The 118,974-nt window shown below is 50.0% G+C and overlaps 3 protein-coding genes across 9 annotated transcripts; 1 reads left to right on the forward strand and 2 right to left on the reverse strand.

The window, feature by feature from the left end:
* Positions 1-3,965: 3,965 nt before the first annotated feature.
* On the reverse strand, positions 3,966-13,882 carry Aipl1 (aryl hydrocarbon receptor interacting protein like 1). Its single transcript, XM_036198096.1, has 6 exons — positions 13,779-13,882; positions 13,002-13,181; positions 6,195-6,383; positions 5,187-5,363; positions 4,972-5,113; positions 3,966-4,168 (listed from the first exon to the last, which is right to left on the reverse strand). The coding sequence occupies exons 1-6, from the start codon at positions 13,872-13,874 to the stop codon at positions 3,966-3,968; spliced, it is 987 nt and encodes a 328-aa protein (XP_036053989.1). The 5' UTR covers positions 13,875-13,882.
* A 5,008-nt stretch (positions 13,883-18,890) lies between these two features.
* Positions 18,891-23,355, forward strand: Pimreg (PICALM interacting mitotic regulator). The gene is made up of 6 exons (XM_036198175.1): positions 18,891-18,927; positions 19,416-19,733; positions 21,076-21,356; positions 21,782-21,877; positions 22,432-22,485; positions 22,811-23,355. The coding sequence occupies exons 2-5, from the start codon at positions 19,449-19,451 to the stop codon at positions 22,463-22,465; spliced, it is 696 nt and encodes a 231-aa protein (XP_036054068.1). The 5' UTR covers positions 18,891-18,927; positions 19,416-19,448; the 3' UTR covers positions 22,466-22,485; positions 22,811-23,355.
* Positions 23,356-23,781: 426 nt separating this feature from the next.
* Pitpnm3 (PITPNM family member 3) lies at positions 23,782-115,329 on the reverse strand. 7 transcript variants are annotated; one of them, XM_036194730.1, is made up of 23 exons: positions 115,117-115,291; positions 105,816-105,925; positions 105,534-105,727; positions 100,133-100,174; positions 97,611-97,706; positions 88,206-88,313; positions 69,041-69,088; positions 51,420-51,496; positions 50,836-51,071; positions 47,737-47,926; positions 47,230-47,352; positions 46,643-46,824; positions 43,234-43,400; positions 41,481-41,651; positions 40,024-40,218; positions 39,074-39,222; positions 37,444-37,560; positions 34,762-34,878; positions 34,303-34,451; positions 33,928-34,077; positions 32,876-33,059; positions 28,324-28,452; positions 23,782-27,760 (listed from the first exon to the last, which is right to left on the reverse strand). In XM_036194730.1, the coding sequence occupies exons 3-23, from the start codon at positions 105,670-105,672 to the stop codon at positions 27,455-27,457; spliced, it is 3,075 nt and encodes a 1,024-aa protein (XP_036050623.1). In that variant the 5' UTR covers positions 105,673-105,727; positions 105,816-105,925; positions 115,117-115,291; the 3' UTR covers positions 23,782-27,454. The 7 variants fall into 7 exon arrangements, with proteins under 7 accessions (XP_036050623.1, XP_036050627.1, XP_036050626.1 ...); XM_036194734.1 differs by lacking the exon at positions 105,534-105,727 and adding an exon at positions 98,839-98,914 and having other exon boundaries at positions 105,758-105,925; XM_036194733.1 differs by lacking the exon at positions 105,534-105,727 and adding an exon at positions 98,839-98,993 and having other exon boundaries at positions 105,758-105,925.
* Positions 115,330-118,974: the final 3,645 nt, after the last annotated feature.

The following is a 118,974-nucleotide window of genomic DNA, read 5'->3' on the forward strand; positions in this document are numbered from 1 at the left end:
AACCTCTATTCACCACACAACCACTTGATGACCATCAGACACAGAGGTGAAAGCACTCCAAGGCTTGGCTCTAAGCGCTGTATATCACTTCTGGCCTCTGCCACTTACAGCTGTATGAGCAACCCAGGTGGGCCAGCTGCTTCCCAGAATGGTGGTTCCCCTATCAAGTGGAGCTATGAGGCCCACCTTGAGATGGGGAGACGATGGGGAGAGGGGCTGGGGTTGCGACCTTCTGCCGCTAAGGAAACACCCTGCAGAGCACAGAGCTGTTCAGCCATTGTGTCCATTCAACATGACGAGGCTGCCCAGCCATTTCTCACAGACAGGCGCCTTGGCCATGTGATGAGCAAGCATTGGCCATGAACTTGTCCAGCTGCCAAGTCCCACCTGCAATGATCTGGGCCCTAGGACTGTGTTCCTGGCAAACAGTTCTTCACTTGATGCCGTCAGATGATGTCAACTGAGAGAAGTCCCTGTAAGGGGACACAGAGACTGGAAGATGGTCCCTGACTAGCTTGGAAGGAGGGAAAGGAGGCCAGGGGCTGAGGAACACAGAGGGTCTCTAGAAGCTAGAAAAGGCAAGACAGACTCTCCTAGGAGAGTCTAGAGAGGCGACCACAAGCTAGCCCATTCCAGGACTTCTGCCCTCAGACCCAGAAGGGGTGCCGTGTCATTTTTGGCCACTGTTTGTAATACCTTGCTAGAGTAGCTGTAGGGCCTAACATTCCTGCAAAGGATAGGAGAAAGCCACGTGATTCCCGCAAGTACTCTCTGGTCTCTGGATCGTTGTCCACTTCAGTTAGGACACAGTTCAGACAGCGGCTCACGCCTGGCCCAAATGCCCCGGCTAACCTATATTGACTCTAAGAGGGAGTGAGCATGGCTGAGGAACCCACAAGGGCCCTGTCTTGGCCTCTCTAACTGTTCCTACACAAAGGCTACTGGTAGGCAGGCTTGCTTCATTATGTGAGTTTAACATTTTTCTCCTTCCCTTTGTAATGCATCATTCCCAGCACGGATCAGCTGCTGAGCAGCCCAGAGTAGCACAAAAAGTTCCAGCCAGAAGTCTGAAACCTGAGTGCTCATCTAGGAGCTACCTTCCGTTTGATTCTGGCCCCTCTCTGAGCCTCAGTTTCCCAGCCTGTACAAAGCCAGTGGGAACCAGGTTGTCCCTGAGTCCTTCATCTTCCAGTGGTCTCATTCTATGATTCTAAGTGTCCCTTGACTGTGACCACTCTGCAGGCATCAAAGGTAGTCACAGGAGGTGGAGAATGGCATCGGACCCCCAGGGACTTCATGCTGTTTGTTGTCTGCTGCCCCCTGCTGGCTATATTTGGGGTAAGGCACCTTCTGAAGGCTACCTGTGAGACAAACCCACCTCCCAAATCCTTCAGCCAGGACCTCACAGAAGACTACTTCCAGAACACAGAAGGAAGCCCAGGCAAGCATCAGAGCCCTGGATGGAAAGCTGACTGCATCCCTGCCACTTCTGCATCAAACCCTCTGCACCAGTGAGTTAGGTATAAGATGCAGCAGCTTCTGAACAGGACTTCTATTGTCCCTTCATCATCCTTGGGAGCCACTAACAATAGGATTCTCTCTCTTCACTGTGCCTCCCGCTGTCATCCACAGGTGTTCTGGGCCACAGCTCTCTTGATTTTTGGACTTGTAAATGTCCTGGGGCATCAGAAGGAAAGATCCCCACGTAGGAGGGTCAGACAGGACCCATCAGGGCCCTGAAATGCCATGAGGTATTGCTCATGCTGGGGAGCTGGGGAGCTGTACACTGACAAGTAAGGTGGGTTCTCTCTGTCTGCAGAAGGAAAGGCAATGGAGGGACATGGTGCACAAAAAGGATAGCATGCCGGGAAATCACACACACACACACACACACACACACACACACACACACACACACACACAATCCCAACACTTGGAAAGCAGAAGCAGGAGGATTGCAAAGTTCCAGGCCAGCCTGAGCTACACAGTGAGACCTTGTCTCAAAACACCAGGAAGCAGAGAGAGAGGACAGAAGAAAGAGGGGAGAGAGGTAAGGAGAGGAAAGGGGAGGTCTGGAGCCATCATCCCTGGCCCTTCAATAATGCCCCTTGCCTGGCTCCTCATCTGCTCAAAGCCACGCGGTTGCTTTGGCAGTGTGCGCCCTCCAGGGGTCTCCTAGGGCAGCACCGCTAGAGGAGGTGGTGAAGGTCCTTCTGCCCTCCCTCCCTGCTGCACAGCTCAGGACTCTGTGACCTCAGGACACTCCTTCCTGTGCTTCAGCAGGTCACGATGTCCCTTCCTCTGTCCTCTCCTGCCTCCTGCTCCCTCCTCACCATAGACACAGGTGGTCTAGCAGACTCAACCCGAGTCAATTCAAAACGAGCCACCTTTTCTCCTAGGCTAGGAGGGCTGACATGGGAACCCCTAGATGCCAGGAGCGTCCTCATTCTGGTGGCCTGGGGACCAGAGAATTGGGAAAACTGCAATGGAAGCCCAGCAGGGGATGCACTGGCTCTGCCACAGTCATGTCAATGTGGTTTATTGATTTTCAGATTTTCGAGGCAACCTGAGCACCAAGCACAGACCTCATGTGTTTGCTGAGCTCAAGGTGGATGGATGTTAACCGCAGGCATGAGGGAAAAGAAAGCACACACACACACACACACACACACACACACACACACACACACACCTTGTGGAGAAAGGAGCCAAGTGGATGCTGGCCCTATCCCTCTTCCAGGAGTCCCCAGAGCCACCAAAGTCAATGACAGTCTGAGGGGTTCCATGCCTAGTGATGATAACGGGCAAAAAAGAAGAACCAAGGGAATCAGAAATCACAAAATACAGCTACCCAAACTCGGGAAAAGTTCGGGGGAGCCTTTTGTAATCAGCATTGATACATAATACAGCAAGAGGCTGCAGTGGGGACAGAGAGAAAAAACAGAAAAACTACCAGAAAAACAAAGCAGGGCATAATGGAAAGGGTGATGGAAGAATCGACAAGAACTAACTTTGCTTGAAAACGAATACTGTGAGGGCTAACTGAATGTTTTTAAATTTGGGACTGGAGAGAAGGCTTAGCAGTTAAGAGCACTTGCTGCTCTTCCAGAGGACCTGAGTTTGGTTCCCAGCACTCAGGTAGGGCAGCTCACACGCACCTGTAACTTTTACTTTACAGGATTACAAGCCCTCTTCTGGCCCCCTTGGGTACCCGTACACATGTGGCATACACACACACACACACACACACACACACACACGGACACGGACACGGACACGGACACACATACACACATGGACACACATATACACACAAATTAAAATTAATAAATCTTTTTTAAAATATTTTAATTTAAAGTAAAGTTGATTACTACACCTGAGCTAAGGAACAGAGGCTAGCCTGTGCCATTTGTTAATTTGGAGTGGGGGTGGGGGAGATGCTTTTGACTTTCATGGGCATCTATGACTTTGATCCCACAAAATACATGCATGTGTGTGTGTGTCTATTTACTTATCATTGGAGATCAAACCCAGGGCTCCAGGGTTGCTAAACAAGTTCTCTGCCACTGAACTATAATAGTCCCAGCCCTCAGAAATTAGTCTTAATGTGATTTAATCTGAGTATGTGCTAAAAAAGTGGCATCAAAGTCCTGGTTAATTGAACCGGGGATACTCAGGCCATATATGTTTGCTGCACACAGCCCACAGGCTGTGGGGGCCACGGAGGAGTCGCTGGCAGCCTCATGGCAGCCAAGGACACCGCGCCCTGGGGCACCCTGCAGCAAGTGGAGCAATGTGAGCCCAGTGCCCAGTCCCTGGCCCCAGTGCTTAGCCCAGAGCTTCAGCCTGTAGCTCCTACCCAGCCCAACCCAGCCCAGCCCAGCCCAGCCAGGCCAACCCAGCCCAGCCAGGCCAACCCAGCCCAGCCAGGCCAACCCAGCCCAGCCAGGCCAACCCAGCCTAGCCTAGCCCAGCATGCTCCGGCAACGCTGCTGTTCCTCCTCCTGCTTGTCCGCCAGGCGGCTCTCCAGCTGCCGCAGTTCCCTAAGCACCGCCTTGCGCATGGAAGGCTCCAGCTCCAGCACTTTCTCAAGGTCCGCCTTGGCCTCCTCAGCGTTCCACACCTCTGCGTGAGCGCGTGCGCGCACATAGTAGGCCTTCACGATGCCTGCGGAGAGGAGCGAGCTGCACCCACCCAGCCAGCCCCAGAGAGCCCTGGCGTCAGACCTCCTGACCTCGCTTTCTTCCAAGTTCTCTAACCAATTTCACTTACAGAATGCTTGTATTATTCCCTCTGAGGACCCAAGCTTTGTCACCATCAGACCCTGTCCTCACGCCTAACCACTCTGGGTGTCTGTGAGGCTCAGCGCAATAAAAATAATAAGGGTGGAGTACTTAGCCCCTGGAGCAGGTGTGTGCTGTTATGCTTAGCGTTAGTTAGTTGTTGTCTTAAGTACTGCCAGAGACGATTTCATGTGTTTCTTTCAGTGTCGATTTCATATTTTCCTTTAGACTGCTGGCCTCCTTTCAAAGCCTGGCTTCTACTCCCAAAGTCATGGATAAACAGCCACATGCACATTTGAAAAGCATAAAAATAAATAAGATTTAAAAACCACCTCCCTAAAGCCAATGGTGGTGCACACCTGTAAAGCCCAGAGCTCTGAAGGCGGAGGCTGGAGGATCACAAGTTCCAAGTGAACCCTAAGTAAGTAGCCAGTTCTCACTCTGAAACAAACACCTCCCACAATAAATATCACCTGCCCAGAGGCACCTCTAATGCAGTTGCAGGCTTGGGGGAGTCAACTGGGTGAAGACAAACTTCCATGCCTCACAGGGTAGGAATGGTCCACTGAAACTGTGGCAACTGGCTGTGGCCTGGCTGCCTGTGTCTCCCCCCCCCCCCCCCCCATCTCCACCACCCTTACTCCCCCACCCTCAATTCCCACTCCCTCACCCCTGCCAGGGCCACACCTGGGTGGTGTCGTAGGATGTCACTGGTATGTTCCAACACCTCATAATATTCCTCCTTCTTCAGCAGACACTGGCAGTAGTTGAGGATCAGAGTGTTGATCATCTTCTCCAACTTCAGCCACTCAACCTCCCATGGCTTCTCCTGCGGGCCAGAAGCTCAGCCACCAGCTGGTTAAGACTCATCCCAGCCCACCCAGCCAGAGGTAGCTCCCAACCTTGGTCTGAAGGTTCCTCAGGCACACGATGGCCTCCTGGTACTTGGTGGCAGCCTGATCATAGCGGCCCAGTTTAAAGAGCCTGTTGCCTTCCCCATGAAGGAGAGGCACGGCCTGCATCTTCTCCTCATTATTCAGATTCCACGTCTCCCTCTGGTACTCACTCGGGGCCTCCACCTAGCCCAGGAGCTACAGGTTAGCCAGGCGAGGAGGGCCAGGCAAGATGGCCCCAGCATCCTTCTAAAGCGGTTTGTCATGTCCCCCAGTGAGGTACCACACCAGAGTCAGGTATGCTGGTCAAGACCTTGGGAACAGAGCAAGGAAGCAACAAGGCGCAGCCCTGCCTAAGCAAGTCGGTGCCTTTGGGTGAATTATAAAAAGGCTCCGTTCTTTAGAAAAGTCTACTTCCAATAGTTGGAAAATTGTCATGAGTACTCACTGTGTCAGAACGAGACACTTTTATTGCCATCTGGTGGGAATTTGTCATTATAATAACACAAACATGTAGTATCTACAAAGAGCGTCTTGGCAGGGATGCTCTTGCACGGTGCTCAGACCACACAACTGTTCTTTTTAGTTTTACTTCCCCATCCAGCCCTCAGGTTTAGCCTCAACCTCAGCCTTGTTCATAAGCTGAGTCCCGACCTGGCCTCCACCTTGAGCCTGGATCTTCCAGCTCCACACAGGCTCTTTTACTGCTCCAGACCCAAGTCCAAACCCACAAGTCACAGAAACCAAGGAAGAGGCTGCAACTCTAAATCTTGCAGAAATGGAAGCAGATAACCAATTAAATAAAAATGCTTCAAAAATGACATTAAATCCTATTTTTCAAACATTTGGTTTTAAGTGAGCTTTTTCCTTAGGGGAGTGGGAGTTGTGACTTTCGATTCTGCTGGGGACCCCGGCCAGCCTCTTGTTTTCTAGAGAGGCAAATAAAGTGGGCATGGGGTCGCGGGTCTATAGGGTCCCTCCTGACCTTGGCCAGCCCCTCCCACACCTGGCTCCCACCTTCAGTAACTCAATCAGGAAGATGAGAGGCTGGGGCTCTTTCTGTAGTTCATCCAGGTCCTCATAGCCCAGAGTATGGTACGCGAACATGTTGGCCAACCCACACGTATGCACATGCCAGCCTGTGGGGTCCTTGCCCTCAGCCACCTGCCGCAGACTGCGGGACAGCATAGGGTAGACTCCTGTGTGCTGTAGGAGAAATGAAGGGGTGGTGTCTTTGTAGCATGAATCTTAAAAGGTCTTTTTAATAAAAACAAACCTGAAGCCAGGTATTGGGGTGAATGCTGGAAGATCCAAGAAGCAGAACAAGCCACAGCTTCCTCACCTTGCCAATTCCTCAGCTGATACTGCTTCCTCAGACTGGATGCCTCTGAGTCCTCATCCAGAATGGGTCTCAGCTGAACTGCTGCTCAAAAGCCTAAAAGCTTCACCCGCTCTAGTTCCTGGTTTTCACACCTTATATACCTTTCTGCTTCCTGCCATCACTTCCTGGGATTAAAGGCATGAGTCACCATGCCTGGCTGTTTCCAGTGTGGCTTTAAACTCACAGAGATCTGGATAGATCTCTGCCTCCCAAGTGATAGGATTAAAGGCATGTGTGCCACCATTCCCTGGCCTCTATGTCTATTTAGTGGCTGTTTCCTGACCCCAGATACGTTTATCAGGACGCACAATATATTGGGGGACACAATACATCACCACATGTCTTAGTTGTCTGTTCAGAGCTTGCCAGGCCACACCCAGCCCACGCTGCACCAGTCTCAACAGTACTGCTGTCCCAGGACACCCAAGAACAACTGTAGCTCACAGGGTGCCACCTACTGCTTTGGACCTGTTGGCACCTCTAGTCCTTATGACCACCCAGCAAAAGAGCCACTGTGAATATCCCTGTGCTACAGATGAAGAAATAGGAGCCCAGCGAGGTTAAGCAACTTGCTCAAGGCTACACAGCTGGACATGACACAGACAGGATTTGAACCTGCCTCCCCAAGCTGTGCTTTTAGCCACATTGCCCCTTTATAGCCCTTGAGTCCCACAAGCCCAGGGCTCCCAGAATGCAGCAGTGGAGGGAACAGGATCCCTGATCTGAGAGAGCCATCAAATGCAGCAGGGCACATGCATATCTGGCCTGATCCAACTGCATCCAGCGAGGCCTGCTCCACACGAGGCCCCAGCTTTCTAGGAGAGCCTCAGAGCCTGTCTCCATGGAAGTGAAGTTGCCCAGTTCAGACCCCTACAAGGCCATTCCTGTCCCTCCGCTGGTGGAAAGGACAGATGCTGAAGGCTGGAGGTCACTCTCCCCACCCCCACTGGCCTGGATTAGCCCAAGATATCCTGGGCTGACTTCTGAGAGGCACAGCCAGATGGCAGGTGTCTGAAGGATTAAGGCTAGACTAAGGGAGGGAGCACACACCTCCCACCAACTTGCTTTGGGAAGGAACCCACTGAGGCCAGTTAAGCAGGACCTCAGACAAAGGCTGTATTCTGCTAGATACCTGCCAACCTGGCCGGCCTGGTGTTCCAGCCCACGTCCAGGGTTACGGGATAACATCAGGAGTAGGATAGAATCTAAAAGAAGGCACCAAGGTTGGGGACAAGGCAGTTCTTCATTCTCCTAGCACCAACTTTGCGAAAGGGAAGGATCCTGGAGCCCTCCTACCGTGTTACAGCCTGCAGGAACAGCCATTGGCACCCAAGGGCTCTAGACATCTGAGGACTCAAGCAATCAGGGGAACCCATCACCATGGTTCCCTCTTCACCCTGGAGCCAGAGCCTGGTGCAGGCCAAGGCCATGTCTGGACTGAAGGCTGCCACCTGCAGTGAGTGTCACAGACGACATCCACTGACTCCCAGCCTGAGTCCATCTGTCCTTAATGTGTTGGGTTTGGAGGCAGGGGGTCTGGTCTGGTTTTTAAATGTATTGCCAGTATTTAAACACAGAGTGTTAACAGGCTAATGAAGAGCTGTGCTGGAATCCAGAGCCCAAGTGTGCTGCCACTGCTAGCCCATTCCTTCTTGTGGACTTGGAACAGCTGTCCCTGGCCCTGGGCAATTGGGGACCCAGCTCCTGTGGAATCAGAGTGTATTTCTCTGGCTTCACAGGACTGGGCACCAACAACAGGTCCTCAGTGGAGACAAGCCCTTAGAGGTAGATAAAGGGCCCGAAGCTCTCACCCACCGTGTGCCTCTGTATTGGGAAAGAGAGGGAGGCAGCCCTTGTTCCTGCAAAGATCTAACTTGAAGGTGACCAAGCAAGGACTGTACAGGTAGATTATAGGACAGGAAATAACACACAGCAACTGCTGACACAGGCCTTCCTCGGGCCTGGAATTGCCCCCGCTGGTGCCTGAGTCTGTCTAGAACCCTGGTTCTTGAGTAGAGCCGCCCACAGAGAAGGGGCTAACTAAATGTACTTACACATACACTTTCCAGGTCAGGTATTTTAGTTAGCCTTCTGTTGCTGTGATAAAAACACCATGACCAAAAGCAACTTGAGGCAGAAAGGATTTATTTCAGCTTATAGGTCCACATCACAGTCCATCACAAAATAATCAGGGCAAAAACCTGGAGGCAGGAGCTGGTGCAAAAGCCACAGGAGGGGTCTGCTTACTGGTTTGCTCCTCATGGCTTACTCAACCTGCTTTGTTATAGCACTCAGGATCACCAGCCACAATTGTCTGGGTCCTCCCAAAACAATCATCAGTCATGAAAATGCCCCCACAGGCTTGCTCATAGGACAACCTAGTGGGGGAGTTTTCACAATTGATACTCGCTCCTCTGAAATGACTCTAGTTTCTGTCAAGTTGGCACTCCATGTGAGCTGTTACTTGTCCTTCAAGACCCAACTCATTGTTGCCTTGAAGAAGTTCCCCTAAGACTCTGAAGCAGTTAGCTTTCCCCTTTTCATGACCCCAGAGCATTCTGCCCTTCTTCTCTATACCATGCCCTGGCTGCCTAACACCTTGAAAAGGGCTGTCTCCTCTAGAATTCACTTCCTCCGGGGTTGGAGACCACCTGTATCATTCCTAACACAGAAAACAGGCCAAATAGGTGCCCAGCAAAGGCGTGATGATGTGAGGAAGAGAGCGGATGAAGGAAGAAGAAAGCATAATTGTATAAGAGGAAATAAGGTAAGATATGCCATATATATATGGTATAGATGTAGTGGTGAAAATCTGGATTATGGGTACTAGAGAGATGGTACACTAGGGAAAGTGCTTGCCGCACACGTGTGAAGACCTAAGTTCAGATCTCTGGAACTCACATAGAGCAGGTGTGGTAGGTGGTGCATCTATAATCCCTGTGGACATAAAGCAGGTGTGGTAGGTGGTGCATCTATAATCCCTGTGGACATAAAGCAGGTGTGGTAGGTGGTGCATCTATAGTCCCAATGGACATAAAGCAGGTGTGGTAGGTGGTGCATCTATAATCCCTGTGGACATAAAGCAGGTGTGGTAGGTGGTGCATCTATAATCCCTGTGGACATAAAGCAGGTGTGGTGGGTGGTGCATCTATAGTCCCAGTGGTCCTACAGGCAGATGACAGCAGAGATAGAAGAATCCCTGGAAGTTCCCAGGCCAGTTAACCTAGTGTATTCAGCAGTGAGCAGCAAGAGACTGTCTCAAACAAAGAGGAAGGTGAGGATGACCATCCAAAATTGATCATGACCTCTGACCTCTACACATGAACAGACACACAGACAAAAACAAAACAAAAAGCCTTGACTATGAATGACCATTGATTAAATTGAAACGTGGGTGGGAGAACTGGTGGATGGATGGATAGATGGATGGATGGATGGATGGATGGATATATGGATGGCTGGTTGGTTGAGTAGATGGATAAATTCATGCAGATGTGGGAGGTTTAATAACAAAAGACTAGATTGTGACTGAACACTGGTTGGTGAGAAGTATGAATAAACTGATGCCTAGGTAGGTGGGTGGATGGATATATAGATGGATAAAGTATGGCTGGATAGGTGGACAAGCGACTCATGTGCACATTCATGAAAGTCATGAGCTTTGGGAAAACCAACAGTCACTATGTTCTAAAACTTGCCCACCTATGAGATGGACACCATATGACTGCTGAAGTGGCCAGAAGACCACAGAGTCACAGGGCACAGCTCCTGGAAGGAGCAGAAGCTTGTGGTTTTGCACACAAATCAATCAATGAATCAAGTTTGTATTGACAGCCTTCAGTGCATGCAGCCTACCATGTTAGCAAATATGGACCCTGAGGGGCAGGGTGGATCTTGCTGGTGACAAAGCCTATGTAGACATATAGCAGGTACACAGGGTTCTTGAAAGCTCAGGGATGCCTCCCTGAGAGCAAAGGCAAAAGCGGTGATTCTAAACTAACATATCACAGAAGAATCAGCCAACTGGATGAAGTCCTTCACTGGCAGAAACACATTATTTATTTATTTATTTATTTATAAGTGTTCTGCCTGCATGTATACCTGTATGCCAGAAGAGGGCGCCAGATCTCCTTACAGATGGTTGTGAGCCACCATGTGGTTACCGGTAATTGAACTCAGGACCTCTGGAAGACTCGTCAGTGCTCTTAACTACTGAGCCATCTCTCCAGCCTCCAGAAACACTTTTTTTTTAGTTAAATGACATTAATATTAAAATAATAACAATGAGACTGTTGCAAAGAAAAGATACGCTAGGCTCCAATACGCTGAGGAACACAGGGAAGTAACGTGTTGCGTGGCATCCCCTAATGGTAGACAGTGGCACTGCAATCTGGCTCTATTAAAAGGTGCATGTACCCAACAAGAAGGGTAAGGATCCCAGTTGGAACCTGCCCCTCAACTGGTTGGACCAAAGCAGATTACTTCCACTCTTAGAATCTTACTCGGGGGTCTATGGCTCCTCAGTAAAATGGAGAGGTTAATCATCAACATCCTTCAAAATAATAGCTTCTACCTTTTAATCGCCTTATGCACACTATGACTTCTACTCATTTTTATCATATCCTGCAAGACTCCCAAAATAGCCCTGAACCTGCCATTTGTTCATTTACAGATGAGGAGACAGAGTGGCAAGAGGAGAAAGACTCTCCCCAGGTCACTCCACACTAATAGAATACATCTCAAATGCAATCTCTCTCTCTAGCAAACTGCTCTTTCCAAAAGGTCATTAGCTCCCCATGAAATAAAGAGTATCTATCCACCATCCGCTGTGAAGATCCATGGGGAGCTTTGTGATGGACAGCTCAGCTTGTCAACACTTGAACTCACCCATCAATCTCAGCCTTGCATGAGATAGGCAGACACGGTGCAGCCCTCAGTGGGAAGTTCATAGCGCTATCCCTGACTTCAAAACAAAGGCCAGGGGTGGTAGAGTACTTGCTGGCCATGCACAAATCCCTGAGTTTAATCCCTAGTACTACATAAACCAGACTTGGTGGTACACACCTGTAATCCTCACACCTGGGTGGTAGAGGCAGGAGGATGAGAAGTTCAAGGTCATCCTCAGCTACAGGGAGTTTGAGGCCAGCCTGGGCTACATGAAAGCCTGCACAAAAATAAATCAGTGAGGACAGGAGAAAGAATTAGAGCTTTTCAAGCTTTTAGGCAAAAAAGCTCATTTGTCAAAAATACAAGAAATACAGGAACATATTAGACAATTACATTCAGAAGCAACCCACAGAATCCAAATGTGCATCTCTCTAGGACCACTAACTCAGTTCCCTCCATGACCCAAAAGGGGCAGGAGACCCCGAGGAGAAAGAAGACACAGAGCCACGCTGGTTAAGCCTCACACACTGGCTTTGTTTGGATCCTGCAGGGACACACAAATGCCACTCGTTCATAAAGAATAAACGAGAAAGCTGGAGGGGCGACTCTATAGTTACGAGCACTCGCTGTTCTTTGAGAGGTTGTGGGACTCAGTTCCCAGTACCCCATGATAGGCAGCTCACAACCATCTGCAACTCTAGCTCCAGGAGATCCAACACCCTCTTCTGTACTCTGTGGGCCCCTCACTCATGTGAAGGATCCACATAGCTAACACATGCATAAACACACTTAAAAATGAAACATAGATTTTTTTAAAAGAGAATAAATGAGGTGGTCGGAGAACCCTAATGGTGGAAGGCAGTTAGAGGACATGAAGGGAGTGTTTGGGTTTTCTGAAGATTTAATAATGGCTGTGCTGTGGTTGTGCTTTTCAAATATCCAATAGCTTTAGAGACACTAAATCTGGTGTTCCCAGATGAGTTGTCACGATGTCTGGAATATGCGCACACACAGTGCGGGTTGAGGAAAGGAAGTATCCTGGAGGGACAAGGACCCAAGACTGTGTGGTGGGCTGACAATGACAGCCTAGGGGTGCCATTGATGATTTTTTTTTCTTGACTTTTGCATGTTTGCAAGTTTCTCTAAGAAACACTTGTCTCTCCAAATCACAGACCAAGAAGTCATAAAGATGGCTTATGAGTGATGTAAATGTGAGCTGAGTCATAGAGTTGGTAGGAATAGGGGTGGGGGGCCAATGGCCCCAAGCATCCAGGATCTACGATGCTGAGCAAAAAGGGCAGGGCAGGGGAGGCCCTCTCCTACCCTGCAAGGCCACATGCTCCCACAGCCCCACAGCCCCACACCCAACCATATACATCCCGCCACTTCAAGGCCTGCTTTGTCTGGAGGGCTGGGCACCATGTTTGTGGTGGCAGAGAATGGAGATTCAGGCTGCACCTACAGAGGCTTGTTTTGCCCTAACTTTCCTGAACCTTGACAGTTCTGGGAAGAGTGTGGGGAAACTGGACGGGGAAAGAGCCATGAGGCCTACTTACAATGGTATCGCACCAGAACTCAGCCACTTCACCGAGCCGCATGGATGTCAGCAGCGTCTCCCACACCTCCAGCTTGAACATGTTGCCAATGATGATGTTCATGGGTTGGCCCACCTGCTTGCTATCATCAATCACTGTGTGTTCCTCATCACACTTCATGGTTCGGAAATGAAAGGTCACCTAGACCCCAGAACAGAGGGCCCTGATGTCAACATATCTCCCGAATTCCAGCGTCAGCCACCCAGCCACCACAGGCTCCTTAGGCTGTCCTCACTGTCAGCTCACACATACCTGATAAGCTAAGGTACCTCAGACACACACCCCCATACCTGCAAGTCTGCACAAGGAACCTGAAAAGCATACCCCGTGCCCGTTTCTCACAGCTAAGGGTCAAGAATTCCTTCCCCAACAAGCTCAAATGTCCAGGGATGTGTCCATCCACCCCAGGAGACCCATCAAAGACAAGGGGGACAGATGCCATCACTCCTGAGATTCCTTCCTACTCACTTGACATTTGGAACTCTGGAAAATTCCCCCAAACCCCTCCTCCTAGCCTACACTGACATTACCCTGAAAACTACTTTAAAAAGAAAAGAAAAGAAAAGTCCCATTTATAAACTCCAAAGCAGGGCAGCCTAGGTGTGTAGGGTGGACAATTCCAGAAAAAGTTCTGCCTGGATGGATTAGGGCAAAGCCAAAAGCTATTTTCAATGCCCTGGGCACAGCTGGGACTCAGAAAGGGACCACGGGGACCCTCTCTGGGGGAAGGATACTCACTCGGGAGCCAGTGATGAAGTTAGGGAGTTCTCCCGTTCCCCCATGTAGAATGGTCTTCTTGACACCCTCCACATTGAGGAGTAAAGAGACATCCATGCTGCAGGTGTGGGAGAGGGCTGCGCAGGCCTAGATAATCCTACTAAAGCAGGGAACAGTCACGTGGCTGATACTCAGAGGCCTGTGCGGGCCTGGATAATCCCACCAGAGGGTGTTAGTTTAGCAACTGACACCCAGAGGATTTCCAGGCAGGGAGGGGAGACAGAAGGAAGGTGGGGTGTCTGACCACTACAGACTCCCGTCGACTCCCACTTTACTCAGGATCCCTCAGTGGACACAAATCCCCTTTCGGACACCCACAGTGACTACATCAGGTTTTGCTTTTGTTCCTCCTCAACAAAAGAGGTCGGCAGATGCTTCTGCGAGGAGGGATTGGAGAAGAAAGGCAGCAGGAGAGGCCTGGAGCCATCTGAGGGGAGAAGGAGTGGAGACCCAAAGCCACCATTGCCCCTCCTGTGCCTGCAGTGCTTGCCTTGCCCAGTCTCTGTCTCTTAGCGCTTCCGTTTCCCTCCGGGGAGCTGGGAGAAGCGGCCACAGGGCAGTTGCGGGGTTCTGGCCTTGGGGTAACTAAAATGACTGGAACAGTTCTGGGGGAAATTGAGGCATTTCTAGTATTGAGCTTCTTCCTACGCTCTAAAGTCTGGCTGGGTCGCAGTACTGAGTCCAGTGAGACAGATAGAGCTTATTGTATGAGCCCCAGGGACCCCCCTTAGGGGACTAGAAGAAAAAAGAAGAAAAAAAAATGTGAAGACTTGGGTGTTTGGCGCCACCTTGTGGCCAGCTCAAAATCTCATGCTTCTCTCCAGGGTCTTAGGGCTGATAAAGAATTCTGAGCATCACAAAACCTTCAGTCTCTTCAGAACGTTGATTTGTGGCCAAGAGAGAGAACACTGACCTTGCCACAGGGAGACATTATAACTAGGCTAAAAGACAACCAGAACTTCCTACATGGCCTTGGTGTCTCTAATCTACTTTTCCTCAATTCCCTTCTCCAGGAAGGCCAGGGTCCTGGGACTCCCTTTATCCAGCACTCTCAAAAGTCCTGATTTCCACGAGGAGCCCTTGCTCTAAAGGACCACAAACTTAGGCCAACTGGTCAGATACAGAGGATGAAACCTGGAATTCTAGAAAGCCCTCCCTGAGCGCCAGCTCCCCAACTCAGTCCTTGCTTCCATCCCAGTGTTGGAGAGGAGGTAAGACTCTTCAATCTTTCTCCAACCACACAGCAGCCTAGAGGAGCATGTGCTGAGGAGGTAGAATGGATAGTCAATGACAGTCATGAGCATGTAGAGGGGGAAGTATATAGGCCAGGGCCAGGCACTGACTCTGAGCTCCCCTGACAAGGAGGAGGGCCTTGTTAGTTGCTTTATAATGACTCTTTATAATACAGTTTCTCCTTGGAACATTTCTCTATCCTGATCAGATGCATAGTGGGAGGAAAGGACCTAGCTGTGCTTCTTTTCACAACGCCTGACACTTTGCTACTGTTTCCACATTGTGCTTTGCAGAGAGAGAGTTAAAAGGCACAGAGCAGAGGGAAGGGGCAGAGGGATTCTGGGGAACAGGCTTCACTGCTGAGCGGGGTGGCCCAGTGCCTGTTCAGGCCGCTGCCTCCAATCTTTCCAAAGCCTTTATTGAACTACAGTCCCGGTCACCTGCTCCTCTCTTCAAAGCCAGCTGACTTCCCGCCCCAGATCTGTTCTAAGCTCCTGCCCTAACCTGGGCCTCTGCTCCTGGCCCCCCACCCTGGCCATGCCCTCCACTTCTCTCAGCCTTAGTCCAGTCAGGCCTGGAATGTGCCGAGGTTCCTGACATCACTCTCCACCCAGTGCCTCAGCTAGAATGTCACATATTGGGAAAAGCCACCTAACCTCCAAGCCCAGTAAAGTCCCTGTGTTCTTTTCACTTCCCACGGCCCCTGGCTCTTCGCATCCATGGCATTCTACACATAGTAACTGTTGGGTGTCAGTTTTTTTCTCTGATATGTGATCACCCCAGGGGTAGGAACAACTAGTGAAAGCTTTGTGGCCGGAGAGGAAGCTGGGGGGGGGGGGGGGGCGGGAGGGAGAGGCTGCTGGAGGGAGCACCCTTCCTCTACCTCCCCCCTCAGCAGAGGAAAAGGTGGAGCTGAGCCCCACTTGTGATACCTGCTACATTGTCCTCCTCCAGTGGAGCAGGAGACCCTGCACCCACCACCCATCAAAGAGCTATGCCTGTGTGGAGCCCCCTCCAGCCACTCTCCACGCAAGGCTGAAGGGAGCAGCTTCCCATTCAGAAGAAAATACTTCTTCTGCCTTCTTCCGTTGCCATGGAGACTTCCCTTCATTAACCTGATCTGCCAGTTACATCTCCAAGTGGCAAAAGAGGAGAAAGCTGCAAGCATTGAGAATACTCTCCACACACATGCATGCACATACACACACACCCACACACCCCGGATGCTTAGCAAGGACGTGTGACCCAAAGAGAGGAACACAGAGCTCGGAGTCAGAGACCCAGGGTCTCGCCTGTCTGAATCTCCAGTTTCGTCATCAGTACTGAGAATAAAAATAGACCCGACTTCGCAGAGCTGCAGGGAGAACTGAAGAGGGAAAATGTCGATGCACTTAGCTGAGTGTCTGACACGTGGTAACGGCTCAGAAAATCTAAGCTATTATTATGAATGCCGTGACACACCAGGCCCTGTGGCAGGTGCTGAGGAGATGAATGTGGCGAAACACTATTTGAGAGCTCCATTTCCCAGGGTTTCATCTTCACTGAGACATTCCCTCACTTTGAACTCTGTCTTCATAGTAACCACTCTCTCTTCCTCTGTCTGGTTCATTGCATGCATTTCCTGATTATGGTCACAGATCAAGTGGCATAAGCAGGTTGAGATCCCTGTAAACAGTCCCATGGAGAAGAGGCTGGAGGACAAAGTCGACAAGCACATGAGAACAGTGGCTTGCAAACCTACACCCATGGCTTGTCAGAGTGCAATAAAGCCTCTCAGAGCACATCACACAGTCACAAGCCCTTCTCTGAAGACTTACTTGGGATATGCATATGCATGTGTGTCAGGTTTCTTACAGAGAGTGACCTTGAACATGATATGCCCTGTGCAAAAACCACAAACACACACTCACAAAGACACATGCCTGCAAACACATAAATACAAGCTCTGCCTGGCCAGCTCATTCCCTGGGTCTCAGGTTTAGATAGCATATGGTACTCTGCCTGATGATTAGAGATTGGATCTGGAAATATTCATCTCGCCAGGCACGCTGAACTTGAGTCCCATGGAAGCAAGAAATGGACGTTTTCAGCCTATTTTTAGCACAGAGTTTAATAAATCCCACTTTCCCACTTGTAAGATTAAGGAGACCTTTGGTGAGTGTCAGGAAATCCAGGGTGGCTCCAACTTGGGGTTTGTTGCAGGAGGTGATAGGACCCAGGAGACACAGGAGAGATCCAAGCTGGGGAAGCCTCAGCAGTGAGGGAGTCAACCCTGGTCCACACAGACCCTGCTCCTGCAGAGATGGCATTTGGATCCTTCACTCTGCTGCACATTCACACTGAATGAAATGTGGCCAGCTTAAACTCGCTACACCTCAGCTACCTCATAGAGCTCTGCGGCATTGGGGGTCAAATGGGCTCATGGATACACGGGGGAATGCTTGAAAGTGCTATGTACAAATCAGTCATTATCACAGGAGGTTTGGGAGGTGAACACAGAGGCTCGGGGAGAGGTCAGACAATCCAGACACCAGGAAGAGTCCTGAAGAGTCTCTGGGAGTCCTACCCCAGGCTTAGGCAAGGGACGGGAAGGGGGGAGTGGTGATGCTTCGTGGAGAAGCAGGTAAGAGGGCCCCATTCTGCTGCACACCTGGGCCCCTTGATTTCAGTACTGGGGGGGCTGAGCCAGGGTTGTGGCCAGTAAGAGCCCATCAGAAAAAAAAAAAAAAAAAAAAAAAAAGGAAGAGACAGACAGAGACAGAGAGAGCAACAGAGACAAAGAGACAGAGAGACAGAGAGAAAGCAAGGAATAGCTCAGCCCTTAAAGCGCTGCCGCTCTTGCAGAAGGACCTGAGTTTGGTTGTAAGCATCCACATGAGGTGCCTCACAACCACCTCTAACTCCAGCTCCAGAGGATCGGACTTCCTCTTCTGCCTCACACACACACACACACACACACACCCCCCGGACCCTGCAAGCACTCACATGCACAAATCCACACAGAGACACATAATTAAAAACAAAAATAAAATCTTAAAAATTAAAAAAAAAAAGACAACGTCAAAACAACAAAAATAAAAGCAGATACACAGGAGAAAGCAGGCCAGGCTGTTGTTTTGTTTTGTTGGTGGTTTTGTTGTTTTAAACTTGCTGGGAGATTAAGGGAAAGATGGCGAGACTAGGCAGAGGAAGTGACCTAAGGGGTGGAGAGGGTGGTCTACAGTCTGTCCCTTCCTCTGAGATGCGCTTTCTTGTGCGCCAGCGGGGTGGTGAATTTGAGGAACTGACAGGGGCAGGGCCATCTCTCAGGAAGGAAGAGGATCAGGCGGGGAATTTGAAACAAAACTTCCCAGGGAACGCAAAGCTCGGCAGTCCCAGCCTAACGCTCTGAATAAAGTACTGGATGCCAGAGAGAATAACGTTCTCTGGGGTGAAGGGCTGGAAGGAGTGCCCTGCGTGGCCGTGGCCCGCACCCCCGCAGCATCCCGCAGAGCAGCCTGACCGCAGGCAATGGGGCAGGCCTGGGCGTGCGACGGACGAGGCGCGGCCATGCCAAACCGAGCAGCCGGGAGGTGGCAAGGGGACTGGGCGGTGACAGCGCTCAGACGGCGACCGCCTGAGCCTGGGGGACCCTTTGCAGCGATCCAGGCGGGGGTCCCTGAGCGATGTATGGGCGTGGCCCCGCCAATCCCAAAGCACTATTTATGGTCGCGAGAGAAACAGGCCAATCGGAATCCAGGGGCGGTGGCCGCGGAGGGCTGATAGGGCCAATAGGCTGCGAGCACCGGGCCGGGGCGGGGCCGCGCGCAGTTTCAAATCTGCTGTCGTGGGCGACGTGCGGGTGTCGATCTTCAGGTCTCTGATATCAAGCAGGGAGGTGAGCGCGTGGGGACATCGAGGGGCTTGAGGAGGGGGAGTCTAACGGGCAGCTCCGAGAGGGGAGTGGGCCAAGGACTCTAGACAGGACCCGCAACGCAAAAGGGGTGTCTGGAGATTTAAAGCATCCCCATCGGATCCGAGGCCTTGGAGGGGTGGCCAGGGTCTGCTCCGGAGTGGAGCGCGAATTTGTGAAAGAGCCGCTTGCTAACGGTGCCCTGCATAAGCGCGGAGGCTAGGTGACCTCTCTTCCTCTCTGCGGAGCCTCCGTGAAGGAGGCTGGAATAGAAAGACAGACGGTGTGCCTGCCGCCTTGCAGTCGAGGCAGCTGCTGACCATGACGCCATGGTCATCTTTCTGGCATCCACACTTGTGCAGCAGGTCTACCCCGGGAGGTTCCACTTCACCTCTTCCCCAGTTCCCAGGGTCTCTGGCGCCTGGGAATAGGGAGGGCCAGGGAGTACTTTCATGACCTTTTGACCTCCCCAGGATCTAGCGGGCAGAGGAGACTGGACCAAGCGCATGGCGTCTCAGTGGCAGGGCATGACGGCCTCCATGCGCAGACGATCACTCCTAAAGGAGGAACATCTAGAGAAGGCGGTGACCCGGTCTGCTGAGGGCCATCTGGAGACGGGTCCTCTGGGCTCCCTGTGCAGACAGTTCCAAAGGAGGCTGCCACTAAGAGCCGTCAGCCTCAACCTCGGGACTGGCCCCTCCTGGAAACGCCTGGAAACCCCAGAGCCAGAGCAGCAGCATCTTCAGGCTTCAGCTCGCTCAGCCAAAAGCGCCTTGGGTGCGATGTCCCAGGTAACAATGACACCACTAGCTGTCTATTTACAGAAGTGTCCTATCCTCAGGGAGGCTCCAAGATTATAGAGTTTGATTAGGGCCTTGCAGTCCCCACCCCCCCCCCCACAGCACCCCCAGTCATTCTGGCACATAATAGTTCCCAACAAATGAGTGAGTGAGTGAGTGAGTGAGTGAGTGAGTGAGTGAGTGAGAAAGATCATGGAAGAAGCTGATGCTCTCCATTCAAGGTAACCTGCTGCACCCTATGATAGGAAATTGCAAGAAATGGCTAACTGCAAAGAGATATCAGTCTCAAGCTTAGTGGATAAAGCCTCCCTAGAATAGGTCACTCTCCCAAGGTAACTCAGGAAGGGGAAAGTATATGGAGGCACAGGACCAGTAGGATGGTGTGAGTCCAGCCTGGATGCTGAAGGGGCCTCAGTGTGAGGACTAAGTCCTGTGAGGGAGGAGATCCTGTAGGCCCCCCTCTAAATTCTCCCAGTCATACTATTTATTACACCTTGGCTGTCAGCTACTTGGTAGGACAAGGCAGAGGAGCTGGGCTTGCAAAGGATGCAACTTCTCAAGCAGTTCAGAAGGCAGATTTGAGGGGTGGTGTTTGGCTGCAGTGTGCCCAGGAGCCTTCCAGGCAGATAGCTTTTTTTAAATATTGATTTAAATGTTTGTGTTTACGTATGGGAGGAGCACGCCTATGGTGGTGTTCGTCTGGAGGTCAGAGGACAATGTGCAAGAGTAGCTTCTCCACTTCCACCATGTGGATTCTGGAGATCAGACTTGAGTTGGCAGGTTTGGTGGCAAGAACCTCCACCTGCTGAGCCATCTCACTGGCCCCACGCAGGTCATTAAGCCTGGAGCGGCAAATGTGGGCAGGTGTCCCCTGGAAAAGACAGAAGCTATGAAAATCAACAGACCTCCAAGGAGAGAGGGGGTGGGCATCCTGCTGGCTGTTCTGATGGTGTGAGGGGAGAGCAGAGGCTCCTGGCAACTCTACTGAGAGGCCTCCGAGCCAAAGTCTAGCTCTGACTTGGAAGAGTCCTAAAATTGCTTTCAACCACTACGGCTCAGAACAATGAAATGTGACATCTTGTCTAAGGCCACCTAACTCATCAGACTTACCTTGGGCCTTGCTCCAACTTGTGGGCTCCGGTTTGCCAAGACAAAGGCAGTCTAAGCAGAACTGTTGGATGCAGCCACATGTAAAAAGATCCGAGGGTTGGGATGCAGCCCTGTCGATTAGGGCTGTGTTTGTGGGACAGACCCTAGGCTGGAGGGATGGCCAAAGGCTGGCCGCCCACCTTGCTCCTACCTGGGCTAACCTCCCTACATGAACCCGTCACAGAGAATCCAGGAGTCCTGCCAAAGTGGCACCAGGTGGCTGATGGGAACACATGTGAAAGTGAGGAAAAAACGAGGCGTCCAGAAGGACAGAGTGTCCTCACCACCCAGTCTGAGCCAGAAGAACACGCGGCTGTACAGGGCCAACCGGGATGCCAGAGTCGGGGGACAGCCTCGCCTCTCTGGCCAGATGGGTCTACATGCCCATCGACGTCAGCGGCTAAGGAGGGACCCGGCTGCCCTCCGGAGCCCCTGTTCCTCCTCAGAACCTCTCTGCTCTCCCAGGCAAGTAGTCTCTCAGCTCACCGTGATTTCCCTTTCTATCCTACAAGTCTCCATACTACCTGGGGCAGGACACCCTGATCTGTCACATCCTTGTTCTGGCCCAAGTCTGCCCCAGAGCTAATGAGGACCTGAAGGGGAAAAAATAAATCTCTCCAGGCCTGTTTCCCTACCTGTAAAGGGGATAGGAGATGAGTCCCACTCCGTTCTAGATGGGAGACATCTAGAAGACTAGGGTGCAGGTTCAAGGCCAACAGCAGCCCTCATCTGACTGCAGAATAATTTCCCATGGCTCAGCCTCACAGGCTTGCATGTCACATGGCACATGCCACAGTGAGGCTCTAGTGAGACTTTCCCAGTCATTCAGGGTTGCCTGGGCTCTGCTCAGAGCTCTGCTAATCCCTGCTTTGCCGTTTTCTTGTGTTCAGTGAGTCTGACAGTGACCTAGAGCCTGTGGGGGCTGGAATCCAGCATCTCCAGAAGCTGTCACAAAAACTGGACAAAGCCATCAAGGCTGAAGAGAGGTGAGCTGCATCCTGGGGTCAAGGGGAAATGGCCGTGGGCCCCTTGAGCCATACTATATTTCTAGAGAGGGTGCTGCTGGTTCCAGCATCAATCTGCCACATGACCAAGACAAGTCCCTGTCCCTCTGGCTTCAGTGTCCTGGGATGATGGTGAAGGATGCCTGGGACTCTCACCTTTGCCCATCACCTTGAACTTCACATGTGACTGGGTACCTGCTTCCTGAGAGACCTTCCCTTCCTCCAGTCCCTTTCATGGCTCCTCTGTACCCTGTCTACCCATGGACTTTGGCAAAAGCAACATGGTTGCTATGGAGTCGCTGGTCTATCTGCTCAGGATTCCAACCTGGAGGCAGAGTCTTTGCTCTGGATCTGCCCTGACTTGGAAACTGTTTTCCCATTTGTAGAATGGCCGCAAAGTGTCCTGAGGCCATATATCCCCTGTGACCATGTTCCCACTGTGCCTCCAGGTTCTGGTCTTGTCTAGTGTGGGCTGGGATGTCTTCAGAATGTGAAGCATCCCAGGTCATCAGTCCCTCCCACTTCTCTATCCCTAGTGGTGACATGACCGTCTCCCTTATTCGTGAATGAGGACAGCAGGCATACTACAGGTAATGCCCCCTCCCTCTGTCTCTCCTCCTCTTCCACCTCTTCCTTCTCTACATATAAATATGCAGGCACTCTTGCAGGGGTGCTAAAGAAGTGAATGGACCAAGAAAAGCCACAGCATGGTGGGTAAAAAGCAGAGTAGGAAGTGTCTGGGTCTTCTCCTTCCCTCAGCCAAAGCTGCTACCCTTCCTGATCACATCAGAACCCTGTGATTTCAAAGGACTGAAAGCCACCTTCCAGCCTTTTGATTTGGAGAGGAGGGCTATAGCTTCCTACATCCCCTGCCTTGAGAATAGGGAAAAGCACAGCGGAAGTTCTGTCTTACAGGAAACAGGCCCTGTCTGTGCCACCCACCCCATGAACTTCCAGAGGAGGTACTGGGCTCATCAGCATCCCCAGGCCACTGCTAACAAGGACTTGACTAACAGGGGATCCAGAAGCCTTCTATTTCAGCCATATCTGGGCCCATTGATAACCACTGGCCACAGCCCAAGAGTGATTTAGGAAGACCTTGAAGAGGTGATGGGAACTGCTCATGCTCTCCAGGACGATTCATACAGCACCCTGTTCTTCAGCCTCACAGAAGTCCATCCATATTAGGAATGTACCTAAAGATGCTAGACAGTTCTGAGCCTTGTAACTAGAACCAAGGCCCTGCAGGAGTCATGCCACGAAACCACCCCCTTTATTCCCAGTGCAGAGATTCTTGGGAACCACTTTTACCCCTGATCCCACAGGGCCCCATAGGAAGAGAGGAGATATTTGTACACTGTGTAAGCCTGAGCTCTTGGGGCCTACTTATCAGCTCAGTGTGGGGAACTGGGGTATGCAGGGAAGGGAACACTATTCAAGACCAGTTTCTGCTCTTTGTAAATTATTTAGGAAATCTACTATGTCATTTTATTAGAAAGATACCAGTGTGTCAGTTTCTAGATCACATTGCTTTTTCATAATTAAAAACTCGCTTTTGACACTTGGCTTTTTTTTTTTAAGTGCACACACTCTGACACCACACTGAGTGACACAGGCATGGGTCTGGAGCTCAGCTTTGTGTCCCCCGTCTCCTCTGCTCCTGTTCTCTCAGAGAGAATCAAAGTGAAAGAAAATGGCTCAGTGATTAAGAGCAGCACTAACTGCTCTCCCAGAGAACCTGGGTTCAATTCCCAGCACCCACATGGCAGCTCACAACTATCTGTAACTCCAGTTCCAGGGGACCCAACACCCATGACAAAACACCAATCACATAAAATAAAAATAAAGAAAAGCTTTTTCAACATAGCCCAAAACAAAGCACATCCTAAAGGCAAATAAGGTTTTTATTTAAGTGACAACGTTTCAGAGTTAAAAACAGCTCGCATCAAAATCAAGACCAATTGTAAAAATCTTTTAACTCCATAATCCTGTTTTTGTCTGGTTAGAAATTGGATATTTTACACTTTCTTTTCTAATGGATTTTGTACAAGGCAGCCATGAGGACTATAATAAGCCTTTTCTATCAAGAACCAGCCATTACAGAGAGTACTGGAAGTTACACAGAGACAGGCAGACCACAGACAGGGTCAGACTGGCTGCCACCACTGAGTAAACAAAGAGAAAAGGACAGTGGGTCTGGGTCTGAGGGGGCATGTCCCATGCTGGCCACTGTGTCTACTGATCCTTGTTGTCCCCCACCTCTTCTGAGCCACCGCAGGGTGAAGTCAAATTCTGATTAGTTTCCAGCAAGATCAGAACTCAGCCAGGCTTTGCTACTTGTACTAAACACTTAACTTGGGTGTATAAGAAATTCCTCCCTAGCACAGAAGGGAAAGAAAAGGGGATTTTTTTTTTTTTTTAATTTCCAGAGCACTTGGAATGGAACCCCATGGATTCCGCTGGAAAGTGGTTGTTTAAGGCGGGGTCAACTGCAAGGCTCCTACAGTCAGGGTGCCCTCCCTGGTGGGGCTTCACCTGAGCTGGGTGCAGAGTATGCCTGCAAAAGTGGCACTTCTTCCAGACCTGGGTGCACCAGTCTGGCAGGGCCCATTCTTCAATTAAAGATAGGTGCCATGTTTTGTCTGCAGGATACTTCTAGGGCGCAGCTCTGGGCTGCAAAGTGCCCAAAGTACAGTTTAAAAACCATTAGATACAGCCTTCCCTCCTTCAGAGAACCACCCCAATCTCAGGAATACTGGGGTTCAGATACATTTGTTTCTGTATCCAGCACCCAGGCAGGAAGGCTGTTTGTCTGAGTGCATGAAAATAATTTATTTTTTTTAAAAATATCTTGTGGTGCTTCAGAGAAGGGTCAGTCTTTGGGGGTGAGGGGCATGAGGCCGAAAGAGCAGACTCCAGCAACCCACAACAGGACAGGGGATAAAGGAAGGCGTCAGGCATCCCTCAGCCAGGTCAGGACAGTCACCACACAGGAAGAACAAACATGCCACTCAGAAACGGGAACTTTGGTCAAGCAGGAACATGTTTCCAGCAGCTGGAGAGCAGGCACACCAGGAGCTAGAGGTCGCTAGAAAACAGCTAACAGGGTGTCACAGAACCAGAGGAGGCAACCGCACTCCCCTCTGAAGAGCATTAGGAATCGGCTCCTTTTGTCTCTGACCTAACTCAACAGAGCGCTAGCAGAAAGCGCGCAGGCGCAGTACAGTTGCCAGGAAGCAGTACCGAGCTGTTCACTCAACCGCGCAGCGAGTGCATACTTCACACGCACTGGCCACAGCTCCTAGGGTGGTGTTCACAACACCTGTACACCAACGGCATCTCACAAAAGGGGTCACCCAAGCCCCAATGTGGGGCTCTAGCAAAAGAGAGATGGGGCCTCTGGCTGGCTCTGACCCACAGAGCCCTGTCACTGGCTCCAGTCTCCCTGGGGGGTCCCCCACTCGTACGTTGACTCGGTCTGGGGTTCTCAGAAAAGGAAGAGGCGTTTATCATTTGAAAGTTAGACTTGGTGGCTCCTGCTGAGAGGAGAGGAAGGGCTGGGAAAGAATTGTGCCCAGCCAAGCTCAAACCACAGCGTTTTAGGGGAAAGGGCTGCAATTAAGGTGGCTGCAATACCATATGAGCTGGTGCCAAAAGATAGGCAAGAATGAGGCGGGGTGGTATGCATTTCTAAGAGGAATGGGGGTGTGGGACGGGGAGTGGGGGCGGGCATGAACCTCTAAGAGGAAAGGCGGGAAGCGGGGCAGGTATGAACTTCTAGGAGGTGGGGCAGAAAGAGGAAGCTGAAGCTGGTCCCATACCTCCTTGCCCTCTCTGCAGCCCCCTTGGCAGTGATGGGTTTGGTTTGCCAGATGCAGTGCCAATGGTGCAGTGGAAGAGCTGGCAGGCTGGGATGGGCAGAGGGAACAGGAGCTCGCTGGCAGGCTGGAGACGACATTTGAGTGAAAAAAGCAGGGTGGGTCCTGGGAGCCCACACCCCCTCCAGCCCAAGTGAGGTACCCAGTTTGCTGGGCAACTCACAACATGGTGCCAGCCACCCCCATCAGCAGCCACCACAGGCTGCATGGGAGCTACAAGAGGTAGACATTGAACAGAGGCCACGCTGAGCTGACAAGTGCCTTCTGTGTACACAGATGTTTGGCTCTGGCCTCAGGGGTAGCCCAGGGGCTTCTAAGAACCCAGGAGGCCATACAACAGGTATCAGCCCGGGCCAGGGAGCAAGGGGAGACTGTGCCAAGGCCAAGGACTTGGCAGCAAAGAAACACCCCCTGTCGCCACCCAAGGGGTCTGACTACCATAGAGGAGGTTCTAGGCTCAAACCAAACGTAGTGGCCAGAGAGGGGAAGAGAATACAGCGGCTTGAGCCAATATTCCATGAACCTCCGGAACCTGAGCTCTCAGCTCCGTGCATTCCAGAAACGTAAAGAGAAAAAAGTCAGTCTGAGCAGAGCTATGGGAGGGGTAGCCATGTGATCCCCTTTGTTGGTGGAAGGAAGCAGGTTTTTTGTTTTTTCCCTCAGTGTACACAAGCCAGTTTGTTCTCCAGGAAGTAGTAGCTTCCTCTGAAGTACTGGGCCCTTTCAGCCCCACCCGAGAATCCCTCTCCCAGGGTGGGGAGGGATGGGATGAGGAGCAGGAGGCTCACTGGGCATTCTATAAAGCCCCCAGAGAGCAGAAATGCTGGAGAGCCTAGGAGTCAAACCTAGTACCCAGCTCAGCCAGGAGGCCTCTTCCAGTTACAGAAAAGACGGCAGGGCCCAAAGAGGATGTGCTACAGACTCAAGGGCACAGAGCCGGGCCAACTTCCGTGGTCTGCTGCCTCTCAGGGAAGTGCACAAGGAAGAGGAACATCTGTCTTCAAGGGCCACAGGAGAATAAAGATACAGAGAACAAGAAGGGGAACGAAGGACAGCTGCAAGACAGTCAGCACCAGACCCGGTCCCCAGGGCTGTGGACAGACTCCACATACATAGATTGGACCCAGGGAATGTCCTCTCCCACAAAATGATCTCACTGTGTCATAAGATAGCCAGCCCCAAAGTGGTGCCCCGGATGTCACAAGGAGGGCAGGCACAAACGCCACTCACTCTTCTACACACACAGTCAAGTTGCTGCACCCTCAAGCGGCCAGAAGCAAACACCTGTCTGGCCGTCTACCCAGCGCTGGGGGCTTCTCTAGTTTGAGCCTGCCTAGCGCGGCTACAGAAACCTCAGGACTCGAAAAGATGGTCGACTTTACCCAAACACTGGGCACAGGCAGGCTTGGCCCAAGGGTCACATTCACACATCACCCCTGACTCTGGCTTGTGGGCACAGGAATGGGGAGGCAGAGGCGGCTGCACTGAGACGGATTTCACCCCATCGCAGCCCAGAGAGCTCCCCAATGTCAGGGCAAGGTCCCTCCCTACTCTGGTCGGACACTGCTGGACAGACACAGGAGGGGAAAAGCAGGAAAACGCCTGTGTCGGGGAGAAGGCAACCCTTCCCTTCCCTGCAGGCCGCCTAGCTGTCCCTACTGTTCTGAGCACTGCCCACCCCTCAGGGCACCGACTCGAACTTGGGGGGCCCACGCGCCCAGCTGAGCACAGGTAGCGGCCGCTCGTGGTCCTTGTCGGACTCGGGCTGGCTCTGTGCCCGCTCGGGCTTGGGGTTGGGGGCGGGTGGGTCCGGCTGCTGCACAGACATGATCCTGCGCAGGTGGTTGCGCTTGCGCAGAAACTCCGGCTGCGCGTGCAATCCAAAGCTGCCCTTGCGCAGGATCATGCGCGAGTTGTTCTTCTTGGGGCGCGAGCGGTGGCTGGCCTCCAGTGTCGCCAGGTGTGCGGCATAGCCTTCACTCAGGAACTGTGGAGGAGACAAGCATCAGGCTAGCATCTGACCCTGTCCCCCAACATCGCCACTTCCCTGGGGCATCCTTCAGGAAAGTCTGCAGCTTCTCCGAGCCCCAAAAGCAGTAGCAGCGAGGCTTACTACAGTTCTAGGGTTCCCGTGGGCCACTGAGCACCTCTGTCTGTACCCCTGCATTCCGGCGCAACCCCAGAATGGTACAACAGCTCTTTCTGACTATCCTTCGTCGTCCGCCCCCCCCCCCCATCCCCACCCCCTTCCCGGAGGCCAGCTTTGTCCTGGAGTCTAGGTTTGCAGCTCATCTCCAGGGCCCCATCATTCTGTCATTCAGAATGGCACTTGCTTTGCCATTATAAACAGTCATATATAAAGTGTCATTGCCATTTCCCCTTCCGCCAGATGCCATTACACCTGCTTCCGCTCGGAGTGGGCCCTGCGTTCAGCAGGGGGCCTGGCCCAAGGCATTGCCCAATAGAGATAAATGGGTGAGCCAATGAAGGGATGGGCGATTAACTGAATGATGAGGAACTGCCCCGACTCCTTCCCTGGCCCTCACACACCTGGCACTGGGTTTGGTACTTCTTGGTGGGCCGGCCCACAATGAAGATCTGGGATGCAGGTAGGCCCAGCACACTGTAGACGGAGATGTCTTTCGTGGAGCCATAGGCCGCAGTGATCTTGATGAAGCACTGAAACCCAAAGCCAGCAGGTGAAGAGGGAAGAGGACCTAGGGAGACCCTGCTGGGCACCCTTCATCTGCACTCAGACACCAAGCCATCAGTCCATCTTTGCCAAGAGTCACCCCCACAGATGACTGCCCCGTCCCTGCCCCAGTTCCTAACATTGGATATTGCTGACAGCATTACCCAGTCCCAACCCCCCTACCCCCACACACCTACCTGCCCACCCCACACACCTCCCGGGGAGGGGCCAAGTGTCCCTTTGTAGATAAGGAAGTTAAGTTCCAGGTTTATGCATGATGGACCCCAAACTGGAGACAAGCTCTGGGCTAGCCATGTGCCCCTCCAGAAAGGGGGTCTGTTGAGCTCCCCACAAGTCCAGACCCAGCTTAGAGATTTGCCCTCCTTGTCCTAAGGGTGCTTTTGTTCAGCTAATTGCCTTAATCTCCCACCGGTCCACAGGTGGTGCTCGCTACCCAACTGCTCTCACTGTGTGTCTCCTATCAATGTCACCCTTTGTCCTACCATGTTCACTGGGGGTGTGCTGGCTAGTTTTAGGTCAACTCCACACAAGCTAGAGTTATCTGAAAGGATGGAACCTCCACTGAGAAAGTGTCCCCATAAGATCCAGCTGTAGCACATTTTCTTAACTAGTGATTGATGGGGGAGGGCCCAGCCCATGGTGGGTGATGCCATGCCTAGGCTGGTAGGTTCTTTAAGAAACGAGGCCGAGCAAGGCATGAGGGGCAAGCCAGTAAGCAGCATGCCCCTATGGCCTTTGCATCAACTCCTGCCTCCAGGTTCCTGCCCTGTCTGAATTCGTCCTGACTTCCTTCAATGATGAACTGTGCTGTGGAAGTGCAAGCTGAATAAACCCTTTCCTCCCCAAGTTGCTTCTGGTCATGGTGTTTCATCACAGCAATAGTCACCTTAATTAGGACAGGGGACTTAAGTCTGAGCGGCAGTTCCTCTCCTTTTAAATACACTGTCATCACTCGATGACACTGTCAGCCACGATTCAAACAGGAAGTGTACCCTATAGGCACGTGTGCAGTAAGCCTGGCCTCCAGTTGGTGATGCCATGGACAGGTGACTAGTTAATGCGTGCTAACTTCATCGATGGGGCTGAGCCACTTGAGTTCATCATGGGATAGTCTTAGGTAAAGTTTAGTCAGAGGAAGCTTGCCTCTGGCTTGCTCTGTTTCCTGGCCACCATTGGGCAAGCAGCTTTCTTCTGCTACCCACACCCACCACTGTTATTTTACCTCCACCTCAGGCCTACAGCAATAGAGCTAGCGGTCACAGACGGACACTTCTGAAACCATGAGCCAAAAACCCTTTTCTCCCTCAGATCGATTTCTCAGGTTTCTGTCATAGGACAGAAAGAAAGGTAGTGAACGTATTGTCCACATGGAGAGCCTGATGCCTCCCACACTTACAACATGCTCCAGGTCGAGACCCACCTTCACGCTGTACCCTCCCTCTTTATCCCCTTGGCCTTCAGAGATGTTCTTTTCACCCCAAGGTTATCCACTGGCCAGGCTTCAGCTTTCACTTCTACAAGAAAGGCCCTGCTGCTTGAAACCCTCCCTGTCCTGGCCCTCTTCCTCTCCACCTGTCCTCCCTGTTCTCAGCCGGCCTTCCACCCTGCTCTCAGAAGCACAGCATGGCTTCACCTGGCTCCAACCACTCCTGGGTGGTGCCTGCCTCCCCACACAGCTCCACTGACTCATTTCCAGGGCTCCCATCTCTGCCTACAGTCCAGGCTACTGCCCTGATCCATGTGCTGGGATTCACATGGCTCATGCTCCATGGCCCCATCAGCCCAGCCGCCTCATGTCCACATCTGACCTCCTCTTCTCCCTACCTGGTCCTCCTCCTGTACCCCTTCTCATTTCACCCTTTTATTTACATATTCATGCTACTGGCACTTATTGGGCACCTACTGTGTGTCATTGTTAGCCCAGACCCTGAAGAGACATCTTGAACAACACAATTAAACCCAATGGCACCCTGACCTCTCTTGGTCATGCTATAGAACAACTGAGGGCTCCTTGACCATAATCAACTATTCCCAGGTCCTGACAGTGCTACCTGCTGAGTGTCCTGACTGTGAATGCCTTTCTCTCCATCTGGTCTTATGTCTGGATTCTAGTCTCCTGTTCTTGCTGGAGTAACAGCCTCCTAACTACACTTCCTCCTTTACTTCGCCAGTGTGTTCTCCAGGGAGCTACCAGAGGGATCTTTCTACAGCCCAAATTAGATGCTACTGCCTAGTCCAAACTTCCCCGTTGCTCCACACTGCTCTCGGCAGAGAGTCCATGATCTTGATCTAGTTTCCAGGGTTGTTTTTTTTTTTAATAATTTATTTAACTTTATTTTATGTGCATTGGTATGAGAGTGTCAGATGCCCTGGAACCGGACGGAGCTACAGACAGTTGTGAGCTGCCATGTGGGTGCTGGGAATTGAACCTGGGTCCTCTGGAAGAGCAGCCAGTGCTCTTAACCTCCGAGCCATCTCTCCAGCCCTCCAGGGTTTTTAAAACCTACCAAGCTTGGGTCCCTCATGATCTCTGTGGTCTCAGCTCCCACCTATCCTTGATCGGACCCTGCCTCCACATACCCCCCATCCTGTATTCCTTCAGCTCTGAGAACATCCCAGGCTATTTCTCACCCCTGCACCTTAGCATCTGGTGAAAGTTGTGAAAATCATAATGGAATTACTCAGGTCAACCCCATGAAAAATACCAAGCCAAGAGATTATGAAGGAGGTATTTGCATTCGTGATGGCCTGATAACCTCTGTCTCTCTGTCTGTCTCTGTCTCTGTCTCTGTCTCTCTCTGTCTGTCTCTGTCTCTGTCTCTGTCTCTCTCTCTTTTTCCCCCCTCTATCTCTAACACACACACACACACACACACACACACACACACACACACACACACATAGAGACCTACACACACACAATCTGTCAGGACCACAACCCTACACAAAAGCTTGCAGTGGCCAGGCATGGTGGCACACATTCCTAATACCAGCACTTGGGAAGTAGGAGCAGATGAATCTCTGTGAGTTTGAGGCCAGCCTCGTTTACATTGGGAGTCCCAGGCAAGACAGGGTTACAGAGTGAAACCTGATCTAAAATATAAAAATTAAGTTTTAAGAAGTCAACAGCAATCTCTCACAAGCAGTACTTCTCCAAGAACGTTCACTCAGCAACTGTCCATTCACCCTGACTGAGGTCGTCATAGTTATTACTTGTTACAGCCGAACAGTATTGCCTTAGGATATATTTTGTCATCCTCCATTATTACCTTTAAAAACCCCCCTTGCTTCAGCTTCTTTGAGTAGTCCCATAAACCACCAGGGCACATGCATCCTCCCACAAAGCTATTCCCAAATAAAGCTTGATTTCATGTCCATCTTAACCTCTTTGTATTTCCCCAGGTCCGGCACGTTGTCTACCTGACAACTCATACTCATATGTCAAGACTAAGCCCAGAAGTTATTACCTACTAGAATCTGCTCAGGCTTTCCCAGGCGAACCTAAGGCCTTTCTCCTCTGTTTGCCAATATTGCCCTTTTTCTGCCACACACCAGTAATTGTCGATTTACATGCCTTTCTTTCTCTAGATCAGCGACTGGCAGGCTTTTTCTTTGAAAAGCCAAATAGTAAATATTTTAGGCTTTGAGCTCTGCCACAGCAACTCGACTCGGCTCTTTCACTGCGTCATAAAGGCAGCCACAGACAATACATAAACAGATGAGCTTGGCTGGGTGCCAATAAAACTTTATTTATGGACACCGAAATTTGAACTCGTGTAATTTTCATTTGTCTATTCCTGCTTTCCCTCTGTGAGTCAGCCTCCCTCCCTTTCTCTCTCTCTCTCCTCCCCTTCACTGCTCCCCACTCCCTACCTCACAGGGTCAGGACTTCATGGAGGGCTTTGCACAAAGATGCCCCAGCCTCCTCCCAGGGTTTCTGCTCTCTGGCTAAGCCTAGGAATTTGACTTTTTAAATGATTCCTAGGTGTGGCTGGAGAAGCACAGCTCTAGGCGACAGATTCAGGAAAGCAGGCTAGAAACGCCAGCAGCAGGCAGCGAGGAACACAACAAAGCCTGAAATGTCTCAATAGGCACTGAGATATCTACTGAAGGAATAACCAGATACAGAGACAAGAATTTAAGTCTTGGAGTCAGGAGAAGATAAAGCGTGAATATTTGTCGATGAAGATGAACACCTGCCTCCTAGGTCTGTTCAGACAGCCCAGTGAGAGCCACGCACTCTGCCAACAAAATGTGCTTCCCTACACTAGCAGAGGATGCCGGTGCCCAGCCCCTTGGGATTGGAAAGAGGGTGGAGAGGGTCAGAGTTAACTCCTCCCTGGACTTCTAGTGGGTGTGGCTGTAGCCCTGCCCCAGTCCCACACTCACCTCCTGCATGAGGTTGCGAAGGAAGATGGCCTTCTGCCTCAGCGGGTCGTGCACCAGTCCATCAGAGAAGAAGATCATGCCCTGTGGGAAGTTGTGCTGGGACAGCCACGACACTACCCGCTGCTTCTGCATGTCCGGCCGCCCCGTGATGTAAAGGATCATGTAGCCCAGGTCCTGCCAGTGCCTGGCGAGATGGCATTGCTGGGTCCAGCTCTGCCCCCTGCAGGCCGCCCGCTGCCCCGTCCTGACTGCCGCTGCCCTCTGGAGAAGCCAGCAGCAATGGTCCTTGCTCCCGGTGGGTGAGTGGTGTACATTGCCTCAGGATGGCCCGTGAAAGCTGACCCGGCTTGGTTCCTCACTTTTACCTCGCCTGCTTCTCCCTTCTCCACTAATAAGAAAACTTCCAGTTTTTGTTATTGGTTTTTTGGGGTTTTTGGTTTTTTGGTTTTTTTGTTTGTTTGTTTGTTTGTTTGTTTGTTTGTTTGGAGCTGATTTTTTTTTTTTGAGCTAAGAATTTAGCAAGCGCAAGGCCCTGGGTTCGATCCTCAGCTCAAAAAAGAAAAAAAAAAAAAGAAAAGAAAAGAAAACTTCCAATACGCCCAGGCCAGAGACTTTGCGTCCACCTTCAGTGCCTGGTCCTGTCCCATCTTTCCCATGGACTACAAAAGTTGTCGGTGGCCACTTGCCCTCTGGAACCCTTGAACTAATCTCGCTCTCCTCGTTCTCCTCACTCAAATTCTCCCACCAGCAGCACACCCCAAGCCAGTGCCTGGTCTGGAGCTGAGCTCCCAGAATAGGTGAAAGGATGCCCAGGGGAAGAGGAGAGAGGAACAAATGAATGAGCTAAAGTCTACAAATGGGATTGAGCTCCCCAAGACTCCCAGTGAATGACTTCTGGAGGTAAAGCCAGAACTTTGCAGTCCCTAGGCCCAGAGACCTACAGACGCCCTAAAAAAAAGCTTGGCGGGGGGGGGGGGGTACTAATGCACTTCCCCTAAAGCTGCTGGCTCCTGCCCTGGGGAAACACCTTCCTTAGGAGAGGTAACACTCACCGAACAACATCCACTGCCCCTGGCCGGACCTTGGGGTCACTTCCCATGATAGACACACTGGCCGCAAAGGAGCCGTCAATGCTGAACACAACACACTCCATGCCTCGGGGCAGCACCGTGAGGTAGCTCATGGCACAGGTCTGGTCACCCCTGAAAGGTATCAGCCTGAGGTCAGCCTGCCGCTGAAATCAGTCAGTCTTGGGCCCAGGTTCTGGGTAGTGTCTCCTGATTCCATGGCTGGTGGTCTCTTCCCTTTTCCTCTCCCCATGTAAACAGAAATAAACTCTTATCTTCCAGCCTGGATGGAAGAGCCACCCCAAAAGTCCCCCATGAGAAACACACACACACACACACACACACACACCCTGGTCCTACCTGACCACCATCTTTACAGGGTAGACACCAACCCCCAGGCGCCGGGGCCGGGGCACATTGTATGTGATTCTGCCACTGTTGTTGGTGATCTCTGTGTCCAGGTGGACCCAGCGGCCTGACGACGGCTCTGTCATCACCAGGATGTCCACCTGCAGCCAGTGAAGGAAGTGAGGCACCTGCTGAAGGCTGGAAGACTACATGCCTGACAGCCCAAACAACAGACCCCTGGGCACAGCATCCTGCCTGCTGTATCCTAGAGTTTCCTATAACCCTCCCTCCATGTGGCGGCCATGTCGGCTTCCCCACCTCTTTGGAGATACCAAGTTCCCCTTGTCCCTCGTAGATGGAAAGGGCTCCCTGCTTTGTGCTCCAACACTGTTGCTACTATCACCCTTTCTGCCCTGGGGTGCTATGAGTCAGGGGGGCTGTTGAGCCAAGGAGATGCTCAACCTTGGGTACCTTCTCTCCAGTCAGAGCCACCATGTCAAGAGGGCCATACATGAAGCGCCCCACCAGGACCTGGGGGCCATCTTCAGCAGCAATGACATCATTGGCACGGTGGTTCGCAGTAACATTCTGCAAGGACAGAGAAAACAACCCAGCTCAGCCTTTGCAGACAAGGCTCACTCTTGCTTTATCCTTAGAGCCTTGTAAGGGTGGCTCCTGGGCTAATGGCCCAACTGAGTCAGGTATCCCATGAGCTACCTGCACTACGATTCCAGAAACAGCCCGTGAGTTACCAAACCCACTCCTCAGGCTGCCCACCAAGGTGTACCCCATGCTCTTGAGTCTCCACACCTCCTGAAGTGACAACTGGCCTTGATAAACAGCTGTTATTCATTTTTAGAGTCCCGGGCTGGAAACTACCCAGTCACCTTTGGGTCTTTCTTCTGCATAAACAGCCATTTACCATACGTCCTTTTTTAGTGGAAATTTTCAAATACACAAGAACAGAGAGAATAATATAGGCAAGCTTGTGAGCCTGACCGGGGTATACACACTGATCGGCTGATGCCACCCAGATCTCCTTTCCCCGAAGTCTCAGCCCCACACAGGATAGTCAGGGCAATGTCCTGGATGTCCCTTGCTATCTTGGTATCCTTGTCTTTCAGTTCTGGCCCACTCATTCCATGTCGGCCCTGACTGTCCACCACTCCCAGGCTAGCCCCTCAATCTGGTGACCTTTTTACTTCAAGTCTGCCACACCCACAACTGTTGCATCTGTTGCATTTGGACTCTGAGAGAAGATTCCTAATGGATCTCTGTATTTCAGGGCTGCCTCCTGATAGATCTTCTGTCTTTACAAGGCACAGACCTGATCCTACCTGGGCAGCATCCCACACGTTCCACTGAAGTCCAAACCCTGAGTGTGGCACACCGAGCCAAGCCTGGCAGAAGAGCCTCTGCATTCTGTTTCCTGGGGCTCCTCCTCCACCGTCTTGTCCTGACATCCCATTGTTTCCAAACTTCAGCCCATCCCCTAGCTATGACTCACCTCCATCCTGCTATATCTATTGGCTCCCCAAAGATGTGATCTCCACCTCCTCTCAGCTTGCAAAGCCATGTGATTCAGCAACCCTACCCCCCCCCCCCCCCCCAAAAAAAACGACCTCAGTAGAACTCATTGGCACCAGTCCTTGAGAGAAACCCGTCACAAGATCTACCCTGGCATGGGATTGGAGGTTCCTTTATGGGGTCACTGAAGAGGATGGATGGGTTCTTGGAAATAAGCATGTGCAATGGGCAATCAGCCACAGTGGGGATCCTCACACACTTAGATACCCAGAGTCAAAGAGACGTACAACAGCAGACACTGTGCTGAGGGTGTGCCAGAATCAGAACCCTCAGACACTGTTGGTGGGAGTAAGATGGGGCAGCCACTGTGGAAAGCAGCAGGGTAGTTCTTCAAGAGATGAAGGGTAGAATTGCCACTCCCCATCTATACCCAAAGAAAATGAAAATATATGCCCACACAAACTGCGTAGACGAATACGTAAAGCAATATTATTCAAAACAGCCAACAGGTAGAAATAACCCAAATGCCTTTCAACTGACAACTGGATGAACAGAACATATGGATACAGTTGAATAGTATCCAATCAGGAAAAGGAGCCAAGTTGCTATACATGGACACCACATGGGTGAACCTTGGAAACATGCTAAGCGAAAGAAGGAAGACAGAAACACATATGTGACTTCATTACATGAAACACCTAGAATAGGTGAGTCTCAACAACAGAGACCAACAACAGAGACCAGCGTTAGATGACTGGGTGGCTACTCAGGGAAGGGCCAGGGACAGTGGAGAAGGGAACAGAGCTGCAGGGAAAGGGGTTTCCTTTACGTGGTGATGAAAATGTTCTAAAACTGACTGTGGGGGAGGGGGAGCCGGTCGCATACAACTATGAATACACTAAAATCCATGAATTTGACACTGTAAACAGCTGGATTATGTGACTGGTGCATTATATCACAATGAGTACGCTCATGCACAAAACCATTGATTCATGAAGCATTAGTCACTCTGCCTTTTAGGACTGTTTTTAGGATCCACGCTTGATGTTTGCTCACCAGAGTGGAAGTGCTCACCAGAGCACCACTGTGCTGATATACTCTCAGACTGCACATCATCCCCACAGACAGACTGAAGCAGAGTAGGCAGTGACGGCAGTTGGCTGCGAGAATAAGTGAATGAGGACCTCCCAGACTCCCCTTTGTCCCCCAGTACCATACAGAGGAGCCCCATCTTTAGAGAAGCCTAGTGTGATCTGCCCTGGCAATCCTTGCCATCTTCATCCTGATGTGTATATCCTGTTGTGGCAAGGATCACCCCCATCCCTACTCAGTGGCTCAGGGACCTGGGGCACAGGAAAGATCATCTATGTCAAGTCCGTGTCTTCAGAAGCCCAGCATGGGGCAATCATTCCACAAAGGCCCTGCTTTTACCATCCCCAGAGCCCTGGACCTCCAGGTGGAGCCAGACCCTGGGAGACCAACTCACACCTGCTCCCTTCTACAAGCACTCAGCCCAGCTGGAGTGGAGAAGAGCCCTACCAGGAAACCAAAGTTCTTATCTGGTACATGGCTGCCCAGACTCCCCAGGTCACCTCTCCAACAGACACAACTGCAGCAAGATCTTACCCGCAACTTGACCTGGGTCCGCTTGCGCAGCCACTTCTCACGGGGGTTAGTGGGGCTCAGAGCCGTGGGGTCCAGGCCAGTGCTCTCCTTCACACTTGCGCTCTCATAACGCATCACCTAGCCAAAAGCGAGGAGGGGCTTAGTAGCATGTTCTAAACCCTCTGCCTCCCCCAGACAGTAACCAGCCAAGCCCTGCTTATGGCCTCCCTACAACATCACCTGGACCTGCTGGGGCTCTGGGAGCTGTCCCCCTTCCTACCTGTCTGGACCGCTGGAGCCAGAAAACTGTCCCTTGGTGGCGGTGCTTTGGGGGCAGCCTCTGACCTTCATGCCTGAATCTTGCAGCTACCTAACTAGCATTTGTTTGTTCTCTGCCTTCCATCCTATATTGCAGGTGACGTTTGCCGAAGGCCAGCTGCAGCCCTGACTCAGCCCTATCACCTTCTCAAGGCCAATTGCTTCAGCAGCGCTCCCTTCTCTGGTCTAGACCTTTTCTGCTGGGCCTTTCACATCCCCAAATGCCTACCACCGCTCATCTCATTTGAAAATGTCCTCTCATTGGAGACCCTCAGGCCTCTTCCACGGCACCAAGTTCTCCATGAGACTTCCGCACTCCATCTCTACTTCCCCACCTACCTCCTCTCTTCTGTCCACCCCAACAGCTCTGTGCCCAGCACACCACGGAAGCCACTTTGCTATGTCCCTGGAATGTCCATCACACCTGTCTACTTGTTCAAGATTCTCCTCCAACCTATGGGGGTGACCTCTCCCACCCCTTCAGATGGGTCTTCCCTGTGTCCCTGGGGAGCTCCAGACTTGTCTCTGAACTGCTTTCTGTGGTGATCTTGTTAGTATCCTTATGAGTTTTCAAGACCAGCCAGGGTCCAATGACAGCCGCTTTTTCATCTCCTGATAATTTCTCCAAGCTCCAAACTCACTACCCCCAGCACCTACCATGTGCCTCACTCCTCAGCAGCACAGCCTTGACTCCCCCAGCCCAGCTCCACTCTGCCAAAGCCCTAGGAAATGGCTCTCATGGTTACTCAGTGTGAAGATATGGCTACTAGATGGTTGCTTCCCTCAGCTCAGACCTCAGTAAATACTGCCACTAGAACCCACATGTCACCACCCCTTGGCACCAGGTGGGGCTCTTATACTATGTCTGCTTCCCGGGGACCCTCTAACAATAGCCCCAAAGCTTCCTTCTCAAAGCATGGGCCAGTTGATAGATAGCTCTCCCTTGCTCACATTCCTGCCATACCCAGGTAACACCACACCAGACCTTCAGGACTATCCCCAACTCTATGTCTTCCTACCTCCAGGATCTGGCTTTCCTGCCATTCCTTTTTAAAGAAAACGTTACTGAGACTCAGAGATACCAGGAATGCCTTTCTCCAGCCTCCATGTTGACACATAAGCATGGCTCCCTCTACAGGTTTCAATTAATTATCTAGAGAGTTGGTGTTCTTGAAGGAACCCTTTCTCTGGCCTGTCACTTTATCTTGGCATCAGTGCCTCAGTGCTTTCTCAGCATGTCAGATAGAGGCCAACTGCTCCATGTGACCCCAGGAGAATCCTGGGATTCCCTAGAGAGGCCAACAGGCTGGGCCCAATAAGGGAGCTACAGTACCTGTCTCAAGATGAAGGCAACCACATCGGTAGACTCCCAGTAGCTGGCGTGGAAGAGGTGGGGCAGGGCCACAGTGGGGAAGGCAGTGAGGACATCAGGACAGTACAGGGCATAGTCAATCCTCTTGGTTCCCCACCACTTGGCTGTGACTGTAGGGCCAAGAAGGAGATGAGGACAGAATGGCCAAAAGCCAGCTGGCACAGACTCAGTGGAGATGTACCAACAAGCTTGGGGCCACAGCACCAGCCCTGAATGTGCTGGTTGGGGAGGGGACTCCTGCCCTTTCACCAGCCCTTCTAATCACCCTCCACTAAGACATGGGGCTCCCAGCTAGTCTCAAGAAGGAGGACCAGGCCCTCAGAGACAGTCATAGTTGTACCCCATGGTGCAGCTCCACAGTAACTTCCCAGGAGCTCCCTCCAAGGCTAGGATTCAGTCTGCGCCTGCAGAAGTCAGGGCCTAGTGCATGATCAAGAGATCAGAGGCCTGTATAGAGTCAAAGGTCGAGGCTATAAGGTCAAAATTCAGTGGGCCGTGGTCAGAGGTCAAAGTTCCATTCAAAATCAGAACTCAGACTCAAAGGTTAGAATGAGGCTTGGCTGTTAATGTTGGCCTTGTCGTGTGTGGCTTTGGCTTAATATCTAGCACTGAGTTTGGGATGGGGGGCAGGGAGAGCATAGCTCTAGCTATGGTATATTTGGGGCTCCATCCTGGGTCAGAGCTTAGTTTAGGAAATCAGTGAGGACTCGGTGGGAAACTAAATCAGCCCCCCCTCCAGCCCCCCATAATCCCATCATCACCCCTTTTCCCAAGGACAGGAATGTCACCATGACTTCTTTCACAGATCCTCCCAACCCAAGAGCTTGCCTGCAGTAGCCCTGCTGTGGACCCATCACCACCCAGGGAAGGGCCCTCAAATGCAGGCTGGGCCCCAAAAGGACCTCACTCACTGCGGGAGGCTCCCATAGGTGCCAGGCTGTCCGAGGACTCTGAACTGTCGCTATGGGAGCTGCTTTCGCTTAGCCTCCGTCCTGGGTGCTGGAATCTTGGGGCCTGAAGGGGTGAGGCAGGGGCATCCAGAAGCGGAGGACTTCCCCAGGAGCTGCTCTCCAGGAATAGGGGGCTGTGGGTGTGCAGGGCATCAGCTGGAGGGGGAATTGCAAGGTCAGGGCAAGCATTGAGTCTCCAACAGAGTGGCTTACTTAGTGCCAGCCCTAAGCTGGGCAAGAGACTGGAAATGCAGAGAAGCCAGCCTAGGTTTAGCAGGTCACCAGCACCCACTACCCCCACGCCCCCACACACGCACACACAAACCAGCACAATACATTGTTAAGATTCACCTCTTATTAAATTGTGAGTAATAAAGATGTGAGTAGGGATCTCGACATCACCCTATCACCCAAAAGCTACAGGGAATTCCGGGAGCTGGGCCTTAAGGCCTAGCTGAAGTCATGATGTGATGCCTAACAATACCTTCTCTCATCAAATTCCTCCCATGACCCACAGAGGCATATGGCTGAGGTGAAAATAGATGGAAATCACTCCAGCCCGCAAGCTGGGGGATGGGGTTGGGGGAAGAAACCTCTAAGTTGGAGGATCCCTTTTTTTGAGGGAACATTCAAGGTAACAGAAGTGAGCTTTGGAGCCTTGCTTCCTCTTGGAAGTCCTAGACAAATATATCCCTTTGAGATGAAGGACAAGGAAGGGTTACATTTTAACCCTGAAATGAATCAGGGGTATAGCATCCTCTCATCTCTGGCCCAAACCTCTGAAAAGGATTATGCTGGAGTTCCTCAATGGCAATATGGAGCTATGGAGCCGAGACTCTGATTGCCAAGTGCCTAGCTGTCCATTCCGGACCTGCCTTTGGCCATATACCCAGTCACATACATACTCCTTTTGAACCTAGAAGCCACTGGTTTTTCTCTAAACCTACCTGCCCTGCTCTTATTATCCCTCCAATGCCCTCTACCTATCCAAACACACCCCTCCTCCAGGCCCTGGCTAAAGGCCACCCCATCCATGAATCCTACCAGGATGACACACTCCCTGATGTGTCCTTGCAGGGTATGGGATGGGCACCGGGAAACAACACTGGGAACGCACCTTTCACTTGCCGCTCAGGGTCAACAACCCCACTGTTATCCCAGCCTTAGCCATAGAAGCTCAAATGGGAGCGTGCCGGGGTATGAGGTGAGAAAAGCCCTGGCACCAAGATGCCTGGCACAGAGCCGGTCCTTGGCATAAGCAGCTACTTCAGAGCCAGCTGGCTTCCTGCCCACTCCTCTAACAGCATAGCCCTGTCCCCTTGAGCCATAGCTGACAGCTTGAGAGGCTGAGCCAGAAAGAACATTCCCGGAACCTACCAGCCTCCAACTCAGCACACTCTCACAGCCCCAGGACCTACCGAGCAGGAGAGACTGTCCATCGCCCAGGGGGAACCTCTGGTAGCGAGGCACACTGACAGGAGGCACCAGGTGGAACTTGGGCTCCAGCAGTGGCTCAAGCCGTGAGGCAGAGGGATCCGCACAGTGGAAGAAGCTGTAGACCTGGCTACAGGCAGGACGCATCTGGAAACCTGGGTGAGCAGGAAGAAGACACATGTAGAAGCCCCTTCTAATGGCTCTAAAGGGTTCCCTGGAATGCAGCCTTGAGTAGCCTTCTCTGCTGCTCAAGAACCTCCCCTGGGTCCTTGCTACCAATCTTAGCTGGGGTTTCTACTGTTTTGATAAAACATCATGACCAAAAGCAACTTGGGGAGGAAAGGGTTTATTCCATCTTACTCTCAGGTCACACTCCATCACTGGGGGGAGTCAGGACAGGAACTCAAGGCAGGAACCTGGAGACAGGAACTGAAGCAGAAGCCATGGAGGAGTGCTGCTTACTGACTTACTCAGCTTGCTTTCTTATACACCCCAGGACCACCTTCCCAGGGACAGGACCACCCACAATGAGCTGGGCCCTTCCACATCAATCATCTGTTATAAAAATGCTCCACAGTCTTGCCTACAGGCCAGTCTCATGGAGGCATTCTCTCAATTGTGGTTCCCTCCTCTCAGATGAATGTAGCTGGTGTCAATTTGACAAAAAAAAAAAAAGAAAAAGAAAGGAAAGGAAAAGAAAACAAAACAAAACAAAAGAAGAGAAGAGAAGAGAAAAGAAAAGAAAAGAAAAGAAAAGAAAAGAAAAAGAAACACTACCCAGAAACAAAATGCCCAGTTTGCATTGAAGGCCTCGCCAATCTGCCCCACCTAGGGGCACCATTGTAGACAATCCAGCACTGCCACCCTGGTGAACATCTGTAAACTTGCTGCTTTCCTTTGTTCAAAGAGCCCTTTCTTCAGAATACCAGGCCTTCCTTTTATTATTTTAATGTTTCCTTTAAATAGTTACAATATTATCCTTTTAATATTTACAGTCTTCACACTGGGAGACTTCTTTCAGTTCCTCTAACCACACTCAGTCACTACCAGATCTATTAAGCCAATCCAAGTCCCTTCAGACAGGACAGTGGCCCCTTGATCTGGTGCTCTCAATGTTAGTCAGAGCAGGTGAAACACTTCCTTCACTGGCCAGCAGGCGTCTCCACAGAGGTCCTTGCCAGCCACCTGTCCTGGGTCAAGGGCTTGAGTCTGCTCCTCTGTAACACTGGAGAGTTCTGCCTTGCCTCAGTTCAACTCCTCACTTCAGAGTCTCAGCAGTGAGCAATGAAGGACAGCCTGCACTCCCGGCCTCAGACTCTCTGTAAGGCCCAGGCTGGTCAGATGGCATCATGATCTGCTTTGTAGGAGCTGAAAAGAGCTTTAGGCTTCAGATGCTACATGGGCAAAGGCACCAGCGCCAGTTTGGATAGAGAGGTTCTGAGACCTATCTGGCTGCAGGAGGTCTGCTGGGGACAGGGAGGGACGGTTTGCTGGGATAGGGTAAATGTGTATGGCCTATGTTCTCATGGGACATGACAGAGGAGCAAGTAACCTCGGAGCACATGGAAGGGACAGTGAAGTCCATCAAGCCACCTCACCGCCGCCCCACCTAGGGAAGCTGCCTGTCCTCTCCCACAGCTGCGATCATTTCTCTGCATCTACCCCGACTCCGTCACTCTGTCCATCCTCCCACTCCACCGGTTTGATCCCCTGAGCCACTGGCCTGACCATACCCACCATCTATCCCAGGCAGCACTGTCCTCCGCATGGCCAGGACCAGGCCCAGGGGTGAGCCAAAGAGGAAGAAGTCAGACACGTCAAAGTCAAAGCGACCCAGGCTGACCTCAGAGAGCTGGGGCGTGCCAGCTGCAGGAACCTCATCCTTCAGCACACTGGAGTGGATGCTGCCAGAGAGAGGAATGGCAGATCAGAGGGAAGGCCAGAACCATGAAAGTGCCCACTCTGCAGCAGAGCTACATTCTGAGAGCAAGGTGCCCAGCCCTCTATCACTGGAATGGGACTCAGAGCCAGAAATCACGTTGACATCATCCACACAGGCTGGAGACACTCAGCATTCGCCACCCAGGCCTGGCCAACATTTGCCTGGAGCAGAGTTCAGCAAACATTTTCTGCACGGGGCCAGGTGGTGAGTCTGAAAGACTTTGTGGGCCACCTGCATCTGCTACCTGGACTTGTGCTGCTCTGCCAGATAGCCACACATCGTGTGTAAGCTGGGCTCTGCCACAACTTTTCTTCCGAGTCCTGGCTGAGCACCTGGGAGCACCTGAGGGTCCTGCGCAGACAGACCTGGCCCTCCATACTGTTTGGTAACAGCCACCCTGAAAGCCCCTGTTCTTTCCACAGGAGGATCCTGGCCAGCCCAGGGATCAGCTGGCTGCTGCTGGGACATGGTCAGCACCAGTTTTTATCATAACTCATGTTCCAGGCAGCAGGCAGACACAGGTGCAAACAGCCTGGCCTCCCCACTCCCCTGGACAGATGTCTGAGAGCAGGATCCCACAGTCTCATCCCAAGAGCCCAGCGTATCCTGAAGAGCCTAGGTTGTATTTAGCCACAGATGCAGAGTGGGGGGCTGAAGGTTAACAGAAGCCAAAGCTGCCTCTCTGGCCTTCCAACAAGCACCAGGAGACAGCACAGAAGTTAAACCACAGCAGGGGAATGACATGATGTATCAGCCAACTTCTGAAAGCAAATCCATCTAAAACACTCAAGCTGGAGAAAAACCTTTCACAGTAACAGTCAAAAGGCTACAAGCGAGGGGTCCACCCTCAGGAGTGAGCCAGCATGCAGACAGGGCACCCAGTCTTCATGCTGCTTTCTGCTCTCTCAGCCAACAATGACAAGGTTTAACCATGTATATTTCACATACAGCATGGTCCCTAAACCTGTGCCAACTATTTAGTTACCAGAGAAACAACCATCTGTTCCTGCACCACAACTCAACAACCTGGCTGTGTTGGGCTCGCTACTGAAAGTGGCAGATGTCTGGCACTCTTTGGATTTGGGCTTTCCTAAAGGATGTTTGAAGGATGAACCAGAAATGTTAAGGTTTTCACCCCACAACCCTCCTCCAGAGGATAATCTGATAGAGGAGCCTTAACATTCAAAGCTTAACCACAGAACCTTCAGCCTCCTATCCCGCCTCCTGGAATCCAGGAAGTATAGAGGTCCCCACTCATCCACAGGAACGTATCACAAGACTTCATTGGAAAGTGCCAAACTCTTTGCACATGGTGCTTTTTCCTACACTTAAAGTACCTGGGATAAAGTTTAATTTATATGTTAGGCAATTAAGAGAATGATTAGTAATAAAATGTAACAATTATAACAATATATTGTAATAAAGTTTATATAGGTGTCTCTTGCAAAATGTTGTACTTTCACATATTCTCTTAGACAGGACATCCACAGCGTCTCTTTGTCATATCTGAATTGCCAGCATCATTATCTACTCTTACACCTTGGAACCATTACAAAATAAAGCAAGGGTCATGTGAACACAAGCACTGTGGTGCCATGACAGTGATATCTGAGATGGCAGCCAAGTGATCAACAGGGAAGTAGCACACACAGAGTGGACACGCTGAACAAAGGATTGATTCGTGCCCAGAGTAGGAGAACAGCACGAGACTTTATCATGCTACTCTGTAGAGTATACAACTTAACAATTTGAACTGGTTTACTTCTGGAACTTTCTAGGTAATATTTTCAGACCATGGTTGGTCCTAAGTAAGTGGGACAGTATTATACAAAAGCATGGTCAAGGCAAGACTACTGTAAGTCTAGCATATACATTAATGTTTATGCTCAAAGATCTCCAGCCTAAGGGCTAGAGAGATGGTTTAGTGGTCAAGAGCATTGTGCTCTTGCAGACAACTGGATCCCAGCACCCACCATCAGGTAGCTCACAACCACCTCTAACTCCAGCTCCAGGGGATCCAATACTCTCTTCTGGCCTCTGCAGGTACTTGCACATACATACACAGACACACATATACATAAGTAAAACTAAACGTAATCTTTTTTTTAAAGATGTCCAGTGCCATGCTTTTTATAACTGCAAAGAACTGAAAAAACACAACATATCCCACTAGATTAAGGAAGTAGTTATTCACTCAAATTTAGTGCATTAAGAATCTTTACCAGCCAGGCAGTGGTGGCGCATGTCTCAACACTCAGCAGGCAGAGGCAAGCAGATCTCTGTGAGTTTGAGGCCAGCCTGGTCTACAGAGTGAGTTCTAGGACAGCCAGAGCTGTTACACAGAGACACCCTGTCTCGGGGGAAAAAAAAAAACACAAACAAACAAACAAAAAAAGTATCTTTATCAAGTATTTTTAATTATATGAGGGAGAGGTCACAGTATGAGGCTTTGGGTTCTTTGTTTTTTAAGTAAAACTATATATAAATTACGTTTTTTAAAATACACTCTTCTGATGACCTGTGATATGATACTTATAACTTAGGGAACAAGTGAGGGGAGGTAGAGAAGAGAGGAAAGGGAGAAATGGAGAGAAAATGTGCCCCCACCCTGTGCCACTTTGGGTCCATGTTCAGTGCTCATTTCTCTCAATCTGAATCAATGTGCAGGTGGTTCATTTAGCTGCTCATCAACCATTGCCTCTAGAAAGTGAAAGGGCAGCTTATGGCATTTGTCATGTCCAAGACACCGATGTGAGGGCAGGAAAAGCAGAGAGCTGGCCCCAGATCTTTGGGACCCAGTGATTTGACACTCCCTCCTCCGAGAAACAACAAGTATGAACCCCTGGGGTAATCCATCAAGTACACCCCTATCTGTGACCTCTCTATGTTCTCTAAGCTATGCCAAGAAGCGACTGGACAGCCCTATCGCTTCACAGAAGAGGAAACCAAAGCCCAAAGAGGTGGAATAGATCATGCCCAGTGTCTGCAGGGTTGAACAGAGCAGAGACAAACGGGAAATTCTCTGGTGTGGATGCAGAGCCAAGGACAATTGGCCCTGGTTCCAGAATTTCCACTATCTATGGGCCCCTGTGCAAGGGTCTGGGATGACTGCCTGGTCACAGGCTCCCTTGGTGACTCTGAGCCAAGGTCCTCACTCTCCCGGATACTGTTACACTGTGAAGGCAGCAGCTGGGGAAGGGTTACCTTGAGAGGAAGGCGTGATGCTGGGTGATTGCCTCGCAGTCATAGGTGGAGGAGTCACTCTGTTTCCGTGGCAATGGCCTCTTGGGCTCCTCATCCTCCACTCCACTGGATACATCGATGTTGCTCTTGCTGAGACGCTTGCTGCTGGCCAGATCACAGTCCTCCTCCACCACAGAGGTGTCCTTGAGCAGAAAGCATAGCAATCACAGGGGCCCTGGGGCCCTGGGGCCCTGCCTCCTCCCCCGGGCATAAGTGAACCCCTTATCCTAAACATGTGGAAACTATGCTTCCAAAAGGCTCATGGTGGTCGGGGGGGGGGTAGGGTAGTTTAGGCACAGAGCATTTCCTATGGCCACAGGGATAGACCACTTAGGGAGACAAACATTAGTTAGTAGGTCTCCTCTCGGCCTGTTTCTTGGTCTGCGCTAACATGCTCTTGCTATTTCCATAAAACCCTTTGTGCCATAGACATCACAATGCCAACATGAAAGCCCAGAACTACCTTCCCCGGGGGAGCCACCAGCTTCTCCGTTCTTATGAGAGACACCCAGAGACACATCCTCTCCCATCCACCAGCCTGACCACACCTGGGTACTGCTGATGCTCCCCTTCCGGCTGCTGCTGCCAGGGCTGTCCCCTGAGGGTCCCGCACTGTAGCAGATGGCATCGAAAGCCAGGAGGCCGCCCACACAGTCCCCGATGAGACACACCTGCAGAGGCACAGCTGGGCTGCAGGCTTGTCTACCACAACCCTCTCACCCCAAATCCAGCCGGAGCAGGGGCGTGTTCCCATGAGAGAATAAGGAATCTGTCCTAATGAGTTGCTTAGAGCCCAAATGGAGGGTGTAGGCTCACCCTGACAATAGATTTCCTCTGGGGTCAGTTTGAGGTCAGCGGTCAGACCAGCTAAGGGTCAGCATGGACTCCAAATCAGGGCCGTTTTTCTGTCTGTGAAATGGGGATCTTCCCCGCATCAAAAGCCTCCTTCAATCTCAGATGCTACCATTCTAGCCTGCCTTCATTCTTGCAGCAGACCCCCAGCCCGTCTTTCTGGTGGTGGCTGACACAGAGTGGGAGAAAGCAGGCTGTCCTACCTGCCCACTGAAGCCAATCCCATCAGAGGACTTGAGAAACTCGCCATAGATGTGGTTGGCTCGCTCGATGACAGTGGCAACAGCATTCTGGTACTGTGGAGAGGAGATGGCCAGCAGGGGCAGGGCAGCCAGGGGAACGTGGTCCTGGCTGGTGCTGAGGCAACCCTCGTCATGGCTATAGGGGTTCAGGCTGCAGACATGGGGACCCAAAGTCAGCCTAGCCAGGACCAAGAAGTGGGTGGTGTGGAGCTGTGGGCTCTTTGGAAGAACACCCATGCTGTCTAGGCACCAGGCCCAGCTCCAGGAAAAAATTCAAGGACCCAAGATAGGTTCCATGAGGCAAAGCACAAGCATGGGGCAGGGGGAAAAGGATGAGGACTCAAGGCTGTGATGACTCCACCTATGCCAGTCCATGCTAGCCTGTGGTGTATAACAGCCATGCTGTCTGGTAGGAGCCTAGAAACACCTCAATTCTGAAAGAACCTAGAGAATCAGCTAACATAGAACAATATGGGAAAGTGGCATCATGGTAGACCTCCTGGAGGAGGAAGGGGCTGAATCAGACTCCTAAGAGAGGCTTTGGAGAAGCTGAGAACGGAGCAGTGAGGACACATCAATCGTGAAGATAGGACAAGGGCTCCAGTGTGAAGGTGGCACCTAGCAGCCTGTATGATGGTATGTTCCATGTGCAGGGGACTGATCCTCTGCTACAATGGTTTTGCAGAGAGGGCTGGGAGCCTGCCCTACAGAACTCCACTCCCAGAGGACACTTCATCCCTGTATCTCCCTACTAGGAAGTCCCACCCCCTCTGGACATCTCAGACCCACCTGTCTTTCCAACCCTACCTGGATTGCCTCTGTCCCCTGGCACACCCACCCCTGATGCCTTGTTGGGCTTGGCTTTTTAGAATGGACACAAAGGAGTCTGAGAATGTCCTACCCAGGCCAACAGCCTGTCCTTACCCCACATGCCTAATTCCAGAGTGCCTAAAGCCTAGAGCAGACGGGGCTAAGGACTAAGGACCGGCAGAATCTAGAGCAGGTGATAGGACTCAGGCTCCCTCAGCAGGTAGCAGAGTCGTAGCAGTGTTCAAAGCAGGCCCCACCAACCATTTCTCATCTCCAAAGAACACAAATTAGAGGAAACAGGCCTCAATTGCAGCCGGAGAGATTTTAATTAGCCGAGAAGGAGCTCCCTCCCAGCAGTGATTACGGGTGATTAATGGCCCTGGCAAGAGCTGCCCTGGGGGAGAGGTAAGCTCCCTCCTGCTGTCCCCTCAAATGGCCTGGACATCCGTCTTTCTGGAGATAGGGATGACCTAGCTCTGGAGGTCAGCTATCCTGGGGGGGTGGGTCTTGAGATGGATTGTGCACCAGCAAGATTAACTCTGGGACTGCTGTGAGTGTGAGGGACCAGAGCCTGGCCACCTGCTCAGCTGCTCCTAAATCCTACAACAGAAGAACAGCAGCAAGCCCTTGTCTAGGAAGCAGATTCCAGGGCTCCACTTGCTCAGCTGCTCCATAGGCGCCTGCACATCTTGTGTTTGACATGGGTCAACACCAGATACCGAGACAATTGGCTAAGCTAGAAAGCCATAGACCTAACCTGCTTCCTGACTTGTATATCTGATGGAGATCCACCTGAGGGTACCCTGGGAACCCAGGAAAACCAGCCTCTGAGCACCTTTCAGGGAGTGAGCAGGAAGGGGAATGATCCAGCCCTTGCTAGATCCTGAGCCACCGGAAGTGAAAAACAGGGCTCTTGGGCCCATCCCACAGTGGAGCCCCTGGGCTCAGAGCTCCATCTGGCTCAAGCTAAGCACACAACTCCCCTTCTCATGGGACTTTGAACATACTCCACACAAGGAAGAAAGCCTGGAGGAGGGGCTTGAAGGAGGGGCTTTTCAAGGTCCTGTGAGGAGGGATGAGGCTGGGGTGCCAACAGCTCCCTTTTCACTCCACCTGCAGGAAAGTCTGGCCTCCCTGCTTCCGTCTCAAGAACTTACTCGGTGTCTGGGCCATGTGGGCTCTACAGGTGCACAAAGACTATTTTGCAGACAACCAGAAAGAAAGCAGGTGTCCAGCTGGCTCCAGGGACCCAGTACCTTCAGCTACTTCAACAGTGACACCTAGGGCACTGGAGGCCTCAAGTCCCAGCACGGTGGGTGGAATTTCCCCACGGAACCCAGTTCCCATAGAGCCGCTGGTCTCTCCGTCTGCCCCTCCCTGGTACCCAGGTCCACAATGCAAGGAATGTACTGGCACTTGCAGGAAGTGGCCTTGAGTTCAGCCTGTGCTTCTGTCATACCGTTCTTTCCCTCCCTGCTCCTACGAGTTGGGTCTCTACTGTGAGCTAGCATAGGGCCATATCATCTCACTCTCTACCAACAGGAAACAGGCTGAGCGTGCCCCTGGCCCCAGGAGGATGCTAGCGTGGCAGCCAGTGGCAGCCCAGCTCTGTGTGGACATCTCCCATGTGCTGCGATGGGTATAGACCCACCTGCATTCCAGCTTACACCACCTCCAGCTTACAGATGGGGGACTTAAGGTGGGAAGAGGTGACACAGTTCCCCAAGGTCACACAGCCAAGATTCAAGTCCAGGCTGACCACAGAGAACATACACTTAGCCCACGCTATGACATTCAAATCAACTCTCCTCCAGGAAGTTTTCCCTGACTGGGTACTAGCCACATCTTGGGCTACCTCCATTAGAGCACCTATCCCTACAGGGCTGGTCTCTGGAGTGAGGCTGCCTTGGTGTGACTCCCGACAGCTTGGGGGAAATAGATAAATCTCTCAAGGCCTGTTTCTTCTTTCATTCACACTGAAGCACAGGAAGTGGGGGGAAATAGATAAATCTCTCAAGGCCTGTTTCTTCTTTCATTCACACTGAAGCACAGGAAGTGAATCTGGGCTAGTATGGCGACCCTGGCACTCCCAGGTCCCTGACAGAGGACTCTTAAATGACCATCTCCCACTAAGGATGCTCTCAGCAATTCTAACTTGACACCCGACAGGCCTCCCAAGGCAAGGGTATCCCCTTCACTTACACCTCCCACACCAAACCCAGACTGTACAAACAAGCCGAAATGACTCACTTCGAGACGAGCGAGAAAGCCTCCGAGCAGATGGCAGGACAAGGGACAAATTTGATGAGGATGTGGCCCAGGGCAGCAGGGAAGTGGGCACGCGTGACCTTCTCCAGCACAGAACTGAAGGTGTGAATGTCGGCCGCCTTGCAGGAAGGGTCACTAGAGCCGGAGTCTAGGACGTTGCCCCCATGCAGCACCAGCAGGAGGACATGTGTCTTACAGGAACGCTGTGAGCAGCCTTCCTGAGAGGGACATGGCAGGAATAGAGACAGGCAGGCGGCAAGACCCCAGGATGCACAAGGACAGAGACACAGGGACTATAGCTGACACTCCACGACCCCTGTGGGACTCTGGGGCATCCAGAAGGCTCCCAGGAGGGCCAGACCCTCAATGGACAGGACAAAATGAGTCTACAGCGACTCTTCGTGTGCCTACAGGAGCCTGAAGCCCAGAGAAGAACAGGGAGCTACCCAAGGGTCATCCAGCAAGGAAGAACTGGATGGAGGCTAGGCAGCCTGTCTACCCTCCTAGGGCTCTTCCTAAGAGGCTGGCGGCTACAGATGCACCGATGCCTCTGAAACCCAGCACACCTCGCCATCTTCATGGATCTCGATGCTTCCTTGAGCTGGGAATCTCTGTCTTCTAAGGGACACCCGATACAGTTCTCCTGCAGAGAGGACAAAAAGAACGCAGCAGGCTCTCAACTGCACTGGCACTCCCTAGGGGTGGCTGGCCACACAGGGGAGACCCTGATTTATTAGAAAGATGGAGTGATAGTCGGCAGCTAGGGAGGGGCACCCAGTCCAAGACCCTGTCCCTGGAGTATATACTCCACACAAAATGGCTTAGCCTTTCTAAAGAAAAGAAGCCCAGCTGAGACCAGCCATCACAGTCAAGACAGAATGCCCTAAGAAAGAGCTGCCCTGCTTACTTTTTTCAGTAATGGCGGCTGTGCTAGAGTCCTATGACATCCAGGAACTTGACACGAAGGACCCTTGAGAACAGCTGAAGGGCTGCTGTGTTTCATGTCATCTAAGTGTGACCAGGCTAAGAGACGACCTGTGCCTCCCAGGTGTGCCTGTGAGGGGCTTCCAGGAGGGTTAGCTCTAACCACAGAGGCTGAGTTGAGAAGATTCAGCCCCCTGAGATGGGCAGGCACCATCCCTTCTGCTGAGGTCTGAACAAAACCAAAGGGTCGGGGATGGTCACAGTGTCAGCCTTGGGATATCGTGTTTCTGGGTCTCCACTGTCTGGCTGGAGTTGGGGACTTATATCCCTGGCTCCCCTGGAGCTCAGGCCTTTGGCCTGAAATGATGCCACTATATTTCATGGGTATTGGACAGAGGGCGGGTCACAGGACTTCTCAGCCTTTACTGTTGTATAAGGACAGCATTCAATAGAAAAATTTCTTTTTTATTTTTGTTTTCCTTCTTTTGGGGGGGAGGGTTGTTGATTTTTCTTTTGTTACATTGTTTAATTATTTTGTTTGTCTATACATGCAGAGCATGCAGAGGACAACCCACAGAGTCAATTCTCTCCTTTGATCATGTGGGTCCTAGGGACCCAACTCAGGTTATCAGGTTTAGCAGCAAGCGCCTTTATCTGCCAAATTTTACCAGCCTGTTGTTGTTGTTGTTGTTGTTGTTGTTTTGGTGCTTTTTATATCTATGAATGTTTTGCCTTAATGTATATCTGTGTCACACTTGTGTCCTGTTGTCCACAACATGGGACATCAGATGCCCTGGGACTAGAGTTACAAAGGGTTGTGTGCCACCATGTGGGGGCTGATAATTGAACCCATTTGTTCTCTGCAAGAACAAATGCTCTTAACCGCTCCATCTCTGCCTGCTTAAAAAAAAAAAAAAAAAAACAGTATTTTTAAAAACCTGCTTGGGACTGGGAGTGTACCTCCGAGGTAGAGCACACTTGCCTAACATGAACAAGACCCTGGGTTCCATTTCCACCACAAATAAAAATAATAATAATCAAACCCGGTTGAAGCTCTTAGTGAAACAGCAAGACTTTGAACTATAGGACCACGGTTCCAGAGAAAGTGACCACTCAGAAAGGGAAGGCCACCATCTGGCATGACACTTGGCATCAAGCAGGCACTTTGGGAGCACTCAAAAGTACTCTTGCCACTCCTGCTAGCTGCCTAAGCCAACACCTCCCCCAGGAAGGGCTTCTGGGGGACCCCTGAGCTCCCACTGTTCTAACACAGAGTCTACAGACAAGGATAGACTCTGCCACCTGTTTTTGTAAATAAAGTTTTCTTGGCACACAGACAGTTTATCCCTTTATGTGTCGTCTATGGCTGCTTTCACACCACAAGCCTCACTTGGGTAGTGGCAACAGGCTCATGGCCCCAAACCATAAGATATTTATCTGAACTTTTCCAGAATAATGTGCCAGTGCTTGACCTAAGACCCATGCTCTCAGATATCCCATAGCCACCCTTCACATCAACAATGTCAGCCACCCCAAGAGTCCTTGCTTCATCCAGCCCACCACGCCCCCTCTCCCACTACTGCCTGTGTGTGGCTGAAACTCACAATTGGACTATGAAGCACTTGTTTGCCTCTGTTGATGGGGAACTCCACTCTAGATGAGGATAACCCTCCCCAATGCCCCTCTCACCCCGGAAGGGTTAATGGAGGTCCTTCCCATGACTGCAGCCAACCTAGGTCTAGATCATCATTCCCCTGATCCTGAACTACCTGCAAAGAATTCTAGGCAAGTTGTTCTCAATGGGGAAGAGCAGTTCTGAACTATCCGGTCCTTAAGACACAACTCTGGGCTAGAGGAAACTGCTCTGTGAGCTCTGAACTGCTGCTGTAGGGATGTAAATTGTCTCCTGGGTAATGGGGCAGTTTGGGTCTTATGAGGAGGAGGCCAAGACAAGCATTCCCAAGCCTTGGCTCCACCTGCCACTTTTTCTAATTCTCCTGTCTGTTTTTGTCAGTTTATATAGAGTGAGTGTGAGTGTGTGTGTGTGTGTGTGTGTGTGTGTGAGAGAGAGAGAGAGAGAGAGAGAGAGAGAGAGAGAGAGAGAAATGTGTATACATATGCACAAGTGCCACAGCCTACATGTGGAGGTCAGAAGACAGGCATTGGTCCTCACCTCTCACCTTCTTTGATACAGGGTCACTTGCAAGCCTCTGAGAATTCTGTCTCAATTCCCATCTTGCAGTAAGAACACTGAAACTACAGACACGTGGTCTATTATGTCCAGCTCTATGTGAGTTCTGGGGGTTCCAGTTCCAGCACTCACACTTGTATGGCGAGTGCTTTCATCACCCCTGCTTCTGGTTTTTGTTTTGTGGGTTTTATCGAGACAAAGTCTCTCTCCCTAAGTAGCCTAGGCTGACATGGAATTCACCCTCCCCCTCGCCCCGGCCTTCTGCGTGCTACTTGTGACTGGACCTCTTGCCCTCAACAGAATTCCTCTGCAAGGAACACACCAGAAATTTGTCATTGAAGAACAGTGCCACCCTCCCCCCAGCCCTCTGTCTTTTTCTAACTACAAAAGACCTGGCCCTGAGCCTGAAGGGGGGAAGCCTAAATTCTGCACTCAGGACAGGGTGACCATAAAGCCAATAGCAATGGTCCCACTTCAAGGAGCCCTTATTAAGGGTTGGCTTGTGTCAACTCACCCATCTCCCCATCTGCCTTCTCAGTTTAGACGGCTCTTGTCCATAGCCCCATTCTACAGATGAGTAAACTCTAAAATGTATAGTTTACACATCCCGGGTCGTTTGGGCCAGCCATATAACAAACAAGGCCACGGAATCCCCGCTAGAGGGCCCCACCTCCATAGAAGAGGGCACTCAGCCAGGCGGTGCCCCGCCCTTCCAAGCTGCAAGCTGCAGGCTGTCCCTCTCTGCAGAAGCAAAATGCGGAGAGCATCTGATGAATTGAGTCCGGGTCTGCTGCCCAAGTCCTCTTTCTACAACCATTTGTCACTGGGGAAAGCGTGTCTGGGAAAGAAGCCAATGCCAACACAAAGTAAAAAGTAGTCTTGTGGTGGTGCATGTGGTCTCTTGAGCACGTATGCGGCTCCGGAGCAGGTGCATGGAGGAAACCAGAGTGTCCGCAGAGCCAAGGCTAATAGTAGAGGTGGGGCAGAGGCAGATGGGGCATCTCTACCCCTGAGACTATAGTCTCCAAAACCCTGGGCTTTGAAACCAAAAGGCCTGAGTTCAAGACATGGCTCTTATCGGCTGTGTGACCTAAGCCTGTTTCCTCGCCTGGAGTGCAGGAATGACACAATGATGACATAACCCCCTTAAGGAGCAGCAGTGGAGATAAGGGAGTTCGTATGGGTGAGGAGCTATAGAACAAGGCATAGAATATGACGCCTGTGAAATGTGTTAGCTGCTATTGTTATTCGTATTATCCAGGGTGCAGGGGGGTGGGGCATGGCTGACAAGATGGGGTGGAGGCTGATAGGGACATCATCGCCTCCACACTCCCTGTCCTGCCGCCAAGTCCCTCCCCAAGCCCTGGCAGGCTCACCGACCTCACTGGGCTGGGTGCCTGCTTGCAGTGTGATTACAGGATTAAATGCTGTGATTGCCACAAATTACCATTGCGAGGCTATAAATAACTTGCAGGGAAGACATGAGGGTCCTGCTGTCTTCCGGGCACCATGCCCTCTGCTAGATGGGGGCTGAAGCCTGCATCTTCACTGGTGACACAGACCTAGGAGCTCCCAAAGCCTCCATCCGTCTGGTGTCAGCTCCCTGGGGTCCACACAATACTCATGGAATCGGTGGATGCACAGGGCATCTTGGCCATAGATGACACTGAAACAGTTCCCCAACCAGTAGGGATGAGAGCTGACAGCTAGAGACTGGGTAGGAGCTCCTCCCTGCCTCACCCCCGCCCCTGCCCCCCCAGCAGAAAGGAAGCATCTCATTCCCTCTGCACAGACACAAGACAGAACTCTTCTGCTCCTGGTCACCTTTGCTTACACCAAGCTTTGTGCCTATGAGCCTTTCTTCCCTCTGCAAACTAGAAAACTTGTGTGTGTTCCACAAAACCCTACTCAATAGCCACTCCTTCTGGAAAGTCTGCTCGGATCTACCTAGACCTGGATGTTACCTCACATGCTGAATGGGGTATGGCCTGCAATTATAGGGTTGCTTTATTTTCCTGCAAACTAGAAGCCTCGTAAAAGCAGAAGTTACCAACTTTCGGGGTCTGGCATTTTTTTAAAAAACTGTTTAGAAGTGATGATTTCAGGTGTTCACAGCTACACAGATTCTCTAAGCCCCCAGAGACTCCAGGTTCAGGGAACAACCTCTCTTCCTCGGTGAGGCAGAATTCCCTGAGCAAATCCTGGGAAGAATCTAAGGTACTCTGGGAATGTTAGTGCCTCCTGATCTGTGCGTTGTTCCACATCTGGAGGATTCCCTAGATTTTCTGGTGCTGAGAGGCTAGCAAAGGATCCTGGGTAGTGGAAAGCCACCTGCAAGGGGCCCCGAGACCTGGTCATTACGCCACCTGTTTCTCTCCACTACCTGTTCATTTATGTTTGCATGGCCCTGTTCAGGCTGGGTCCCTATTCGGCTCATACTTAGGGTAGGTAAACCAGTTTTGTGACAGTATTTTATGAGGGGCTTTGAGGCAGGCCAGCTACCACAATGCCTGCTCCCAGCACCCTGCCAGCCCCAGCTCTGGGATTGGTGACCCACCCAGCTCACCATGGTTCTTTCTGCCGGCTGAAGAATAGAGGCTATTTTTGCTTAATCACAGCCTTGGGAAAGCACAAATCCTGATCATCCCTTCTAATTACCATGCACCATACTGCTCCAGAGACAAAAGCCAAGGTCAGCACCCACGTGTTTGGTTCTCTAAGCAAAACATCACCCTAGCCTAGCAGGGGAACCCAACTGTCACCAGTCACTTGCCACCCAGTGCCAGGACCTAGCAGGAGCAAACGCTCACACTCAGTTTTATTCTCCATTCTACCAGTCCCCTGGAAGGGGATGTCACCTCTACCAGCTACCCAGGGGCTGAACTGAGTGGGGCTGACCCAGCCTCGAACCATGTGGCTTGTCCTGAAATGGACCTAAATGTCTGCAAGACAGACTCATGCATATAGGCAGAAGCATCGGTTTTTGCAGCAACCTGGTGGCTGTGCTCTCTTGCTCCAAACTAGATCTTGAATGTCCCACCAGTGCCCATGTGTTGAAGGCTTGGTCCCCAAGCTGCAGTTTTACTGGAAAATGGGGCCTGGTGTGAGGAAGGGGTGAGGGCTTGAAGTGTCTCTGGGGCCCCCAGACCCTTCCTGTCTCTCATCTTCTTCCTGGCCAGCAGGAGGTGACCAGCTTCCTCCACGACGTTCTCAACATGGTACACTGTGCCACCCAGACACCAAGCAACCATCGACTGACACCTCTGAGACTCCCGAGCCAAAATAATAGGTGGGGATTGATCTGCAACAGCAGGATGAAGACAGGACAGCAGGAAACAGGAAACACAACAGGCCTTTTCCAGAAGGTTCCTGGGCTCTCATAAAACCGAGAAATTTCCTATCCAATGAACCTTTCTCTGGGGCTACTTGAAAAACTGAAAATGAACCAGCTGAATTCCATTGACTACTCAACCTCTCTTTCTTTGCAGTTAATTGTATCAAGTGTTTGTATTTTGTTTTTTGTGTTTTTTAAACAGAAAATTGACTAACATGGGCCTCCTTCCTGACTCTAGCCCAGTCTTGCTGCTAGGCAGTCCCCAAAGGCTCCTCAGAGCTGGGCTTGTAAGCCCCTGGCTTCAATTACCAGTCAGACACCAGGTCAACCTCCCCTGAAGGTGGCCAGCATTCAGCCTTGGGAAAACAGCATTCTAGGTAGGTGGAAGGGATGGACAGGGGTCTTGAACCTTATAATCAGAGGAAATCATCTAAATGTTTAAATTTTTCTTCACACTGGGACAGAAGTTGATTTCCCCCATTCTCCACTTTTCTTTATGTTCTACTATTTCTTTAGGTGGCCCATATTTATTTCAGTCTCAAGGTATTTATGAACATGGACATTGAACAGGCATTATAAGCGTGTGTTGTCACATTTAAAAGAATACACCAAGAACATTTACGAACTGGTCACAAACTTACATCTTATATCTGGTTTTAACACATAACTTAGTATCTCTTTCTGATTTCTGCTCTGCTGGTTATCTATCACCCAACTTGGGGCAGAGCTGAAAACACTCAAAAAAAAAAAAAAAATCCAGCACGAGACAACAAGGATCTCGAGCTTGGAGGATCATATGAACACAAAGCAGTCATATAACCACGTCCACGTTACATGCCTAAAACTTATCTAGGTCATATAACCAAATCTACTCATATGATCCGGGGCTGCAAAATGAGATTGCCCAAACCAGAATTACAGTTCAAAATGAGGACTTCAGGCCACATTGAGGACATATAATTGAGCCTGATAATTTGGCAGGAACACTGTACAAAGTCTAAGGCCAGCCTGGAGAAGAGTCAACCAAGTAGATCTGCAGATCCACACTGCATCCCCAGGCTGCAGAATCCACACTAGAGATCCACTTTGAAGATCCATGCTGAAGAATCCATGCTGATTCCAATAGCAGATTTACAACACTAATTAATGCTGCAGATGCACACAGCAGATCCATGCCATGGCTTCTGTACCATAGACCTATTTACTCTGTGGATACACACTGAAGATCCACACCATAGATCTAAACCACAGACTCACTCCATAAACCCATACTACAGATTACTTAGTAAATATACACTGTAGTTACACAGTGAAGATCCACACCACATATCTACACTGCAGATCCAGTTATAGATGCATGCTTAGCCATGCTTGAGCCAAGTAAAGGGCAGGGCAACGTGTCATGATGGGGTGAGTATCTCCTGGTTGAGCATACTTTGGAAGCATTCACAGCTGTCCACAGTGGCCCGTACCGGCCTGCAAGCAGGGAGTTCTCTTTTACTGAGGTTATGCAAGCAAGTTATGCAATATCCACTTGGTAGGGATGCTGGGATGGAATTTTCACCCGGGATCTGGAAACTGAGATCCCTCATGTGCCTCCATAACCCTCTCAAGGTCAAAATCCAATCATATCTACCTGGCTTTGCCTAGCTAACGGTGTGTAGGTATTCAGTAAACCAGTCGCTTTAAAGAAATACCAGCCAGATTAAAACTTGTCCCTTGCCCCTTGCCCATTGCCCATTGCCCACTGCTAGGGTCTGGGCCCTGGACCCTATCTCTTAAGAGCATACTGTTGGGTACCCTAAGTGAGCATGGGAACAGCTTGGAGAAATAACTCAGCTAAAGAAACCCATTTCAGGGCTAGAAAGCCGTCATCTTGAATTAGGCCTGGTGAGATGTCCAGAAGAGTGTGACATCCCCAACCCGGGTATCCCCACTGAGCCCTCTGTACTGAACACAGGTCCCTTCATCTGTGTCTCCAGTGTGCAGTCCTCAGCCTGTGTCTCAGGCAGTCTTCACGTTCTTCTGAGAAGCCAGGCTATCCTAACCATCTTACAGAGAAAACTAAGACTCAGAGGGGTTAAGGGACTTTTCTCTGGATAGAAGTGGAAGGCTCAGAGTGTAGAATGTCCCCATGGGCTTGAGTTTCTGAACAACCAGTCCCCAGCTGGTGATATTGTTTTGGGGATGTTGTGGCCATGGCGTCCAGGCAGCAGATATTGACCTCTAAGAGCAAGGCTTTGAAAGTTATAGTCACCCCTGCTTCCTGATCCTCCAAGGTATGAATAAGCCACTCCATAGGCTCTCATGGACGGCCTTCCCCACATGATGAACTTAAGCTGTGAGTCAAAACAAACAACAAAACAAAACAAAAAACACCTTTTCTCCTTTAAATTCCTAACAGATACTTTGTCACAGTACGGGAAAAGCTCTCTCTCTCTCTCTCTCTCTCTCTCTCTCTCTCTCTCTCTCTCTCTCTCTCACACACACACACACACACACACACACACACACACACACACACACACGAGAGAGGATCTGAACTCAGATCACGGGTCAGGCTTCTTACTTCCTGAAGTTAGGGAGTAAGAAAGGGGTGATCTCCTCAGTCTTCAAATGTCTCCTCTACCACAGCCCTGTCCCCTCACAAAGATCCAGGGCTGGGAGGGAGAGCAGGCAGTCCCTGTCATTGTGCATGGGAGCTTGCTGAGACCCTGTGGGGCCCGACTGGTAAGACTCCCTGCCTCGTCAGTCCTGGACTGGTCTGCCTGGAAGTCCACACTCTCACAGTGGAATGTAGCATTCCTCATCCAGTAGCAGCCTCATCCAGCCCAAACCCCCTTTAGTCATCCCTTCCAAACTCAGTGGCTCCCAACCAAGGGACAGGAAATGACTCTCCCACACAAAAAGGTGCTGAGAACCCTGAAGTTTACTGTAACCACCCCTAAGTCCTCCTGGCCTTTGTTTCTCACATCAGTCACTGTCAACACTCAGTGAGAAAACAGGTTTTCTTCATTCCTTGCTAATGACAGTAACAAAACAATACAACTTCTCCAGAGGGCCATCTGGCCACGCCATTCAAAACACAAAACACCTATGACCCAGCAACAGCAAGTCCAGGTGAGAAACATGTTACACATACCCCGTTAACCCCTGCTACCTCGTTTACAATACTGAATGATGAGAGGCAACCTATAGGGGACAAGCTAAATAAAATAAGCAACAGACATCTAGCACACACTCAAGGCCAAGCTCAGTGAACCCGAGCATTGTGGATGTTCTGAGACAGAGACAGAATCGTGGTATGTTATCCACAGAAGGCAGGGAGAGAAACGGAGCACACAGAGTGCTCCCATCTGTGTGGGGTATATATAAAAATATATATGGAAGTGAATATTTATGGATATGTTCATGTTTGCAGAGTCTGGAGTGGGACATGAAATACTTCTCATCCTCTTCACTTCTGGGAAGAAGGGCTGGGTGAGCTGAGCTGGGCGTAGAGAGGGAGAGAGGGAGGTACGTGCGTCATCCATCCTTCACGGCTTTTGAGTTTTTTACTTTGTTCACGCACGGCCTACTCAAAAAAAAAAAAAAAAAAAACCAGATCAAAACTAAGAATATTTTCAAAGTGCATGTAACAAGGTGATTTTTTTTTCCCCTTTCTGAGATATGACTTTATATTTTCTGCCGGCTCCAACTCCTTTGCCTGGAGGTTTGTGGCAAAGTTCCTCATCTCGTTTTCCCTTTGTTACCAGGAAAAGCGGATGTGAAGATACAAGAGATTCCTCCAAGTTAAAAATAAAAGGTTCCCACCTCACCCACCCCAGTTGAGGGAAGGACGAAGACCTGGCCTGGGCCCTTCACAATCCCGTGAAGGAGGGGAACTCAAAGGCCTGGCCACCTTGAAACCCAGGAATCCACCAGGAGCTACAGATGGAGACAAGTACGAGACCAGGGCTGGGTTAAAGGTCCTGTACCCTCCGGTGCGGGCACAGGGATCCTGCCCATGTGTGCATGGCACAGGGCTGCAGACAGCAAGCAATTCTGGGGAAGATGCAGAGTCTCGGGCATGCTGACAGGAAAATTAGGGAAGGAGATGCCTGTGACCTCACCAGAGGGATCCTTCATCTGCTCAACCAGGTGGGACCCAAGGCCAAGGCCGCACTGGCTTTCGGAGAAACAGAGGGCAGTGTGGTTCCTCCACATAAAGTCAGTGGTCTACAGTGAGTTTATTTTATAAGTGGGCTGTCGGACTGCCGGGCTTGGTGGGACCAGGAGAATACTCTCCAGCTACACACAACCACCTCCACCAGCCACACACCCTAAGCCCTGCCCCTAAAGTGGAGGCGCCATAGCTGCTGGTAAGGTTGAGCCATGGGAGGCACTGTAAGAGAACTGGGAAGAGGCATGCTCCCTCTGTGTCGGGCACTCTCCAGAAAGCTGTCCCCAGGGATGCCAACTGGGTCATCTCTGCAAGGCTGTCTTCCTGCCATGTGGTTTATGAGCCTCCCCTCTGCTTGACCTCTGCCAGAGACCCAGGCGACATTCTACAGCTCTGTGGGTCACCAAATCCTCTAGTCCCACCTTGCCTCTTGCTTCATACTCTTTTGCCAACCATAGTCTTCCCACAGCCCCCACTCTGCCTACCTCTACCTCTGTTGCCTCTTTTCCTCCAAATTCAGCCATTCCTGCCTTTCAGACAGGTGACAAACATCCCCTCTTCCCTCTCACCACAGGGCCCTTGAACCTCTGCTTCTAATGCCTGGACTTTTGAATACTGCTCCTGTGCCCAAATTTCTTACAGAAACATCCATGTTCCTTCCTCCTTGAGAGAGGGTGTTCCTCCCACTCCCAAAGCATCATAGATCTCTTTCCTGGGACAAATATTTACAATTGTCTTTAATTTTTTTAATTTTTATTTTATGTGTATAGGTATTCTGCCTGCATGTGTGTCTATGTACCACTGCATGCCTGGAGCCCACAGAGGCTAGAAGAGGATGTTGGATCCCCTGGAACTGGAGTTAGAGATGGTTGTTAGCTTCCATGTGGGTGCTGGGAATTGAACCTGGGTCCTCTGGAAGAACAGCCAGTCCTCTTAACTGCTAAGCCAACTCTCTAGCCCAGAAATCCTTACAGTTGTGTGTGTGTGTGTGTGTGTGTGTGTGTGTGTGTGTGTGTGTGTGTGTGTGTGTATGCACATGCACAAGCAGGCAAATATTACCACTCACCACTCACGTGCCATGGCACACATGTGGAGAACAGAAGACAATTTGTGGGAAATGATTCTCTCCTACCATGCTGGTTCCAGGGATAAAATTTAGGTTGTCAGCCTTGGCAGCAAGCACCATTATCTGCTGAGCCATCTATCTCTTCAGCCCACAATTATAATTTTATCGTTATTTGAGGACTCTTTCCTCCAGCTCCCAGACTATAAAACCCTTAAAAGATAGACTGTGTTCATTTGGCTCTGCTCTGTTTTATCCCCAGAGACTGTCACGGCCCTGGCTAATAAAGGTGTTCATTAAATATTTTTTCAACAAACAAGCAAATGGACTAATGAATTGTTCCCTTTCTGCACCAAGAACTGTATACAACCCCAACACAAGAGATGCTGTGCAGAGAGAGAGACTTGCATCTGTGCATCCAGCACATGCCAGCCCCGGGGTAAATGAACACACCAGTGCACTGTCACATATTAGTGCACAACCCCAGGTGTAGGGGCACACATTCGTGCATGCGCACAAAGGAAGGAAACATGCCAGGCCCAAACATATGCACACATGCAAGAAAAAGTGCTCCCAAGGCGGACGTCTGCCACCCTGAGCTCATTAAAGCTGGCTAAATATAGCCTGTCTGCAGCTGTGCTCAGCAAGCTGCCCACACAGGCCAGGAAAAGATACCAGTTACCAGGCAGAGGAGGGGAGGCCAGCTGTGGGCAAGGGGCTTTGTACACCGTGCCTGGGGGTCATCCCAGGTGGATTATGATGTGTAGGGAAAGAAAATGTCCTCTGGTTTTGGAGCCTAGGCAACGGGGTACCACATCAGCCTTGTCCGGTGGGGAGGGTGATGCTGAGTCCTCATCATCTCCATCTGAGTTGAGGATCCAAGCTCAGACTAGAGCCAGAGGCTGGAGTCCGGACTCAGCCCCTGGATACATCTGGCTCTCATAGAGGCTCGGGTAAGGATGAAGATGCAGAGTCAGTCTGGGGCCAGAAAACCGGAGCCAGAGTATTGGTCACTGCCAGGTTCTGGTCTGGGAACTAGGAGGAGTGAGGTTTCCTGAGCACCCCGGCTCTGATCTATAAACATGGCTGTGGTTAGCTGCCCCATACCTGGGACAGATGGAGCCAATGCGAGCACTGGCCCTTGGGAAAGCCAGTTGGCAGCCAGCATGTGTCAAGTTCTTGCTGTATGCCATGTGAGCCAGGCCCAGCCCTGAGGGCCCCAGTAGGTAAACTTTCTCCATGCAGAGGAAGCTTCAGGTGTCCTTACATGTCCCTGTCCTATGCACAGTCTGGACCCGGAGATTGTGGGGGGGGGGCGTTTGATGAGTGGTAATGAAGCTGGTCCTTCAGGAAGTGCCTGTGTGATAGAATGCATAGAATACTTCCCCAGGTACCTGGGGCAACTGGGAATAAAAAATAAATTTAAAAATTAAAAAAAAAAAAAAAAAAAACCCTGCAGGAAAGGAGGGAACTTAGATCCAAATTGGCCAGGCATGGTCAAGCTCTGAGGTTGGTAGGGTGGAGAGAGACTTCCTTAGAAGTCATCTCCTCCTGGCCATCTTTGTTTTCACATCATGACCCTGAAATCCTAATTTCAGTCCTTCCAAGCTCCAGGGTTCATGGGTATCAGAGGAGAAAGCCTGGGTAGTCCCCAGCACACCAAGCACCCTACTGAGCCAGAGTGGCAGGGACAGTCTTTGGGGAGTAAGTCTCATATCCTCCCATGACACCTGTGTGGGATGTGAGGAGAGGCCGTGGACTCCCATCCCATAGGCAATGCAAGAAGCTCACAGCAGGGACAGGACAGCTCTCTACACATAGCGTGCCATCCAGCGTCTGCAGCCATGAAGTGGGAAGTGAGGGGGGTCCCCTGGGGCCTGCTTCTTTCCTGCCATCTGCCAGGCAGGAGGATGCCTCTGTTCCTCCACTGGGGTGGGTGGGCTCTTAGGCTTCCCTGCTATCCTATGAGAAGTGTGTGTTGCAGATCATTCTTTAGAAAGGACAGGGAATTAGCATGGACACACACAATTAACATCCAAACTACAACAAAAGAGAAACACCAAAGGAAGGAGAAGGTGGGCAGACAGGATAGGGAGCACTGGGCCTGGGGAGCACTGGGCATAGGGAGCACTAAGCACAGGGAACACTGGACATGGGGAGCACTGGGCATAGGGAGCTCTGGGCCTGGGGAGCACTGGGCATAGAGAGCTCTGGGCACAGGGAGCATTGGGCATAGGGAGCTCTGGGCACAGGGAGCTCTGGGCACAGGGAGTACTGGGCATGGGGAGTACTGGGCATAGGGAGTTTTGGGCACAGGGAGCACTGGGCAGTGAATGAGTGAGGCAAGCGGGGCTAGAAGGCCTAGATTTTCTACAAAGACCTTGCCGCCACTCCTAAAGACAAGCATGGGAGACATTGGAGGCATGGAAGCCAGTGTAGGAAGCCGGGATGGTTGGCAAGAGAAGGCTAGGCTTCCTATAATGAGAGATGGTGGCTAAGAGAAAGAGGTGAGCCTGAGTTCTGCTGGAGGCACTGTGCTGTCCTGGGGTCCAATCTGGCAAGGTAGTGGTGAAGATGGTGGGGGTATTGTCTAGAAGGAGCCCAGGTTTGAAATTTGGATTTGTAGAGAATGGTGCTTTTCTCTCTAAAGGGAAGAACAGAACCGTGAGCTTCGGTCCCTCGGGACCCACATCCAAGGGAAGGCTTATTCAGGCACAAGGGAAGTGTCTGAAAATGTCCCTGTGACAGGCAGTGACAGGCAGAAACACAAAGAGATATGGACAAAGGAAACCAGGAGACAAAGAGCCAGCAGCAAAGACACCTAGAATAACAGACCCAGAGGGACTCCGTGTGCCGACAGAACAGAGGCCTGGGCCCCAGTCCTGTCCATGACGGCAAGGCAAGCTAGAAGGAACAGCCCAGGCCCCCTGCTCCCCAGGCCCAGCCCCGATGCCATCCCCAAACTCAAGTGCTCCCCGGTTTCTTTCCACCTGGTTCTAAATAACACAAGTGGTCATGGATTCCCAGGTCATCTGTCCAATAGCAGACAAATAAAAGACTGTGAGGAAGCCACCAAGGAGCAGAAGTCCAAGGAACACACAAGTCCCAGAGCTGCTAAACATAGGGCCAGGCAACCTCCCACCAGTTAGTTAGCTTTTTATCATTGTGGCCAAACGTCACAGGGAAACAATGCAAAGGTGTGAGGGTTTATTGGGGCTCAGGTATGTCTGTGATGTGTCACGGCAGAACATCACAGCAGAAAAATGTGAAGTTGCACAATTCTTCACCTCAAGGTGGCCAGGAAGCTGAGAGAGAGGTGGGGGCAAGGAGCTAGGGACAAGATATGATTTCAGTAATTTCTGACATCTCCCAGTAACAATATCAAATTATGAATCCATCACTTCTCAGTGATTGGACTCTCCAGTTGGACACCAATGGTCAGGGGGGTGGTACTTCATCTCTGAACCACAACAAAGGAGAAACGCTTTACATGACGGTAAAGCCAGGTAGCCATAGGATGAGCTCCACAAGATACACCTTCGAGTATGGCCCAGGGGTTCCAGCTGTGAAGGCTTACGCAAATACAAGGTATAATTGAGGACAGTAAAACTCTTCCTGAGCATCTGTTCCACAGATACGCTCAGCTGACCTAGGAAGCAGAGAGTTCAGCCACCCTTCCACATATAATGAGGCTCAGAGATGCCAAGTCACTTTGCCAGAGTCACAGCAACTAAATAAAACACCAAGCTTCAAGTCATAGAATAGACCTTCTTCCCTTTAAACACCAGACATCACAGCAACAGTCCCAGGCGACAGGGAATCACCGAGAATAACATCTTATTTTCAGAGAGTGTTCAAACATCCAGTGGAAAAAGTCAATGAGGTAAAATGTACACATGTGTGCTGTCAGTGGGAAAACACATTCTAAACATAAGCCATGGATACAGCCTTTTCAAATTCAGGTCACAAGCTTTTATTTTGCCTATTTCAGCTTTGAAATAAACAAACACATTACCATCAATTACCACCATCACCTCATAAAAGAAAAATGATTTTAATATCTGAAATTGTAGGCAGGACACAATCGTAGAGTTATGTGAAAAGCTTTGCTCTCAGCTAAAGACTTTTGCTATCATAGGAAAGCCTGTTATGGCATACGTTTCCTCCCGGCTGAACATACTGGTTTTAGGCTTGGGTAGCATCATCCAGGAAAGCCTCCAAGACAAAGATTTGTTGGTTCTAAAATTCTTCTGCACATCAACTGCCATTTCTTTCCTTCATAAAAATATCCTCAAGGAGCAAGATACAATGAAAGCTTTCAGCAATATAATTTTGACCAAAATCTATAATCATGAAATAAAAAAGACTTCACTGCTACTGAGATGCAATCCCCCCACCCCCAGAGTCACAGGAGATAAGAGGCACCCTGTCAGTTCAATTGTGTTTGTGGGAACATGTGGAAGGGAGCTGTGACCAGCCTCCTGGTAATAAAGCCAGTAGGTGGCTAGCTCTCACCCCCAAGCTACTGCTTAAAGGCCCAGAAGCAGCAAGTCAGAATGGTACATTACATGACTGTACTCTCAGCACTTGGGAAGCCGAGGCAGGAGGATTGCCAAAAGTTTGAGGCCAGCTTGGGCTATACAGGGAGACTCTTGTCTCTAAAATAAATGTAAACAAGAAGGAAGTCCTGCATAGATGATCTGAACTCTTCCCACCTTGTGTATTTGGGTTTGTTTGTTTGTTTGTTTGTTTTTTACTTCTTGATGGTTCAACAAGTTGGGGACTTCCTGACCAGTGAGACACTGGCAATCCTACACAGGCTAGTTCAGACAGAAACCAAACTTGCCCATGAATGTGCCTTTCAAAACCAGCCAACCACACCCCAATCCACACCCAGCCTATTGTAGCTAACACTCACCCACCACACCTGTCTTCCTCTGCCCTGAGGCAATCAGGGCCAGTTGCCAGGGAACTAGGGAGCAGCAGAGTGAAAACCCTCAGTCATTACTCAAAGCAGTCCCAAGCTGTTGCCCGCCCTCTCCCTTTCAAGAACGTCTACCCACCCACCCAACACACACAGACACAGACACCAGACACACACACACACACACACACACACACACACACACACACACACACAAGTTGCAGCTAGGGCCAGGTCCTCCCTCACTCCCTGCCTCCTACTATAGTGGCTCAGCTCATACAAATTCTGTAACCATTCCTTTTCATTAATGGCTTTAGTCTCTGTGTCACCACTGTCTCCTCCACGATATAAGACCCTGCAGGCACAATTTTAACTGCCCCTCTTTCCTGGCACCCTGCCCTTTCTCTGTGCCATTACGCTGCTCCTGATGGAGACACTCATGACCACCAGCCCTTTGTCTGTGGCTTTGTGCATTGTGTATCTGTGTGGGCTGGACCTTGGATTATGGATGCTGATGTTGATGCACCCTCCACCGAAGATCAGCTGAGAAGGAGAAGAGAGCTTGAAGGAAGGCCTCAGGTTGGGGCCTGGGGGGCTAGGAAGCAAAATGCGTTGAACTTCCCCAAAGCTCTAGCCAATAAGCAGGAAAATGAAGGGAGTTCTGAGCTCTTGCCCCAAACCCAGCCTCATATGGAAGTCAATATTACCCATAGGGAAGACAAGATTTGCCACAGGTGCTGCCCACCAAGTCCACCTGGTGTGTCCACAGGACATGTGACCAGTGTGTTGGCATGACCTTAGCACACCCAATCCCATAGTCATCTTCCTAAGAAAACTGGCAGAAGGAATCAAGACAGGCTGTTGTCACACACACACACACACACACACACACACACACACACACACACACACACACACGAGCAGGAAACCCCAGAACTCAGTCCCAGGACTCCTGACTGAAGAGGTAGTCATTCTATAAAGGAGTTTTAAGGAGCATACAAGCCTGAACCTGAGTTTGATCCCCAGAACCCATGATGGAAGGACAAAACCAACTCCAGAAAGATGTCCTCTGGTCTCACACGTACCCACACTCACACACACAATAACAATATCTGGAAAGTAAAATGTGTTTAAAAGGGACCATGCTCTGGAGCCCAGCCTTGAATGACCTCATTCACTCCAATATTGGTCACCACAGGACCAACTATGACTGCTGGAAGGTGGCATCCAAATGTTGGTGGCCACAAAGGCTCAAAAAGGCTGCCTCTGCAGTCCCTCCCAGTCGCCATCCCTTGGTGAAGAGGACAGTCACCAAACTTCTAGTAACCCCCTATCAGGGCCATCAGCCTCAGGCCCTATCTCTATAACTGACACCAGAACAGCCCAGCATGGATGACTTAGAAACCCCCGGGTCTCAGGAGAGCTGCCTAAACCCAGGCTGAGTGGCCCTAGGCTCTCTACTCTTGCCCAGGACCTCGATGGGAGAAGTCCTTCCACTCTTGGAGCTTTAAGTCGGAGAGGGTACCAGGCCCAGGGGACACCCCTCTTCTAATGGAAGGAAAGGCTCTGTGGGGCCAGGTGTAACTCACGCTGCTTCTCCTGCAAGATGCTGGACGTGCACACCGTGGCCCCTTCTCCTGTGGAAACAAGAAGGACATGAGCAGCTGGGTCCCTGCTCTGATGTACTGATGCCACACTCCACAGAAGAGCTGCTAACAGGTGCCACTACTGCTCCAGAGCCAGGGGCGGCAGAGGCATCACCCAAGCTTCCCACCCTACCCCACCCACCTCAGTTAGCCCTTGGCCTTTGCTTGTGAGCCAGCCCTGAGCCCCCACATGGCACCATTGCTGAGTGTGGTTGGCTCCCTGGTGATGCCCTGACCTTAGCCTTCCTAGGGTTATCTTTGCTGGCTCCTCCCTTCTCCTGCTTTATGAAGCAGCTGCTGACAGGTGCCCTCTCTCCCCCTCACCTTGTCCTATGAGGGTCTGAGCTGGGCACTGTTTCCAAGCAACAGTAGTTAAACCTCTCCTTAGCCCAGACCTCCGTCCTCAGTTTTGATCTGTGCATCCTGCTGCCTCTGGCTTCTGGGGACACTTCCCAGACACCTCACATTGACTCTCCATGACTAGGACTTCCTGAGTAACTCTGAGTTGCTCAAAAAAAAAAAAAAAACCACACACACACACACACACACACACACACACACACACAAAAAAAAAAAAAAAAAAAAAAAAAAAAAAAAAAAAAAAAAAAAAAAAAAAATTTGGTTCCCTAAGGAAGGGCTCAGGGCACTTAGGGACATCACCTCTAAGATCTCCTAGACCTTGTGAGGCTGCCCTGCCCCCACCCCAACAGGACTCCAGGGCAGTGTCATCCAGGAAATGCCTCTTCTGTCTTCCCAGCCAGTCCTCCAGGGCCTGCTGTGACTTTCTCCAAATGTGTCTGACCCTGCATTTGTGATCCAAGATACCATCCTCAGAGCCCCTGTTTCCACAGCCCTCTGCCTGCCCAAACTGTGTTCATGGTTCATGTCACCTGAATCCATGTCTCTCTGGTTCCCTCCTCCTCAGAATAGAGGTCTGTGAGTGGAAAGAGCATACAGCTGGGGTTTGAAGGCTAGAATTTGCTTCACACCAACCCACTGCATGACCTGATGCACCTTCCTCTCCCTCTCTGGGATTCATTGCTACAAAACACTGAGGACCCAATGCTCTCTAGAGATCCTCTGGGTACTAAAAGCCTAATGGTTAAACACCTGCTGTCCTTCACTTACTGTGTCTATTGGGGCCAGTTACAGCTAACAATTGCTTCATGAGGAGTGCCCTTTGTTGTTGTTGTTGTTGTTGTTGTTGTTATTGTTGTTGTTGTTGTTTATTTTTGAGACAAAGTCTCATTGTGTAGCCCTGTCTGGCCTGGAACTCTGCAGCCCAGGCTGGCCTTGAACTCAAAGATCTGCCTGCTCTTATCCTCCCTTGTGCTGGGATCAAAGGCGTGCACCTCCATGCCCAGTTTGCCTTCACTGTTTTATTTACTGATTTACATGTGACAACTGGCTCATGACTTTGTCTTTTGTCCTCATCATAACACAAGGTGGAACCAGATGGACATAGCCAATGGCTAAAGTGTACATGGCTCAGAGCACTCCCCGGGCCCAGTGGCAGGATAGAGCCTGTAGCAAGAAGGATCCAACTGGAGAGGAGAAGCCTAGGCCTTCATGGAGTGGTCCCCACCCAGCATGATGAGGTGGCCACAGACTGGGTCCCAGGAATGAGAGTAACCCAGATGCAGACAGAAACCAGGGAAGACCCAGCATGAGACGCCAGTGACAGGTATCACTGTTGGGTATCATCTGAGGCCACAGAGCATAGGTGCATCTGGGCAAAGTCACTTTCCCTAACACAGAAATGAGGTCACAATTCGAAGTACACATTCTGTTTCCCTGCTCACGGTGCCAAGTGCTGTGGGTGACACAGAGATGAAGAGCAAAGTGTGTACAAGGCAAGAAAATCTCTGCATGGAGCATGGTGCTGAATGCAGTCAGCCATGATGGGTAGGGGGAAACGGGGGGGGGGGGGGGAGGGAACGGGGGGGGGTTTCGGGGGGGCACTTCTCCTACTGAAGCCCCCAGCAGAGCCATGATCTGAGCTTCCAAGGGAAGAGAAAAGGGCAGGGGGTTGTAAGCGGTCAGTCAGCAAGCACCATACTCAAGGCATGCCAAGTCCAGGGGAGGCAGGATGCGGGGGTTGGTGACCCTGGGCAGGAAGCCCAGTTATATGAATACAGTGGGCAAGACAGCCAAGCTTTGGTGCAGAAACGACTTACACTATCTCCCACACCCCAAGCTCCTGCTGTCTATTGCACCCAGAAACAGCTACCTAATTAGCTGGGTTCTAGGCAAAAGGGGTAGTGATGACTCTGCCCAGAAAGCAAGAACAGCAAAGGTGCCCACTTTGTTCTGAAGATTCTCAACCTGGATCTGCCGAACGCCAGTGCGTGCTCCCTCATACTCACGGTTCCTTGCAAGCAGAGCAGTGACTCTCGGTGGCCTGGGACCCCTACTCCCTGACTTAGAAAACACACACTGGGAGCCCACCATCTCCCAAGTCCTCCACTGCCGGCCTCTGCCAGTTACTGTGCATGATGGCCAGCTGGAGAGTGGAGGGATACACCTGCCCTCCCGTGTACCTGCTGTCTCCAGCTAGGACTGACAAGAGTCCTCACCCTCTAGGAAGGGAGCACTTGCTTCCTGGATAGGATGGGTACTAGTTTGCTCCCTCGGAGTTACATTCGGGATACACTGTGACACTGCCAGCCTAGGGAGACACGGCCGATGGAAGCATTCTGCCTGTGCCCAGGCTCCTGTTGGAGGGAGGGGAGAGGTGGGACAGGACAGCCAGATAGGACTGAGGAAGGCCAAGCACCCATCTTGGGAGGCCCCAAGGTGTTACAGCACAGGACCACATCCAACAAAGCCTCAGCCTGGGGCACATGACCTGCAGACTCACAGACCGCAACACTGGAGATAAAATAATTCAGAGCTGGGAACAGTAAAGCCCAAACAAAGGGCTCTTTGGAGTGCTGGTACAGCCGTGACCATAATAAAAAAAATGCCTTGGCATTTCTTACACACCCACCAGATAAGGGAGACCATGCTGGTTCACCACCTCTGGGTTCTCTCTCCCACTAGACGACAGAAGTTCCCCGCCTGGACTCTTTATGAGCTGCTCTTCCCATTTGGTGCTTTTGTGGCCACAAAGCAAGTACAGTTTGAGCTGGGGCAGGATTTTCACCAGCAAGATTATCTGATGGAGAGGTGGCTCAAGGCCCTGAGAGTCTCGCTGCTGGAGAAGCTGGGGTGTAGAGAGTGGGAGAAGCCAGGAGGCCCATGACCTTGAGATACTGGATACTAACAGATTTGGAGAAGGGAGTGTTAGGGAAGGAGATCTGAGACAAGCTCAGCGATCCCACAGCCAGCCAGGAGCATGGCTACTGCGGTATGAACTCAGCAGGCTGTCCCTGGGAGCACAGGGAGTACATGCCCTGCCCTGTGCTGTCCGGACCTAAACAATGGTGCCTTCCACCTATGTAAACTAGGCCCCATCACAGACAATGAGATGGAGACCCAGCGGAGCTCCATCACTTGGCCATGATGAGGACTTCTCCTTCCCATTACCCTGCCCCTCCCTCTCCAGATCTCTAGGCTGTAGCTTCTCGAGAGGGCTCAGGTGGTGGTGGGGGCAGAGAGGCTGAGAGTGGGAAGAAAGAGAGCAGAGAAGGGACTCTTAGCAAAGGGTGTTGAGGCTGGCCAGCGTTTCCTGCAGGCAATGATGCTGGAGCCAGGTACCCAGTAAGACTGATGAGGACACTGGGGAAGAAGTCCAGAATGAGTCTGCTTTTTGTTGGTGACATTTTGTTTTCTCTTTATCAATTTTGTTCTTCGATATTTTACAGATTATATACAATGCATTCTGATTATCCTTGCCACCTACCCTACCTTGTCTCCCTCAACCCCTTGCTTTTTGATAGAGGGGCTCACTATGTTGCCCAGGCTGGCTCGGAATTCAAACCCTCCTGTCTCAGCCACACCGCCACCATCACCACCCAGTGTGCTAGGATTACAGAACTGTCACCAGAGTGGGCCTACCATCCACACTATAAATGATATATATGGGGGGCCGGGGGAGGGCTGCAACAGCAGCAGGCTGGCCTTTTGCCTGCTCATCCCAGACTGGCTTTATCTCTCCTCAGAGCCGCCACCGGTGGCAGAGGAATCATCTAAGCTGCGGAAACCTGGTTTCCTGATTAGCAGGCTCCCAGGACGTGGGCCATTAACCAAATGTGCAGCTGGCTCAGTGTTGCCTAAATGAGACCCCACTTGGCCTGGAACTTTCCAGGGCCCCTGGGCCCAACCACTTTGTCTCAGCTTAAGCTTGCTCCTACCACAAGAGCTGCAGGAAGTACTCATAAGCCAAATAGTTATACAGAGAGGGCCAGGGCTGGAGTTGGAGGTTGAGGGCTCAGGGCAGGGGTTGGAGGCTGGGGACTGAGCTAGGAGCTATAGTCCCATAAATCTTGCCTTTCTCAAGTTCACACAGCATCTCCCCAGAGAAGACACTTCCAACCCTTGCTAATGACTTCCCAAGTGATCTCTTTCCTCTTCCCACCCATCTTCCAGAAAACCACCAGCTCCCTCCAAGAGACAAAATGTGTAACTGTGAACCAATCTCTTTCAACAAACACACATAACAAGAGAAACCATCCCCTGCATTCAGAGGGAGGTTGTGTGGCTTCTGGGGAGGATTTCAGACCCTGGAGAAGGATCTAAGAATTCTCGATCTGTTCTTCCAGGGCACGGGATGCTAAAACTCCTATTTGCCCTATACCCTCCTGTTCCTGGGCCTTCGAAGCCCTAACAGGCTCAGGCCAGCTGTGAGTTCGGTTCACGAACGAGGCTGGCGAGGAAAGACCAACTTGCCCTTCCTAAACAGGCTATTCCCCAAATGCTGAGCACTGCTCAGCTGCAGGTAGTAGTTCATTACCCCCAACCTTCAGCCCCCAGTGACCAGGTCCTAGGGTGCTCCTCCACATTGCCTTTCAGAATTAGCTCATCACTGCCCTGCTTAAAACATTTCACAGACCCAGGGCCATTCCCAAGGAAGCCTGCTGTGGATATCACTCTGTGTAAATAAAGTTCTGATTGGCCAGTGGCCAGGCAGGAAGTATAGGCAGGACAAGAGAGAAGAGAATTCTGGGAAGTAGAAGGCTGGAGAGACACCGCCAGCCGCCGCCATGAGAAGCAACATGTAAAGACACTGGTAAGCCACGAGCCATGTGGCAAAGTATAGACTAACAGAAATGGGTTAATTTAAGATAGAAGAAGTAGATAACAAGAAGCCTGCCACAGCCATACAGTTTGTAAACAATGTAAGTTTCTGTGTGCTTTCTTGGTTGGGTCTGAGCCACTGTGGGACTGGCGGGTAAGAGAGATTTGTTCTGACTGGGCCAGGCAGGAAAACTCTAACTACAGAAGCCCCTATTCCTCAGCCTACCTACAGGACCTTCGGCTTCAGCTTTCTTTCCCTGCCTCCTCCCCAAGACTCTCCCATCCCTTTTTATTCCCCATCTAATGTCAAACACCTGAACTGCAGTGACAATGAACTTTGCAGGCCAGCCACGGTGGTACACCAGTGTAATCTCAGCAAGCAAGACGCCCAGGCAGAAGGGTCTCCAGCTCACAACTACTTAGGAAGACCCTATCGCCCCTCCAAAAAAATAGGAAAGAAAATAAGATGAACTCCTCATACTTTCCAAACCCCCCTGCCTCTCAGATCTTTCTCCTCACTTTACACTTGTTCCCTCTGCCTGTTCTGCCCTCCTTGGTCTATCCTGGCCCCAGAACAGCTCCTTAGCCCCTGGAGTCTCAGCTCTGGCTTTGTGTCCTCTTAGCTCCCTCTTTATTTCACCCCATCTTATTAGAGCAGTTGGTTAAGTGACCTGTAACAGCTCCAAGTGGGCTGGCAGATGGGCAATCAATCAAACCTGAGGCCCTTCCCAAATGGTCTACACTGACTAGCACAGAGTCTGATGTATAGTAACATGTGACGAGTGAGGGCATGTGTGGCTGTGTGAAGACACCTGACTTACTCTGCTTTGGGGTCAAGAGGGACTTATATGTCAGGCTGTAGAAGGAAAGTGTAAACCCAGAGAGACACAAACTGTGCTTAGATGGGCAAGGGAAGTTCAGGTAAGCTGTGCTGGGCAGGACAGACAGGGCAAGGCTGGGATCTCAGGGCAGCTTCCTGGAGGAAAAGGCCAGGAGAGTACGAACTAGAGATGAAGCAGGGAAGGATGACAGTGGAGATGCTCCAAGTGGATCTGAGCTTCCACAAGCTGACCCCAAGCCCCTCCACTGAACTAACACAGAGTGACTGGAGAAGAGCAGAAGGAATGTCTACAGCATCAGAGGTGATCCGATATCTCAAGCCTTAGCAACAGTTTGATGGCCCTCTTTTGATGTCTTTCACGGTAGCTGCTCAAGGATGCTTAATTCCTGTAGTAACAGAGAACTCACTAGCCCTGGGAAATGACAATTGTGGGGACCCTGATGGTCATGTGTGCCAGGATGGGGACTTGACGCTCCATTCTGCAGGCAGTGATAACTCGGTTCCCACTACCACCGCAGCACAATGTGACTGCTCTCCTATTTTAGGAACATCGCAGAAGTGGAAAGTGAAGACAGTTAGTTGATTGCATGACCCAGACTTTTTCCTCTGCCCAGACCTCTACAAAGAACACGAATTACTTCCACCTGACTCTCCAGCAGCAGAGGAAAATAAGAAGGAATGTCTTCTTAAAACCAAAACTGTGCATAAGCACCCCCCCCCCCCCCCCCCAAAAAAAGAAAAAAATAGAAGGCAGAGAGTGCTGAAGGGCAGATCTCGGGACGGCTACAGAATTGGCAGGACCCAGGGCAAAATGGGAGCTTAAATCCCCTTATCAAAACCATTAAGGATTTCAAGATGGCGACGGCAGAGCCTAACACCGACTGTGGACCCTTCTCCCCTTCTCAGTATGGAGCCTTGTGTAACTGCAAAGGCCAAATGCCCAGAAAGCCAGCCCAGCAGAGAGGCAGGCCTAAGCTCAGCTCTGCAGAGAAGGTCTGGGGTATGTGGAGGAAGCTCAGAGAACACAGTAGGCTCAGGAGGAAGTGCCAGAGCCCCCAAATTCTGCAAGAAGTTGGGCATCCACAGTGGATGAGACAGTGCAATGAGCCTTCCCTGACCCACGCGTGTGCCAAGCAAAGACACCTGTCCCTCTATGTGAGAAAAGGTGGACATGTGAGGGAGAGGACACCCTGAGAAGATGGAAATACGCAGGAGGGATAAATCGGGGGCCGTTCTACTCACCCAGTAGGGATTCCTAGCCCTCCCTAATAATCATATGGCAGCATGTTGTGCTAAATAGACAGTTCCCATCGCTCAGAGCTCTGCTAACAGGCAGCCACAAAGTGGAACACAAAGCCAAATGTTGCTAAACATGAAAGGAAAGCCAAAGCTGTGCAAAAAAGATAGCAAACTCGACAACTGAAACATGGTGAGGAGAGGGAAATGGGGCTGTGCAGTCCCAGAACCAACTCAGCATCATAATCCTTAATCACTCTTAAGTTTGAACATGCAGCAGCGTCCCTTAGAGGGCTAGTTAAATCAGCGCCTAAACGCTTCTAGAATTGGACTGGCTCTGTATGGTCGGTTATGACTCCCTCTCTCCCTCCATTTCTGACAAGTCACCGAGGGATGCTAATGCCATTGGCCTAGAGACAACTCTTCGGAAACCACGTGTCTAGATGCAGGGACATAAACCAAAGTTGTGAGTGAACAGCTGGGGAGCAGTGCTCTTTGCAGAGATGGAGGCGGGGAAATTTATCAGGGATACCTAAACACTGACTGCTTCTTTCCCATCAGTGATGATGTGATTGTTTAGAAATGAAAAGAGCCCTGATCATAGGTGGCTCTTAAGGGATAGCTCATAGACTATTAGTGTAAATGATTCTGGACAATATGAACCCTGAGCATAAAAGGATAGCAATATGGCAGAACCGGTCAAGAACCTCAAAAGGTTACTCACTGTGTAAAAATCAAACATACCAAAGAGACAGAGCAAAAGGTGAAAAACACATAAGCATTTCAATGGACGAGCATAAACAAGCATTTGGCAAGACTCAATACCTTCAAATACTAATAATCTCCAACAAACTAGGAATGTGGATGAGGCGGGACACATTCAAAAACCCCAAAGAGAGGGCTCAGCAGTTAAGACCACATGTTGCTCTTACAGAGGACCTGGGTTCAATTCCCAGCACCCACACAAAGGTTCAAAATGATTCATAACTCCAGTTCCAGGTGATCTAGCCCCCTCTTCTGACCTCTGCAGGCACCAGGCATGAATGTGGTACAAAGACATACATGTCACAAATCAATCAATCTCAATGAATATATGTAATAGTAAGAGACTGTAAACATCCCCAAGTGATCAGGAGTAAGACAAGACTCTGTTCTTCCCACTTCTGTCCAACATTATTCTCTCCAAGGGCCAAGTCAGGGAAATTAGGCAACAAGGAGAAATAAATGTAACCAGACTGGAAAGAAAGAAGCAAAACTACCTCTATTTGGAGGTGACATGATCTCATATATAGGAAATTCTAAGGGATCTTTCAGCTCTTAGACACACACACACACACACACACACACACACACACACACACACACACATACACATACACACATAAACACACACATACACACACACACACACATAAATGAATCTATCAGGTTTCAGGATACATGATCAACATACAGGGTCAGTTGCATTGCCACGTATTTGCAATGAACAGTCTGAAAATGAAATTGAGAAACAATTCCAGTTACAATAAAAGAAAATATTGAGGAGTGAATTTAATAAAGCCAAGTGCTCAGACTTGTTCATTGAAAACTGTAAAACATTGCTGAAAGAAATTCAAGAGGAGGAGCTGGAGAGGTGGCTCAGGAGGTAAGAGCCTTTGCCGTGCAAGTACAAGGACCAGATTTCGAATCCTAGCACACATGTAAAAAGAAGAGTGTGGGCACGTGTGCTGCAGGGGCAGAGGTAAAAGGACTGCTGGGTTTGTGGACAACCAGCTTAGCTCCAGGTTTAGTGAGAGACTCTGCCTCAAGGGAATAGAGGAGAATGGCAGAGCAGGACCCCTGACATCCTCTGCTAGCCTCTGTGCACATACATGGGCATATACCCACTCTCACAAACACACATGCACATACACACATTAGCTTTAAAGAAACAAATAAGTTAAAGAAGACCCCGGTAAATGTAAAGACATTCCATATTGATGTGTTAGTACTGATAATGCCATGAAGGTAAGACTCCAGGCTGACCTCCAGCATCAGCACAGTCCCAGCTGGTCCCTTTGCAGAAATGAGCAATCTGACCCTAAATTTCATATAGGAATACGGAGTAGCCAAAGATATCTTGCAATAGAAAAACAAGGTTGTTGGTGTTCCACATCTGATTTCAAACTTATTGTAAAGATACAGGACTCCCTGGCACATACCTTCAAGCACAGTAAGATGGAACATCTAGAAATAAATCCATATGCCTATGAACAGCTGACATTGGCAAAGATGCCCATGCAGGTCCATAAGGACAAAAATCTTTTCAGCACATGGTGCTGGGACAACTGGTTACCTATGTGCAAAAGAATATAGCTGAGGGGCTGCAGAGATGGCTCAGTGGTTAAGAGAGCTTGCTGCCCTTGCAGAGGACCTGAGTTTGGGTGCCAACACCCATACCAGACAGCTCACAACCACCTGTAATTTCACCTCCAGGGGATCTGATGCCTTAGGCTCCTTCACCCAGAGACATGCACAAATGCACACAAAATTTTAAAAATGAAAAACAGTTAAGAATAAAATTGAATCCCTACCTCACATCATACACAAAACAAACTCCAAGTACATTAATTTTTTAAAACCCTAAATATAAGAGCTAAAACTACAAAATTCTTAAAACATAAATCTTCAGGCTCTTGGGTTAGGTAATAGTTCTTGAGTATGGTACCAAAAGTACAGAAAATGAAAAAGGATTATTTGGACTTCAAGGAAATTTTAAATCTTTGTGCTTCAAAAGGCACTGTTGAGGAAATAAAACATCAACCAGCAAGTTGGGAAAAATATTTGTAACTCAAGTATCTGGCAAGATACCAGTGTTGGGGGTACATCAGAAGCTCTTACGGCTCAACAGAATAAAGACAAGTAGTAGGCAAAGGATTTGAGTAGAAAGTCTCAAAAAAAAAAAAAAAAAAAAAGCAAATGACCAATAACCACATGAAAAATGCTAACATAAGTAGTCATTATGGAAATGAAAATTCAAAGCACTCACTAGGAGGCAATAACCTAAAAAGCAGAGGATATGAGCATCAAACATCAATGAGGATCTGGAGACCCAGGGCTCTTTCATGTCACCAGAGGGAATGTGAAATGGTCGGCTGCTTTGGAAGACTCTGGCAGTTCTTAAAAAGTTAAACAAAATTATCATGTGGTACAAAAACTCTAACTCAGTATCAGGAGAGTTGATTGCACGTGGACACACATACACATACAGAGAGAGAGGGAGAGAGAGAGAGACTGTTATTCACAATAGCCAAAAAGTGAAAACAATGCCTATCAACTGATGAATGCATAAGCAGAATGTGGCATGTCTGCACCACGGAGTAACATGGAACCATAAGATGCAATGGAGTACTGATATGTGCTACAATATAGGAGAGGCTCAGAAAGTGATGACGAAGTCAGGGCCACATCTGCTCGATTCCACTGACAAGGAATGGGGTGATTGCTGAAAGGAATGGGGTTTCTTGGGGGGGGGGGGACAATGAATGTTCTGGAACTAGGTAACAGTGATGGCTACGCACAGACATTAAAAAACCACTGCAGTGAACACTTTGAAAGAGTGACTTCTATGGCATATGAATTATACCCCGGCTTAAAAATAGAATTTGGCAAGAGGTATTTCACTTGGATAGTGTTCGCAGCAGCTGCACAGTCCTGAAATAATGGAATCAGATAGCCACTGCCCTGTGCAGATATCTCACTTTTAATCTGTGGCTAATTAATCATGCCTCAAGTGTGTGGTCTGTTCTCACCCATCTCCAATCAACAGAAAAATCTAAAACTTAATAGAGCATGCAAAGGGAACTTCAGAAAACAGAATGAGCCTGTGGTCTCGATGACTCAATGCCAGGTTGTTAGGCAAAAACCAAAAATGGATGAGAGCATAAGAAAGTGGAAAGATGATTGCTGGGAGCAAAACTGGCTCCCCAGATGCTGATAGAAAGCGCTGAGGAGGAGAAAATGGACAAGCTGCTGTTGAGAGCTAAGGAAAACCATCCAGAACCCAAACAGAACCAAGAAATTTGAATACAGACAAGTTAGCCAGATGTAGTGGCATATCCACTTAATCCCAGCACTTGGGAGGCAGAGGCAAGCATATCTGTGATGTTGAGACCAGCCTGGTCTACAGAGTGAATTCCAGAACAGCCAGAGCTACATAGTGTGAGACTCCATTAAAATATATATATATATGGCATGGTGCAGGGGATAAGGACAAGTTGAAATGCAACTACAAAAATTCCTGCATCGGTCTGGCATAAGCACTGGAAGGACAAGCAGGAAAAATGCACTTGAACTGAAGGAACAGTGAAAGGAAACTCCCCAGCAATGATCCACACGCTAGGGCACAAACAAGGCCAGAGAATCTCACTCAGAAAGTCTGAGCAGAATGAAAGAGGGACACTCTGGAGCACTGACAGCTTCAGGGGTGAAACCCTAGGTTATCCACACAGGAATGAGGATTACATTTACCTCCAACTGCTCACCAGAGATACCACATGCAAGAGAGCCACTGACAAAGATCGTCTGTATGTAAGTGACATGGCATTCAAAGGCAAAACAAAGACATGTTTAGCAACACCAGGACTTGTGGGACAGGCCAGTTGGCTCAGGAGGTAAAGCTGCTTGCTACCAAGCCTGACCAGTGTTTGATCCCCAGAACCCATATGGTAGAAGAAAAGACCTGACTCTCAGAAACTGTCTCCTGGTCATGCACACATACAAACAAATGTTTAAAAATGTATGTTTTTAGAAATACAGAAAAAGGATGTGTAAGAAATTTGGTTATGCCAATCAACGGCATTTAAAACATTGACGGGAGAAAGCTGTACTGGTTAATACGTTTAATCTAATAGGTAGAGAGAAAATACAACCTACAAGCAGAGGAATTTATTTATTTTTTTGGAGCTGAGGATTGAACCCAGGGCCTTGTGCTTGCTAGGCAAGCGCTCTACCACTGAGCTAAATCCCCAACCCCAAGGAATTTATTTTTAAAAACATGCCTTGAGTGGTGAACACATCTTTAATCCCAGCACTAGGGAAGCAGAGGCAGATGGGTCTCTGTGAGGCCAGCTTGGTCTACAGAGCAAGTTCCAGGACAGCTAAAGCTACACAAAGAAACTCTGTCTCAAAAAACAAAAACAACACAAACATTGTATGGAATATTCAGAAAGGGAGAGAAACATGTATTAAACAAGATAGGACTTCAAAGAAATAATACTTAAAAATCAAACATTTTAATCACAAGGTACTGAAAATCACAAATTAAAAATTAAAAAATAATCTATACACCAAGATTTTTATAAATGGCTCTGAATTCTCATTGGATCAAGAAGAAAATGGAGGTTTTGAACTCCTTGGGTATGACTGAGTGAGAAGATTCCTTATTCAGACCCTGTGAGATGGATTAGTGGGCAGGATATATGTTTTGTGGTGATTGAAACTTGTACAATTGGGGAGTCCCATTTAAGGAGAAAAAAAAACCCTCAAAAGTTTGATGTTTGCAAGATTAATCTCCCACTGGAAAAGTAATCTCCCCATTGCCTCAGAAAGGACTGGTGAGTGTCTTCTGTTCTCTCTAAACTGCATCGGGGAAGTCATGACATAAAAGCAATATCAATTTATATAAATTAAATAGAAAAATATAGAGTTGGCAGTAGAGCTGATTAAAAATAAAACTAAGAAAATACTTTTGTTTTTAATCAAAATTGTTAAGTCTTTGACAAAAAAAAAAATATTAAGAATGATGCAGAGGGCTGGAGAGATGGCTCAGAGGTTAAGAGCACTGACTGCTCTTCCAGAGGTCCTGAGTTCAATTCCCAGCAACCACACGGTGGCTCACAACCATCTATAATGAGATCTGATGCCCTCTTCTGGCATGCAGGAATATATGCAGACAGAACCCTGTATTCTGTATTCGTAATAAATAAATAAATAAATAAATAAATAAGGGTTGGGGATTTAGCTCAATGGCAGAGCACTTGCCTAGCAAGCACAAGGCCTGGGGTTCGATCCTCAGCTCAAAATAAATAAATAAATAAATAGATAGATAGATAGATAGATAGATAAACAAACAAACAAATAAACAAATAAATCTTTCTTTAAATGATGAGGAAGAATAGATACCTAACAGGAGAAACTGGAAAAGACAAATTTTTTAGAAAGTTTTTTTTTTTCAACCTGATAGTGGGAATTTCTGAAACAATAAGGTAAAGGCTATACTTATTTGCAAAATGCGTAACATCACTGCAATCAGAATCAGAAAGAAAAAAAAAAACAAAACAAAACTGCCATCATTTTTTCTGCTAGGTACTGGCCTAGGGATGCCAAACACTTCAGGCACCTATTGTACATATATGCGATATTTTTATTGTGAATTGTGATTTTGGCATTAAAAGTGGATCACTGGGGCTGGAGAAATGGCTCAGTGACTAAGAGCACTGGCTGCTCTTCCAGAGGACCCGATTTCAGTTCCCAGCACCCACATAGCAGCTCACAGCCACCTGTAACTCCAGTTCTAGATAACCAGATGCCCTCTTCTGGCCTCCGTTAGGCACCTGCATACATGTGGTGCACATAAATTCATGTATAGAGGCACTTATACACATAAATAAAAATAAACAAATTTGCTTTTTAAAGTGGGTTACCCTGTTATAGAGATGGGAGTAAATATGGAGGCAAAATTCTAAGACAGCTATATGATGCAATTTAAAAAGAAAAATAAGTAGTATAAATATTGGCAAGAATATAACTGCTAAGATTTTTAAATGATATGGCACATTGAAAAACCCAAAAGAATCAGCTGACAAACTGTTAGTGCTGGTACAAGATTGCGAAGAAGCAACATTTCAAATACGCAGCTGTGATGGTTCATTTTGATTGTCAATTTTAGTGCACTACAAGAAGTCTAGGACACTAATGATGCACAATTGTGGATCTGTAAGGGTCTCTATGAAGGCTTCCAGAGAGGATTAGCTGGGGGAGGAAGACCCACACCAAATGTGGGCAACACTATCCCATGGGCTGGGGCTGAATGAACAAGAACGAAGGGGAGGCTGGGTGATGGTTCAAAGCACTCACTTGCTCCACAAGTGTGAGGACTTGAGTTCAGATCCTCAGCACTCACATAAATGTGGGTGGGTGTGGCAGCTTGCCTGTGATATCAGCCCCTAGCAAGCTAGCTAGCCAGATTAATCAGATGAGTAAATTCCAAGAAACCCTGCCTCAATACATACGGTAGAAAATAATTGAGAAAGGAAGCTAATGTCCAACTCTGGTCTCACACACACGTGTGTGCATGCACACAGATAAACATGCAGACACACATGCACACATACCACACACATAGACACCTGTTTAACAAGAAGAAAAAAGAAAAGGAAAGGAAAAAGCTGAGTTCAGGCATGTTCCTCTCTGTTTCTTGATCCAGGAAGATGTGGTCCCTTCTCAGACATGATAGATTGTATCTCTTGAGACAAAAGAACCCTTTCCTCCTTGGAGTTCCTCCTGTCAGGTCTTGAGTCACAGTCATGAGAAAAGTGACTAATTCAAAAATAGAAAAGTAAGTTACATCCAGAATATGTAAAGACTTCCTTATAAATATAAGCAAAAGACAAATATTCCAATAAAAGATGGACAAAAAAATGTGTTTAAGAAAACCAGGTACTCTGGAGGCAGAGGTAGGCCAATCTATGTGAATTCAAGGCCAACCTAGTCTATACAGTGAGTTCCAGGACAACCAGATGCTGTTTTAGCATTAATAATAATAATAATAATAATAATAATAATAATAATAATAATAAATTAAGAAGAGGGGCTAGCAAGAGAGCTCAGCAGCTGAGAATGCACACTGCTTTTGCAGAGGACCTGAGTTTGGTTCCCAGCACCCATGTCAGGCAGCTCACATGCACCTGTAGCTTCAGCTCCAGGAGACTGATGCTGTCTTCTGGTCTCTGTGGGCACTTGCACTCATGTGCATCTAACCACACACAGACATACACAAGTATACACAATTTTAAAAAATAAAAGAAATTTTTAAGTATTCTTTTAATAACGAAAAATGTCTGTCACTGCAGAATGTTTATGTAAATGATGGTGCCTCCATTGTGCAACAGTGCGGGTAAAAAGAATGGGATGAATCTGTTTCCCCGTATAAAAAGCTCTTCAAGGCTACTGTTAAGTTAAAAAGGTGATTTGCAACACAAATGACTAATTTGAGCCATTTAACTGTGCACGCTGGAAAGATGTAGAAGGAAGTCTGGGTGGAAGGGAGAGAAGACTGGCTTTGTTTTTAATGTTTGGTTTTCTTCCAACAAGAATGTATCCAAGAAAGAAGGTGGATATTTGTACACTAGTGTTCACAGCTGCACTAGTCACGATAGGTAAAAATGGAAACAACCTGAACGTCCGTCAACAGATGAATGGATAAACACAATGGCTATATACAACGCCAAATTATTCAGCCACAGAATGGAATAAAGTCCTGACTCATGCTACAACATGCATGAAGCTCAAAAACATTATGCTAATGAAAAAAGCCAGACACAAAAGGACAAACACTGTATGATCTTACTTCTGAGTGACCTGGAGAAGAGATGGAAAGCAGCCTGCTACTGGGGCTGAGGAGTAAGGATTGGTGCTCAATACAGTGTGTCAGTCTGGAATGATAAGAGTTCTAACGATGCATGGTGACAGCCAGACAGCAATGGGCCTTAAGCTATATTTGATGTTATGTGGATTTTACTACAATAAAAAATGCTAAATTGGGCTGGAGAGAGGACTCAGAGGTTAAGAACACTGGCTGTTCTTCCAGAGGTCCTGAGTTCAATTCCCAGCAACCCCATGATGGCTCACAGCCATCTGTAATGAGATCTGCTGCCCTCTCCTGGCCTGCAGGCATACATGGAGGCAGAATGTTGTATACATAATAAATAAATAAATCTCTTAGAAAAAATGCTAAGTAAAAGTAGGACAAACAATGGTCAGATAATAATAACTAAAGTAAGTGCACAGGGCCAGCACTGAAGGGTCTCTTTTTAGGGAAATGCACATCCCCTAATTGTGACTATATAGCCAGGTCTACAACAAGAGTGATGACAGCAGAGGACAGAAGAAAAAGCAGAAGTGTGCTAGAGAGGAAGACACAGCTGCACAGAGAGAGAGGACCTGGGATCCTGGAATCCCATGGATGGAGGCTCCCGGGCTAACGGCTGAGGACAAGCTGCCAACTCCAGAACTGACCCCAGTCTGCGGATGATGAGGAGCTAAAGTGGATTCTTTAAGGGATAATGACATCCATAAAGGAACACTCACATGTACTCACGCACACCCACATACACACACATACATACAAACACACACATGTACACATACAAACATATACATACATAAATGCACATATACACACAAATACTTAAACACACACATACATACATATATACAATACACACATACAAACAAATATATGTACAAACACTTAAACATACACATATTCAAATGCACACAACATAAGCATACACACAAACACATACATGTATACATAAAACATACGTACACACAAGCTCACATACACATACACACATGCTCAGACACCATTCCTTTGGGGCAGCAGCAAAAAAAAAAGACATTCACAGACAGTGAGAAAGAAAAAGTCACACATGAGTAATTAACACCCTACGCCTGTGCCACTTATGGGTGTGGGGTCTAAATTTATATCACCCATGGGGAATAGAAACCATGAACTATAAATTTAGCATAAAAATATTCAAGGTGAGTGAAACCCTCCAGTTCAGAGAAAGAAAAACAAGACCAGCTAAATATGGTGGCACACACCTTTAATCCCAGCACTCAAGAGACAGAGGCAGGCAGATCTCTGTGAGTTTTAGACAGCCTGGTCTACAGAGTGAGTCCCAGGAGAGCAAGGACCACATAGAGAGACCCTGTCTTAAAACACCAAAAAAGAAAAAGAGAGAAAGCACACAAAACCAGTCTCTCTGGGTACATGTGCATGGTCTAGGACATGAAGAAATCCACAGAACAGACAACTGGGTGACCAAGATGCATTTTAAAAAACAAAAAAAGAAAAAGAGGTATATCCTAGAAGCACAGGTACACTCTCCCCAGAGTCAGCACCCTCAAAGTCTGGACATTAGGATGGCCAAGAAGTGCCTTTGTGGCATGATAGAAATGGTGATGGACAGAAGAGATGGAATGCAAAAGATCATTCAAGGGGCAGGTCAGCTGCATTCAGAAGCTGCAGAGCATGAGGGCTCTTTTAGTCATGCAGACAGGATACTACCAACAAACAGGAGTCTGGAGCTCCTAAGAGGTCTTGGCTAGAGGAAAGGTGATCAGCCAGGCTCTACCATGACACGTGAGTGGAAGGGTAGAGAGCTTGGAGCAGGCAGCAAGATATTGATGAAGTGCACGATTGCTCGCCCCATCATCATGACCTGTGTGCATTTTTGCAAGCATTATCTCATAATTCTCACACTCGTATTACTCATACCCCCACACTGCAGCTGAAGAAACCCAGACTGGGAGAGGTACTGGGATGTGGCAGGCCTGAGCTCCTGTGCCAATCTTACACTTCAGAGGCTCTGCCTGACCCATGAACCTCCGTTCTGCTTCCTTCTCCCATCCACTTCTCCCCCCACCACCATCCCACCCTCACAGTTCACACTGCCTCTCCCTCACCCCTGCTGAGCTCACACTGGGTCTGAGTCACACAAGCCTTAGCAGATAGGTGGGGGTGGAAGTGGGGAGAGAAGGCCAACTGAGTGATGAGCCCAAACCTGGGTTTGTCTCTTTTGTGGCTACCAAGCAGGGCTGGAGAGGGGGATCCAGAATAGGTGACCCATTCTGGATTCCTTCTGAGCTCCTGGGACGAAGCAAAGAGCAGACTGAGGACCCATCTGCAAATACATGGCTGGGGCACTGTCTCCCACACCAGCTGGACCAAATCTTTAAATGGTCCCTAGATTGCTGTCACATTCATGGAAGGATCCATTCTTCATCTGGCCCCTAAAGCCAATTTAGAGATGGTGTCCCAGCCTAGAAGGACCTTAAATAAGGCCAGGACCCAGCTTCTCATAGCTTCTTCATTCATAAAATGAAAACAATAGCTTGAGACTGCTCATCTCTCAGGATAGGTACTTCTGCATGGAACGAGCTCTGACCCAAAGTAGAAGAGATGTGGGATAAGAAAAGGAGTGAGTACTGGGGCAAGATGGGCATTTTCTTGGGCTGGGCCAACTCCACCTTCCCTGGACAGCTCCTGATAGGATGGCTATGGCTACTTAGCAACTCTGGCTTGCCCAGACTAAAACTGTCTAGTGTCAAGGCCAAGAAAGGATTGGAAAAATGGTATGAATGTAAGGGATTGAATGTGTCTGTTCCCAAAGGTTCATTTGCTGGGAGCCTAGTCCCATGTGTAATAGCATGGAGACAGTGGAACCTCTTAAAGGTGGAGTCTGGTAGGAAGTGATGATTGGGCTGTGACCACCTTGGGAAGGGATTCATGAAGACCTTGTGAGTGGGTTAGTTCTTGGGAGCCTGTCTTATCTAAAAGATCTCAACCTCATAGACCTAAACTTGAACAGCTTGACCTAGATTGTCATTAATTACTCATGGCCCTGAGTGCCACTCTATGAAAAAAGGAAGTGTCCTGTTGAAGTGCCCTGGAGTTGTTTTGTCCCAGGCAGCCCCACAGATGGCCCCCCAGAGAGTCCTATAGTTCCCAGGCAGAATGGGCAGCTGCCACCCCCACCCTGTCACACACACATGCACAGCCAGGCCTTGGGAGAGGCAGAGGCTCACCTTGATGCTCATCCAGCTTCCCCATGGTCTCAATCTGCTCCACCAGGTCATTGGAGCTCCACTGGCTCATGCCAATAAGGATGGCATTCTTCCCTTCAGCCACCTCCTCTGAGGGAAGGGGAGAGACACATATTAGCATACAGGGTTAGGTATGGGAGGTCCTAATCAGAACTGGTGTCTGAGGGAGTACTCACTTCACCCATAAGTTGAAATAGACTTGAACATTTTTTTTTTTTTGCAGTGCTAGAGATGGAACCCAGGGCCTTGCACATGCCAGACAAGTGTTCTACTATTGAGCTTCATCCTCCACCCAAGACTTCAACTACTGAAGTATCTTCTCAGGGTTGGGGATTTAGCTCAGTGGTAGAGTGCTTGAGGCCCTGGATTCGACCCTCAGCTCAAAAAAGAAGAAGAAGGAGAAGGAGGAGGAGGAGGAGAAGTATCTTCTCTAACAGGACTAAACTATTGAGGAATTTGTCACTGCCATCATGCCTGACGCTGTGACTCACCAGGGTCCTTTGTGCTATAGCTAAAGAAAGTGACAACAAAGCAGTCATCCACTCCTAGCACTGAGACTGGCATTTCTTGGAAAGAAAGAACCCAAAAACTCATTATTTGTCCATAGTTTTTCTTCAGGAATGTGACTGGACTTCTACGAACCTCCATTTTCCCATGAGTAAAATGAGACAGGCAATGTCCAGCTCACAGAGTTCTGGGGAGGACCAGATGAGGTGAAGGGTTTCAGAGCCTTGGCACATGGAGGGGGCCAGAGATAAGAGCCATTATGCTCGTTTCTACTCCTGACAAGTCATTCATCGGCAGGGCTTAGGCTGGTTGGAGGTGGAGGGGTGCTGGAGCAGCTCTGAGGTAAGGGTATGGAAAGTCTCCTGGTTCTAATCTATGTGAGCTGTATGGAGACCTTAGCTCCCATCTCAACTGCAGAAGCCTTTTAATGTTTCCATTCCCTGCTCGGCTCCCTATAGTCCTGTCTCTGTTCTTAATGATTATTCTAGGAAGAAGCAGTGGGGCCATGTGCCCTGTCCACACCACACACAAGCTTCTGGGTCCCCCATCTCCAACACTACACATGTGACACAGTCCCTCATGAGAAGGAATGTTTCTATAAGAGCACACCTATGGGAACACACACACACTTCTCACTGTCACCACCCAGCCCAAGATGAGCCCTCGTGGTGAAGAGCTCTGTGGCTCCCTTCACATCACATACAGCAAGGGTGTTGAGGAGAATCCCCAGGTTCAGGATAATGAAGAATAAAAGCTGATATCTGCCTTTCTGGCAGAGGGTTTCTCCAGCAACCAATATGGTGGACTGAAAGTTTTGGGATCTGTCCAGCATTCTGACTCACACTAACACTCAGTAATCCAGATCTCATCTCTGAAAAATGCCTCCTGCCTTATTGTGTTATTTATTTGACTGACTTAACAGTTCTTATGAAACTTTTACTAGTGATATTGGTATATGTGAGTTACAAATATTAATTCATAAGCTAAATGTGGTGGTGCATGTCTGCAATCCTAGCATTCAGAAGTTCAAGGCAGCTTTGGTTACATAGTGAATTCAAGACCAGCCTGGACTCCATAAGACCCTCTCTCAAACCACATAAAGTAAAAACAAAAAGACAACTAATTCAATTCTCATAAAAATGGGACTAATAATGGGGCTAGGGATGGCTCTGTCGGTAAAGTTCTGCTACACAAGCATGCAGACTTGAGTTCAGATTACCATAACCTGGAGGAGGAGGAGGAGGAGGAGGAGGAGGAGGAGGAGGAGGAGGAGGAGGAGGAGGAAGAAGAAGAAGAAAAAGAAGAAGAGGAGGAGGAGGAGGAGGAGGTGGTGGAGGAGGAGGAGGTGGAGGAGGAGGAGGAAGAGAAGAAAAGGAGAAAGAAGAGGAAGAGGAAGAAAAAGAGCATCACATGCCTGTAACCCCAGTGCTGGAAGTTATAGGACAGAGACAGTGGGTCCTGAATCTGCTAGATGAGACAGCCTTGCCAAATCAAGTTTCAGGTATAGTGACAGACCCTGTCTCAAAAGGTAAAGATGGGGAGTCATCAAATAAGATACCTAACATCAACCTCTGGTCTCCACATGCACATACACATGAACAAACCCACAATAACAAGTATATGCACCTCACAAACACAACACAACATACACACACACAACAACAACAAGAAACAATGATTACTGTCTTCATTTTGTAGACAAGGAAACTGAAGCAAACAGAATTTGAATAATCCTTCCTCAAGAGTTCTGCCTAGCACCTGGATTCAAAACCAACCAGATATACTGAGTATTGGGGTAAACACAGATGTCCCTAAGCCTGCCATTGTGGCATACATCTATAATCCCAGCACTTGGGAGGCTGTGGCAGGAGGATCATTAAGTTTGAGGCCAGCCTAGGCTAGATAGTGAGAACCTGACTCACAAAAAAGGGTAAAGAAAACGCTGCCCTGACAGCCTACCCTCCCAATACCCTGTCCTGGATATCCTGCATTGGTTGGCCCCACACACCTGGACAGCTTCCTCAGCCAAGTGTGCTCCTTCTGGGGACAAGTTCATACCTGTAAGTGGCATCTAATTCTGGGCAGAACTCTGATACAGCTTCTGGTGTCGATTGTATGTGAGCTTTGTTTCTATACATACATACATACACACACACACACACACACACACACACACACACACACACACACTGGTGTTTCTGTTTTCTTGTCCCTCAAATGGTAATAAAATCTGTAGCTCTCCAACTTGGGGATAAATAATATAATAAACTTGAAAGAACTACACAAGCTAAAACCCTGTGCAAAAATGTAAGGTAGCATGATCCTTGAGAAGGCCGAACCACTAAGAGGCTAAAGCCAGACAGAGTGACACATTCCTTAATTCTGTCTCTTGGCTCAGTTTGTTACCCAAGTAAGCAGGTATTCCTTTGCCCACTCCAACAACCATCCCACAGCAAACAGACTCCTGAGCATACACTGTGTGTGTAGGATGTGACCTCTGTCCCACAGGAAGCCAGTGATGTGAAGGACACCACCATAAAGAACTCCGATGTGGGAAGACCAAAGAGCAGAGTGCCAGGTCCAGTGCCAGGTAGGTACTCAGTATACGCTAGTTAGTGTTTCCTTCGATGCTGGGGGTTCCATCCCAGGGCTGTATGTGAGGCTATCAGTGCCCTTGGAGTCAGCCAGGGCTCCGGAGCTCCCAGCACGTGCTGACCTCTGTGCAACCGGCTGTTCCTCTCTATCTCTCTCTCCCTCATTCCCTGTGTGCCTCAACTCCCTTTGGTCTCTTGTCTGGTTTTCTGTCAGAGGCCCCTTTCTCTCACAAACTCAGCACGATCCCCCTGCCTGGTTTGCAGTTCCCTGCCCCTGAAGACAGGCATGCTGGGGTTCTCTTCCCGTGAGCCTGTGTCTGCTGTGGTCCGTGAACTTGCCTCTGTCTCTCAGACTCCCTGTGCTCTCCCGCCTTCTCTAATGCACCCCAGTATCTGTCCCCTCCCCTCCCTCTGGGTCTCTCCTTTTCTCTGACTGGAAAAGCCTCCTTAATCTCTCTCATGTCCTTGGAGTTCCCTTTCTTCTGCAGGATCTTGTCTCCTCCTCCTTAGAGTCTTCACTCCATATTCAAGGCTTTCTTGCCCTTTGCCCCCTCCTCTTCTGGATCACTGGCTGTTTTATGTACCTCCAGCACCACCACCACCACCACCCTGCCATAGCTCTGTGTTCTCTCTCTCTCTCTCTCTCTCTCTCTCTCTCTCTCTCTCTCTCTCTCTCTCTCTCTCTCGTGTGTGTGTGTGTGTGTGTGTGTGTGTGTGTGTGTGTGTGTGTGTGTCTGTGTGTGTGTGTCTGTGTGTGTGTGTCTGTGTGTGTCTGTGTGTCCTCTCTCCCTCCTGCTTCCTTTCCTGACTCCCCCCTGGGTCATTCCGCCCCCTGTCACTCTTCCTCTGCCTTGTCCACCCTCCACTTGCCCACCCCTCCACAATGCTTTGTCTCTTGCCTTTTCCTCCCTCTGGAATTCTGGCCTGTCCCCGCTCTCCATATTCAGCCTTCAGATATTCACTCTGGAAACAATGAGCTTTGTCCCCTACAAGGCCCTGAGAAAACACACACACACACACACACACACACACACACACACACACACACACACACACACGGAGGGGGACAAAGTGGGGAAAGAATGCACAGCATAGAAACAGTTCCTTTTGGAGTGTTTCCTAACAGAGGGGCTACAAGGCCCATCCCTAGCCTCCCTCCACATTTCCTCCCAGCAGAGCTGCCTCCCCACAACCCCCATAGAATCCCAGAGGAAACACGAGCATGACCGCCATGGGAATTGTGTATGTGTTCCTTTGCATGCTAATTCCCATACCCAGGCAGCCTCTGGTGCAGACACTGCTGTGGCATCTAGGTCATGGTGGAGCTCCAATGCCTCCCCAGGCTAAGATAAGCTCCATGCTGAGCCTCATTCACCATCAGTACAACTCTAACCTTAACCCCAGCATGACTCTGCCCCGGCTCTGCCCCTAACAAAGCCTGGGAGTGCCCTGTAAGCCCAGCCTGCAGAGCTATCAGGAAGTCTTTCTTCCTTCCCAGGGCTCAGGGACCTCCAGCTCATGCAGCAGAGAACTTGTCACCTGCTCTAGCTGGTTGTCCAATATCATCCACATCAGGCCCACAAAAAGTCTTCCTAAGGACCTGAGTGCTTGTTTCTTGGTCCCCTCCCCTTCACCTTGCACTTACACAGACCTCATCTCTTGAACTTCTCTAGACTCTACTCATTCTCCCTCACCTTGATGATGGGCTCCACTCTACCCACCCCCAGAAACTTCAAGGCGGCATCATGGCACTCCCTCCCTCCCTTCCCCTAACATGGCCTGAGAGACCCCTGTGGTTTGCAATAGTTCCTGCCTAGCAACCACCACTTTACTTCCTGTGGCCTCCTTCCTCTTCATCCATGGGCTAAATGGCTACATTCCTACTGTCTTCTAGAGGAAGACTCCAGCCAGGGGCTTTGAGACATGCCTGAGCTCAGAGAGCAGCCATTCAGTGGCACTACCATGATGAAGACCTGGGCCCTCAGACCCCAGGTTTTCCTCTCCCTCTTGTTCCAACTGGAATCTCTGGGAGTCCATGTGTTCACAGCAGAAATCCAACCAAGGAGGGGAGACTTGGCTTAAGCTCCCCTTCAGCTATTGAGACCTAATTTTGCCTTAGAGTCTTCTGTAAAATGGGGTTATTAACCCCAGCACTACCTTCTCCTAGTTGCTATGGGAGGCAGGGGCGCTACAACCATGAATGGACTATGCTACCCAGCATCCAGTTCTACAGGCTCCAGCCTTAAATGAAGCAGAGACAGAGGGACTAGCCTAACCCTGAGTACCAAGAAGAGATCAGAGAAGAATAAAGGACAGAAGGTTGGCATCTTGTGAGGGGGAGGGCATCTCTTTGCCTTGTTCTTGGTTAGACTTCCCAGCACCAGGGTACCTAAATATAACCAGGCTCCAGATCCCTCATTTTCCAGCCACTGGCCCTGTAAAGGCCAAGCCCGGCTTGTTCATGCATAGTCAGCGAAGGAGGGCTGGGAACCTAGATGCCGGAGAGGAAGCCCAAACTTGTAGGTACTTCTCAACTCAGTGAAGGAATGTGCCTGGACATCACGGACCACAAGAATAGCTATCCCAAAACACTTTTCATTTTGGTCCCGACGCCCTTTAACTTTCATTCATTTTTATAGTGTAAATTCAAACCTCCTAACAAAATTCTGGGAGAAATTAGTTAATTGATTAATTAAATGAAACAGATAATGCGATGTTTTGACAACTGTAGATAGTTCAAGGCAGTAATTGCGAACTCATCACAGTCGGCTCTCTTCTGTTATGTTCCCCCTCCTTCCCACTCTGAGAAACCGTTCATCTGCTCCTGTCCCTAGAGGTGCCTTGGCATTTTCTAGAGTTTTTTTGGTCAGGGCAGTTACACAGTGTGCTCTGCTTCAGTCGGACTTGTTTTCTGTCAGGGTGACTTATTCTGATGTTGTCCACATGATTGCACACTTCAGTTCATTCCTTTCTTCTAGCTCAGGCTGTTTATCCATTCGCTCACTGGTTTTCACTTGGGGTGTTTTCAGATTGGGACTAGAACAAATTAAGCTGGCGTAACATCCCCCTTAATTTAAGTAAACACCTAGAAGGAGAAGGGTTGTAGGACAGGATGAAGCCCGGGCCCTTGTGCATGCTGGGAGACCTCACATTGAGCTACATCTCCCATCCCCCTTAGTAGCTGCCATCAATTTTCTAAAATTGTTCATTTCCTCCCAGAATAGTTTGAAATGACCAGTTCTTCCACGTTTCAGCCGGTTATTTTAATAAACCATTCTAATGGGTACATAGTGGTATCATTGCCATTTAAACAATCCACTCTATTTATATTTGTTTATTTTGTGTGCATATGGAGAGGGACTCGTTCCACAGAACACATGTGGAGGTCAGAGGGCAAATTTCAGGAGATGGTTCTCTACTTCCACCACCTTGGTTCCCAGGATCAAACTCAGGCCATCAAGCTTGGCAACAAGCAACTTTACCTCCTGAGCCATCTCACCAACCCATCTTTACAGGTTTAAGGTTTTTGCTTTTGTTTTTGAATGTGTGCATGTACACATACATGCATGAACACATATATGTGGAGACCAGAGGACAACTTCAGTATCATCCACAGTATCAACACAATCCACTTCCTTGAGACAGAGCCTCTCACTGGCCCAGAGCTCATCAATTAGACTAGACTGGCTGGACAGTGAGCCCCAAGGATTCGTTTATTGGCCTCCTCAGTTCCAGGATTACAACAATGCCCGGTGTCTCCATGTAAGTGGATTGCTGGGGATTGAACTCAGGTCCTTGTACTTGCAAGGCAAACACGTTACCAGCTGAGCCACCCTTCCAGTCCTCTCTGCAGTTTGGATTTGCCTTTCCTTGATGAGTGACAGTATTGAGCAACTCTTCATGTGTTCATTTGCCACTCGAACATCCTCTGCGATGAAGTGCCTATGGCTTTGTGTTGTTTTTATAGCAATTCCCGATTAATTTTATTAGCTTGTGCATTGTCTTCTCCCGTTCCACTGTTCTCTAAGGCAAAGCTCCATGAGGACTGGAATATGGTCTGTCTTCAATCTCTACACTGAGGGTGGGGCGCAACACTGGTTGAACATATACTCAATAAATAACCGAGAAAGAAGGGGTACACGAGGTAGAATTCTACCCCCTGCTCTGCTACAGTCTGAAGCCCTAAATAAATCCCCTGCCTCAGTTTCTCACCTTGTAAAATGGGACCAGACTGTGAAGATGGCTTAGCTACTAAAATGCCTGCTGTGTGAGTGCCTTGGTTTGGTTCCCAACACCCATGTGAAAGGCTGGGTAATGTGTAACCCCAGAGCTGAGGAGATGGAGACAAGCGGGTCTCTGGGACTCTTTGACTAGCCTGGCTAGTCTAACTGCTGTTCCTCAAGCCAATGAAAGACCCTGTCTCCAAAGCCAAGGTGGAAGGCACCTGAAGAATGACCCTCGAGGTTGACTTCTATTGTCTACGCACAACCACATGCACACATAAACATATCACATGCACAGACATGTTGCACACAAACACACACACATCGAAGATCTTGAGGGGCATCCCAGCTCTTATCTGATCTGGGTTTGAGGCCACGCCCTGAGGGAAAAGAAGGAGCTGACAAGACAAAGGGAGGAAGGAACGAAGATGTGCCTCGGAGACAGGGGAGTGCATGGGAAGGCCAAGTTCACGGAGATTGCGGAAGGGAGAGCAGACACAGCTGAGGACAGCTGAGAGACAGTGGTCCCAGGGATGGGGGAAGGGAAGATCTCCAGCTGTTCACAGGGATGATGGGTCAGCAGGCCCAAGACACATATGACCCAGTGCCACCCACAGATGCTTGCCTCCTGCAGCATGCCATCACAGCAGCTAGGGACACACAGCCCTGATGAACTGCAGCAATATTGAAATGAAACTCTTCTGCGTATCAAAATATTGAAGCTGTGTTGTCACACTGTGGGCTAGTTGCTATGGAGAAACGCAGCCCTGGCAGCCACTCCAATCAGACACCAAGGGAAGATGGGAAATGAGCCCCCAACAGGCTGGTTTAGGGATAGCATTGGGAGAGGTTTCCCTGCCCAGAGCCAAGGATGGGGAAGCCTTGAGTGGGGACAGCCACTGGCATCCAGCCAGCCTTCCCCGGAAATCCCCTGAACCCCAATATTTGGGAAATGTTCTCCAGCTGGGGATATAGAGAACTGATAGGGGAAACTGCGCCCCCAAGAAGGGGAAAGGCATACCTGAAGCCAAAGTCAGGGTCATGTTCAGACCAGTCCCCGCTGTCCTGTTCTAGGTCTAGCTGCTGTCTAGCACCATCTATCTGTCTTCAAGATCATGTTTACCAGGCATTTCAAACTAGCCCCATTCCAAATAAGTCAACACCTGAGCCGTGGTGATGTCCCAGAGTGGGACCAACGAGGCTAGAAGGCACCAAGACCCTCTTCAGCCAGGATCAGGCTAGCAGGGTTTTTCACCACTCACACCCAGCCTGGTTCAGCACAGCTAACCTCTCTTCTCTCCTAATTCCAGAATGACTTGCCTCCCACCCCTGCATCTGCCTGTACAATCACACCTTGGCTCCTGTGTTCCCTCTACCTGAAATGCCACTCTTGGGGTCCCTCTGGGTGCCATTTGGATGCCCACTCTGTCACAGCTCTCCTGAGCATCACTGGTGGCTCTCTTCCTATCTGTGAGGCCTGTCTTAGAAGCCATGTAGATACTGTAGGCATGCCGGACCAGTCTCATCTATCACTCCTTTCCCTTTGGTGCACCACCTCCAACCACCACCACCACCACATGGGCCTCCCTTCAGAGCCAAAATATTCCTCAGTCTTTCCTAATTCAGAGCCACCATACCTGCTGTCACATCTGTCTGGAAGGCTCTTTCTTCTCTTCACCCGACAAGCTCCTACTTCCCGGCTCTGCAGAAAGGACACTCTGCCCACATCAAGGCTGGTGCCCTGGCTGCATTCTCCCTCATGTCAGATGGTACAGTTTACTTGATGACATCATTCCCATCAGTGACCTTTGGAGCATCTTGTGACGTTTGCCTCTCGAGCTAGACTATATGATTGAGGGCAGCAATCAAAACCACTGTATTCCATGGTATCCCAATCACCTTGCACACCTTAGGAGCTTTAAAAAATATTCCAAACCCCATCCATTGTCTAGATGTGGAGTGTGGAATGCAAGTGTGGGTGGAGAGGTCCTCAGCAGGGATCCACTTTTTAGGACTTCTCCAAAGGTCACCCAACTGGTGGTGTGGAGAGGGAGCTCACTCACCTCTAGCATCAAAGAATTCGTCATCTGAACTCTCCACGGAATCACTGAGGACATTCCGAAGGTGCCAGGGGGCACCGCCACCCGGGGAAGGGCCACCTACCAAAGAGAGCATATGTGTTAGTCAAGACTAAGAGAATGACCCAATATGGCGGGGTCAGTCCCAGGCCCCTCAGATAAAGGTCAGCTACATCCTTTGATTCTCTCCTGTGTTTCTCTCCCTCTGTAGCCTCAGGCCACACTAATCCTTCTCACCACAGTGCTTTCATTTAAGTCCAAAAACTCTCTCTGAGGAAGCTCCACAGGGAAAGAGTTGAGGGGAAGCTGAGAGATCTAGCCAAGGAGACAGTGTATTGGTCAGCAGACATTGAGGCATGGTAATACATTATCTCAGCTCTTTATAGCAGCACTGATTCACTTCCACTTCCACGGGTCAGATAAGACTCTTCGAATCATGCTTGCTCCAAGGGGCCATCACCTTGTGATGTCACCATCTCCAAACGAGATGCCAAGGTCCAGTGAAGCAAGGAAACGCAGAAAATCATGCCCAGTTTTAAACTCTTCTGCCCAGAAATGGCATGCTCTGTTCACATTTCATTGGCCAAAGTCACATGGGAAGACCAGGCATCCTGTTGGCCACCAAAGATGTCAGCCACACACAGCACATGCAGGCCATGACAGGACTCAGCACTACCCACATCCAAGTGAGGAGGAACATGACTGAAGATGGGTCCTGTCTCTGCCACTGGCAATCTGAAAAGCCATTCCCTGTCCATCCCAGCCTCAGTTTCCCCACTGCAGACAACCAATCTCCAAGTGAATGGATAAGAAAGTCTATACTCAGTGCCCGAGTTTCAAGAGGCTCAGAAATGGCAGCAGTTCCTATCAGTTTCCAGAGAGCAGCATGCAGGACTAAGGGCCCCCTAGAGCAGGGAGGAAACATGGACTCTGAGAGTGGACACCAAACTCTGCCCCATCTCACTTCCTGCCCTGGGACCAGAGGGAAGTAGGGCAAGAACACAGCTAGCACCTACCCCCCCACACACACCTTCCCACCCCCACTCCCGCTTTCTGGTTCTCTCTCTTCAGCACTTTGGGGCTCCCATGGGACCAGCATGCACATGAAGCCCTCTGCATACACACTCCAAAGCTTGTGAGATGCAAGAGATTGCAGGTAGATTGCAATCTGGCTTGAGAAGGAAAACCATGGAAGTGGTAGAAGAAAATCAACCTGGTAATTTTCCTGGGGACGTTCCCAAAGACAGTGGCATAACTTGTTCCTCATAGTATTTCAAGGGATACCAATACTGCAAGAGAAACCCCAGCGTTCATGTTCAGGAGATGAGCTACACACAACCATATACAGCCATATGAGAGTCCCAGCAGCTGTTGAAAGAATGAAGTAGTGCTTTAGGCACTGACATGGAGAGATGCCCATGGAGTATGGTTAGGAGAAATACACAAGAAAGTTCCAGAACATTCTTTTGACCTCATTTTTTTAAATTACATACACCTGCATACTGAGGGATATGTGCAGCATGTTGGTTAAGGGCTCAGGCCTTGCCTCTTAGAAGCTGTGCGATGTCAAGTGAGTTGCCTCTCCTCTCTGTGCCTCAGTTTCTCCATCTATACTGTGGGGCTAGTCCATGCCAGCCTTATGAGCTTATTGCAAAGATTAAATAAAATGCATTGAAAAGCTTAGCATCATGTCTTGCAAAGATCAAGTGTTTGGAACTAATTATTACATAAATACACTTCCAGAGGTGTTAAAATGTTTGGGAGGACACATGCCAAGATGCCATTTATAAACATTTATCTCTATGGAGTGGAATTTGATAAGAGACAGAGGGAACTCAGCTTTAAGACTACATGTATAATCTCATATGATTAGCCAGATTTTTGTCTCCTTTTACCAGTTCTAAGAGGCATCTTCCCCACATTAACATCTTTGGAACTGGGTGGTGACTTAGGGGATGGTACATCATGAGCTAAATAGCATCATTCACTCCTTCTCCTCACTGATATGTAAAATAAGGCTGCATCCTGTAGTCTGTGCATGTTCAGTAAAAAAACAAAACAACAACAACAAAAACAAAAAAACAGTAAAGTCAACATTCGGTAGGGTACATCTTCCCTGGGGCAGAAGCTTTAGGTCATCAGACCCTCACATCCTGTCCCCACAGAGCGCTGGGGGTAATACCAGCAATGCTCCTGCCTCAGCTTCCCCATCTGTATGACAAGAAACATGATTAAGGCTCCCTAATGGGAAAAAAATATACCTCTGAATCTAGAGGAGCCCATCTGGTACACAGTTGGTACCAAGAACCATGAGAAGTGGACTCCTCCCCAGCCTCAAGCAAGGAGCACCTTACAATGCACTCTGTGGGAATCTGCTATAGCCCCAGCTCACCCCATCCCACCAACCTGCAGGATGCTGGCACTGCTCCCCACCCTGTGCATGAACAGATTTGTAGAGGCCAGCCCTCCTGCCCTGCCCTGCCCAGCACAAACTCCCAGACACATACCCAGGTTATGCTCTATGGTTTGCAGCCAAGAGAGAGAACATTCTGAAACACAAAAGGGCAGAGGTCACAGGAAGCACCAACGTGGAATCCTCTCTAGATGCAAAGTTATTTCTGCCTCCACACTTTCTATGAAGCCCCTCGAAACTTCAGCAGGACATGGGGCACTCAGTTTCCCACTCTTAAGCTCTGAGTTTACTGAAAGAAGATCTGAATACAGGTGTACCATAATTGTGACTTTCTGCCATGGATATGAGACTATTTTCCAAATGTATGTGGAAGTTTTGGGCTAGTGCAGTAAGACAAGAAAAAACAGAAAATATAGGTTGAAAAACAAGAAACAACCCTGAGTCTATTCTGAGATCACATGATCATCTACACAGAAAGCAAAAACTCTGCACAAAGAAAAACTACTGGAACTAGTGCTTAAGTATAGCATGCCTGCAGGAACTGAGATTAATATGCAAGAATTCACTGCATTCCTACACACTAATAACAAACAGCTGGAATTTGATTTATACCTAAATATTTTTGTGATATGGTAAATACAATTGTCTTCTCATTTTCAAATATATGTAGAGATTTTTGTGATTCCAAAACACAACCAGTGGGGCTAGAGAGATGCATCAGAAGTTAAAAACACACGCAGCTCTTGAAAAGGGCCCAACTTCCATGACTGCATCAGGGGGCTCTGGACTGCCTGTACTCCAGCTCAGGGGGATCTAACTCCTTTGTCCTGCAAAGGTCCTGCACTCCTGAGCACTGACTCACACCTACACACACACACACACACACACACACACACACACACACACACACACACACACAAATAAAAATAAATCTAAAAAAAATAAGAATTTAAAAATAGTTGGGCTGGAGAGATGGCTCAGCCGTTAAAAGCTAGGCTCACAATCAAAAAAAAAAAAAAAAATAGTGGTCAGGCAGTGATGGTACACATATTTAATCCCACCACTTGGGAAGCAGAGGCAGGCAGATCTCTGAGTTCGAGGCCAGCCTGGTCTACAAAGCAAGTTCCAGCACAGCCAGGGCTACACAGAGAAACCCTGTCTCAAACAACAACAACAAATCATTTAAAATTTGTCCCAAATTTACATTAACTTCATTAATACAGTTTTCTCAAGACACAGGTGTCAGTTATTAAAATTATCATATAACCGATATGAATACATACTATATATTTACATACAAACATCCCTTACTATCCGAGTCTATTTCATTCCTAAGAAGTAAGAGCTTGCTTGGGGGGTAAGAAAAGTATTGTCATCCTTGTCTATTCAACTGCTGTGCTTGGGACAGTGAACAGTGAGCACTTAGGTAGTGATGGAGCCATCTGGAGAGTTGCTAGGGTCTCTCTGGTTCCTGAGTTTGAATAACCAGAGATGAGTGACAGGCCTCTGCACATGGAGATGCTCACACACATACCATACGCACAAGTGCAAAGGCATGGGCATTCCTGCCAACCTCCCACTCCTGGCATGTGCCACAGCCTGAGAAAAAGAGAAGAGGGCTCATCAACCTCACAGCAGCAGCCCCCAGTACTGGCCATATCATCTGAGGTCACTGCAACGTTCTGAGGGTCCCCAGAGACTGGGGCAGGAGCAGGGAGACCCTGTCAGGGAGATCAAGTTCTCCCAGCTGGAATAGAACAATGAAGAGGCTGGTGGGCATCAAAGGAAGCTGCCATCCACCCCACAGGCATTGCAAGGAGTGCTGGGGACACTGGTGAACAAAAGGGACAGGGAGGGATTTCTGCCATGCTCATGTCCTAAGAGGCTGCCGAAAGGCCCCCTGGATCACCTAAAGAACAAAAATCACCCCATGGGAGAAGGTGCTACAAACTTAGACCTGTCCCTTTCCACCTCTTCCTTCCACAAGTGTTTCAAACAGTGTCAGCACTGCCTGGAAAGGACAAGCACATGCACGGGTCTGTAACCCAGCCTGGCACATGGGAAGCACTTGCTGACACATGCTAGTTCTGCATGTCAGCCAACCTGGCAGCTCCCTTCTTCTGCAGCTCACAGCAGCTCTCCACTCTGATGATAACTTCACCTTCCACTGTGTCTAAATTGTATCTTTGAGTTGATTTTCAGTGGTGCATTTTGACTTATTCACGATTACCCTCCTTGTTTTCTTTCTTCCTTCCTTTCTTTTTTCTGGTTTTTTTTTTTTTTTTTTAATTTCATGTTGTTGTTTGTTTGTTTTTCAAGACTGGTTTTCTCTGTGTAGCCTTGGCTGTCCTGGAACTAGATCTGTAGAGCAGGCTGCCCTTGAACTCACAGATCTGCCTGCTTCTGCCTCCCAAGTGCTGTGATTAAAGGCATGTGCTACCACTGCCCAGCACCCTCCTTGCTTTCAAACTACATGCCTGCATTCTTTTTCACGTGTACTGTAGGTTTGTTTAAAGAAGACACCAGGCCTTCTCTCCCATTGGGTGAGGTCTACCAAAAAACGACAGGGGACCCCCAGCTATTGATACATACTGTGCTGGCTGGTTTTGTGTATCTATTTGACACAAGCTAGAGTCATCAGAGAAGAAGGAGCCTCAGTTGAGGAGATGCCTCCATGAGATCCAGCTCTGAGGCATTTTCTCAATTAGTGATTAATGGGGGAAAGTCTAGCCCATGATGGGTGGTGCCATCCCTAGGCTCATAGTCCTGGGTTCTATAAGAAAGCAGGCTGAAGAAGCCAGGGGAAACAAGCCAGTAAGCAGCACCCTTCCATGGCCTTTGTATCAGCTCCTGTTTCCAGGTTCCTGCCCTGTTCCTATCCTGACTTCCTTTGGCAATGAACATGGAAGTGTAAGCTGAATTAACCCTTTCCTTCTCAACTTGCTTTTGTGTCATGGTGTTTCATCACAGCAGTAGAAATCCTAATGGAGATATATACCTAATACAAAAAAGAACTTGGAGCCAGGTGTGATGACAAAACTTTAATCCCAGTACTCAGTAAGCAGAGGCAGACAGATCTGTCAGTTCTGGGCCAGCTACGTGTACATAGTGAGTTCTAGGCCAGCCAGAGCTACATAGTGAGATTCTATCTTTAAAAAAAAAAATTTTTAATAAAATAAAAAATAAAAATAAACCTATAAGAATGGTCATGTTAAGAAGTAGCTGTCAAGGTCAGCAAGATGGCTCAGCAGGTAAGGGTGATTGCCATCCAAGCCTGCAGACCTGCATTTGATCCTGGACCCCATGCAGTAGAAAAGAATCAACTCCCTGAAAGTTGTGGCAAATGTTATGCCTACACACATACATGTGCATGTACACACACACACACACAGACAGACAGACAGACAGATAGATAGATAGATAGATAGATAAATGTAAAAAATATATATTCAAAAGAAGCAACTGGCTGCTGGATGGGAGAGGACTGTCTGTGAACAGCAGACCCTCCTATACGCTGGTGGCCCCTTGTGTATGCTGATTTTAGCAAATGGCAAGGATGGTATTTCAAAGGAGGAAGAGCGCAGGAGGCTGTCTGAAGAGGAGACTGCTTGGAAAAGGTATCAGGCAAGCTGGGAATTGAATGATGAGAAAGACCAGACACACAAAGCAAGTGTGTGTGTGTGTGTGTGTGTGTGTGTGTGTGTGTGTGTGTGTGTGTGTGTGTGTTCCTTGAGGGGTGTGAGCTCTCAACCCCCAACTCTGCCTTCCTAGGATTGTTCCTACATTACAGGCAATCAGTTGCCAGGCATGGGTAAAAGTTCTGCACAGAGCTTGGAGCGTGGGCTTTTGAGTGACACAACCTTGCCTTCACTCACTTCTCTATAATTCAAAGCAAATTAACCTTCTTGGAGCCTCAGTTTTTCTCATCTCTCAAATGGGCATCATGAGCCTTACTTCATGGTTACAAGATTTTGATTTAAGATCAGCCACCAGAGTTTCCAGCCCACTGCCTGGAGGAAGACTTTGTCATCCATAGACCCGAGACTCAAGGCAGGGAAAGAATACCCAAGGAACTTCTAGCTGCTGCCAGGGGACTCCTTCAGGCTTATGTCTTCCAAGGCTCAGCATGTCTCTACCTGAGGACAATTACTTAAAACCTGAAATCAGCATCAAGGAGAACAGACCTAAGCCCCGCCTACAGAGAAACTACTGCTACTCCACAGTCCCAAGCCGGGCCTGCAGGAGGGGGCTGTTAGAGCCATCCCCAATCTGCCTCCAGACCCACCAGTCCCCTACCTCAGGCACAGTGTAGTCTCTAAGAACTTGTGACAGGCCTGAGTTTCTCCTACATGAGTAAAGCCAGACCACCAGCTGAGATCACTGGCTCCATCTCAGGCCCGGGCATCTATAACAAACAGAAAGGCAGACACAGCCAGGCAGGAGACTTCTGCTTTGTCCTAAAGGACCTCAGGTCAGCCTTGCCTGAAGGCAGAGTGCCCTCTTTAAGGAGACACTGCCCTGTGCTTAGGAGCCCTGGCTAGAGGAGAAGCCACCCCACAGGAAGGAGACAAGAGTATAGGCCAATGCTTCCTGGGCCAAACCTTAGGCCAGATGGTGCCTGCAGGGAGGAGGGGTATGGAGAGGAACTGGAACCATCCTGGCCCTTTGGAGTGCTGGCTCAAGGCACAGCCCTTCTATGCCTTGCATAGAGCAGAGGGCAAGGAGCTTGATCCTTGGGCCAGATTCCATACAAGTGCTCTCGGTCCAGGCAGGGTCACACAAGAGTGGACCACACCCCAAGAAGAGACCTAGTGCCCTTTCTTGGGAATGAGACCCAAGCTGAGCCTCAAAGGAAAAAGTGAGCAGGGCAGACAGAGGCAGAATAGGGCCCAGGAAAGGCATGACCATTTCCAGGCAAAGAGGACATAGAATTCCCCACCTCCCAGTTAGTAACTCAGTATGTCACAATCAGGGAAGGACCATGGACATTTGCTGGGAGCCATGACTCTGGGATATCCAGATAATATACATGACTCCTAGATCCCAAGATGAAGCAAGTGCCTCTGAGCACAGCCCGGGGCCTGTCTATACTCATACCTGCCTGCCTGGCAGTGACTGTTGCCACACTGCATCTGAAACTGTCCTGGTGGCACTGATATACTGCAACACCGGTGTGTCAGCAGAGAAGGTAACAGGGAGGTGAGGTTACAACCCTTAGACAGCCACCCCTACCCACCACCATGCTCACACAGACAAGTGGGCTCTATAAGCCAGTGCTGCAGTTGAAGTCCTGGCCATTAGTGTCACTGAAATGTGTTCCGGTCTAGGAACACACACACACACACACACACACACACACACACACACACACACACACACACACCACCGATCTTCATGACAGTGGGGCCTCAAAGTCAGGAGGCAGGCAGCCTGTGGAGTATGGTACTTTATGGATGGAGCCTGAGGGGGGCTCCACAGACAGACAGGTGACTGACCCCAAGGAAGCAGCCTCTTTCCTACTGATTGTTTGGCCACCTCCTCCTCCTCCTCATCATCATCATCTTCATCCTTCTCCTCCTCCTCTTCTTTCTCCGATACCTTCCTCCTCCCTTCAGGGAGCCTGCCCACTTCCATTGTTCTTGTTCCCAGCTTAGATATTTACCAATCACTTTGTGCCTCAGTTTCTCCTCTGTAAAACAGGGATAATGGTCATACTTACATCACAAGTAATGAAGAGGTTAAATGAGTGAATATTTGAGAAAGGCTCAGCACAGTACCCAGTCTCCATTGCTGCCATAACAGGGCTTGTTAAGGGGCTGCCAAGATGACTCCGTGGGTAAAGGCACTTACTGTGAAAGCCTGGTGACCCTTGTTTGATCCCCAGAACCTACATAGTAGAATGAGAGAATCAGTTCCTGCAAACCGACCTCTGATCTCCAAACATGCCTGACACACACACACACACACACACACACACACACACACACACACACACACACACACTAAAGTGGGAAAAAAATCAATAAAGGAACATGTGAAATGGAATAAGAAGCCACGAATATCCAAGGGCTTTTCTTTGCTTATTTCTTAAGTGGAAATTTCTAAGAGCGGGCCACTCTCCTGGGGCCCCTGGAATGGGAGCTGCCCCTCTCCTCTCCTCCCACCATCTGGTCCTAGCCACACTAGCCATTGGGAACTTTCCATGCTTCTCCCTCTTCCTCCAGGCCTTTAGTGGGGCCTCCATTCCCCACCCCATTCCTGCTAGGAGAAGGGGTGGCACTTCCCTGCACCCAGGCTGGACTGGTGCCTGATTCCTCACCAGTGTCCCCCCACAGACAGTCACTGTATGCATCCCTGCCATCCCGCCCCTCTGGACCCTGGGCTCCCCCAGAGGATACACTTGGCAGGAACCCTTTCCAGGCCCATAGGCTCGCCCCGCACAGCCTGTGAGGTAAAAGTTCTCTTGAAGCTCAGCATGGAACAGCACAGGAAGGACCTCAGGAAGGTTGCTCTCTGAAGAGCATACCCCAAGCTGTGACTTCAGGCCCCCTTTGTAGGTCAGGGTGAGAATGGGGAGCAGAGTCCAGGGACAACCAACTCATGCTTGGCCTTCAAGGGGCTGTGCGGCCACCCAGGGAGGGGTGAGAGGCCAGGAGAAGCTGCCTCCAGAAAAAGGCATTATTGAAGGAAACCAGCGCTGGTCGGGGGTTGGTTGCTATAGAAACAGTCCTAACTATCTCCTAAAATGCTAGATGTGCCACTGATGAGCTGTGTGCTGATCTCTTTCAGGGGACTGTCAGGAACCCCAAAGAGGTTGTCTGCTATGGCACCCAGCTTCAGGAGCCAGCATCCTGAAGGACCCTGAAGGAGAGATCAGCTTTCAGGACAACCAAGTAGATGCAATCCATGGGGAGCACACCCAAGGGCTGGGGATGAGCCTTTAAGATGCAGAATCATCCCAACAACAACTGGAGTCCTTAAACCAACAATGGCCTAAACCTTGACCTCAACCATATCCTAAACCTTAGATTCAGCCATTAACACAGACTAGAAACTAGAACCTGAGTCTGACCACATGACAAGTGACAAGACCAGGCACAGGAGGAACCCAGCCATGGCCGTACGTGGCACCCAGTCTAGATCCAGGGCCACATCAAATAATTTGCAGGCATATCCAACCTGTAACCTAAAGCCCACATGTGACTAGGGAGCACTATGATTATGGTCGAACACAAAACTGTAAATTTATTTAATGTATTAGGAGATTTTTATTTTGTAACTCCATTGCATAGATCTCAAGAATTAACTTTGCAGGTGACAACATCACGCCACAATATCATAAGGTTGCTTATGCCTAAAGAATGTTTTTGCAGGCCAGGCATGGTGGCACATGACTTTAATTGCCACACTTACAAGGCAGAGTCAGGCAGATCTCTATGAGTTTGATGCCAGCTTGGTCTACAAATCAAGTTTCAGGACAGCCAGGGCCACACAGACAAACCCTGTCTCGAAAAACCAAGAAAAGAAAAGAATGTTTTCGCAGCATACTGTAGACGCTTTGCTGCATTTTATACACTGCAGGAGTTTCTATGACCTGTTGCCTTCCCAAGTGCAGGGATGTCCCTGCAAGGAGGAGTTCAGGGGGAGGGGGAGAGCAGGTACAGGGAGGGACTAGAACCTCGGTCTCCATGCCTGATCCAGCTGGCCAAACCAGTTGCTTTGGGAAAGATGTGCTTTTGAAGACCTGCTGGTATCTTATAAATATGCCATTTAAATACCCCTTAATTACCTTATTTAGGAGATAATGAGTGATTAATAGCTTTGGCTATCTATTGTACTTTCATTTGCTCTGCCAATTCGGCTCCCAACAGTTCTGAATTCTCTGGAACAGTTTCCCCAAGGCCCAGATGTCCCCCCATGTCCCATCCAGGCTCTTGTTTCATAAGGCAGGAGTTGTCTCCTCTACCACATAGGAAACTCTCCATAGCACCTGCCACTGTGTCACATGTGGGAGAACATGGGGCAGCCTGGGGTGTTGGGACAGAGGATGGCATTCTCCTTAACCATCCCAGGGCCCCTCTGTAGGGGCAAGAGAATAAGGATTTGACATCTGTGTATCCAGCCAGTGGATAAAGAGACTCCTCAGGGGATGCTGTACACTCTTGCAGGAACCACCACCTCAGTGAGATGGCCAGCTTTTGGTAAGGGCATCAAAGGCTGCCTTCAGCAGGAAGCAAACCACAAGAAAGAACAGCTCCCTGCCACACCCCAACAATGGCCAGTGTGACCCCATATGGACACCCCATTCCACCTGCAACCCTTCAAGGTGATCTCTGCCCCCAGGCCCCTCCATTTGGTGCCAAATCACAGTGCCAGCAATTGCCAGTGAGCCAGTGAAGCCCTGGAGGCGGGCCGGATATTCTGTCTTCACTGCCCCAGATTATACTACGCAAGAAGGAAACAAAACACAGCAAAGGATAAACACATTCCCCACACCAGGCCCTAATAGGAAGCTCAAAATAGCTATGCTGTCAGGGGTGACTCCAGAATTGCTGAGCTCAGACCAGGCTCATAAAGGGAAGCCACAGCAGAGCTGAAGGGAGTTCTGATCCAGAAGGATGGCACTTGGGACCAATCTGCAACAATCCAGAAAAGGTCAAATGTGTTGACCAAGGTATGCGTGAAGACAGGCTCCTAGGACATGCTCAGAGCCTTCCAGCTGCCAGCCCACCTTGAGCTCACGGTCACAAAGTCTGTAGACCTAAGTCTGTCCCTGAGGAGGGCAGGAGGGCAGTGACGTACTCTGCAAATACCCAGAGCCGAACAAACACAGCGTCAGCAACAGCCGGCTCAGAAGAGGCCTCTCCATCCACCAGAACTCGGCGCCCCTCCCAGACGGAGCCCAGTGTGTTTCTATTTCTGCTTTCAACCCTTGTTTGGCATCCCTAGCCAACAGACGGGCTACTTCTCCTGCCTCCAGAATAATGGGTCATGGGGAGGTGGCACACCTCCTCACTGACCTCGCCTACCCCAACACACCTAGCGACAGCCTAACACAGGGAGACCCCCCCATCAGCCTTCTACATCCAGATGCATGAGCCAACCTCTCACCCCCAAGTGCCTCAAGTGCATCCATACTGTGACCCACTCCAGCCACAGACAGCCCCACCATGCCACCAAACACGTCTCGTCAGCCTCAAACTGGAAGCTGATTGTTACACTGGCTCAAAGCCTGGCCCCATCTGGGGTATGCTGGAGGAAGCAGGTCAGCTGACTAGGTCCCCCTGCAGGGACCCAGCTCTTACCTAGAGCCAAGACAAGCAGGAAGACCCTGTCACCCTACCCACATGCATACCCCAGTTGGGGGCTGTGGCCACACAGCTGTGCAGGCCTCCGCAGGCACACGTGGGACCTTGGAGGTGGCATTTACCTCCGGAGTGACTCACTGAGGCTCCCATTCCTTGGGAAAGGGGGTGCAATTTAGCATTTTCTTTCTCTTTAGAAAACAAGAATTTTAAAAGAGAGCAAGTAGAGAGATTTGAGGGAGTGGGTGGGGAGCTCAGATCTCATTTGATTTCCAAACTTATTTGCTATGCATTTTCTCCTACACCTCCCAAACCTCTCCCTAAGGGGGCTCTGGCCACCCTCTTCCATGAGACTCGGTGATAAGCTGAAGTCAGAGCCCCCCCCCCACCAGAAGGCTTAGGCTGTGAATATCCTTGACTCCCCAGGGATCCTCAACCCTCAACTCCCCCAAATCCCATCCACATGAGGTGAGGCCCTTTCCTAGAGCAGTAAAGGCAGATAGACCCTAGGGAGAGGGTGGGTAGAAAAGGAAGTACAGCTGGAGCCGCATAGAACTTCCAGCCCCTCCCGAATCCACGCTCATCTTCCTCATTCCCTCTTACAGATGCAAGAGCTGAGGCTCAGAGAGGGCTGTTCAAGGTCAACCCATGCCAGGGTAGACGATATAATGTTGGATGCAAGAATGGAAGAGTCCTGCCTGCTAGTCTCAGTCTGCCTCTAAGTCTATGGGTGAGTCTAGAACCAGATGCTCAACTTTCCTGAGGTTCAGTTTCCCCATCTGCAAAATAGGAACAACATTATGATTGTATGTGCACCCATTTCCTCATTCGTACCCCTCCTGACCCCCTGCCCCACCTCTGCAAAGAGCTGCTTGGCCGTCAGAAAGGAAATAATGTGGCGGGCTTCCATAAAAAAGAGCCAGATGTGCCAGGCAGTGGTGGTGCATGCCTTTAATCCCAGCACTTGGGAGGCAGAGCCAAGTGGATCTCTGTGAGTTCGAGGCCAGCCTGGGCTACCAAGTGAGCTCCAGGAGAAGGTGCAAAGCTACACAGGGAAACCCTGTCTCGGAAAAAAAAAAAAAAAAAGAGCCAGATGCACATCCCTGGTTCTGTCTTCCTTTCTGCAAGCCAGGTATCTCAGAGCATCCCTGGGAAATGGCTGGTTCTTTCTTAGAAACCTCCAGTTCCCAAAGCCTTGGTTCCTTGGAGTTCATGTTCCTGCCCTTGGTTCAGAGGAGGACCCTTTGCCTCTCAGACTCTGCCTCCCATCAAAAATTTTTAAATTAGATTTATTCATCTTATTTTATGTGTGTTTGGTGTGTGTGTGTGTGTGTGTGTGTGTGTGTGTGTGTGTGTGTGTGTGTATGTGTACCAGGTGCCTACAGAGGAGGTTGGAAGAGGGCATCAGATCCCCTGGAACTGGAGTTATAGATGGTGGTGAATCCTCATATGGATGCTGGAAATTGAACTTGGGGTCCATTTCAAGAGCAACAAGTGCTCTTAACCACTGAGCCATCTCTTTACACACACACACACACACACCCCTTATGAATTTCTAACAAGCAGACTAAGTCTCCAAACTTCTTCTGGCTAGGAACTACCACAGTTTGCTGTGGTGTACCCTACCCACCAGCTACAGACCCAGCCCTAGAGAACAAGATGGAGAGCATCTAGCTGTCTTAGTACTTTTCCCAGTGCTATACCCCAATACAGACCGAGGCACAGGGGCCTCCAGTGGGAGTGAGGAGCTCCAGACCCAGGGTCACATGCTAAAAGCAGAGTTTCTGTTTGGGCTGTACCATCTTTGCTCATATAATAACACCACACCAGGATTAGGGGGTTGTGAAGGGTCTCAAACTACAGCCTGTGTGTCTGCCGCGGTGACAAGTGATTTTTACAGAGACGACAATTTCACACAAGAACCTAAGCTGACTGCAGCCAGCCCAGGAAGGCTTCCTGGAGGCAGAGTCTGAGGAAGTCCTGGAGTCTGACATTGCAAAGGGGAACTGTAGTCCCCTTGCAGAAGTGATGGCCTTGCCGAGATACACAGGTGCTCTGTGTATCCTGGTGCCCTAGGCCTGGGAGTTTTCCACACATGCCTCACTTCTGCCCTCTTCCCAGAGTTCAAGATCAGCCCTGATCCCTTCCAGAGGTGAGCATATATGCCCACCTCCTAGAGCACTTATGTCTGCTATTACGTTTTCTTGTGACCTTGAACACACATATAGGCCTCAGTGTCCCCCTAATCAGAGCTTTGAACCCGAATATCTGCAAGCACCCCTCAACCCCCACATATCAGATTGGTATTTTAGTGCCATTGCTTGTTGCCTCCACCACCACCACCAGCCAGCTCCTTCTCCTAAGAGCAGAGGCCAAGACCTGGAAGTGTCATAAACTGGTTCATCCAGCCTGGAATGCCTGCCCAGCCCTGTGGCATGGGTTCTGAGCTCTCCAAACATTGCTGCCCTTCTGGAGTTTCACAAACTCTATTGGCTACCTGCTGTGTTTCTGTCTAGCCTAAGGACCCAGGTCTCCCATTTGCACTAGCCTGGGGACAGACTCGCCCTGCTGGCCCACGAGGGTAAAGAGAGGTGGGGATAGCAAGGTTCACAGGAAGGGAGGGGCAGGACCGCTGCCAGAAGGCAGAGCAAGCCCTTCCCAACAGAGGCAGCTCCCATGCTGGCATCCCTCCAGCCTCCAGAGCCCTCAGTGTGCCGGAGGGATTTGTCCAAACACACAAGGCTAACCACCTCGCTGCTGACCCCCCTGTGCTCTCTGGAGTTCCTGCCTACCTCTGCAGCAAGTCGCTAGGAACCCAGCATGCCAGCCAGCTGGGTTTCTCTGCAGCAGCTCCTGTACACTTGCTCTTTCCCCCTTTATCCAGCCTCCCAGCCTTTGCTCAAAGCTTCTGCAGAACCAGAAAGCCTGGCTCTTGCCACCATCCTGTCCAAACTCTGCTAGCCTCGAAGAGCCAGCTAGAGAATCCAGCCTTCACTGCTCTAACCTGCTGCCTCCTCTGACCCACGGGTGGCTCTGTACAGAGAACTGTCATGTCCTCTACAGACTGCCAATCCTCTTCTCCCCATCACTGGTTTTCATCCTGTTTTCTTTTGTCCATGGAGCAAGACCAAGGAGTGTTCTTCCTTCCCAAGTATTGCCCAAGTATTGGGGATGGCCAACTCCAATGATTCCTAGTTGGCTGAGGTTGCCCCCAAGGTTGGAAACTGGTAACAATCAAGTTGGATCCACTCTCTGCAAACTAATCTCATCCTTTCTGGGATCTGCTTACATTTTCTCTTGTACCTGGCTTGTCCTGGCTACACGAAAGTCCGTGAACTGTCTTCCTTCCACTCCTGGCACAGCTGGCACAGCTGGCACTGCCATGGCTGGCTGCTCAGGCTATACGACATACAACTCTAGCACTGCCATTCACCATGATGTGATGACCTGGCGTCAGGTACCACAACAGCCTCAGGACCTAAATCCCATCTCTTCCCTCAGCAACTGGGTTATTGGCCAGTTTTCAGAGGAAACCCCTGCACAAACCAGGAAGCAGACCCTTTCCTCATGGGCAAGATTTCCCACAACCTCTACACAAGACCTACAAAAGTCTCCTTTTATTCTAGTCCCACCTCTCAGATCCTTCTGCCTTGTGGTCTGTGGGTGGTCATAAGCTGCCACCCCTCCTGAGCATCCCTTCCTTGGAGCTCAGTTTCCTCAGCTCTGAACGGAAGGACTCTGCGCCCTCTGCTCTAAAGCTTACCTACTATAGTTCAACATAAATGTGATTGGTGAGGGAGACCAGACTTCCCTCTATACTGTGCCTTTTTAAGTCTCTGGGTTTAGGCAGCTAAAGAAGAGAAGGGATGTTAGCAAGCTGCCAAGTTGCCTGGAAGAGCTGAGAAGGGACAAGTAGTCAGATCTTGCCAGAGGTCATCTGCAGAGCTCCTTGGGGTGGCAGCTGAGTAAGGGATAGAGGCACCAGACGGAGGTCACAGAGGAGGGAAGTCTGGCTTGCCCTGAGGGAAAGGACTGGGTGTGAAATCACAAAGTTGGAGAGCAGCTCCAGGTAGCAGTACTGGGAGACCTGGCAACTTCTTCACCTTTCACCAGGTACTCATCCCCATGGACCTCAGCCAGGGACCAAAGGACCCACAAGCCATTGCAAAGGGCCTGGGGCTGCCCCTCTCCCAGAATGGGGGGTGTGGGAGGGTGGAAATATTCCTTAGTATCCAAACAACTTGGTCTTGCATCCATGCTTTGCCCAGACCCTCTCAGTCACCTTGAGTGAGCTATTTGCCTCTGAAGATTTTAAAAAGGGGAGTGCCATCCTACATCTCAGGATCATGGGGCATTTGTGCACAGTACAAGAAGGATTTGCTTTAACTGTCGTTGCTACTGTGGTGCCCTGACAAAAGACCTAGAACCAGGCGTCCAGACCTGTGCACACACATGAGCACATGCAAAGGGGCCAGCAGACAGGAGCACATGCCCTCCCTTTGTGAAGAGCAGGGGTAGGGAGGGACCAAGGCAGGAGAGAGAAGGGAGCAGAGAGCCTTTTCCAGCCTCCTGGTATCATCTCACTATGCCTCCCTCAGGAGGGCAGGGGAGGGAAGTGGGAAAGGGGGTGTTTAGATGCGTTTGGTTCTTGCTGTCTCACACAACCAGCCTCTCCCTGATAAGATTGTTCTTTAATAACGGGGAGTATTGTCTCGGGCACCTGATTCACAAGGCTAGTGCAAGTCCAAGGATCGGGACCAGGTCACAGACGGCTCAGCGGCACTCACGTCTAGAGTGTAGACAGATGGTCATGCTCATTCCATCTTTACCATGCCTTATGGGTGGAAAAGTGGCGTTCACACCAGCCCCACCGGGATGGCACGGCACCTGCCAACGTCACAGGCTGGGTGTGAGTTCATGGCAGATTCTCACACGCCAGCTCCCAAGCTAAGGACTGCTGAAACCAGCCTTGCCTGTGTGGCCAGCCCTGTGAACACATGTCTTCCTCAACTTGGCCTCCCAGGGTACGGTGGGGACCCAGGGTGCAGATTGGGAAATAGGGGGCTGAATCTGGTCCCCTCCAGGTCCCAGCCAACTCAGGGCCTGGAACCAGAGCAGATGCTGGTGAATGAACGCCTGGCTGGATGAATGAAGGAATGACTAACACCCACTCCCTGAGATCCTTGGGCTATAGCACTGAGCTTGTGGGAGAGCAGAGCCCATGGGACCCAGCAGAGGCCCCGCCTGCCTAACCTGGCACCTAGGCTCTACCTCCAGGTCGGGTGGGGGGCGGGGCGGCTCCCTAGCCGTGGGGTATTCCTCCTGTGGCCCGACCAGGAATCCAGGTCTCCGGACCCAGCTGGCAACAGGGAAGGGGGGCTTTCGCATTCAGGATACAGAGTGACAGGACAAGGGGGCGCGTCCTGGTTTGCGTGGCGGGGCGTGGGATGAATCTGCGGCCACGGGACATCCTCTTTAGGTCCCGGTGCTGGGGTCTACTCCCAGGCCTCCCAAAGGGCAGTAACAGCTCCCAACTGCTGGACTGGATAGGAGAGCCGCAGACCTGATCCTCTGCTGCTGGGTGAGCAGGATGCCGTGTCCCGCGAGGTGACCCGGGGCGCGGGAAGGACGCGGGGAGCGCGGAACCCCATATGCAAACCCGGGGGTCCGGCCCGGTCGCCGAGGTCCCTATGCCTCCATCCACCTGGAGAAGGGCTCACCTGGGCCGCAGGATGCCTCCCGCCACCCGCCAAGCGCCCCGCTCCGCGCTCACCTGCGCCGCCCGCCTTGGCCATGTCCCGGGCGGCAGGCTCCGCTGCGCTGCCGGCGCTGCTCGCTCCCGCCCGGGCCCCGGCACCTCCGGCCGGAGCGGACTCTCCGCGCGCGCCGCGCCCCGCGCCCCCGCCCCGCTTGCTCGGCCGCCGCCACCGCAGCCGCCGCCGCCTCGCCGCTCCCTCCCGCTCCCTTAAAGGCGCCGAGCGGCGGCCGCGCCGCCCCCCCTCCGCGCCGCCGGGGAGGGACTGACGACGGAAGGCGCCCGACACCGCCCCCGCGGGCCCGCACCCCCTCCCAAGCCGCTCGGCCACCGCAGCGCGGGGGAGGAGCAGCCCAAGATCGGGGCCACCGAGACCCTGACCCGAGACGAGCCGCCGATGTAGACAGACTCGGGTTCACAGCTCGAAGACTCTGAAAGCTGGACAGAGATGGAAACATGGTCTGCGAGCCTGGGGCGCAGTGACCCTGAGACACTGAACCAGAAAGAGACACTCCTACGGCAGAAACACCCTTGGGAGAGAGAGAAATTCAAGGAAATCGGAGCTGGCTAGAGCCAGTGAGAGGGACAGGACGAGAGCAACAAAGACCAAGACCCAAGAGACCGAAAGACCTAGAACGAAGTCTTGCAGAGATGAGAGACAGTGGGGACTTCTCCATCAGCTCCCGACTCCAGGGGTGCAGGGTGCTTGGACGACTCTAGCCTCAGGAGAAAGGGCTTTTGTTCTTTAACACTAAAGGACCCGTTAAACCTGCTAATCCCACCTGCCGTCCAGGCTGAGCAGGGTTTTTAGGGGCCCGGCAGTCAGCAGTATTCCTTAACATTTTCCTCATGAAGTGCAGACATTCTAGTTAACGGGCCTCCTGAGACATTTAAATTGTGGTTTCTGCCCAATGCCGTCAGAGGATCCACGGGAGATGGCCAATCATTTTAGATGGCGTCTAGAAGTAGGGTCCAGGAGAGAACAGTCCTCTCTCTAGCTCAGTTCTAGGCCACCTCTGTGAGCCCAGAGGATGTCGGCCAGATTTCTGCCTGGCTCCCTGCTGCTGAATAGGGTGAGAGGCAGGCAGGCTCTTCAGAGGACTCTTGGGCTTCTCCTGAACCCTGCTTTTCTCCCACAGTCTGCAGCCAAGCACTCACTCTAGGTACCAGATTGTTCCACCTGTGAACCAGCCAGGCCTTCACTCTAGTGTCCTATCTGCCCCATGGACACAGAGCACACGAGGGGACTCCGGACATTTAGCCCATCACGCACACACCCACCACTCCTGTTAACTAGTCCTTCAACTCCTCTTGATTCCATCCAAAGGCACGAGCTCAAAGCCTCAGGCAAGGGCCCCTCCAAAATTTTTGCACAGATCTAGCAGCCAAAAAATGTTCTTCACCTGAACAGAAGTCGGAATCCTGTACCGCCTACTCATGGGTCTCTCTCTGCCTTCTGATGCCCCACCCACCAAACCAGAGTTTCCTAGGATTCTCTCTGCCACCATGCTTTGACCAAGATTGTCCTTGTTTTATGAATGTCTCGCCTCTCAAGAAACCCCTTAGTCCCAAGGACTCCAGACTCAGACAGCAGCACAGACCCCCATGGACATGGAAGTTCAGAAGCCCCAAAGCCGTTAATTCAAAGCCGTTCACCAGCCCACACCATTGGCTACTAGCAGGGAGGGTATGGATACCCCCAACCCACCCCCAACCCTGGAGTGCTCCTCCATATTGGAACTGCAGTACAGGTTACTGAACGAGCAGTCTGTATGTGGCTTTCTGTATGAACTTTTGTTAAGTCCTGATGTACCCTCTGAGGGATAGTGTGTCATCCCCTGTTTACACAGAAGGAAACAGGCTAAGAAAATTCACTGGGCTTGGTCTTACAGAATTCCATTTCAGGCCCATACTCTATCTCTCTGGGTCTCCTTGTCCTCACACTCCCCTGCGGCTGTGGGAGTTTCAGAGGCCTAGCAGCTTGTACAATGTCTCATAATTGGCCGCTTAATCTGTGGGCACATGAGTGGTGGCCGTGGACAACACTGACTGCAGAAGATAGAATAAACCAGTCACAGAAGGGACACAGCTGGATTTAGGCGCCAGCCCAGGTCCTGGCGCATTCGAGCACGAGCACATGACCACATGACCACATACATGTACATGAATACATGTGTATATGAATACCTGTGTGCACATTCACAGATGCACAGACTCAGGAAAAACACATCTGCTTACAGGTGATACTCCATAGGAGCCCCTCAGACCCTCTTTTCTCTGAGTCTGGCCATCCCAAACCCTAAACTAATGACCTTGAGGGGATGGGGCGTGGATCATACTGGTGAGGAGGCAAGCAGATGGGCACTTGCAAAGTCACCACACAGGATACCCTCCCCATTCCATTCCTCACATGGAATGACAATGCACCAGATTGGCCAGGTGAGAAAGCAGACTTCCTGACTCCCTTTAAGCCTCCCCTACAACCCCAGACAAGAGAAGCTGCCCTGAGGGGTGGGTGTGGAGCCCAGCAGGCCCAGCTTGCAGGCAGTTTCTATGCACAGACCTGGAGTGGCAGCCAAGGCAGTTTCTCGGCCCTGCCTTCAGACAGAGCAAACACATCGGGACTCAAGGCCATTAGATTAACTGGTGGGAGTTAACTTCCTGCATCAGAAGAATTGTCCTTAATTGAAGAAAAGAATAACTAGCAATTTGCAGCAGCTGACCTCACTGCCTGGCGGAGGGAGGAGCCTGAGCCAGCGGTGTCTCCTAGGCCTCCAGCTCCTAGTGGGAGAGTGCCTGGGCTGGGGCTTCCTTCTCTGAGTTCTGCCATGGCGGTGGCCAGCCACTCTCCAGCCCCACAAATATTAAATTCTGGAGAACTGGGGAACAGGAACAGGGCCCAGCCCATGTTCAGGCATAGATGTGGTCCAATGGCAGAGTTCCAGGCAGGTGGGCAGGGGAATCTGGTGTCAAGAAGATTCTTCAACTAGCCAGATTCCCAGGCCTGAATATCAGTCCTGGAGACGTGGCATTCAAGACTTTGGAGTGATAAGCAAGAACTGGGAGCCAGTGTGACTACAAGGAGAGTCAGGCTAGGCCCAGCTCTTTTTTCTGTCTGGACTTGGCTGTAAAGGCTGGTAGAGTTGGGCATCACCACACCATCTGGGCTAGGGCACAGCTTCTGCTCCACTCACCAATGGCAACTCCATGAACAACACAGTGAGCCACGGGCAAGATGATGACCTGATCACATGATCTTCCCCTGTCACTCTGGGATGGACTCCAGTGGAGGGTGGCCTTGGGGCCCATCATGCCTGTTAGCAAAAGTGTACCGGACCAAGAGGCAGAGAGCCATCTGGCAGGTGCATGCCGACTCACAGTGGTCTTCGCAGCTGGGGCTATGAGCCACAGCCAAGAGGATAGATGAACACAGACAAACAAGCATCTCTAGGCTGGTACCCTTTCTCCAAGTCTCTCCTGACTTGTGTTCCCACTTGCAGGTTTCCACAGCCCCATTTCTCTGCCACCACCACCCTTACCCCAAAGCGCCCCTCCCATGACCTTGCCACTTGCACATCATTATCCTTCGTCCACTGGCGGCCCCCTTCCCTCCAGAGGGGTCTTCAGGTTGGCTTCTGGCCCTTGTCAGCCCCTCCTTACTCGTTCCCACACTTCCAAGTCCCTCGGTTGCCATCCATGCCTGGGGGAACCAGCTCCAATCACAGAACAGCCCCAGACTGAGCTGCTCCTTGGGACTCCTGGAACAGCTCTGAGAATAGCCCCCTTGTTGTCACCCTTGCGTCCTCACTCCAGGCTGCCCAAGTTCTGCCCAGAGTTCAGGACACACTGTCCTGTCCTTGTGTCCTTCTTTCTCCT

Source organism: Onychomys torridus, chromosome 8 (assembly GCF_903995425.1).
Source record: "Onychomys torridus chromosome 8, mOncTor1.1, whole genome shotgun sequence".
In the NCBI taxonomy this organism is placed as follows: Eukaryota; Metazoa; Chordata; class Mammalia; order Rodentia; family Cricetidae; genus Onychomys; species Onychomys torridus.

Excerpts from the sequence above, each read along its gene's own strand:
- Aipl1 (XM_036198096.1), bottom strand. The coding sequence starts at position 13,874 with ATGGATGTCTCTTTACTCCTCAATGTGGAGGGTGTCAAGAAGACCATT. Across the intron at positions 6,384-13,001 it reads AGTTCTGGTGCGATACCATT|CACACAGGAGTCTACCCTAT; the intron begins GTAAGTAGGCCT and ends TTTCTCCTACAG. Across the intron at positions 4,169-4,971 it reads CATCCTACGACACCACCCAG|GCATCGTGAAGGCCTACTAT; the intron begins GTGTGGCCCTGG and ends TCCTCTCCGCAG.
- Pimreg (XM_036198175.1), top strand. The coding sequence starts at position 19,449 with ATGGCGTCTCAGTGGCAGGGCATGACGGCCTCCATGCGCAGACGATCA. Across the intron at positions 19,734-21,075 it reads CCTTGGGTGCGATGTCCCAG|AGAATCCAGGAGTCCTGCCA; the intron begins GTAACAATGACA and ends AACCCGTCACAG. Across the intron at positions 21,357-21,781 it reads GAACCTCTCTGCTCTCCCAG|TGAGTCTGACAGTGACCTAG; the intron begins GCAAGTAGTCTC and ends TCTTGTGTTCAG.
- Pitpnm3 (XM_036194730.1), bottom strand. The coding sequence starts at position 105,672 with ATGGAAGTGGGCAGGCTCCCTGAAGGGAGGAGGAAGGTATCGGAGAAA. Across the intron at positions 100,175-105,533 it reads AAAGAGGCTGCTTCCTTGGG|AATGTTCTCTCTCTTGGCTG; the intron begins GTCAGTCACCTG and ends TTTGTGTTTCAG. Across the intron at positions 69,089-88,205 it reads GAAGCTGGATGAGCATCAAG|GAGAAGGGGCCACGGTGTGC; the intron begins GTGAGCCTCTGC and ends TTGTTTCCACAG.